The sequence below is a fragment of the Watersipora subatra genome, chromosome 6, assembly GCF_963576615.1.
Source record: "Watersipora subatra chromosome 6, tzWatSuba1.1, whole genome shotgun sequence".
In the NCBI taxonomy this organism is placed as follows: Eukaryota; Metazoa; Bryozoa; class Gymnolaemata; order Cheilostomatida; family Watersiporidae; genus Watersipora; species Watersipora subatra.
The window spans coordinates 36,652,078-36,796,256 of NC_088713.1; the positions used below are offsets into that span (position 1 = coordinate 36,652,078).

The 144,179-nt window shown below is 33.4% G+C and overlaps 3 protein-coding genes across 5 annotated transcripts; all 3 read right to left on the bottom strand.

Annotated features, from left to right (window-relative positions):
* Positions 1-36,517: 36,517 nt before the first annotated feature.
* On the bottom strand, positions 36,518-54,013 carry LOC137398578 (malignant fibrous histiocytoma-amplified sequence 1 homolog). Of its 3 annotated transcripts, XM_068084736.1 has the most exons (10): positions 53,877-54,013; positions 53,110-53,250; positions 43,166-44,851; positions 43,002-43,067; positions 41,273-41,472; positions 40,933-41,109; positions 40,229-40,448; positions 39,709-39,939; positions 38,302-38,414; positions 36,518-37,120 (listed from the first exon to the last, which is right to left on the bottom strand). In XM_068084736.1, exons 3-10 carry the CDS (start codon positions 44,829-44,831, stop codon positions 36,998-37,000), a joined length of 2,796 nt encoding a protein of 931 aa, XP_067940837.1. In that variant the 5' UTR covers positions 44,832-44,851; positions 53,110-53,250; positions 53,877-54,013; the 3' UTR covers positions 36,518-36,997. The 3 variants fall into 3 exon arrangements, with proteins under 3 accessions (XP_067940837.1, XP_067940835.1, XP_067940836.1); XM_068084734.1 differs by lacking the exons at positions 53,110-53,250; positions 53,877-54,013 and having other exon boundaries at positions 43,166-45,114; XM_068084735.1 differs by lacking the exons at positions 38,302-38,414; positions 53,110-53,250; positions 53,877-54,013 and having other exon boundaries at positions 37,087-37,120; positions 43,166-45,114.
* On the bottom strand, positions 45,353-65,828 carry LOC137398224 (uncharacterized). The gene is made up of 16 exons (XM_068084330.1): positions 65,824-65,828; positions 65,035-65,175; positions 63,808-63,948; positions 63,365-63,505; positions 62,188-62,328; positions 61,018-61,158; positions 59,851-59,991; positions 58,737-58,877; positions 57,824-57,964; positions 56,663-56,803; positions 55,552-55,692; positions 54,320-54,460; positions 53,877-54,017; positions 53,110-53,250; positions 50,556-50,675; positions 45,353-45,443 (listed from the first exon to the last, which is right to left on the bottom strand). Exons 1-16 carry the CDS (start codon positions 65,826-65,828, stop codon positions 45,353-45,355), a joined length of 2,049 nt encoding a protein of 682 aa, XP_067940431.1.
* A 2,557-nt stretch (positions 65,829-68,385) lies between these two features.
* LOC137398225 (uncharacterized) lies at positions 68,386-113,058 on the bottom strand. The gene is made up of 27 exons (XM_068084331.1): positions 112,972-113,058; positions 110,925-111,027; positions 108,255-108,456; positions 104,631-104,771; positions 102,807-102,947; positions 102,181-102,321; positions 99,967-100,107; positions 98,109-98,249; positions 96,740-96,880; positions 95,653-95,793; positions 93,284-93,424; positions 91,425-91,565; positions 89,283-89,423; positions 88,252-88,392; positions 87,116-87,256; positions 85,981-86,121; positions 83,742-83,882; positions 81,695-81,842; positions 80,584-80,816; positions 76,697-76,837; positions 75,973-76,113; positions 75,010-75,150; positions 73,875-74,015; positions 72,386-72,526; positions 70,028-70,168; positions 68,801-68,941; positions 68,386-68,497 (listed from the first exon to the last, which is right to left on the bottom strand). The coding sequence occupies exons 1-27, from the start codon at positions 113,056-113,058 to the stop codon at positions 68,386-68,388; spliced, it is 3,846 nt and encodes a 1,281-aa protein (XP_067940432.1).
* Between the last annotated feature and the right edge of the window lie 31,121 nt (positions 113,059-144,179).

A 144,179-nucleotide genomic window follows, 5' to 3' on the forward strand; every position in this document is an offset into this window, starting at 1 on the left:
TCCACGTGCCAATAAGTGTGGATAATAATAAGAATGGCATAAGTGCAGTTATTATGTAAGAGGACCGACCCATAGAGTATTTTAGTTGCACTCCGACAGATACTTTGAAGGCAAACTCGCGAATTGAGAAAGATTTTCTGGCTGTACATTACGGCCTCACTAGTTTGCACCTGTACATATATGGTCAATCAGTTACTGTGTAGACAGAGCAATTGACAAATAGTCAAGCTAGATTTTGCGAGAGCTAATCTGCTAATTTGCGAGAGCTTACCCTAGGCTACTGCGTAGGAGTTTAAGGATGCAGCTATATGACTTTAATTTGATTCACAAACCAGGACCATAACTATATATTGCTGATACGCTGTCAAGAGCTTACCTAACCATTTTATGTGTGTTACATCATGAATTCGACACAAATGATCAAGACTAAATACATGCGGCAGTAACTGGTAACCTGGCAAAGCTATTATTCAGAAAAAAAATTCAAACAGGCCACATAGGATGATCACAGCATGAATTTGGTAAAATCCTATATAGTAGGAGGATGGCCAAATAGCAAACGAGCATTCAAAGAAATACCCTGTGACTAATGGAATGCAAAGAACAGGCTTTCAACACATGAAGAGCTTTTTTAAGAAGTAGTCACATTGTAGTTCTAGTATCGATGAAAAATGAAATTCTAGGAGATATACATAATGGCCATCTAAGAATTTCAAAATGTCAGGAAATAGCAGAAAAAGCATTTTATTGGCCTGGGTATCAGGGACAGATTTCAGATTTTGTGAAAAGTTGTACCGCCTGCCAAGAGAACATAAGAGCAAATGACCAGAAAATACTTCAGCCCAACGGCATACCGCAATACCCAATGCAGACACTAAGCATTGACATATTCTATCTTGATAGGAGAGATTACCGACTGACTATTGATTGATATTCAAAATGGCTCAAATGTTTGAGCTAAGGCAGTGTACTGCCGAGGTTGTCATTGGCATACTGGAAAGGCAATTTTCGAACTTAGATCGACCAGAATTATATGTGAGTGACAATGCATCATATTTCAGCAGTTTTGATTTTAGGTCATACTTATAGTCGATAGATGTAAAACAGATAACAGTGAGCCCATAGACCAGTCAATCAAATGGGCTAGCTGAGCATATAATAGAAACCATACTATCATGCCTAGTGAAAGCAAAGCAGAGCGGGCAGACACTTAGGCCCTTAGAACAAAGCCTTAAGGGAATACTGTAGTCTGCCGGCACCCTGCATACTCTAACAAAGCAGACAGTTTAGAAATCATTTAAACTTTAGCACAGAGCAGTTGAAAATCCAAAACGTTGACCTCACAAAAATAGAAGAAACATACAGAAATTATCAAGGGTTACGCACAAACAAATCTAATTCACCAAAATAGTTCAAGTATATACCAGGTTCTTTGGTTTGGATAAAAACTGGTCATAGACAAGGGGGGCCAGGGGAGATGGTAAAACATGCCAAAACACCTCAGAGTTTTTATGTGCATATGAATGGAAAAACATAGAGGCGCAATCAATCAGGCATGAGAAAGTGGAAGTCAGCACAGACCATGCCAGAGAGATGACTCTGTGCCAGTGCAACCCATAGTCATTTGGCCCCAGCAAATGCTGTTGATCTTGGCTCTAACTCAGTTGGACCTGCTACCACTTCAATCGCACCCACTGTTTTGACACCTATCAGAAGTTTAGAGGGAGCAACAAAACCTGTCTAAAAACTGAACTATTTAAATCTAGGCAGTATTTAAAGGTGTCAGTTGCCTATGATACTAGGGGCAGCAGTCACGTGTCATGTAGTGTTAGAAATATTTAGATATTGAAGTATTGTGTATATAATATCAAGTCATATTCATTTTTTAGGTCGCTATACCATTAAGTACAAAACATACATGTAGTTTCTATGTTTACAAATAAGCTCTTGTTTTGCAGACTTAGTGTAGTTCTGACAGTTTTTGCTTATAGCAATGCCAGTTTTATTTCCTTGACATGACTTTGAGTTTCTCTGGAAAACAGATGAGATGTCATGAGGTGCCTTAGTGGCACCTAATGCTCTGTTGAGATGTCATGATGTGCCTTACTGACACCTAATGCTCTGTTGAGATGTCATGATGTGACTTAATTACTTTCAATGCCCTGTTGTATTTACTTGCTGCTTGCTAATTCTATGTCTTGTATATACCATTTGTTCACGCTTGCTGGATATATCCAGCAAGCGTGAACAAATGGTAACCTCAAGTAATGGAAACAAGGCAGTTTATTTTTAGCCGTCAAAGCGTTTAGTCTAATAAAGAGATTCCACATGTCAAAGACACAAGCTTATGACTTTATAACAGTGGTTGAGCTAAAATCTTTGTTTGGCTATATGCATTACACTTATAATTAATACTTTTATAAATAACAGTAAGTCATGAACCTAAAAATCATTAAACTTTATTTTTGAACTTTTCCTCGCGAGTATCACCCTTCAAACCAAAGCATAGTTTATCTTCATTACAATATAACTCAATTAAACTATCACAAATATGTTTCTAATAATAAAAATATGTTCAATAAATCTGTTCTTGACTTTTAAGGCTTTATAGACAGCTATATGAATCAATATGATCATATCGAAAGTGAATGATACCCTTAATTTGACTACGACTGACTGCCTCAAAAGTGCAGTTCTATTTGAGCATAACAATTCAAGTTGGTAGAATATTATTAGTTATTTATTACTTTATTAGTTAGGTATATAGTGATACATATGCGATAAATACGAGATCTCTTCTTTAGTCAATCATCAGCATGAAACTTTGGTATAAGTATTAATATATGTTATCGCTTATAAAACACTTTGGTTGAAAATATTCTCGTGGCTAGGGCTTTTGCTCAGTTACTAGATCCCACTAATCCCACTGTACCGAACTAATTGGCATTGTTAATTTACAGAGTTGGTTCATCAACATGTTTTATTGACAAACAACCGAACTGCAACAATGTTTCTAGTACCAACAAAGATGATTCAGAGTTTTCTGAGCATCAGGTGGTTAAATAATGAAGCACACGGCTAATGGCTTGTGCTGGCAGGCGTCAGCAGCATTAGGCTGCAGAAAAAAATAGAATAATTGAGGTGATTTTACTTTAAATTTCGGTTTCCTGATATACTAAAATGAAGGGGATAATTTTACTTCTTATGAATGCAGTTACTAATTAGATGAAATATGACTTTTTTCTATCACGAATCATGGTTTTATAACTTTTTTATCTTTTCACCTAATTGTAATATTTGCTTCAAATTTTCCTTAGCAGTTTTAACTAGTAAATTATTTTCATGATTAGTTAATGTTCACTTCTTAATTGTAAAAAGTTTGGAAAATGAATTGATTAATGCTCATTTTTAACTCAATGAAACAAAGCTTTGAATTGTTGGCTTGGCGTACTTATGCCTTTGGTTAAACACTTGTTTATTTTATAAGTTTAAATTCTCAATCGATCTAACTCCTAGATTAAAAGCTTTCAATATATGCGCATTAGAATGACATATCTATAAATGAAATATATTTTTTTCAGCTTGTTTTGTTGATTGCAAGATTTTTTAGTGCTTCCACCAGTAGTAAAGTTGTGGCCACATGGAAACTGCTATACACTGAAAAGAGAGACATGAATGTCTACTGCACAAGCCATGATACGTTTTGTTCGAGTTTATTGCGGTAGAGTAATTTTTTCTTTTAATGTATATGAGCTGAAACGATGTGAGTGGCTATTACTTGGATGGATGTCTTTAGTAAAACTTTTGTTAAAGATGAACTTTTAGGTTTTGTAAAATTATATAATAAAATAATAATGTTGAAGATAATGCAAAACATGATAGGCAAAACATATTGAATAGCTTGGCTCAATTAGAGTGGAATAAATATTGAGAGGTCAAATCTTTCATGCTCTACTAAGTGAAAATAAGTACAACCAGGTACAATAATGACTTTATTGACCTTTTGCCAGATTCAGTGGATTAATGGATTTCAAAGTGATGGATGTTGTTTTGCATTCACTCTATTGGTCAGCTCATAAATCTGTTTATTTTGTACTTGAATACACTAATCAAGAGTGACCACTAATTTATCTTCTACAAGTTGATACTAATAATGACTAGATTACGTTGAATATACATGAATTTGTTAGGTATGCAGACGGTTTCATCATAAATCTGCACATACTCTTTTCCCAGATGTTGCTTGTTTATTTCATTTACTAACTAGTTTCGGGTGTTGGTAGCAACTGAGAACTTTGCTCATACAAAGGCAGCGATGAAATAACTTAAGTAACATTTTTATGTTTCCAGAACATTCCAGGGATGTTTGAAAAGTCCTAGAAATGTTTCATCACAGCCTTCTCACAAGATTATTTGTAGACACAATTTCATGTTCTAGCAAAGTTGTGGGCAATACGTATTTTTGTTGTGGGAAATACGTATTTGAATGTATTTCCAACAACATTTCAGCAATGTTGTGGAAAATATTTTGCTAGAATGTTAGGCAAATGATCTCACATAACATTCCTGCAATGTTTGGAGAACATTGCGTAATATTCGACGAAAAATTATTCCATGAGCTTGTCTCAAAGTTATTAGCTAACATTCTAGGAAGGTTACGCTTAGAACATTGATGGAATGTTCTAGCAGTGTGGTGGAAAATACATTGCTTGAATGTATTTCCTACCATATTTCAGCTATGTTGTGGAGAAATACCTCGCTGGAATTTTCATAACGCTGGATTTACACACTGCTGACATCTTACCTCCAAATCTTACTTAAGCTATAATGAACCTTGAAAGTTTAAATGTAAATGCTCATATGGTCGCATAGTTTTTTTGTGCAACCAACTGTAATTGATTTTCTACCCATGTATCATATTTTTATATAATATTTTAGTATTAGGGTATCATATGATATAGTAACATGAAATATAGAGAGCCATAGCAAATTTTGGCCATCTAATCAGTTGTTAGGTCTTTATAATAAACAGTCATAACAGTCATAACAAACACACTATGATGCATACAACCTGGTCCTTTTTTGTGATGATCCTTACGAAGTGTGAAAATTAAAACTTGTAATGACCTTTATTTTTATACATAAACTATTAAAAATTAACATATATTTTCTACAGTATTTGGCTTGTTTTTTATCTGCGATGAAATATCTGTAAAAGTTTTAATTTGCTTCTTTTTAAGTAATTTCTCATTATCCAAGGGCATTAAATTCAAAAAAATGTTATTATCCATTATTGTAACATTCTACCTAGAGCGTTACAGGAGTAAGCTTTGCCAACATTATCATAACATTGTTATAGAACATTCTTATTGAATGTCCTAGCAATGTTCTAGGAACGTTACTCTAGAATTTTCGTGCATAAATGTCCATATAACATTGCCATGCAACATAGCTGGGGCATTATGTTGTAGCATCAATTTTACTTTCAAATGAATGTCCCAACAATATGTTACAGATTTCTAACAATAATATTCCAGTTACATTGCAAGCCAAGGTTATATGAGCGTTTAAACTTGCATATTAAAAAGCAAAATTCCGGGAACATTGCTGGGACATTTTTTGAATACAAAAGTGATGTCTTACATAATGTTTCAACTACATTGTCTGCCAATGTTTGTTGGATGTTTACACTCAGACATTCAAAAGTAACATTCCCGTAACAATGCTGGGAAAATCATTTGAAGGTAAGTAAAAAATATGTCAGACCATAATATTCCAGTTACAATGTAAGCCAATGTTATATGAATGTTCATCGTCAAACATTCCAGAGTAACATCCCTAGGACATTGCTGGGACATTTAATATCAATGATCTCTAACATCTATATGATAATGTTATCAAGGTTTATTCCTGTTACATTCTACTGAACGTTATTATAATTATTTTGCACAATATTCTGTGCAACATTCCGGCAAAATCGTTGAAACATAATGCTACAATGATCATCAGATAACATTTGTAGAACATTATAAAAATGTTTGCTTGGAATCTTCTTTTACGGTAACGTTACGGAACATCCCAGGAATTTTGTTGTTAGCTGGGAACCCAACTCGATAACCTAATTATCACTGACAAAAAAAATTGTATTTAGTTTTTAAATGTTTATATAGCATTTAAAGAAAAATAATATGACAAGTTTGTAATTTTCCTTATTGTATAAGTGTTGGAAACATTTATAATACATTTTGTATATGTTGCTAGATTTAACGATTTTTCTAGCAATCAAGAGCAAATACCAAATAAAATTTATGTCAATAGAGTCGAATAGGAATCGGCTTTTATTGAAGTAGCCAATGTGAATACAAACTATAGAGACAAGCTATTTCACTATATACATCATTTTGGGCAATTCTGGGAACATCTTTTTTTCTGAGCGTTTTAGTTTGATAATTTTTTATCGATTCTATTCATCAAATATCTTGACAATTAGTTCGCTTAAAACAACAAACAACATCTCAATTGATAGAGAAAAATCAACACTTTCTGTTGAAATCCACTAAAAATCTTGACACAATCCCACCTTTAGCATTTATAACATTAACCTACAACTTCAACACCTCAACTTTCAAATGTTGTATTAGAATGTGATTGTTCTTGTTGTTGAAATAGATTATCAAAATTTACCAACTCATGAGTATTTTTAGATTTTCACCACTCTTGCCTTGCACTATCAAAATTTGCACAAATAATGACCAGATAGTGCTCTATGAATGATGTTAAAATAATTGCTACCAAAAGAAGCCAAATGTTTGGATATAAATTTGCTTTGCTAGCACCACAAAGTATTATCATCACACTAGGTGTAATTTCTGACAAACCTAAAACAAATAGCCTGGAATTAGATGCTTCACTGTGAGATTTGCCTATGAGCTGTTTTAGTTTAACCTTTTGAATCCTAACAGCCATCATTCTCAAAAATTTCAAAATTCTCTACCTACTTGCTTACTTATAACAACCAATTTTATCGTAATGCTGTAGCGAGAAAATCTATACAAATCGTTCATTGTTAGGTTATAGATGATCGGGATGCGTATGACGATTTCTATGATACTAACTATAATTTTCCAGCTTAATTTGAGTCATAAAACGCTGATGAATGCTGTTGATTGATACGACGTTACTGTAAACATTTTCTGAGTTTTTGAAACCGTACGAAAATTTGTAGTTATAGACCAAATAATGGTGAAATACTGTTTCTCGCTGTGTGATGACATTTTTTTATTAGTGTTTTACCAAATATATTTGTATTATGATCACATTCAGATATATTTCATAAAAGTTGAAAAACTTTGGATTCTTGGACAATACTGGATCCTTGGACAATACTGACACACATTGACAAAAACATTCAGGGTTCAAAAAGTAAAATAGATGTTTATACATTTGTAAAAGTTTAAATAAGTTGTTAAATAGTTGCAGAAAAAATCATGGCGACCATTGTTCAAAATTCTGAGAACACTTTTGGGAAAAAATCGATCAAAATCCATAAAAATTATAAAAGGCAAATGTTTTCAACCTTGAGTTTAATTTAAATGTATGCTCTGCAAAAAAGCATATCCAGAGCTTGTGGTTGGTAAAGTGAGGACGATGATTTTAAGATTACAATGTAGACCAGAGTGTTAAAAATGTTGCATTCTGTTACTATGGGATGGTTTTATGAGTTGAGCAATGTTGTTTAAAAAGCTACCTTCTATTTTAAAAAATATTAAAATAAAATATTAAACCAATTGAAGCAATGATTGCAATAATAATGTGGTCACGCCGCTCTCGCCACATACAATGCATTATGCCATGAGGTCTACAATTTTAAAGTTTTATAGTAAAAGAGGGTGAGAAAACCCTCTTGAACCAAGTTGATCAATCTGTTATTGCTTGCTGCTGCTGTTTCAGTGTTAGATAATCTAACAATCGCTGATCACACTCTGCTGAAATCTGTAGGAGATCTCTGTAAAACATTTAACAATATAGAAGTAACAGCATGTTTTAAAGAATCTTTGGACACATTTTTTTCTGATGGGAGCGTTTACTGGGAAAATATATTGATGGTCAGTATTAACCTTAACATTACATGAAATATTGTTTACAACATGTTAGAAATACACATACACATTAATGCATTAATGATCTATGTTCTGAAGATGACAATTATTCTATCTGGCAGTTAGTTTATATGCCTTTGTCTTGAGATGACTTGATAACTCATAATGGGATGAACACAAATATTCTTATTGCATGTTTCATATATAATATTCAGGATATTTTTCTGGTCATTAGGTGCCCTCAACTCTACTTGGTGTTATTGTATTTACATGTAGATAATAATAATAAATCTTGATACTTTTACTTGCCCTTTAAAAAAGCATTACCATTTTATTTGACTCTGATTGGTAATACAGCTACTAGCAGACAGAAATAAATGTTGTTAAATGTTTAACCATTGTTGAAATCAAGCAATTTTCACTTAATGAATGAAGTATTTAATATAAATTGATTTATTCAAAATAAAAGATGATAGTATAGTATATTTATTATAGAAATGCCTTACTCTAATAAAACATACTCTGATAAATTATCTATTTAAAATCATTTTACCCAGAATATTGTAGCATAATATAATAAAACTTATCCCAATAAATATGGGTAATGAAATAAAACAATTTATTTAATAACATTATCTACTATATTACAAGATAGTACAAAATAAAAATAAAAATATTCTAAAAAACAGTCTGAAGATACGAAATGTGTGAGATGTCATATTTTGTTGAATTATGAGGTCATAATACAATATTTTATAACAATTTTTATCATACTTTGATATAATATTGTGTTGGATCCTGCGACCAACACGTAGAGGCGACCTGGGTCGGCTTACTCTACCGGTCTGCATTCACTCTCCACAGGGGCCGTGTAAGGGTTACCCGTTGACCAACACGCGGAGGCGACTAGGTCGACTTACACCACCGGTCTACTTCAACCACCTTACACCAGGAATCGCTCCCTGGGGGATATTATGCTCGTTCGACAGGGTCGACCTGAGGTCGACGGGGTCGACCGTGTTTCTACAACTCTACTCCCAAAGCACAGTCCGTAGACTGAGGCTTGGAGTAAGTAAGTGCTCAGTGTGATTCTGTTATTGCGCAAAGTAACAGAAGAGTGTGGGTCCAAATGCAAAGCATGTATTGAACGAACTTACTAGGCCGAAACACGGCCTTAAGTATAACCAGATATGCAAATGAGGTGGCTAGGGCCAACCTCCTCTAGGGGCGTGACTATATAAAATAACACAAGAGAACACAACTCTAATGACAATAACCAAAAAGGAGATGGTAATGCATGTTTCCATCACACACGCCGCCCCTATAGACGACTACCGGCTATATATAAAAATCACAAGAAAAGAAAAAAAAAAGATACAAGAATATAGGAACACACCAACTAGCTACAACAAAACAAACAAAGAAAAGGAAGTATAATAATATGAGAGACCCCAATTACTAAACATACCAAGAGAAATATTGATAAACCATGTCAACCGTGTCATCTAGGAGGTCGACACGCGATTCGCCAGGTCCTCCAGACGACGAGCCGCCCGTCGGAGGTTGGAGGCCTCCTCTCGCAAAGCGTCCACTGTGACCCGGGGTCGTACGTCCCCTAGCCGGCTCTGGATACTGCCTATCGTCGTCAATCTTCTAGGGGCTGGGACCGGTCGTTCCAGCTTGGGCGGACTGCACCACTTCTTCTTCGGGGGAGAGGGGAGAGGTGCCTGGAGCCCTCTTCGCGTAGGCGGCTTGGTTTTAACTGGCCCGTAGGGTGTGGGCTTTTCGAAGGCTGGAGGATTATTTAATTGTACCTTTGTGCTCCAGGCCGGGTAGCTATTTCGGTCGACCTCGTATATAGTAATTCCTTTTCCACCGTGAGCCTTCCGTACCTCGGCATCCTTAATCCGAGCCTGATGTTTTGCAATAGTATCTCGAGATGTGGAGTTTCTCCCACATTTGCAGAAGAAGCGTGTAAAATGTTGGGCGATGTGAATTCTGCGCCGCCGAGGGTTAGAGAGTAAGTGTTGGCATAATGGACAGCTAGTACCTTTCTCTCGACATAGTTTCGAGATCGTTTTAGCTGTCTCTGCCGCGATCCATTTGGTCGGTAGTGGGGAGTGTGGAACGTGATTATCCAAAGAATCCGTTTCTGAGTCACCTAGGGTTTCACCCGGCGCTGGGTGGAGCTCCAGTGGCATGATCTTTACTTCGGGCAATAGGGGTAGAGCTCCGATGATCGGTGCAGCCTTCTTTACGGTTTCTTTAGTGACTTCCATGTTGAGAAAAGATATAGGTGTGTGCGCCTCGAGTTGGTAACAAGTAATGAGCGCGTTCTGTCTGGGACCCAAAATGGCCGCCTTCTGACCTTGAACTCCGAGGGCTTCTCCCGATTGGACGGTGCTAGTGTCGTAATCGGTCAAGTACGCGGGAGGCCTCCTGATTCGTTGGGGCCGTGGCGCATCCCCAGCCCCGGTATCATTAGCCTGGGCTCCCGTATTTTCCGTGGCTCTTTCCTCCTCGGGTATCAACTCGCCGCCAGGGCCGGGGTAAATCATCGAGGTAGGATTGTGTTCCCCTGGGGGGACCAAGGAATCTCTCCTGGGAAATCGAAGTGCTTCTGACCTTCCTGGCGACTGAGGTATTCGCAACTCCGTCAGTTGGCTAGGCAGGGGCAACTCTGGAATAACGACTTCTGGGTTATCGTTTCCTCGTGCGATTTGCCTTCTGGGTCGACCCCTCATGTTGGGACGGCGAGCAGGCTCGACTTCAACCGGGGCTCGTCCTTGTTGCACCGGACTGGGGCGACAGAGTCGTAACCTTCCCTCCGCTTGGATAGATCGCTGTCCATACCTCTCTATTTCGTAAGTATGGTTTTCGTGACTCCTTAACACGCGATAGGGCCCCAAGTACTTGGCTGCTAGCTTCGGGTTTTCCCCCCTTCTCCGCCGCTTGCTTAGCAACCACACGAGGTCACCCTCATTGAATAACGGAGGCTCTCTCGCATCAGTTGACACAATTTCTTTTTGCCTATCTCGGAGGAGAGTGTGGGCTTGTATCAACCGGTCGTGGACGGTCTGCACATACTCATGTATGCTTGCGAATGATTCTAGTCTATTCCCATACAGCAACTGGTCAGGAAGACGTAGTTCCCGACCCAACATCAGATAGTTGGGTGTTTCTTTAGTGGCGGAGTGTGGTAACCCTCGCAGCGTCCGCATGATTTGTGGCAGTAACTGGTCCCAATCTTCCTGTCCTCTGCCCAGCAAGAGAGCTCGTAGGGAGTCACCCAACACACGATTGTTTCTCTCAACCACCCCATTCCCTTCGGGGTGGTACGGGGTGGTCCGAGATTTATCGACTCCCCACAAGTCGCATAGCTCCTGGAATAACGAGGACTCGAATTGGCTCCCCTGGTCGGTATGGATAATCTCGGGTAGCCCGAAGTAACTAAATATCCTCTCGTCTAGGATCTGGGCTACCGTTGGGGCTGTAGCGTCGGGAATGGCTAAAGCATCTGACCACTTAGTGAAGTGATCAGTGAGCACCAACACCCAACCATTTCCTCGAGGGGTCGGAGGCAGGGGTCCCACCAAGTCTATGGCTAGGCGTTGCCATGGCCTCCCGGCGTACAGCCGTTGTCTATTCCCGGAGGTCCGCCCCTTTCCTGTTTTGGCCCTCTGGCAAACTTCGCAAGAGAGGACTGCTCTCCGGATATCTCCGGCCATACCCGGCCAATACCAGTCCAATTGGACGCGTTTCAAGGTCTTCTCCACACCGCAGTGTGTTTGCTCGTGGGCTTTCCACAGGATCTCCTGTCTCAATGTTTTCGGGCATACCACCACCACCTTTTCTCGCCCATTCTGGGTGAGATGGAGGGTCAACACGCCCGACTCGTCGAGCCGGAGCTGGTGAAACATCCGGGCCAATCGCTGCAGCTCGGGGCTGCCTACTCGTAGCACGGCCTCTTCCACCCCTCTCCGGTTCCTGACGGCCTGGTAAATGACCCCTAGGTCGGTAGCGGCTCTCTGTTGTAGTGCCCGTACTTCATCCAGCGGAGTTTGTACCACCGTCAGTTGTTCTGGAACCTTTTGGACTACACTTTCACCAGTTCCATCCACAATTTTGGTTTCGCCAGTTACCTTGACGGCTTGTAACTGAGGATCCTGAGGCCTTCTGGGAGGGTGGTCCGACACTCTGGGTGTCCCTGCACCGCCTGGCAGCCGTACTGGGACTGGACTGGTTGGTGTGGGAGTCGGGAGGCCGTGCCCTAAAACAGGTCTGTTGCCCGGTAGTCGAGGCCATTCATCCTCATCCAGCTGACGGGGGTTGGGACTGGATGTTCCGGTGCCTCTTGGCGGCTGTACCGGAACTTGGTCCACTGGCACAGCAGTTTCCCAATTCGTTCCTGGGTTTACTAGAGAGTCGCATACTTGCGACCTCGTTGGCCCTTGATCCCGCCTCTCAATAGCAGCACACTGCCGGCAGTCGACGCACTGTCGTCGACTCAATCCATCGGCGTTCCCGTGTTTATCGCCTTTTCGATGGATAATTCGGTACTTGTGCTCGGCCAGGCTCTCCAGCCACCGGGCCACCTGGCAAGAGGGTTCCTTCCTCCGGTGCAACCAAACCAAGGAGGCATGATCGGTTCGGATGGTAAACTCTCTGCCATATAGGTAGGGCCGGAAATGCCGGACAGCCTGTACCACTGCCAGTAGCTCCCTTCTGGTTACGCAGTAATTGCGTTCGGCGGAGGAGAGGGTCTTGCTATAGTAGGCTATGGGTCGCTCCGTGCCCTGCTGGACCTGGGATAACACAGCCCCAGTCCCTACGTTACTAGCATCGGTATCTAGCACGTAGGGCAAGGAGGGGTCGGGATATGCCAGTACTGGGGCGTGTGTCAGCGACCATTTGAGCCTAAGGAAAGCTTCCTGTTCCTCTTCTCCCCATTTCCAGGGGACCCCTTCGCTGGTCAACAAGGTGAGAGGTTTGGCGATCGAGGCGTAGTCCGGCACGTATCTGTGATAGTACCCAGTGGTACCCAAGTATGACCTTAGCTGCGTCACGTCCTGGGGTGCTGCCCATCCACTTATGGCCTGAATCTTCTCAGGGTCGGTAGCCACCCCCGTGTTGCTGACTATGTGGCCCAGGTACTTGACCTGGGTCTGGAACAAGCTGCATTTGGAGGGCTTTAACTTCAGCCCGGCCTGCCTCAATCGCTCCAACACCTCGGCAAGCCTAGTGACATGACTAGAGAAGTCGGCTGACATGACGATGATGTCATCGAGGTACAGCAGCAGGGTTTTCCAGTGTAGCCCTTGGAGGACACGTTCCATCAGCCGCTGGAAGGTAGCTGGGGCGGAGGTCAGTCCAAAGGGGAGCACTTTCCACCTCCACAACCCACTGCGTGTGGCGAACGCCGACCGCTCCTGGGCTTCGGCGGAGAGGGGTACCTGCCAGTATCCGCTCATCATGTCCAAGGTACTGAAGAACCTACTACCGGACAAGGCGTCCAAGCTCTCATCAATCCGGGGGAGGGGGTAGGCGTCCTGGCGAGTGACACTATTAAGTTTCCTATAGTCTACACACAATCGCCACGCCCCGTCCTTCTTCCTCACCAAGACCACCGGAGAGCTCCAGGCCCCGTGAGCGGGCTCAATCATGCCTTGCTTTTCCAGGGCCGAAACCTGTCGTTCGATTTCAGCTTCCTTCTCGTGTCCTACACGGTACGGGTGTTGGCGGATGGGTTGTGCCTCTGGGAGGAGGGGGATCTCGTGTTGTACCAGGGTGGTACGCCCCATGTCTTCACTCCCTTGGCTGAATACATCCGCATAACGGGTCAAAAGGTCTTCCATCCTTCGGTGCTCGGTAGGGGATGAGCAATGTGGTGCCGCCTGTCGGAGCAGGTCCAGCATGTGGGGAGGTACGTTGGAGACAGGAGGGGGAGTTTCTTTGGAAACCTCGGCGTCTCCCTTCGCTGTCCAGGGGGCCCCTATTTCGTCCGGCCCGACCCCAGTGTATTGCCCCACGACCGTTCCTGCCGTCACGCTGACGGGATGGTCGGTGGGGTTCATACAACGGATGGCCACTCTCCCCTTCTCACCGGGTTGGTGTAGGCTGGCGGCCACCATATATCCATTCTTCGTTCCCTCAATTAACCCGACTGGCTGATAGGAGGAGGACGTGAGACGTCCGGCAACCAGGACCTCGGTTCGAGGGGGAAGCGTTGTGGCTCGCATTATCTGCACGCTGCTTGTCAGAGGTCGACCCTCTCGGTCAGTGCAAGTCAACTTCTGTCCATTTAACACCAACGTGGGTTGCTGAAAGTTCATCTCGCAGTGGTGGTCGACCAGGAAAGGCATGCCCAGGATGGCATCCTCCTTCAGGGCACACACCACGAGAGACACAGTAGCCTGGACACTCCTGACTCTGACCGGGAGAGTGATGAGTCCGTGGAACTGCAGCCGGGTACCATCTGCCATTTGTCCATAGTCCTCCCGGACCTCCAATTTGCTTTTGACATCTTTAGGTAACCGCTCAAAGACATGTCGTCCCAACAAATTAGAGGTACATCCGGTGTCCACGAGGAATTGGACGGGCTGGCCTCCGATGCGACCTGGTAAGAAATAGCTGCTATTATGCGGCTTCCATGACTCGTCTCCGTGGGTCCGTCTGGCTTTGCTAGTCCTCTGGGGGCCCTTCTTGGAAGGCCGAGACGGCTTTGGCCAGACGTAGGTTTCGTCCTTGGCTTCTGAGAGTGGGAGACCTGCACACTCAGGTAAGGGTTGATATTGGTTATGCAAGGGGACCGGTGGCGAGCAGGGGGGGAGCCTGTGTCGCCTAGTCCGTCGTGGCTGTTGCCACTGTCCTTGCAAGGGTATATTTGATCCACAGTCAGTACTTCCCCCTACTGCTGTGGATGGTAACCGTTTCCCGGCCTCGTGACTTGAGGCTGTTGTCTTTGGGAGGCTTGGGGGCACCGGCGTTGGGTGTGCCCTGCCTGGCCGCAACCCCAACAATTTGGTCCCCTTTTGTCCACGCCCCGTTGTCCCAACAGCTTTCCTTCCCTCAGTCCATCTGCTAACCCCTTTATAGCCATCAGGACGTCGTTCAAGGTGGCTGATGGGGGGTCCGAATGGACGGGGGCGACTGTAGCGGGGGTGACTTCTTCTTCCTCCACCGTCATTATTAGGGGTCGGGCACCAGGCCGAGGAAGAGTGGGCTGAATTTGCAGGAACTCGTTCCCCGCCTGCACTGCTTCCTCCAAGCTCTGTGCCTTCATTGCCAACAGGTGGCGTTGGAGGGGCGTATTTCCCAGTGTCAGAGAAAACGCATCCATGGCCATACTGGACTGGTAGGATTCTGGGAGGTCAGCGTATGCTATTTTCACCAGACGCTCCATCTCTGTGGCATGTTCTTGGAGGTTCGTCTTGGGTTCCCTTTTTAGGTGGAGTCTACTCCTAGCCTCTCTCGGGGAGAGCCCGTACTTCATGCGTAAAGCCGAGAAGATGGAGGCAGGTGAGTCCCCTCGACTGCAACCTCTGGCTCCCTCCTTCAGGGTCTCCCGCAGGTGGAGGAGCGTGGCCTTCTCACTCCACTCATTTGCTTCCGCAACCTCTTCGAACTGGGAGATGAATAACTCTACATCCTCACTCCCATCGAACTTCGGAGGCTTGAAGCTGGCTCCCCCTCTGGGTATCTGTAAGGCTCTAGTGATAGCCTCTGTCAGTTGACCAATCTGGTCGACCTGCTGTAACTCTGCCTCAGCCAGATCTCTGGTAGCATTCCGTCGGCTGTTTGGCTTGGTTACTAGGTTCGTCTTATAAGTCCTAATTACCGCAGTTCAATCCCACTGCTGCCACCAGTGTGTTGGATCCTGCGACCAACACGTAGAGGCGACCTGGGTCGGCTTACTCTACCGGTCTGCATTCACTCTCCACAGGGGCCGTGTAAGGGTTACCCGTTGACCAACACGCGGAGGCGACTAGGTCGACTTACACCACCGGTCTACTTCAACCACCTTACACCAGGAATCGCTCCCTGGGGGATATTATGCTCGTTCGACAGGGTCGACCTGAGGTCGACGGGGTCGACCGTGTTTCTACAACTCTACTCCCAAAGCACAGTCCGTAGACTGAGGCTTGGAGTAAGTAAGTGCTCAGTGTGATTCTGTTATTGCGCAAAGTAACAGAAGAGTGTGGGTCCAAATGCAAAGCTTGTATTGAACGAACTTACTAGGCCGAAACACGGCCTTAAGTATAACCAGATATGCAAATGAGGTGGCTAGGGCCAACCTCCTCTAGGGGCGTGACTATATAAAATAACACAAGAGAACACAACTCTAATGACAATAACCAAAAAGGAGATGGTAATGCATGTTTCCATCACAATATTGACAACTAAAACGGTGTAAAATATAGTAAAGCAAAAAACAATCAATAACCATGAGGTTTATCACATCAAAAACATGAAAAGATAAATTTATCTCACCTATATATATAAAAAACATGAATTAAAAAATGTATATTTGTTGCATATGTATTGTACATATACATATTATTTATATTCTGAATTATATATATGTAAAATAAATATAATAAATCTATTTGTGATCTATCGATATATCTAAATTATTTGTGTATCTATCGATATATCTTATATATTTATCATACATGTGTAATGTAGTTATATAGTATATATGTCTGTGCCTACACATGAGCATGTGGTGTGCGCGTGGCGTGTGTAGGTATAAAAACGAAGGTTTAAAACTTATGGTTGAGAAACTTGTATTACTAATAGTTTGGTGCTCTAAAACAGCTATCGTCTAATAAAAGTGTCGTTCACCTACAGTTGTTAATACTGCATAAGGTGGAGCTCAAAAAGGCATAAATATTTAAAAGAAAACTTATGCAACAATTAAAAGAAATGTCTTGAAGATCAGAATAAACACCAAAGAAAAAACGGTCAACTTTTAGGATGTAAAAATTAACCTAACCAACAATACACCAAAGATTTACAACAATTCTAACAACACCTCGTGATATATAGCCAGGAGACTCAACCATTCACTAGAAATCCTTAAGAATCTACAAATTTTTGTAAATAGAAGGCTTACAAACATTTCAGTTGACGAGGCATCTTTTGTGAGTGAAACCGGGATCTACCAAAATGTGCTAAGCAAAAGTGGATATGATCACCAGCTAACATATTCACCAGCAACAACAGGTAACCAAAAAACACCGACAAATGCAGATAGCTTGGTAAAATCCACCTTTTAGCAAAAATGTGACCAGCAACACCGGGAAAACATTTTTTCATATGCTTGAAAGTGAGTTTCAAAACACGCACTCACTTTGAAATTCCAAAGTGAGTTATAGTTGCATGAAAAATATCAAACAAACTATAAACTCACACAGTAAGGCCTTACCACAAGTTGACCCTGAAGTTACAAGAGAATACAACAGCTAAACTAAAGAAGATTACCCATTAGATAGAAAGTGCCTAAATAAGTCAACAGTGTACAAGGCAACAGTGGCAACAACAGAACCAATGGAACCAGCGGTACCAGCGGACGAAGCAAACCAGCACTATGTTGGACTTACTGATAATACTTTGAAAAGATGCTATGCAAACATAAGCCATCATTTAGTCAGGCAAAAAAGAGATCTAGCACCAAGTTGAGTGAATATGTATGGAGCTTGAAGGAGAAGAACATTGACTTTAATATAGGAAAGATAATTGTTAGAAAAGCAACATCATTTAACTGCTCAACTATGACATGTAACCTGCGCTTGTAAGAAAGGTTTTACATCATCTGAATGCCGGCGTTGGCTACTGGAGACAGGCGAAATGAACAATCATCTGCATATAGGCATGGAGACAAATTCTTGTTATGCAATCGCAAGGCGTAAGCTGTAGTGAGACCCGGACTCGATGTATTTTAACATTTTATTCTGATAGCTACTCCACTTCTATTAAATATAAAACTGCAGTTGATTGACATGCTTTATCTGATGATTGCTCTTCCAGAGCATGAAACTAGTAGGGATAAAAGTTTCTTAACCATAGATTTTAAACTTTTGTTTTTGTATAACCTGTTTCTGATTTTTCTCACACACACAGAACACAGCACACAAACACACACACACACCACACATCAAACGCCACGCACCACGCACCACGCACCACACACCACGCACTACACACACACACTATAAAAAACACACCACACCCACCATAAACAAAAGACCAAACACCACACACGCCCGTGCTCGCACTCACACACTTGCTCCTGCGCACACACCCGCACTTCTTCGCGAATACACACGCATGCTCACACTATATTTTGTCTATGAGTTGATGTAGTTTATAATTCCTTAGTTTGTGGTCTTTGGTAAACTGTTAAAACAATAAATTCTTTACAAAAAAGTCTAGTTTTGTATTTGGTACAACTTCAATTTTAATGATGCTTCACTTTAGAGATACATTTGTAGAATTTTCTCTTCTGTGGTGAATGATTTTGTGAAATGAGTTACACATTAATCTATTGTAGGCAATAGAGCTGCTCTCATGTATCGTCATCAATCAGTCGAGACACTTCAAGCTTGCTGAAATTCTGGTTCAGTATTTTGAGAAAATGTCAGTAAATGGGTACTCTGTAAATGAGAATATTGCTGCAACTGGTGGCTGGGTAAGTCAGATACTCTATTAACCAAGTTGCTGACATCTTCACAATCATATGTAAGAACAACCTTTTGATTCGAAGCAACTATTGTTGTTTTAGATGTTCATTGGGATAATCATGTTGTTGCAATTTCATGATTTTTCAAACAAATAAATGTAAATTTACAAAGCAATTACTATAAACTTGATTTTAGCAGTTTTAATTCTATAACCAAAGTGTGAGCCGTTGTTTAATATAGGAAGTCTGGTTTTCAAGGCAAACATCCTTTTTTTTTCTTCTACAAAATTATATTTTTTCTATGGTTTCTTCTATGTACTTGGTTTTGTACCTAACAAAATGGTTACGCTCTTTAGGTGATTTTTTTATGATTAGTCATAAAAGGTTTCTATTGTACAAATGATCCTATATGCTTAATGGTTTCTTTAATTGGTAGAACATTTTACATTCTCTGTTAGTGTCAGAAAAAAAGCGCAGCATCAGTTAGGTAGAAATTATCAACGTTTTCAGATACGGTGATACTAATCCTATACCTTGCCTAATAAACTGTTTTCAAAGTTTTTACTAATCACCAACCATATAATTATCATGCTATTTAAGCTAAAACATTAAATAAGTTTTTGGGGTGAAAAAAAGATCGAAGGAAGCTATAGGAATGCTAGAAAGTTGCCTCAACCAGTGTTGCTTTATGTATTGACAGTTTTTAAAATACTCCTATTGCAGACATTTGTTGTAAAATCTTAGTGTTTCTTTGTAATTTCATTTATAGAGTAAACTAATCAAACTGTTGAAATGCAAAGAAGTTGAATGGTCTAAAATAGTTTTATTGATGACATCATGGCTGCCAAGTCAAAAATCTAATAATGATGTAAGTAAAATCACTCGGTTTTTCCACCTTTGCCCATGTTAGAGTATAGTTGAGTATGTTTCTGTCTTAGTTACATGGTAAAACTCATTGTCACACTTAATTTGTTTTAATTTGTTGAGTAATAATGTTTCTGTAAATGAATTAATAACAGACCTTTCAATTTTGTATAACCTTAGGTAATTTGGTGCAATCTTAGGCAACAAGAAAACCAATATTATATTTGATGTGATTTCATAGCTATAGCTAAGTTGGCCCGCATCGTTCTTAAGTTATTAAAGTGAAACTGTTTAACAAACATTGAAGTAGCAGTTATTTTGAAATTCATTTTACAAAAAGTTTAAAACAAGTATGAATTCTAAAAAAGACTAGCGTTAGAAACAAAGAAGAATGTTAATAGTTTAATAAAAGCGGTAGTTTCATAAAAACAGGCTTTTAAACTATTTGCATTTGGAGAGATTATATTTGTTAACAGTATATGACAAAACATCCTGAGTAAAGCTAAAATATAAAATCAAGCTGACCAAAATAACTGGCAAAACTTAAAAGACCTAATAAATACAAATTAACTAGTTAACCTAATTAACTAGTCAACCTAATTAATTAGTTAACCTAATTAACTAGTTAACCTAATTAACTAGTTAACCTAATTAACTAGTCAACCTAATTAATTAGACAAAAACACGGTATCAATTGGACGCTTGTTTTGTTTTTCAAATGGTAAACAAGCCTATGTTAAATGCCCATATGGAACAATTTTTTTTCTAACACATTTGAAATTGCTTGAGACATTTTGATTGACTCAAAAGCCTATTATCGAAAATTAAATTATTTGCATTGCAATAACATGATGTTAGCAATTTAATAATGACCTGACTGGCAGGCTAAACCATCACCTAAAATATTAAATATTATTCTTAGCTAGATTTTTGCGCCGCTCAAAATGCTACAGCGTTTGTAAAAAGGAAAACGGAGTTTAACTTGGGTTTTACTGAGTTCTAGAATTCTAGAGTGGTTCATCATCTACGCTTGATTGCTTTATTAAGTGTCAAAACTTTAATATCCCTGTTGCTCATTATAGCTAAACGTAGCTTTAGCACTTTTTCAAACCAAAACTAAGTCATCTAATTTTAATGTTTACACTCTAAACATGTCATCCTAAATTACACAGCAAAGACACAAGCGGTAATAATATACTCCATTGGTTGACAATTGCCTGATGAATTAAACACTGTGTAATTTTTTGATTTTTGGTTAAAAAGCTTTAGAAATGTATAAAATATAGCTACTTAAAAACAATTTTTCATAATTCTACTTTTTAAAATGTTTTCAAAATAAACTATGTAACAAAAAAGTTTTACATAGTGTTTCAATTTTCAAAAAAGTAAGTACGTATCAAGCTGGAAATCCTCAATCTTTAGTGTAATGGCTTCAAGTACGCCAAAAGCTAAACTTGTACATGGATTGGGATGGATGTTCTAATAAATGTACGTAATAACTAAAGTGCAATAATATATCAAAAAACCAGATAAATCGATGGATAATTCAACAGTCGATTTGAATGAAGAAATGGTACTGATGCTGTTGCATTAATTTTAGTGGTTTCATATTTAATGTTTTCTATTTTGGTTGATTTGAATAAATTTGGTTTCTTTTATGGTCATTTCAATTGTTTGTAGATTTCTGAAATCCCTTCTTCTATGTCTCTAAAACATTCAAATAGAGGAAAAACAGAAAGACTTGAGTCACTCACATCACATGGCATCACAAAAGTGTGTATATGTAAAAGGGAAACACCAAAATCATTCTTAATGACTCATAAGTGTAAAGGATGCGGTAGAAGTCTTTGTATGCATTCCGATTGCAACTTTGTTTCTCAACTTCAAAGTAAAGTAACTCAGCATTATCATTTAAAACATTCTCGCTTGTCCAATGAAAAATTGGCCACAAGGCAAGAAGCTTCTCAACTGAGGATTAAAAAAATGTGTGAATGTGGTAACTTTCTTCCAATAAGGAGTCAAAAAGTGATTGAATGTTCTCAGTGTGGCAGCTATAGATGTATGTACAAAGCTTGCAATTTTTGCTCCAATTTAAGAGGAACTGTCACAAACCATCAAAAATGCAAGCACTCTTTAGAGTTATTTTCAAATCATAACAATTACCTGCATTGTGTCTGTAATTATGTGAAGCAACGAGGCTCAGGTCTATTATACATGAAGTGCCCTTACACAGAATGTGATTACATATGGTGCCTAATTGACAGGTGTGAACAGAACTTTTTGTCATTTTATGGTTGGAATGGGCACTACAGGACAAAACATGGTAGCACTAAAGTCGATAAACTAAAACAGTGTGGGAATTGTTTCAAAGAACCAAAAATGAGAAATAAAGATACAAGTGAAGGACAGTGCCCTTCTTGCAGATGGTTTTGGTGTCTTATAGGAAACTGCACCTATGAATATGAAACCTATTTTGGATTGAGAATTCACCAGGGTCGGCAACACAATAATTTTATAATTAATAACTAGCGCTTCCAAAATTTATCAATAGTGGTATTGTTACAAATGGTACTGTTTGCATTGTTTAATTTCACACAATATTTTATAGCAGTAATATTTTAATCAGCAAAAATATAAAAAGTTTTATAAAGAAAACCGATTTGTTTTGATAGTTCTAATTCTAAGCAACTATTCTAATATACATTGATTGTATTCAACTCTATTCAGAATGCACATTTTAAAAAGAGTCAAAACTGCAAATGAAAGTACATCTATGATCAACCAACCACTTCGGCAACCAGAAATGAATGCTCTCCATTTTATTACACTGTCTAATAGTGTGTTTTAAGAGTCTGTTTGAACAAATAAATAAGTTCTGCATAACCTAAAAGGATGTTGAAATATTTTGGTGTAACCTGCTAATCTGGATAAAAACGGGTAAAAAGTTGTGTTTGCTGGTAAAATAGGATTTTATTATAACAGCACAGTTTTATACTTCACTATTATATTAATAAAATCCTGTCAGCAATCGTTTTTTTATATGTAATTTCTTGAATTTTTAGTTGCAATTAATCTCTATGAAGCTTTGATACATTGATTTAATAGGCTTAGAAATTAGGGTACCATCACTATGCTAATAAATATTCAGGCCTCAGACGTTATAATTCTTTTTTGTTTATGATTTGTTATAAAATTGCAATATTTCAAGTAAGTATTTCACTAGTTCATCCGCTATCCATTCTTTTATTTTACTATTAGAGTTGGCTTTTGCACATTATCGGCAGCACTGAAAATTCCTGTAATTTGCATCTTTGTAAATAAAGTGTCCTACGCTCTTTGCAGCTTTCTTTGGCAAATTTAAACATTTTTGACTGAGGGATCATCAAGCAAATCCTGATGAGTATATTTTTGCAGCTTCTATTGTTTTCTACTAATATAATGTCAATGCAATTTATTTTTATTTTTGAGATATACCATCATATATTATCATTGTATACAACACTATAAAGGTTTATACATAAAGTTTTATGACCATATATGGCCGTGTTGAGTTTTGACATTTTTTTTGAAAATCGATTCCGGATTTAAAGATTTAAAAATATCCTTTGCAGAATATGATAAAGTGACAATCATGATTTTATAGTTAGTTGTTGCAATAAATGTTATCATTATTATATGGTGATTTAGTCTCCATAAAATATATATTTGTTGTTTAAACGACTCGATATGAAAACTAGAGTTATGCTTGACAATTAAAAAGATGACAGTATTTACTACACACGTTACTTTACTGCAATATATGAAAAAAACAATTTTCACAAAAGTTTAATTAACACAAAAAATCCTGCAACACATCTCAATAAATCTTAATAATAAATCTGTGTAGGCAAAATGAAGTCACTACTGTTTAATGTACAACACATCAAATAATTTTATAGTAATTATGTATTGTTTTTCTTCAATATCTTTTGCTACACAAGTCTAACATATAGGTGTTTTGTTATATTTTTAAAATTTGTATGATGTTCGGAAATGTTTCGAAACGTTACCAATGTTGAGCTCATAGCACCAACAACCTCAGTACAATTAATTTAAATACATGAGATTGTTTTATGAAAGTACAGGTAGTCAAGATAGACTGATAGCAAAATAGCTTTTATTTAGGCTTGCGTATTTTATGAATTTAAGTTTGTGAAGACGATCATATCTATAAAAGCTACCTACCCATTGCCTTAAGAGACTAAAGGGAAAGGTGAGTGCTTACTCATTAAGTCCGTGTATATAAGTATTTACTTTCGATGTCAATAAAAGAAGTATTGCGAAGAAATATTAAGCTTTAACTTGATGTATTTTTATCCCTGCAGACTTACCTAGTCCAGCGATATAATAGTTTAAACGACAATCTTAAAACACTTAGATTCAAACAGAAACATGATTATGACTTCTATAGTTGCACTTTGGCAAAGATACTGACAGAGTAAAGGCATAACGCTGCAACACAAAGGCAATAGAGGATATCAATAATATGTGAGACAGGCTGCCAAGCAACTAATAACATCATTTTCTCACGCACATTTTCCTTCTAACCATTTTAACTGTGAACAAGTTTTAACGATTTTAATCCTGGAGAATCCTGACAATCAGGTCAACTCAAACATCAAAAACCCTCACAAATGACAGAAAAATATTAATTTCTTTTAATAAAATCTACTAAATTTTTGTTTAAGCTCATGTGCTAAAGCACATATTCTCTCAAGTATTTTTTTTTAATCAGTGTACCGTTTGGTACTTTGTGTATATATATATTTTATTATTATTTTTCGTTAGTGCTATTGTTGCATTTTATCTTGTATTAAATTTTTTTTTAAATTATATTGTCGAAACTTAGTACTATTTTTTAATCATAATCAATTATATTTTATAGGTGGTGGTTTTCATTTCTCTTTCTACTAACGATTTTGGTAGGTGGGCTAAAACAGGCCCATTTTTAGACTGCTTTATAGGAAAAAATACAAAACTGTATAATGAAGAAGGAACAGAAGCTAAGCTACTGTATCTAATGTTACTAAAGAGATTAACATTAGATCACTGGCCGCCAAGTTACGGACATTTGACGATTGCCATTATAACTCTTTATAATAGTAACCCATGGGTAGCATTAATTTATTTGGTAACTGATAATTGATAATTTCAAGAAATTATCAATGCTTTCAGATATGGTGATACTAATCTTATATCTTGCCTAATAAACTATTTTCAAAGTTTTTACTAATCACCCACAATATAGTTATCATGCTTTTTAAGCTAAAACATTAATTAAGTCTTTAAAAAAAGGTCGAAGGAAGCTATAGGAATGCTAGAAGGTTGCCTCAACCAGTGTTGCTTCATGCACTGACAGTTTTTAAAATGCTCCAATTGCAGACATTTGTTTAAAATCTTGGTGTTTCTTTTTAATTTCATTTATAGAGCAAACTAATCAAACTGTTAAAATGCAAAGAAGTTGAATGGTCTAAAATATTTTTATTGATGACATCATGGCTGCCACGTTAAAAATCTTAGAATGATGTGAGTAAACTTACTCTGTTTTTCCACCTTTGCCAATGTTAGAATATAGTTGAGTATGTTTCTGTTGTAGTTACATGGCAAAACTCATTGTCACACTTATGTTTTTTTTAATTTGTTGAGTAACAATGTTTCTGTAAATGAATTAACAACAGACCTTTCAATTTTGTATAACCTTAGGCAATTTGGTGCAATCTTAGGCAACAAGAAAACAAATATTATGTTTGTTGTGATTTTATAGCTATAGCTAATTTGACCAGCATCGTTCTCAAATTGCTAAAATGAAACTGTTTAGCCAACATTGAAGTAGCAGTTACTTTGAAATGCATTTTACAAAAAGTTTAAAACAAGTATGAATTCTAAAAAAGACTAGCGTTAGAAACAAAGAAGAATGTTAATAGTTTAATAAACACGGTAGTTTTATAAAATCAGGCTTGTGATCTATCTGCATTTGGATAGATAATATTTGTTAACAGTTTGTGAAAAAAACATCCTTGTAAAACTAAAATATAAAATCAAGCTGACCAAAATAGCTAGCTAAACTTAAAAGACCTAATAATTAGAAATTAACTAGTTAACCTGATTAACTAGTTAACCTGATTAACTAGACAAAAACACGATATCAATTAAATGTTTGTTTCATTTTTCGAATGGCAAAAAAACCTATGTTAAATACCCATTTGGAACAATTTTTTCTAACACATTTGAACTTGTTTCGGACAGACTGATTGACCCAAAAGTATATTATCAAAAATTAAATTATTTGCAGTGCAATAACATGATGTTAGCGATTTAATTATGACTTGAATAACCGTCACCTAAAATATTAAATATTATTCTTAGCTAGATTTTTGCGCTGCTCAAAAAGCTACAAAGCTACAAAGCGTTTGTAAGAGATAAAAACGAAGTTTAAATTGAGTTTTTCTGAGTGTCATTCATACTAGCAAATTACAATGTATGCCAAAGCTTGAATTCATTAAGTTAGGAGAACGTTTGGCAGATGACATTTTTTGAAAGGGAATTAGAACAAATCATTTTATCGGTGATGCTTGTTTATAAGAAATACATATGCTAACCAGAACTAAATTTGTTTTTTTCAAAAGCAAAAGGGCATGTGGTCAACACCGATGCAAGTCAGTTTTTTGTGACGTCATTGGAATTGTTTTAGACAGACTGGTTGACAAGATATGACAAGGAAAATTATAGCTCAAACTCTCTTTTGTATAGTTTTCTCCAATACTACACCAAACAGACGATAAACCAACTTTTGGTGTTAACAACGTGTAGACGGTGAAGATGTAAATTTTGCCTTATGCCATATGTTCTGTTTGAAGAAATAAGATGCTCAAAAATACTTCACTCACTAAAAAACTGAATAGCCTTATGTTCATTTGAACAAATTGTTTTATTTGATTTGAGTTTCATAAATAATTTAAGGCAGTAAAACGAATGTATCAAAATTCACTTCTAAAGTTGTTCATCGTCTACAGGTGATTGCTATATTAAGTGTCAAAACTTTAATATATCTGTTGCTCATTATAGCTAAACGTAGCTTTAGCACTTTTCAAAGCAAAACTAAGTTATGTCACTGTAATGTTTACACTCTAAACATGTCGTCTACAAAGATTAAACAGCAAAGACACAAATGTGTATTAATATACTCCATTGGTTGAAAATTGCCAGTGAATTAAACAATGTGTGATTTTTTGAATTTTTGGTTAAGAAGCTTTAAAAATATATAAAACACAGCTACCTAAAAACAAGTTTTCATAGTTCTACTTTTCAAAGTGTTTGCAAAATAATATATCTAACAAGAAATTTTTACATAGTGTTTCAATTATCAAAAAAATAATTACGTAGCAAGCTTGAAAATCCTCAATTTTCAGTATAATGGCTTCAAGTAGGCCAAAAGCTAAACTTGTACATGAATTGGGGTGGATGTTCTAATAAATGTACGTAATAACTAAAGTGCAATAATATATCAAAAATAAGATAAATTGACGGATAATTCAACAGTCGATTTGAATGAAGAAATAGTACAGGAGCTGTAGCATTAAATTTAGTAGTTTCATATTTAATTTTTTCTATTTTGGTTGATTTGAATAAGTTTGCTTTCTTCTAAAGTCATTTTAATTGTTTGTAGATTTCTGAAATCCCTTCTTCTATGTCTCTAAAACATTCAAATAGAGGAAAAACAGAGAGACTTGAGTCACTCACATCTCAAGGCATCACAAAAGTTTGTATATGTAAAATGAAAACACCAAAATCATTCTTAATGACTCATAAGTGTAAAGGATGCGGTATAAGTCTCTGTATGCATTCTGATTGCAACTTTGTTTCTCAACTTCAAAGTAAAGTGACTGAGCATTATCATTTAAAACATTCTTGCTTGTCCAATGAAAAATTGGCCACAAGGCAAGAAGCTTCCCAACTGAAAATTAAAAAAAAGTGTGATTGCGGTAACTTTCTTCCAATAAGGAGTCAAAAAGTGATTGAATGTTCTCAGTGTGGCAGCTATAGATGTATGTACAAAGCTTGCAATTTTTGCTCCATTTTAAGAGGAACTGTCACAAACCATCAAAAATGCAAGCACTCTTTGGAGTTATTTTCAAATCATAACAATTACCTGCATTGTGTCTGTAACTATGTGAAGCAATGAGGCTCAGGTCTATTATACATGAAGTGCCCTTACACAGAATGTGATTATATATGGTGCCTAATAGACAGATGTGAACAGAACTTTTTGTCATTTTATGGTTGGAATGGGCACTACAGGACAAAACATGGTAGCACTAAAGTCGATAAACAAAAACAGTGCGGCAATTGTTTCAAAGAACCAAAAATGAGAAATAAAGATACAAGTGAAGGACAGTGCCCTTCTTGCAGATGGTTTTGGTGTCTTATAGGAAACTGCATCTATGAATATGAAACCTATTTTGGATTGAGAATTCACCAGGGTCGGCAACACAATAATTTTATAATTAAAAACTAATGCTTGCAAAAAGTATCAATAATGGTATTGTTGCAAGTGGTTCTGTTTGCATTGTTTAATTTCACACAATATTTTATAGCAGTAATATTTTAATCAGCAAAAATATAAAAAGTTTTATAAAGAAAACCGATTTGTTTTGATAGTTCAAAGCAACTATTCTAATATACATTGATTGCCTTTAAATCTACCTTAGAATGTACACTTTAAACAGATCCCAGAATGCAAATGAAAGTGGTTTATGACCAATCAACCACCTCTGCAGTAAGAAATGAATGCTTTCTTTTTTATTACATTGTCTAAGAGTGTTTTATGAGAGCCAATTTAACATAGAAAAAAGTTATGCATAACCTACAGGTATGATAAAATATTTTGGTATAACCTGCTAATCTTGATGAAATCAGGTTGGGTCGAGAGTTGTGTTTACTGGTAAAATAGGATTTTATTATAACAGTACAGCTATATAATTCACTAATATATTAATAAAATATTGTTGACAATTGTGTTTTTATATGTAATTTCTTTATTGATGAGTTTTCAATTTATTTTGAAAATCGAATCCGATTTAAAAGAGCTAAAAGTTTATTTTGCAGAATATGCTAAAGTGATGATGTTATAACTAGTTATTGTAATAAATGCTATGATTATTATAAAGTGATTTAGTCTTCATAAAATTTATATTTGTCATTTAAACGACTCGACATGAAAACTAGAGTTATGCTTGACAGTTAAAAAAAAGGTATTTACTACACACGTTACTTTACTGAAATATTTTAAAAAGAGATTTTTCACAAAAGTTTAGTTTACACGACACTCCTGCAATACATCTCAATAAATCCTAACAATACATCTGTGTAGGCAAAATGAAGTCACTGTTGTTTAATGCGCACCATATCAAACAATTGTATAGTAATTATGTCTTGTTTTTCTTTGATATCTTTTGCTACACAAGTCTAACAGATAAGTGTTTTGTTCTATTTTTAACATTTATATGATGTTGGGAAATGTTTCGAAACGTTACCAATGTTGAGCTCATAGCTCCAACAACTTTAGTATAATTAATTTAAATACATGAGAATGTTTTAAGAAAGTACCGATAGTCAAGATAGACTGATAGCAAAATAGCTTTTCTGCATGCCTGCATATTTTATGATATTAAGTTTGTAAAGACAATCATATCTATAAAGACTACCTACCTGTTGCCTTACGAGACTAAGGTGAAAGGTGAGTGCTTACTTACTAAGTCCGTGTATCTAAGTATTTACTTTTGATGTCAATAAAAGAAGTATCGTGAAGAAATATTAAGCTTTAACTTGATGTATTTTTATCCTTGCAGAACTACATAGTCCAGAGATATAATAGTTTAAACGACAATCTTAAACCACTTAGACTCAAACAGAAATGTGATTATGACTTCTATAGTTGCACTTTGGCAAAGCGACTGACAGAATAAATGCATAACGATGCAAAACAAAGGCAGTCATGCAACTAGTAACATCATTTTCACACGCACTTTCCTTCTAAGCATTTTAACTGTGAACAAGTTTTAACGATTTTAATCTTGGAGAATCCTGACAGTCAGATCAACTCAAACATCAAAAGCAATCACAAATGACCAAAAATACCAATTTTTCTAATAAAGTGTACTAAAATTTTGTTTAAGCTCATAATCTAAAGCAAAAATTGTTTTAAGTATATTTTTTTACTGAATCAGCTCAACAATTAGGATTAGGTCTACCAAGAGACTGTGATTAAGTACACAAGAGATAAAGTTACAAATTCAGCTATAGACCAAGTCCCTGCTCGAATTCCCGAGTACATATTCTACATTTTGTGAATGAGCCTGTGATCCATAACTTCAGCTCCACAATTGAAAACTTGCTGTCAATTTATTAACAATATTCTTTTACTTAGTTGGTAATTTTCACAATTATACCTATTTATATTCCAAAGAGATTACATAACTACATAAACGGTATTTCTATGCCTTGTGTACACAAAACTAGTTGGGTTAGTGGTAGTAACAACTAATCTTGATGTTTCCTTATTGAACTTTCAACTAATGTTGAAGGTGTTGTAAGAAAACATTTTGACATAACATAATTTGTTTTAATAACTTTTCATGTTCATAATGATTTGGTAAACAATTATTCTTTGGTTATTATTATAGTAGCTGGTGTCTGTTGTTAAATTGCAAGCTGATTGTCTGTAATATATCACATTAGTCTGACTTTCATATATTCCATAGCAGTTAGTTATTGGCAACATTTCACCATCTTAGTTATTAAACATTCATTTAGACTATTTCACAAACAAGAACTTGCAGCTGGGTATCTATTCATTTCAACTAAATTTAGTCTGACTCTAAAATAGATAAATTCTGTGGTATTACAGCCTAGTTGTGGTGTCACGAAGATGCGGTAAAAGAACTAAAGTTTCTATCTGATTTTTCAATCAACATGACAAATTGTATAAGGTGGAGATAATCACTGGCAGATCTTTGATGCCAGCAGGCTGTGCCATGACTACCATAGATCACATGGCAAGGCACACCTCATGCTCAAGGTATGTTAGAGAGACAACACTGACTCAACGATGGTTTAAACTTTGGACTGTCAGATTTTACTAGTTTTTGTTTGGAGTTTTTTGGTACATAAATATGACTAGAAATTCCCCCGTCATACAGCCTACGACCGAACTGATAATGGAAGAAGCAAGGGTACTGCTGGTTGAGAAATGTAATATTAGCAGTTAAAGGGCACTGCAGCGCAATATGATAACTGCAATGGTAGCGGCAATATACAATATATATATATATATATATACTATATACATATATATATATACTATATATATCACACTAGAGACGATCCTAGATGCAGACTGTGCGAAGATGCACCTGAGACCATCCAACACATCATCAGTGGATGCAAGCAGCTAGCAGGAAATGCATACACTGAGCGGCATAATCATGTCGCAGGTGTTGTGTATAGCAGTCTATGTGATGAGTATGGCCTTAATAAACCACAACACTGGTGGGAAGCTCCTGGTAAGGTCAATGAAAATGACCGCGCTAAGATCCTCTGGGACTTCTACATCCGAACTGACAAGCATGTCCTAGCAAACCAACCAGATATTGTGGTGGTAGACAAGGAGAACAAGAGGGCTACTATAATATGTAGATATAGCAGTACCCAATGACTACAATATAGCCAGCAAAGAAAAAGAAAAGGTAGAGAAATATCTCCCTCTTGGAGAAGAGATCGAAAAATGCTGGAATGTAAGAACAACTGTAATCCCAGTAGTCATTGGGGCACTGGACGCAGTAACACCGGGGCATAAAATGTGGCTTGCCCAAATACCAACAGCAATCAACTCAAGTGAGTTGCAGAAAAGTGCGCTATTGGGAACAGCTAAGATCTTGAGGCGAGTGTTCAAACTCCCAGGTCTCTGGTAGGAGACTTGAGTTAGAGCAGAAATTACCACCAATACGGGGTATCCGGAGGTGAGGAAACAATTTTTAATTATATATATAGCTAGGGGGTCTGTATATCATTGATCATAGCAAGCAATATCAAATCTTTGTGATATTTATCTAGATTTATGTATTTATATCTAAAGAATTATGCTGAGTTTAAAAATCTAAACAGGTTTTAGCTGGTTGTCATAGAAAAAGATGTATATCTATAAGAAAATGTAGGCCTATTACTTAGTTTTGCAGATATTAAAAAAGGCTTGGCAGTACAATAATATTGAGCACAGCCGTAGTACCATCAACATAATCTTTAGAAAATAATAACAGTAACATATTGCACACCATCGGTCACTATATATTTCACTTTTGTAAATTCGAATAATTATTCTTATAACTAAATCTTATAAAATCAAATAATTATTCTTACAATTACATATTGTAATAATTTTTTGAGTAATATTGTAAGAATCGTTAGAAAATATCATCGTCATTTCCTTTACTTCCACTGCTTTAGACATCAGTTGGAATACCAAAGTACTTGTTATAAGTGTCCAAAATTTTAGAGTCCCATATAATTAGCAAAAAAGAAACGATAACTTTTCAGTACTTTAACGTTAATTACAGAAATCTTCGGCAATTAGACATTGCTATAATAGACTGGTGAAATGTGCTCATTTTTTTAGTAAAATGCGCACGACTTAACAGTTCTACTATTTGTCGCACGGTCTTATTGGCGTTTCGTTGGCCGGTCTTAATTTTGATTAGAAAAACTTTTCAAGCTTTTATCACGATTTTTCACCAAACTAATCTGTCTGTTTATTTATAATCCGATCAGATGGGTTAGTTTTAGGATATTGCGAAAACTATTCAGAGGCTTAGTAACATATTTAAATATTTTTATGTGTTCGGTACCATTATTATACTTAACGACTCTACACAAAAATGATTAAATTTGTTGGTGAAATTTTGGTACAAGGGTTTGGTAATGGCTGGTAATGGATAATTTTTCAGGAGTTGTGTGCATATATGCATTTGTCATAAATCTCCCAACCAATCGCTGTGGTCGTGTTTGGTCGTGGGAATAAACTACCCAGTGAATTATTTTTAGCATCAGCTCAATGGTTATCAGCTCAAGTTATGTCTAGCTCCCCATTATATAACTCTAACACTCAGGCTATACTAGGTACATTGGAGAATTGAAGATAGACTGACAGACCCACAGACTGATAGACTGACAGAGTTGAAGGTTGACTGATAGACATATTTGCTGGTCTGATCTTATACAATCTGTAGAGAGCTTGGTAGGTTATGTGGTTAACCTTGTTTAAGATTATGTTCTAAGTTGATAACTAAGAGTTTTTTATGTATATGAAGTAGCTATCAGATACATTCAATAAATTATCTGTTTCCCCAAGGAATTCAATAGTAAGATAAACATGCGTAATATGTACTGCATTTCTTTTTCCCATGAAGGACGTCTCTCATTATTGTTTATCACATTGTTAAGTAATAACTTTATAATTCAACAATGTATTTGGGGATTATGTTTTTAAGGTACGATTGACATTGAGAAAGAGTTGGCTCAGTTAGCCTTGAAGCTACTTAAATGTCAAAGAGACAAACCCGTTTTGACGAAATCTTGAAAAATCCAGGTTACAATATTGAAGTGCCCTTTAATAGGCAGGAAAACCATAGCAAAAAAGTAGGATTCACTTTAACACTTTCTTTAACTTTTCACTATTTGTTGTCGTTAGTCTCTTTCCCTTTTCAACCATGTGACTGCTTTTGTAATTATCAGTCGGAGGAGCTGAGTTGATGAACTGTACAGGGAGAAGGGGTGTTTAGAAGTTGCAATGGATACATACATGGAATGGATACATACGGGATTCTTGAGAAATGAGGAAATTTCATGACTCTTTTTCAGGGATGGCTGCTGGGTAATCTTAGAGCTCTCTGACTATAAATAGTCATACTGGCTCATCAGAGGCTTTAATTGTTTGTATAGGCATACAAAAGGAGGTATAGTCATAAACCCGTTATCGAATCTATACCGTAAAACCTTGTGTTAGCGGGGTTGTGCTCTATTTTTTCAAGCCATTATTTAATTAAAAGTTCAAATTGAAGGGTGGCACGGCATCTTTTTGACTAGCTTGTCAGATTTTAGAGAACATTATTTAACCTTTTTTATGTGCAAATCGATGCTGATGTCACTTTTTATTTTAGCTTTTTTGGGAGGCTAAAATAGTGTCATCAGCGTCGGCGTTTTTGACAAAAGGTTTTTTACTTATGCCGAAATAATAGACCTCGTGAGGCAAGAGACAAGTTGGAGTACAGCTTGTCAGACTGGTACAACTAATACTTATTTTGATAGTGTAGCCTTCCAGGTATTGAAGAAAAGACCAAAAAACCACAGAGTTGGAAAATAAACTTTAAAACATTTTAATAATGACTGCCACCATGTTGTACTCAGTTCTTCAAGAGTATTCCTATCGGTAATCAAATTCCTTTTAAGTTGTTGTATGTGGTCATAAACCATGTTTTAGACAAACCTGAAGATAATAGATTGAATTTAAACCTTGTTGACTGCAAGTCGGATTGTACTTTTTCATGATAGTGACAATCAAAAACATGGCAACAACTAAAAAGTTAATTGCTGTTAATGTGATTTAGTTATTATTGAACCATTTTGGGAAAAAAGTTCTACTAATCGCATTTTATTATGGACTTTGAAGATTTCTATATAAAAATTGAATGTATTAAATTAGGTATCAAATAGGCAGTCTATTAGAGATGACATTTGAACCAAGTTTGTGCTCAAACAAAGGTTTTATGGTAGTCAATGATGATTACTGAAACAGCTTGTTGTGGTAGACCATAAATTTTAAATTATTAATTTTTATTGAAATAATTGCTTATAACTTGAGAACTAGCCTTTTTTTAGTTTTTAGACAGAGAAAATTTCTGTTTTCTTCAATTTTCTTTTTTAAATCTTTTGAAAGGTACCTGCTAAAACAGTAGCTCTAATGTCTGATTTTATGAGTTTCCTGTCCTAATTCTGACATAATAAATACTTAAAGATTGAATTGCTCAAATAGTTAGTAAATTTCATCTGAAATATTTTGTATTTTCTATCATTAGCGATTGATGTTTATGTTTGAAGTTATCTGACTGCCAAAATATTTTAAAAGGTAAGTCGACCATTTTTGTTTGCATTTAATATGCTCAGAAAAAAAATACACTCGAACTGATGACACTGTTTGTCATAATTGATGTCGGCTGCTACATTCAAGTTAAAATGTCATGCGTCTCTATTTGTGGCAGTTTTTTGCAGCTATAGATGACATAGTAACACTTTTACTTTATCTGAGTATTTTAACCAAGATCAAGTTTTATCAATTTTAATCCTAATACTCTCAAACACTCAAATCAATTACTGTTGATAGAAAAATACCTTTATGATAAAATTTACTAAAGGCTTGCGTAAGTTCATCTTTAAGGAGACTCATTCCAAACAAGTAAATTATGAAGTGATTCATTCATGTTGAGGTGACTCACATTGACAACAAACCATAATGATACAAACACTTCAGAGAGGGAAGCAGCATTACTCAAGGTTTAATTGAAGCAACGAGAGAGCCTGCTATCTGCCAAATCTTATGACATACAAAATCCATGCTTTGTAATCATTCAAATGAGAAATATAATAAGGTTTAATTGAAGCAACTAGGAAGCCTTATATTTACCATGTTATATAACACACAATGTCTAGGCTTTAAACTCATTCAAATAAGAACATTTAATGTGACAATGTTTAAAGTTGGGTAAAGTGCATGTATTTGATAAATGCAGAAAAATTGAGAGCAGAAATCATTTGACTTATTTGTATGTAAGAAGATTTATTTAATTCCTGAAATTCTGGTATAAACTTGACAGTAAACATCCTTAGATGACTTAATAGTCTTGCTATTAATTTGTTGGAAATAATAAAAATAGATGTTGCCATGAACAAAAAGTGAAAAAAGATTAATTTAATTGAAATTGAAAGTGTGCTGCTCCTCTCAGGTAAAGGTAATATAATTATGGCCCCTAAACCAAGTGAAAGTGCGGATAAAAATGAGAAAAGCTGATGACAAAACAAATAATACAACAGTTACTGCACAGCCTTTGATTTACTTGTTTTTAGAAACCTTTTTCTATAGTCAAGAGTCAGCAAATTTTAAAACAGGTTTGTTGTTCAACATGCGATGTTTTATGCTTTATAGCTGACAGCCTTATATATTGAGTTTAGATTGAACTGATCTACTGAAATACAGTATGTGCAGCCATTAACTCTACATTAATGAGCTGGTGCACTGAAAATATAATTATCTTCTCTCATCAGTAGTAATGGGATAACTCCTAGGAGACGTTGACAGTAACTGATGCTGGCAATACGTGCTCACACAAACAAAACTGCTGGAAGACAGTTATCTTCCCTTGTCATTAGTAATTAGGCAACTCCAAAGAATTGATAAAAAATCGTGAGATTCACAAGATGTATAATCATTGGCATTGGTGATGAAATGATTCATATTGCATTTTGTCCATAATGATATTACTAATAGATAAAATATATTTGACTATAAAATGCTCTATTTTTGTTCGCATGGTTTAGGGAGGAAATCAAAGTTGTTTGTTCAGAATCAGTGTATGGAATGAACCTCTCAAAATGATTTTGTTATAAATAACTTTCTAGGGGTTGTGGAAGTATAGATGAACTTTCACAAAAATTTGGAGAAGTGTGTTTCAAGAATTGTTATTTAAAATAGGAAATGGTATACATAGAAGCAGCAGCGATCATTGGATTTGTACAGAAAGCTTGTACAAGACTAAAATAGTGAACAAATTTTAAGGTAAAATCTACTGCATGGCATAGAACTGGTCCCAATTACTGTTGAGACACATGTAATACCAAAAGCCACACCCTGAGTATAATCATAACCTATGAACTGTTTGATTCAGATTGTATGAACTACTCAGAGCAATCTCGAATGTGATACCATCTGGTTCCTCAATAATAACTTAAAGGAATTCAGGTAAACCAGAAGAACACATTATATGTAATCTAATACAAATGTCTTTATATAATTATGTACCACAATGTAGGAATAAAATATATGAGAGTTTCTATGTTTGACAAGTCGTCCCTCAAAGCAGTGATATCAAAGGAGATAAAAAGAGGTGAATGACTTGTCACTACCTTAGAATTAGTTTTTCTATTGGTCAGTAAACACGACGGCTATCTATAAAGATGAAAACTGGTGAGGCAGCAAAGGATTAGCAGGTGATTATTCAGAGTCAGGTGGATTGTATCCAGGGAACAAGAAGAGATCCTTTTGAAGAGTGCAGCTCATATCTGGTTGTTGACCTTCTCCATGTTGTATGCTTCGCTTTCTCACTTTCTTCCTAATCTATTGTTACAGAAGACAGTGTCAGTTTACTCAGTTATACTAATTTTTAATAGTTCTATGAATATCTTTTTACAAAATATACAGCAGTTATTGACAGTTTTCAGTAATAGTATTTTGAACGCATCAGTTATAACCACTTTTCATATCATTAAAACAATCCAAAGTTAACCTTAAACCACCTCAAATGATGCAATTATTGTGTATTTCAGAAACTATTTGTCTCAACACGTAAGCTAATTCTCATTTATGTTTGAAGTTTCTTGAAGCATCTCAAGTAAATAAATACATGTTTACAGTTCTCCTTAAAATTGTATGATTATATGTTGTTTAAATAATATTAAACAATTATTTATTTATACATTTCTTTAAACTTTGAAATAATGGACCACAGTTAGAACTGTAGGAGCTGTAAAACTGTAGAAGCAAAAAAGGAAAACACTTTTTGTTTCAATTTGAAATAACTTTCAGAGGAATGTGGGCAAACATCTTTTTTTCCATTATTTCAGAAATCTCTGAAAAGTTCTAGCAGTCATCACAAGAAAGAAGGCTCTATTGTATTATTATAAAGTATGATAAAGTTCCAAACATATGTATACCGTAAACTATGGTACATAATGAATATTAACCTATTCCTACATATATCCCAACACTTTGAACTATCTTCTATATTGTATCTTTCAGTACTGTACTCCTGACAGAGTCCTGTTTTTCTCACTTCATTGAAAACAAGGAAATGAATTCAATAAAAAAGATTTCATACACTGAACTCATATATAACTAAACAAGTGTTTGAGCACTGGAGACTTAAAACATTCATTGACATGTCAGGTTATGGCTTCTGTTGATGCTCCACCAAACATGCCATTGTTACCCATCAACAACCCATGCCAAATTTTGTTACTGTGTATCTTTGTTAACTTCAATCAAGACAATTGCAACTATGTATTTCCTTAGCTGTGAAGAATACGTGATAAGAATAAAAACCTGAGCAAAGCACTTATTGCATCTCACCAAGGTTTTGTGTCTAGTTTGAATTGTGCTTGGCTTATAGTATTATTTTAGAAATGTTCTAATGTGACAGACATAGGCCTAATATTATTAACAAACAAATGTTAGATGACGAGATAGGCATCAAATCTACCTCGAACATCAAATTTCCATTATAAATAGTTTATTCTTACCTGTCTCTCAAACAGAGTCTTGAGGTCTCGATGGCAGGCATGTTTGGAAAGAGACTCAACAACAGCAGTAATAAACCAGGAACCATATCGATGATGTCTATATGCCATATGACCTGTCATATTTGAATAGAGTTTGAGTGTATAATAATAGTTGTGTAGGTAGACTGAGATCATTCTTAACTATTTGGGGGCCATTTTTTTGCACTACCGCAGAAACGTTTATGTGACCTGAGGGGAATTTTCATAGCTCTGTGAATTTGCAGGGGCCAAAACCCATCGAACTCACCAACTGGCAAAAGGACGTAATATTTTCTACAGAACATCTACCAACCTTACATATTTACTGTAAAAACATATTTAGATTGCTCACAAAGCAAATTCATTATAGCGGTAAAAGAAATAGACAACTGAAAAACAATACGTTTTTTGTTGTGATGTTTGGAAAAGTTTCTATATAATTATCGCATCTTTTAAAGCTTTGTAAGAGTGATATAAGTTTTATTATAGTATAAGGCTCTATAAAATATTAAAGAGAAAAACTATGTTGCTGGGTAGTTGCTGGCTGAACTCCCAAATTGAAAATATGACATCTTAAAAAAGTTAATGGTTTGAAACATTTTGTTTCTACTTGTGTCTATCTTGTTTCTACTAGCAACATTTACGTTTTTGTATCGTGACTTTGTCCATTGTGGTTACAATAGTATTTAGTTCAAATTCAAAACCATGGTTTGTTGGAGCACTCATCTTCATTCATTTGTGAAGGTTTTTGCAATTGACAATTATATTTTGTTCAATATAAACTTGTTTGTTAGTCAATCAACCTTCCGAGTTTTTTTACATTTTGTTGCGTTACAGGAGTCTGCAGTAACTTATTTTAGTGTTTTTAAACTGCTTGCATGCTATCATTCTATCTTAATAATTCTAACAGAAAAATAAAATGGCCAGCATTTACAAACTATAAGTTAGAGCTGAAACAACTGTTTTTTGCAGACTTTAGAAAGCACACGCCAAGTACAAAATAATTGTTTTTGTATTCAGCATCATCTGGTTTGCTGTAAGGTAACCCAAGTCAAATACCATAGGTCAAATTCTGTTGTTGAGGGGCTTTAATTGATATTTTGCTAGCTTTGGTTTGGAACAAGTAACAACAGAGCGTGAGCCAAAATAAAATGTGGTGTTTTAGTTGAAACTAATGCTGCAATGAGACACTTAGCTCAATGAATAATATGTCAGTCAACACTGTTGACTGACATAGATGTACTGAACATTAAATATGTACACTTTAAAATGCTCACTCAAAGTCAATACTTAGTTCATTCAAATATGCAATGAAGTAAAGTACTCACTTGCAAACATACTCTCCATCATTTTTTTTAATTAAAAAATGTAGTTAGAAGTCACACTAACCACGAAAACTGGCTTCCCATATTAGCAGGTCATCAGTGTCTAAGACTGCATGAGACCTCAGTGGGTGCATCCGAACTGAAGATGTGATTGACCTTGAAGGTGTTGGTAGAGTCGTGGCTGAGCAAAAAGGAACCTCATTTGTAGGCAAACCAGACACTGATGCCAGATAAGAACCTGAATGGGCTGATGAAGTGGCAGGTTGTGGGTCTGGAATCACTCTGTCTTGTAATCCTACAATACATAAAAAATTCATAATGGTAGAACTTGATAATATGGAACAGTGTAGAATTTATTATAGAAATTGATCCCTGAGTTTAATCACTGATGACAGGCTCATTATATTTAGTAATCAGTATTAAAAAAAGATAGAGTGGAAACAATTTGACATACAATATATAAAATTCCAAGTGTTTAGCATGAGCAGATGCTTGCTAATAGATGGTTGTTTCATGCTGACAGAGTAAAATAAAGTAATAACAGACTCGTTTTTACAAATAGGTATATAAACCAGATAACTCACCTCCGAGGCATGCCTGAATAATAACAAGTTTTGGTTTCCTGGCCATTACTGGAAAATTCTGAGCTGATAAGGCATTATTAATGTCTGTTCTCTGTACCATTGTTCCATCAGTTCCAGATATGCCTGTCTCAGAACCATGACTCATGATGACCAAAACAAACATCCCATAGTTTTCATCCGCCTGTCTCCCTGTCTCATTTCTGATAACTTCCAACATGTGCTGGAAGGCATGAAAGGGTTGAAAAGATTAGAAGATCAACAAAAATGCAACCAATGAAAAAATAAGGAAGAGGCAGTTAATGTTTTTTTTTATAAACTGATTATTGGCACTGATGCAAAACCAATACAACTCTTGGTCTAATTTTGAGACACCAATAAAGTATTGGAAGTTGCTGGCAACAATTTTTTAGCTTAACATGTGCTATTTTAACCTATTTTAACATTTTACATGATTTTTGTTTTTTGATAATATTAAACGCAGCATTAATAAAAGAATTATTCTAAATGTCAGACTTTTTAGCATTAAATTATGCTTTGATATCTGAGTATTATAAATGTTGATAATAAAAGTCAAAATATAAGATTACTTTTACAAAACAATTTTTTAAACATCGGTTTATGTTCACCAAGTTTGAATACATTTTATAATAATATATTTCCTTAGAATGATGGCTAAAATAGCATAAGCAGATTTTACTACAAACCTGACCAGAGAGATTTTCCTCACTAAAGCAAAAAAATCCGAGTTGATGAAACAGAAACAAGATTCTCTGACCATCCAAAGCAGAACCTTCCCTGGTATCTGAAGTTCCATCAGGATATGTGAAGGTAATGTTGTTAATAAGAAGGCAACGTCCTCTCATGGTGCTCATTCTGTAAACCTGTGTTAGCAAAAGGCGCCAAAAGAACCCATAACAAGAAATGTTAGTGACAAGTTCAGTTGACATGAACTTGGTTACAGCTCATTTTATCTACATGGAATGACCTTTTCATTACTTAGCAGATATTGAACTCGTAACTAGTTTACATGCTAAGCAGGCTCACCTCATCCGAGTGAAAGAGATCTTTGACAGAAGATTTGTCACAGATTTTAACTGTCAGTTCATCGGAAGCATGGTCTAATATCTCCAGCGTGTCAGAGAGCTCGCTGTCACTTGATTCATCATCTTGTTGTTGCGGTTGAACAGGAATTGTATGCCGTTCTGTAGCTAGCCGCGAAACAGAAGGTACAGGATGCGCTGTGGCTGTAAAATTATGTTTGTAATATGTTATTTTTTATATCATTTGAATTAAAAGATTATACCACTTACATCATTTGATTAAGTTGAATAAAATATTCGTTACAATAAGATTATTTCTACATAATTCTTTAATGTGCTAATTTTTTGATTAGCTAATACAAAGCTGTGTCATGCTTATACTGAAGCAGCATAACAAACTTTAGTAAATTTGTCAATATTTATGCGAACATTGAAAAGCAACTAACTCACAGTTGATTTTGATAAAGATTTTTCAAAGGTATTAGAAACAATAGTAAACTGTCACGCACATTGAAATATAAATAAAAAAATGTTTCTCATTTAGTGTACTTTTCTCTCAAGGATGGGACAGTCTCAAAAAACAGGCACCATGTGCACACCTAGATTTGGAATTGGACCCATAGCCCATTTTCCTAAAGTTTTAACAAATGACTCATAGCCCACCAACCATTATTTCACAATTAAACCTTTTTGCTTTACTTGTTTTATAGTCACCATAACATACTGGTTTGCACCCTTATCACTGCATTTACAGAAGAGGCTACACAAACGGGCTTGCCACTGCCAGTAAAAGGTGAGTAGAAATACACAAATAAGATTTTCTTTACGCCATGAGCAATTTGCCAAATCAGCAAATCAGCTTCGTAAACATAAATCTATGCCCTTTTTAATACGGGGGCGTTATTTGCTCTCGCACAAAGTTCCTTAGTTTTTCTGCTATCACCCTGTCAGAAACTGCCGTCATCGTTGGTAGTAGCGATGAAAATTTAATATCTCTATTTAAATTGATTTCCACAGGTAGCTATTATGGATTGCATAAATTATTATGATCAAGTTCTACATTCTAACAAGCCTTACTAACGGACCCCATGGACCCATACTACGTTTATGCATCTAGTTTACTGAAATATATCCATAACGCGTTAGCCTGATGACCTAGATAATATACCCTTAGGACGTGAAATTTGGTGTGAACATGGTGCCTGTTTTAAAGATACATAATGTTTTAGGATACTTTTCATAAACTGTTACTGTAAAACATTATAGTTATAGATGGTTTTATAGTCACTAGTTTTCAAACAACAACAGGAGATTTAAAACTTGCAAATCTACACGAAAATGACTAAAATTTAGGCTTAATTATTATATTCACTTATCATTATGTTCAAAATACCAGCAATCTTAACTCGTTAGCTATCAGCTAACGAGTTAGTCAGCTATCCTTAACCTTTAACAATTATCTACTGGCAATGTTATTATTGAAGGCTTGAATATTTAAGTGGCTAGTAAACTATTAACGTTATAAGGACATCTATCAAAAGTTCTGACAAGTCACTGAGAGTCAATGTCACATAGCCATTTAATGTGTTGTTAAATTGTCTCAAATATTGTTTAGCCTCAACTGAACTATTAATTTTGCTAGATCAAAGGGAACTAGTAGTTTATTAGACCTTTAAACCCTGCCAACTATTGTATAATAATTGCAAGAAAAATAGTTCCAAGAGCACACTTACCTGCTGGTGTCACATTGGCCAGATATTCCTTTATAATGCGTCTTTTTTCTTCATTGAGCTCATGACCTACATACAGTTCATTATAACATTAATAAGTCATACTCAACCTATTAGTACAGATTAAAGTATTATAGTGGACAAAATTTGTTAACTTCATAACTCACAAGGTCTCATGAGAGCTGATGGTACATTTTGCTCCTCATTCTTTTCACAAACTAACTTCAGCACTCCAGAATAGTGTTTCACTGTCAGCGTATCACCCTCTGGACAGAACCAATCTGGATTGACAAAATCCTCAGGCTTTGTCTCTCTCAACAATAGGCAATGACCACAGAAAACGCGAATATCTGGTTGACTTGCAGGCCAAACAGTTGAAAGAAGTTTCAAGATGCTTCTAGTTGCTTCTCCAAGTTGTTCCCAAAGACCTCCAAAATCAACTTCATCAGAGGCAACTTGCAAGGTAGCTTTTTGCCGACGGACATCATGAACTAAATGTAGTTTCAACCCATTATGGTTTACTATTGCTCCATTCGCCATGACTTTCTGAGTGTTTATGTCATTTGAGAGTTTATTTAGTACAGCTACTGTCATCAATTGAAACCCATATTTGGGAAGTGGAAGTCCTCTCATTTCGATAATGAGCCGTAACTGAATCCTTTTCTCTTTTTTCCATGTCTCTCCTATGCTTTCCTTTGCAAAGTATGGTATTGCATATCCGTTTATCTTCTTTTCAGCATTCAATATAATGGGACCTTGTACAATCCAAAATATTTTTAACAGCTCAATGGCAATTTTAGGTTGAAACTTTGATTCACTTTTGAGGAGATTGTTTAATAGTGCCTCATCAAGGATGCCATTTCGAGTGAAGTTTTTGACAAACTGTTGATACAAAGCATAACTGATAGGTCTCCCTTTAAAATCAAATTCATGAAAATTCTGAGCTCTTTCTTTCCAAAGACGGTCTGACTGGTGATGAAAGAGAATTGAAAACATTTCAGTCACTGCTGGGATGTCACGGAATATGTAACTTTTTAAAGACTCTACTGACTGAAACCACAGAACATCTCCTATGTTATGCAAATAGCGCAAAATATGCAATGACCTCTCTCCATGATATCTAGCATGAATTTCTGACAGTTCAACAACAGGTTTTTCCAAACTATTTTCAACAAAGTCGCACATTTCATACCATTTCTGCGGTAAAGAAACCTTGTGTTTCGTGCAGCGCTCATCCAGAGTTTTTCTAAGAGCTTCTATTTCATGTGTGTCTTTGCCAAACACAAATGTATTCTGCTCACTGAATATGTCAGAGCCCTTGTTTGACAAAAATTTGATTTCATGAAGAACCTGCTTCTTTGCTCTACTTGGTAGCTGCTCAACCTCCAACATTTCATCTCGGAGTTGCTTAGAATAAGTGAACAGACACTCTTTGTAACTCTGTAGCTCTGAATCTGAAACTTTATCAGAGTGAGTGAGAACTAAAAGTGGAGACTCTACTAACGAGGGACATGCAAGATAGATGTGAGACAACCACTGCCAGCAAAGTTCTTTGGCTGCTGCTTTTTCTCCCTCTTTTTCAGCCAAAGATTTAAATGTATTCAAATTAACCACGATCAATGGAATATTGCGTTCCTTTAGAATGTACCGATAGGTAATATGATATACTTCATGTCCTCCGTGGTCAATCATTTTGGCGTAGGAATTGTCTAGCTGTACTCCTTCTATTTGAAATACTTTTGTTGCTTCATCTAGCATGTTGGTCTCGGAGCGGTTTGTGAGTTCACGACTTTTTGACTGCAGAGATCTAGTCAGGCTTGTTTTCCCTGACATCGAGTGGCCAACTACCAAAACTGGAACAATTGTTAGTTCAACCTCTTGTTCTGATGCAAGGTCTTTAAAAAATGATGTAATTGCTGATAAATTTTGCTGACAAACACCATAAGGAGGAGAAACTAGATTAAAGCAGCGATCACAATTCAGATCGGTGAGATGTTCGAGACTTAAAATCTTTTCATCAATCTTGGTCAAGTTTTGGTTGCCAGAGATGTTTAGTGTTTGCAAGTTCTGCATTTTAAATACACAAGATGGAAGCTCTGCTAGCTTGTTTTCACTGCAGTTTAACTCCTCCAAATGGTCACAATTTCTCAGGCTGCAATTAAACACAAATGCCAAATAAAAATTACCATTCTTTGTGTTCAATCTGACTGTGGAAAATTGTAACTTGTTTGTTAAATAGAAAAACTTCCTTTCTATATGTACACGTATATGTATGTGTCTATATATATATATTTCTCAAAGTATGTCGTCGTATGTCGTGCGTCGTATATATGTCGGTTTTCTGGCTATAAATCTTAAAATCTTGGTTTACCGCAATCTGATGGATATGAACTCACGACGACTTTCTCATCAACGAGGGTTACATCCGAATGCTCTACCACTGAGCTATAACACCATAGCAATCTTTTAGGTTTCATATAAAATGTACAGTCTGCGCTTGCTAATTATTTTAGCCTTAGGTTTTTTACCAAAGATTTTGAAATTTTTTGCCTCGGAGCTTGAACATAAATTCGGTTCTCGACTATACTGGAGCATGCGCATTGCAATTAGCAAAGCTCCAGAAACTCTTGGAAACAGATAAGCATTTTACGCTTCGTAAATTCTTTACAAAAAGAGAGAAACCATGTGGGATGACGCCTTCTCAAACGAAGAAATTTGCTAGGGAGTTAACCTTTCAAATCGAGTTACCCTAAATTGTCTTGGAGAACGAGTCTCTTTTGAAGATGTAAAGTAAACAGGATATTGCTGTTTATATTTTTTTTTCTATGATTTTGGATGTAACTATCTGTTGTATATTTTTTAGTTTTGTATTTTAACCTTTAATGCTTGGATGTTTTAAAAGCCAAACGAACGAAATGCTTACTTTTGCTTTCTTTTTCCATCATCATAAATATAAAACATTTTAATAAAATTAAACATGATCTATATATACCCGTTTCTATTTATAGTATGCAGTACACAGTACATCTTATGGTGTAAAGTGTTGAAAACATACTTTACCGAAGTATATCCCCAAATTTACCCAAGTTTTCCCTCATCTTGGAATGGATTAAAATCTACATAATTTTATTTTAATGAGAAAAATTGTTTCGGATCTCGAAAAACTTGGTTAGCAACGCTAGAACAACCTAACACATAACATAACCTAACAGGTAACACATAACAACTTTTTGAAATGATATGTTCGATAACCGAGGTTCCACTGTACGTTACAAAAAGCTATACGTCACTGAAAGTTGTGAACTTTTAAATTTACAGTGGTTTGAAAGCACAGTTGTTTTTATTTTGTTAAATGTTATTCATTTTGTTAATTATCGTTTATTTTGATAGTGATATAGTATAGTAACAAGGGCTATTTCTTTTCCTCAACTGCCAAATGCTTCGTTCGTTAAATGCACGTTTCAAAAGATTTTCTATCAAGGCTCACTTTGTGTATTAGCTTACACATCTTTCCTTCAAAACCTAAACAATTAGTAATTCATAATTATTTACACAATTTGCAATCATTTGTATGATTAATGTAAGTTTATCTGTAAGATTTATTGTTAGTATCAGTTATTCTTCACTCTCTTATATTTATATACATTTACATACTTTGAGAAATATATATATAGATATAGAAGATATATGAATTTAAATTATCTTATTACATTTATACATTTATAAACTTTGTATAACTTTTGAAGTTTATAATATAAGTTTTTACAGTTTCTTACGTCATCATTTTTATTGCAACTTGCATTTTTTAAACATAATTTGAGTTTAATATCTGTTTGAAGTTTAACCATTATTTATTGTCCTAGCACTGTTACCTATTATTACTTAGTTTCCAACCTTTATTAGTAATATTAAATTTCATTCAACAATTTTTGGCAGACATTGTTCTAGTAAAATTTCATCCACAAAATACTACCATATTCTGTCATTTTTTTATTGATCTGTTAAATACATGTATTCTCAGAAGTTACACATTGTCTAATACCTTCAAAGAAAAGAACCTGCTCTGCACAAAATCATTCCCTCATGATATAAAGTTTGAAAGTTACAGTTTGACAAAGTTTGAAAACTTTTACAGTTGTTTTTATTTTCTCTCTTAATTTATTTCAACTACAAAAAAAACACTTCTCTAACGATATGTAGTTTGAAAGTTAGAATAGTAAATGTTCTTATCTGTTAAGGACAAATCAATATTCTGTCCAAAGACTTTATTACCCAGGCAACGCCGGGTGGTACAGCTAGTACATAATATGTACATGTATATGTGTCAATTGTTATCTTGACACAGCTAAAGTATTTTAATTCAATTGTATTAAATAACAAGTTCTTTTTACATCATCCTTGCCTTATTAATGCAATAAAACTACAGTCAACAGCGGTTAATGCCAAATCCATGCTGCAACAATTCTTCTAAAGAAATATTGCTTAGGATCGAAATCTTCCAATCAAAGTTTAGCTCAGTTGTTTCATGTTATTCACAACATGGCTTGATGATTAATCTTACAAACGACACTAATCAAGGAAACCTCTTTTTTTCAGCTACATATCAATATTTTAGAAATTGACTAGATGCTATATAAAGTTTGGTACTGCATTCACAGAAGTTTTAAAGTTTTGATATTGCAAAATTTATTATGGAAAAGAAACACTTATTTGTATTTATTATTTGTATATCATACAAACATTTGTTTGTATAACTAAGGTTACAAACAGATAACTTAACAATTCTTATAAATCCTTACAGATAAACCAAACTAATCGAATGAAAGTGCAACAACGGTGTTATTCATCGAAGCCCTTTGCTAAACTATTTAAAAAGCAAACACTGACTGATTGACATTGACTGACACATTGACTGGTCAGGTGGGTATTAATGTTTGATAAAAAATTGTTTTTTCTGGTAAATCAAATGTTAGTGAGACAGTGAGCAAACTATTAATTTAAATAAATTTGTCAAGAGAACTAAGACGATATGTTGAGATTTTATACTTCAATTAAATAGAAATGCTCAGCTTATAGTGCTATTATCCATAACTACATGTGATGTCATATGAACTGAGGTTACTATGTATTTCCTCTATAGTCTGATTGCTGTTGCTAATTAAAATTATTAGTAGTTATTTAAGATATGAGCATTTTATTGGGTGTATTGGGGAATAAATATAATACTTCATATGAATTTCTTTCTTTAAGTTTAATGCAAAACTTTGGCGGTTTTGAATTTAATACTTGATTTAGTAAAGATCTTGAAGTTAGATAGTTATATAATCAAGTTATTAAAAATATTACAATTGTTCTGATAAAATTTGACAAATGTAACAAAAGTATTAAATAGGTTTTTAACAGACACATTTGCCAATTTTGAACCATTATTTTTTGTGAATCAACCACTGTGTAATAATTTTGCTGGTTTAAAATACATTTTTGGTGACTAGCATGTTGCATTTTTCAACTCAATTAAGAATTATGAGTTTATTTGAAAGCTAAAAATAGTATACATGTGCAAGCGCATAACAAGCCCGTGTAGTCTTATAAGAAAATAACTTGCATCAGCTCTCTTCAAAAGCATTCGGTAATGCGCTGCATGATGCAAGCCAGCCTCAACTGCCAATGTGATCATCTCAACAAAAACATACCATTTAGTTAATTGAATGAATTTCTTAGCAACAACAAAAATTTAATTCAAAAAATTGGTGTAAGTAAAAAATAAGGCATTATTTAAGGACAGAAATGATTAAACCAGTCACAATGACATCCTATAATAACCTGTAGATGTAGTCAATCTTTCACCTTATACTAAGTCTACAACACAGTGTTTGCTATACAATTAACATTAGTTTATGAGATTTTAGCAAGGTTTTTTGGGCAAGCATAAGGGAGGATTGAAAAAGGAAAGTTGACAATTCAAAAACCTGCAAAACTTAAATCAACAGAAGATGTTGAAAAGCTAAAAACAACATTGTCATTTGTTTGACCAATTCAAAGTATTACAATACACCATGCATGAGCATTTTGAACAACCACAGTATTTCCATATTTAATTTCAATTGAACAGTTTACATTTTCAACTTTTCACTAAGTCTGATTTCATTACAAAGATTAAATTTTTTCTCACTTTTTAGTGTATAAAATAATGAGGTTGTGATCTTTTAGACAAAACGCAACTTTTTGTAATAATTTGCAAGTAGATTCAAAGCTGACAACTCAACTACTACACAATATTTTATGTACTCAGCAGTGTTTCAGACAAATAAGCAATCAGCTGGCAGAACTAATTTTACTTGAGTAAACTTTCGTTGAATGAAAACTACAGTTATTCAAAACAAACTGAAGATACTTGTTGAATTAAACAAATTAATAACAAGCCCATTATGTGTACCAACCAAATCATGTTACAATGATTTGTTGCTTTTGTATAGAATTATCATAGAATTAATCTTTATAGTGATTGTTGACAATTTAGTTTCAGTAACCACAGAAGTTTTGTAAATCAAGTGACTTTAGTTGCTAGTTATGGCTAAGCTTTTTCTTGATAATTTGGAGTGAAATATATTTCCATACATTTCCTACTGGCTAGATTTTGCTAATTCACAAGACAACACTGTTGATGACAGATAAGAACTTAAAGTTTGCAGCAAAAACTTGCTTGTAACAAGCTAGTAAAGATCATGATAAAATGAACAATCACTAAAAATGTCATCGCTATTACTATTTGGTCGAATATTTATGAACTAAAGGTTTTTTATGAGTTCATCTACCAAAGTAAAACTTTCTGCCACAGAAAATATCACTGGCTTTCTTATTTGCTAGCTGTTCTATTTGTTTTGTTAATACACACAAGCCCAAAAACTTCTTCATTGTTTTACAAGCAGAAACTGAAGTTTTATAATTCTCTGATATTTTTGACAGTTTTTTTCAAACATTTCACTTTAATAAAAATAACAGCAAAAACATTTTTTGAGAACCATCAGAAGTAAATGGCAATTAAATATTGTAACAATGCTCCTAAAATGTTGTTGAGCAAATTATTATTTGCCAAACTCAGCTTACATTTTTCATGATGCTTTCTTATGTGTTTGGTGGTGTTTTAGACAAATTAACAACAAGTTGGCACAACTGATGAGTTTTTAGTAAAGTCCTTTCAAATAGAAACAACAGTTTTGTGAAAAAAATTAAGGTTTTTTTTAATGAAACAAACTTATTGGTGAATTGGTTTTTGATTTTGTGTTTTGTTTCAAAATCATCACTCACCAGATAATTTTGTGTTTGTTTTTACTAACATAAGCTGTCTAGACACTTTCTACAGAGTGGATGCAGCTAATCCACAAAATTTACTTGAAAAGTGTCAACAAATAAGAACTTAGAATTATCAGCATAAACATGTTTGTAGCAAATCCTAAAAGTCAGTAAGCATTATAAAAGTACCAGCAATCATTACAAACCTTTCACTGTTGATATAAAGATAGATAGATGCATTATCAGTCTTCAGCTGTTACTCACCTTTCTGCTGAATATGGTTGATCAAGTTCCTCGAGCGGCTCCCCATAATTTGATGGGTTCAATAGTGAAAACTCTCTGTTGGAGAGGTCAAGATATTCTAGTTGAGTAAGCTTTGAGAGGCTACAATGCATAAATAAGGGCAAAAACTAAGACATATTAAAACTACAGAAAACAGTTGGGTATGGTGATTGTTGGACACAAAAATAGCAATGAAATGCATTTCACTTCAATTAGGTTTATTTATCAGTTACCAAAATAAAACTAAATCATTTTCTGTTAGAGCCTAAAGCGGTTTGTGGCAGTTGAAAATTGCAACAATTTTTCAAAAATAATGTTTATTAGGAACAAATAAATTCTTGCAAAATTCAGCTTAATTTTCTCATGAAACTTTTTTAGTCACAAAATACTTATCATAAACATAGCAAATGATGTAGAAATGTCTGCTATCCATAACCATATTTAATGCCATATAAACGTAGGTTACTATGTAGTTTTTTGTTGGTCAGATTCATTGTTGATATTTGAAAATACTATGGCACCTTTTAAATATAAACATTTCGTTGGATGTAATTGATGAGTAAACTTAATTTTTAATATAAACCTCTGCCAAGAGAAATAAGAAAAAACCATGTCCAGTAGTTTTAACATTTTATTAACTAAATTATCATTGGGTAGTTATATAGGTACATTAAATAATTGTAAATATTTTCTCATAATAGTTACACAACAACAACAACAGCAACAACTGTCATTAAATTGTTGTTAAAACGATGGTATTGTCATCTGTGAACTTTAATTTTTGTGTGAACAAATCATTGTGAAATAGGTTCGCTGCTCTTAAAAAGTTATTTTTGGCCACTACTATGTTTCAAGTACCATAAATCTGCTATTTGAGCACGACCTTCATTTGAATGCCACATTTATTAAAGCGCCTCTAAAGGTGATCAGTCGAAAAATACAACCCGAACCTTAATTAGATCAACAATTCAATTAATAGAACAACAATTCTAATTAAATGCCATTATAACAAGTTTTAGATGTTTCAATAAATAATAAACAGATTTATATAAAAATCTTATTTACAATAAACAAATTAATATTTATATATTAATTTATAAATATGAATAAAATATATATAAGTTGTACAAGTTTATTTATAATTGAATAAATGAATTTTAGCTAACAACAAGTTTTATTAATTTTGATTTAATTTAAAATTTTGTGGAAACTTAAGAGATAGTATAACATATGTAGGCTACAACTGAAATGCAATACTATAAAATTCAGTAAAAAAACCTATTGTATCAATTTTTTTCTTTTTTATACCTTGCTGCATAGTACAAACTAAAGCCAACTGCTCTATAAAACCATGTTTCCAATATATACAAGTTAGTTCTTTGACTAAATTTTCTGCCACCAGCAGGAGTTTAGTTTTAGATGAATAGTGTGAGAAAAAACTGTGGGGTTGAGTAAGGACAAACATAATGAAACTAACTGCACTGAGATCATAAATAATAAATAAGATAATAAACATAATTTTATTAATTTTTCAAATAATAAAAGGCCTGCAACACAGTGTTTAGAACAAAATTAGTATTATTTTATTAAGCCTGTATAGCAGAGGATTAAAGAGAAACAGACTAAATTGACAACTAGAGAACTTTGGTCTAACTTACTTTGTCAGAAATGATGAAAGTGCAGAAAAAAACTTTGAATGTCGGTAAAACATTTGGTAAAACTTGTGAAGTAAGAAGTAATAGGTAGGTGATGCTAACGATTAAGATCTTATACATGTTGGTATTTTACCGTTTATTGTTTATATTTTTGTTTTCTCACAAAATATGAATTTATCTAACTATTTTACATTTATTTCCAAAACTCAGGTGTAACTGTACAAAATCAAACCACTGTTATTCCTTAGCAAAGATGCAGAATTCTTTCTCGCAAAATGCCATTTTATTCAGGAATGGCAACTAAATGATTCCATCATCACTTAGGCACTTGCTAGTTTTTTGGAGAAAGTTGAAACTTTGCCTGCATACTGATGTTATATCAGTCAATGCTTGCCAAATAAAAGTTTCCGTTTTACAGAAAAGTTAAAGTTATTTTCCAAATGAAACAGGTTTGTTAACAATCTTTTTTTTGTTTCAGCAAACAGTCTCGAACAGTTTTTTTTCTTTTTTTACATCATAATCATCTATAGTGATTAGTGAAATTTGTTTACAGTAGCTGCTGTAGTTTACTACGCCACCTTATTTTAGTTGCTGGTAACAATTAAATTTTTATATAATGCTTATACTATCAAGACATATTGTTTTGTGACAAGTCTGAGTGAAATATATTTTCATAAAATTTTTCCAGGCTAAAATCTAGTAGTTCACAAAACAACCCTTACAAATATTCCATCAAATAAACCTTGAAAGATTAGCATCAGAAACATTTTTGTAACAAAGCAGTAAAAGTCAGTAAGCATAATAAAATGAACAATCATTAAATCTTTTATTGTTGGCCTGAGGATAACAGGGAGAATTTTCAGTTTGTAGACACTACTCACCTTTCAGGTAGAGATGTTAGCTTGCAATCCCGAAGACGCAGATTTCTCAAACTGCCAAGACCGGCAAACACATCTGGTAGACCGCCAGAAAAATAATTTTCAGAAAGGCAAAGATCTTCTAGTTGAGTCAGCTTTGAGAAGCTGTGAATCATATGCAATTGCAAAAACTTAGAAATATGAAACCTTCCAAAAAACATTTTAGCATGATGATTGTTGGAGCCAAAGAGTAGCAATAAGCTGTGATCCACTCTAACTATAGACATGTACATGTATATGTAAAGAGATATACATGTGTTTAAAGATAAATATGAAACATCATAAGTATCTCAATGTATACAATCAATGTTTCTATTTTTTTTCAAAAAAAAGCACCAGTCAATTCAGTTTTTTTTATAATTGTGATTGCCAATAGCGACCAGGCATCCGCAAATGTTTTGTTTCAGTAACCGCTGCTATTTTGCATACAAACTTTCTTTAGTTGCAAGCTATTGTTGACTTTTTATGAAGCACTTGTAATATCATGCTTAACTTATTGTGATCATTCTAAAAAATATATATTTTCATATACTTTTTACAAGTCTGGTAATTGACGAAACAACACTTACAAAAGATTCTATCAAATTAAGACCTATAAAAATTAGCAGTAGAAAAAAATTTATAACAAAGTGTTTAAGGAAAGTATGCATAATACATTGCACAATCATTAAAACCTTTTGCTGTTGTTACAGGACAACTGGTAGCATTGCCAGTTTATAGATACTACTCACCTTTCTGGTAGGGAGGCTAGCTTGCATTTGTAAAGTGTCAGCAGTTTTAAATTACCAAATCTGGCAAACACATCTGGTAGACCACCAGAAAGGTTATTTTCAGAAAGGTCAAGTTCTTCTAACTGAATCAGCTTTGAGAAGCTGTAAATTAGAAAAAAGGTCAAAATCTAAGAAATATTGAACACTCCAAAATAGAAATTTGTAGGGCGAGTGCTGGACCCAAAAAGTAGCTTTAAAAAGTGTTTCACATCAACAAGTATACACATGTATGCAAATACATGTTCAAAATGTCATGATATCTCAATACATAATATCAAGGTTTGTAAATTTTACAAAATGTGTTTTGGTAGCTAACATCAGTTGACTCTTTCCACAATAATTATAACGTTTACTGTAGATACAAGGGTAATTGGGAGCAATGTGAGTTTGTAGATACTACTCACCTTTCAGGTAGAGATATTAGCTTGCATTCCTGAATAGTCAGCTTTCTTAAATTAACAAGACCAGCAAACACATCTGGTAGACTAGCAGAAAAGTCGTTTTTTGAAAGGTCAAGCTCTTCTAGTTGAGTCAGTTTTGAGAAACTGTAATCCGCAATTAAAAACAAAAATTAAGAAATATGGAACACTTCAGGATATTTTTGGCATGGTTACTGTTGGAGCCAAAATGTACCAATGAATTGTGTTCTATTCCAACAATTTTATATACGTATGCAAAGATAAACGTAAAACGTTGTAAGTATTCCAAAGCATATTATCGACGTTTGTGAATTTTACGAAAGATTTATTGGTAGTTAGCACTAATTGACGCTTTTCACAGTAACAACAATATTAGCTGTAGACCTTTATTCTTTAAGTAACAAACATATTTTGCAAAAATAGAAAACTTTGTATAAAACATTAGATTGATAAATACGAAGACAAAATGCAAATGCACCTGAATCCAGTTACTGATAAGAATTAATCATATTAAAATAATATTCAAGAGGGAAAGTTGCAGAGCCTAGAAATTTTGAAAAATTGAAAATTATAGTATGAGTAAAGCAGTCAACTTTGCCGGATTTTGCAGGAACCTTCCGGAATTAAGATTAACCTCTTTCAAAAATAAAGTTTCCTGGTAACCCGGTATGAGAGTTCTGAAAATAGATGACTGATAGAAAAAAACCAATAAACAAGATATGTAGGCCTATATTGTATATATAAGAACTAAACTAAAAACAAAATCACCTACCTGGAATATTAACAGAGGCCTTGAATTATAACATACTATAAAGTTTTTAATTTATTTTTTCTTTATAGTTGTCGTTACCGACAGCGACTAGGCATCAGCAAAAACTTAGTTTTAATAACAGTTCTGATTTTGCACACAAATGGACTGTAGTTATAGTTATGTTTTTATCAGGTACTTGTAATATCAAGCTGAATTTTTTGTGATACGTTTGAGTGAAATATATATTTATAAAGGTTTTACAAGCTCAAGTTAGAAAATTCACGAAACAGCACTCAAAAAGATTCCATCAAATAAAACCTTGAAAAATTAGCAACAGGAGACTTGTAAAAACTTGTAAAAAAGCGGTACGGGTCAGTAAGCATGATATAATGAACACTCACTACAACATATTTACTTTTGATTCAAGGAAAACTAGGAGCATTATCAGTCTGTAGACGTTACTCACCTTTCAGGTAAGAAGTTTAACTTGCATCTATGAAGTGTCAGACTTTTTAAATTACTAAGACTGGAAAACACACCTGGTAAACCATCATAAAAGTCATTTTCAGAAAGGGCAAGCTCTTCTAGCAGAGTAAGCTTTGAGAAGCTGCAAATAACAAAAAAGTACAACTAAGAACACTTCAGAAAACCAGATTAGCATGGTCACTGTTGGAGCTGAAAAATTGCAAAAAATTGTGCTCTACTTTTGCGAGTATATACATGGGGACAAATTTAAAGCGCTCTAAGTACCTCAATGTAAATTGGCAGGGTTTGTAATTTTTAAAAACTGTTAATTGTTAGTTAGCACCAGTCGACTGCTTTTACAGAAATAATAATATTATTACCTTTAGACCTTTAAACTTTAGTGGTAAATGTCTTCTGCAAACTCACAAAGCTTAGTATAAAACATTGCATTAGTAAAGACAGAAACAAAATAAAAATATGCCTGAAACCAGTTACTGTTTAGGAAGTTCTATAAGCACTATTACATCCAAAAATGAGAATTGCGGTGCTCAAATTGTTTGGCAAATTGCAAAATGAACTATGAGGGCTGTAAAAGTAGATGACTGATAGCAAGAAAATCAATAAATCAAATAAATAAGTTTTACATAAAAGAACTAAACTAAAAACAACATCATCTACCCTGGATTAGAAATAGAGGTTTTAAATTATAGCATACTACAAAATATCTAATTTATTTGTTTTTTATAATTGTCAGCACCGACAGAGACCAAACATCAGAAAAAATTTTTATAAGTAACCGTTGTTATTTTGCACACCAATTGACTTTAGTTTTTAGTTAAAGTTAAGTTTCTATCAAGCACTTTTAATATCTTTTGCAATAATTCCAAGTAAAAAAAAATTCATACATTTTCTACAAGCTGAAGTTTGGTAATTCATAAAGCAGCACTTACAAAATATTCCTTCAAATAAACCCTTGAAAGATTAGCATTAAAAACATTTTTGTAACAGAGCAGTAAAGGCCAGTAAGCATAATAAATTGCACAATCATTAAAACCTTTTAATGCTGATACAAGAATAACTAGAAACAATGCCAGTTTGTAGATGCTACTGACCTTTCGGGTAGAGAGGTTAGCTTGCATTGCTGAGCCGACAGCTTTGCTAAATTGCCAAGGCCGACTAACACATCTGGTAGACCACCAGAAAAGTCATTTACACAAAGTTGAAGCTCTTCTAGCTGAGTCAGTTTTGAGAAGCTGTAATTCATAAAAAATGACAAAAACTAAGAAATATGGAACACTTCAGGAAACTGGAAACAGTTTGACATAGTAAGCGTTGTAGCTAAAAAGTAGCAACAAATTGTGCTCCACACCAAAAAGTATGTACATGTAAATAAAAATAAATTTAAATTGTTATTAGTATCTGAATTTATATTGTCTAAGTTTTTAATTGTTTTAAAAAGGTATACTGATATTTAGCACCAGTTGACTCTTTTCATAGTAATAATAATATTAACTATAGACCATCAGTCTTTCAGTAATAAATATCTTCTGCAAATTCAGAAAGCTGTATAAAATATTGCAGTAGTAAAAGCTAAGACAAAAATGCAACAACATCTTAATCTAGTTTTTGATTAGGGATCATTATCATTAAAATTATCGCAAAGATTGAAAGTTGCAGTTCATAAATTGTTTGTCAAACTTAAAAATATACAATGAAGGCTGTGAAAAATAAATGAAAAGTAGCAAAAATCAATAAATAAAAGATGTAAATTCAATACAAAAGAATTAAACTAAAAACAACATAATCTACCATAGCTTAGAAAAAGAATTCCTAAACTATAAAATACCATGAAGTTTTAATTTATTTGTATTTTATAATTGTTGTAGTTGAAAACAGCAACCAGGCATCAGCCAAAATGTTGTTTTAGTAGTCACTGTGATTTTGCACACAACTTGACTTTAGTTGCTAGCTATAGTTAAGGTTCTATTAAGCACTTTTAATACCAAGCTGAATCTTTTTGTGATAATTTTGAGTAAAAAACATTTCCATACACTTTCTACAATCTGAAGTTTGGTAATTCATAAAACAGCACTTACAAAAGATTCCATCAAATAAAACCTTGAAAGATTAGCAGCAGAAACGTGTTTGTAACAAATCATTACCAGTCAGTAAGCATAATAAATTGCACAATCATAATATAATAAACACTGACTACCTTTTACTGATGATATAATGATAGTCGGGAGCATTATCACTTTGTAAATGTTACTCACCTTTCTGGTAGAGAGGTTAGCTTGCATTCCTGAAGAGTCAGCTTTCTTAAATTGCCAAGACTGGCTAACACATCTGGTAGACCACCAGAAAAGTCATTTCTAGAAAGGTCAAGTTTTTCTAGCTGAATCAGTTTTGAGAAGCTGTAAAACGTAAATAAGAACGAAAACTAAGAAATATATATAACAATCCAGGGACTTATTGGCATGGTTAATGTTAAAGCCAAAAAGAAGCAATGAATTGTGTTTTATTCCAATAAGTATATATATGTACGTAAAGTTGAAAGTAAAACGCTATAAGTTTTATAAGCTATAAGGTATATTGTCAAGGTTCGTAAATTTTATGAAAGGTTTATTAGTAGTCAGCACTCGTTGAATCCTTTTACAGTAATAATAATATTAACTTTAGTCTTTATGTAAGGAACTTTTTCTGCAAATGTTGAAAACTTTGTATAAAACATTACAGTAGTAAAGAGGATGACAACATAGAAATATGCCGGAATCCAGTTACTGATAAGGAATTATTATGAAGACAATTATAGCAAAGTGAAAGTTGAAGTTCTCGTTTAAAAAATATATTATTAGGGCTGTAAAAATAAATAATTAATAGCAGAAAGTTAATAAGTAAAATATGCAAATAAGTAAAACATCGGCAAAAAGTTTGTTTTAGTAACTGCTGTGATTTTGCACACCAATTTACTTTTGTTGCTAGTTATAGTAGTTTTTATCAAGCACTTGGTAATTCACAAAACAGCACTTACAAAAGATTATTTCAAGTAAAACCTTGAAAGGTTAGCAGCAGAAAAATGTTTGTAATATAAAAGTAAAGATCGATAAGCAATCCACCATCATTAAAACCTTTTACTGTTGATGCACAAATAGTTGGAAGCATTATCATTCTATAAACATTACTCACCTTTCTGGTAGAAATGTTAGGTTGCATCCCTGAAGTTTCAGCTTTCTTAAATTATCAAGACCAGCAAACACATCAGGTAAACCATCAGAAAAGTCGTTTTGAGAAAGGTTAAGCTCTTCTAATTGAGTCAGCTTTGAGAAGCTGTAAACCAGATGAGAGGAAAAAAAACTATGAAATTTAGAGCACTCCAAGAAATATTTTGACATGATGACTGTTGAAGCCAGAAAGTAGCAATAAATTGTGTTCCCTTTAACAAGTGTGCACAATTACGAACAAAGCTTAAATGTTATACATGTATCTCAATTTATATTATCACCCTTTCTAATTTTTTTAAAAGCGTTTATTAGTAGTCAGCGGCAGTCAACTTTTTTTACAGTAATAATAATACTATTTATAGACCTTTGGTCTTTCAGTTATAAATATTTTTGCAAGAGCAGAAAACTTCGTATAAAACATCACAGTATTAAAGATGAAGGCAAAATGTAAATGTGAAACCAATTACTGATAAGGAATTATTATGCAAACAATAAAAGCAAAATATGAAGGTTGCAGTGTTTAAACTGTTTGACAATTTTTAAAGTATAGTGAATTTTGTGAAAAATACATGATCAGCAGCAGGAAAATCAATAAATAAAGTTTGTAAATTTAATACAAAAACTTAAACTAAAAACAACAAAATCTACATTGGATTAGTAACAGAGATCTTACATTGTAACATACCCTAAAGTTTCCAAAGTATTTGTTTTTATAACTGTGGTTGCCGACAATGACCAGGCTTTAGCAAAAACTTTGTTTCAGTAATTGCTTTAATTTCGCACACCAACTGACTTTAGTTGCTAGTTATGGTCAACTTTTTTATCAAGCACGATGATTCTTGTAAAGTTGAGCTGAACTGTTTTTTGGTAATTCTGAATAAAAGATATTTTCATATACTGTCTACAAGCTGCAGTTTGCTAATTCGCAAAACTGCAATAACAAAAGATTTTAACAAATAAAACCTTCAAAAATTAGTTGTAGAAACATATTTGCAACAAAGAGGCAAAAGTCAGTAAGCATAATAAATAATTAATATAATGATAGCTGAAAGCATAATCAGCCTGTAGACATTACTCACCTTTCTGGTAGGGAGGTTAGCTCGCATCCATGAAGTGTCAGATATCTTAAATTACTAAGACCGGCAAACACATCTTGTAGACCACCAGAAAAATCCTTTCCAGTAAGGTCAAGCTCTTCTAGTTGAGTCAGATTTGAGAAGCTGTAAATCATAAATAAGGACAAAAACTAAGAAATATTGAACTTTCAAGGAAGCAGTTTTGCATATCGATTGTTGAAGCAATAATTAGCAATAAACTGACTTCTAACTTAACTCTAGCTTTGACTTACAGCTTACTTCTTCCAAATATTGAATACAAAATACCAAGTGTATAAAAACTTTAAACAAACACTTTCACTCTAAACTTAAGGTCACACAGTTAGTTAAACTAGTAAGAAGTAATGGGTAGATGATGCTAACAATTAAGATCTTATACATGTTTGTATTTTACCATTTATTGTTTATATTTTTATATTTAGCACAAAATCAGAATTCATCTAGCTATTTTACATATCTTTCAAACACTTCGGTGTAACTGTATAAAATCAAGTGACTGTCATTCCTTAGTGAAAATGCAGAATTTCTTTATCACAATCTGCTGTTTCATTCAGGGATGACAACTCAACTATTACATCGTAGCTTAGGTACTCGGAAGTGTTTTGGAAAAAGTTAGCATGACAATGTAATATCAATAAACATTGGTCAAATAAAAACTTTAGTTTGATAGAAAAATTAAAGTTTTTTGTTGCATAAAACAAGTTTGTTAGAAATCCTTTTTTGTGTTCCGGCCAACCATGCCACCACCATTTTTTCATTTTTGCAGTGTAATTTTTAATAGTGGCTGATGAAATTTTTTCAGTAGCCGCTGTGGTTTTGTATGCCAAATAATTTTATTTGTTGGTAACATTTAACTTGTCTATATAGTACTTCTGCTATCAAGCCGGATTACTTTAGGATTATACTGATCGAAGTATAATTTTATACACTTTCTCTATGCAGGATTTTGGTAATTCCTCAAACCGCGCTTAAAGAAATTGTATTAAATAACACCATGAAAAGTTAGCAGCAAAAACATGTTTGTAACAAAGCATTAAAAGTCAGTATACGCAGTAGATTGCGCAGTAACAAAAACCTTTTACTGTTGATACAAGAACAGCGAAGCATTATCAGTCTGTAGAGATTACTCACCTTTCTGGTAGAGAGGTTAGCTTGCATCCATCAAGTGTCAGATATCTTAAACTACCAAGACCAGCAAACACATCTGGTAGACCACCAGAAAAGTCATTTTCAGAAAGGTCCAGCTTTTCTAGCTGAGTCAACTTTGATAAACTATAAATTATAAACTAAGATGAAAACTAAAAAATATAGAACGAAAATATAAAGATATATATTATACATATAATATAAAGATAAAAAAATATATAAGGAAAATTTTGACATAGTGACTGTTGGACCAAAAAAGTAGTAATAAATTGTGCTCTACTTCAACAAGTAAATAGCTGTTTTCAAAGACAAATTTAAAATGTCACAGGTATCTCAATATATAAAATCAAAATTTCTATTTTTTTCAAAAAGTTTATTGGCTCGAGTTGACTTTTTTTATAGGTGATAATACTATAAACTGTAGATCTTTACTTTTTCAGTAATAAATCTCTTCTGTAAATGTAGAAAACTTTGTATAAAACATCGCATTAGTAAAGCCTAAAACGAAATGCATGAATCCAGTTACTGATAAAATGAATCCCATTAAAATACTATTCAAAAGTACAGATGCAGAGCCTAGAGTTTTTGAAAAATTCAAAATTAGACCCGTTAGAGTTTTGGAAAATAGATGAGTGATAGAAAAAAAATCTATGAACAAAATATGTAAATTTTATATGAAAGAATTAAACTAAAAACAACATCATTTACCCTTGATTGGCAACAGAAGTCTCGAATTATAAAATACCATGGAGTTTCTAATTTATTTATCCTTTATAATTGCCATTACCAAAAAAGGAAAGGCATCAGCAAAAAGAATTTTTATAACTGCTGTGACTTTGCACACGATTTGACTTTAGTTACTAGTTATAATTAGCTTTCTATCAAGCGCTTGTAATATCAAGCTTAATTTTTTGTGATAGTTTTAGGGAAATATTTTTTCACACACTTTTCACAAGCTGAAGTTTGGTAATACATGAGAAAGCATTCAAAATAGATTCCGCCAAATAAGACTTTGAAATGTTAGCAGCAGAAAAATGTTTGTAAGAAAGCTCTAAAAGTGAGGAGTAAGCATAACACAATGAACACCCATTACTACTTTCTTATTGTTTATACAAGAACAGCTGGAAGCATTTTCAGTCTGCAGACGTCACTAACCTTTCAGGTAGAGAGGTTAGCTTGCATCCATCAAGTGTCAGATATCTTAAACTATCAAGACCCGCAAACACATCTTGTAGACCACCAGAAAAGTCCTTTCCAGAAAGGTCAAGGTTTTCTAGGTGAACCAGCTTTGAGAAACTGCAAATCATAAATATGGAAAAAAACTAAAACACATGGAAGACTCTAAGAAAGATTTTGGCATGGCGATCGATGGAGCAAAAAATAGCAATAAACTGTCCTCTACCCTAACATTGACTTTTTGGTTTACCGTTTCAAGGTATTTCAAGAGAAAATACATGAAAACTTTAAACAAACACTGTCTCTCTAAACTTAAAGTCACAAAGTTGGTAAAACTAGTCTACTAAGAAATAATGAATAGATAATGGTAATAAGTGAGATCTTATAACCATCTGTATTTTACAATTTATAGTTCAAGTTTTTGGTTTAACCCAAAGTCTAAATTCATCTAGCTATTTTACATTTCTTTTCAACACTCTAATAAAACTGTATAAAATCAAGTGACGGTTATTCCTCAGTAAAAATGCAGACTTTCTTCATCACAAACTGTCATTTCATTCAAGGATAATGACTCAACTATTACATCGTCACTTAGGTACTCGGAAGTGTTTTAGGAAAATTTATTACTTTGTTGGCAAGACAATGTAATATCAGTAAACATTTTCAAATAAGAACTATAGTTTGAAGGAAAAATTGAAGTTCTTTCCTGCATAAAACAAGTTTGTTAGAAATTCCTTTTTGTGTTCCAGCAAACCATGCCACTACCACATTTTTTATTTTTGCAGAGTAATCGCCTATACTAATTGCGAGGAATTTTTTTCAGTAGCCGCTGTGGTTCTGTGCGCCAAATTTTATTAGTTGCTAGTAGCATTTAAATTTTCTATATAGTACTTCTACTATCAAGCCGAATTATCTTGTGATTCTTCAGGTTGAAATATATTCTCATATGCTCTCTCGAGGCTGCAATCTGGTAAATCACAAACCAGCGCTTACAAAAGTTAAATTATTTAAGACCATAAACAGTTAGCAGCAAAAACATGTTTTGTAACAAAGCAGTGAACATCAGTAAGCATAATATAATTAGCGCTCACTACACCGCTTTTATGGTTGATATAACGATAGCTCGAAGCATTATCAGTCTGTAAATGTTACTCACCTTTTTGGTAGAGAAGTTAGCTTGCATCTATCAAGTGTCAGACATCTTAAATTACCAAGACCACCAAACACATCTGGTAGACTACCAGAAAAGTCATTTTCAGAAAGGTCAAGCTCTTCTAGTTGAGCCAGCTTTGAAAAGCTGTAAATTATAAAAAAGTTAAAATCTAAGAAATATGGAACACTCCAAGATACAAATTGGCATGGCGAGGGTGAGACCCAAAAAGTAGCTATAAAATGTGCTCCGCTTCAACAAGTATATACATGTATGCAAATACATGTTCAAAATTTCATGAATATCTCAATACATAATATCAAGGTTTGTAAGTTTTACAAAATGTTTTTTGGTAGCTAGCATCGGTTGCCTCTTTCCACAATAATTATAACGTCTACTGTAGATACAAGGGTAATTGGGAGCAATGTGAGTTTGTAGATACTACTCACCTTTCAGGTAGAGATATTAGCTTGCATTCCTGAAAAGTCAGATTTCTTAAATTAACAAGACCAGCGAACACATTTGGTAGACCAGCAGAAAAGTCGTTTTTTGAAAGGTCAAGTTCTTCTAGGTGAGTCAGTTTTGAGAAACTGTAATTCATAATTAAAAACAAAAGTTAAGAAATATGGAACACTCCAGAAAAAGTTTTGGCATGGTTATTGTTGGAGCCAAAATGTACCAATGAATTGTGTTCTATTCCAACAATTTTATATACGTATGCAAAGATAAACGTAAAACGTTGTAAGTATTCCAAAGCTTATTATCGGCGTTTGTGAATTTCATGAAAGGTTCATTGGTAGTTAGCGCTAATTGATGCTTTTCACAGTAACAGCAATATTAGCTGTAGACCTTTATTCTTTCAGTAACAAACATATTTTGCAAAAATAGAAAACTTTGTATATAACATTAGATTGGTAAATACGAAGACAAAATGCAAATGCACCTGAATCTAGTTACTGATAAGAATTAATCATATTAGAATAATATTCAAGAGGGAAAGTTGCAGAGCTTAAATTTTTTTGACAAATTTATAATTATAGTATGAGCAGAGCAGTCAACTTTGCCGGATTTTGCAGGACCCTCCCGGAATTGAGATTAACCTCCTGCAAAAATAAAATCTCCTGATAACCCGGTATGAGAGTTCTAAAAATAGATGACCGATAGAAAAAAATCTCTTAATAAAATATGTGAATTCAATATAAAAGAATTAAACTAAAAACAAAGTCATCTCCTCTTGATTAGTAACAAAGATTGCAAACTATAACATACCATGAAGTTTTTAGTTGATTTGTTTTTTATACATGTCGTGACTGACAACTACAAGGCATCAGCAAAAGGTTTGTTTTCGCAACGGCAGTGACTTTGTACATGAGTTGACTTTAATTATTAGATATAATGAACTTTTAATGAACATATCGATATAATGAACATCCAGCTGAATTTTTTTGTAATAATTCTGATTAAAATATTTTTTCATTCACATTTTAAAAGCTGAGTTTTGTTAACTTACAAAAAAAGCAATTACAAAAGCTTCAAGCAAATAGTATATCAAAAGATTTTTAATAGAAACATGTTTGTAAGAAAGCAGTGAAGCTGAATAAGCAGTAATATTGCAACTCTCTCACTCTTCATTCAAAAATATCTAGAAGTATTATTAATCTGTAGACAAGACTCACCTTTCAGGTAGAGAAGTTAGCTTGCATTCATTAAGTATCAGATAACTTAAATTACCAAGACCCGCAAATACATCTGGTAGACCACCGACAAAGTCATTTCTATAAAGGCGAAGCGTTTGTAGCTGAGTCAGATTTGAGAAGCTGTAAATCAGAAATAAATACAAAAACTAAAACATATGGAAGACTCTAAGAAAGATTTTGGCATGGCGATCGATGGAGCAAAAAGTAGCAATTAACTGTCCTCTACCCTAACATTGACTTTTTGGTTTACCTTTGCAAGGTATTTCAGGAGAAAATACATGAAAACTTTAAACAAACACTGTCTCTCTAAACTTAAAGTCACAAAGTCGGTAAAACTAGTCTATTAAAAAATAATGAATAGATAATGGTAATGATTAAGATCTTATATTTGTTTGCATTTTACAATTTATTGTTTAAGTTTTTGGTTGAACACAAAATCTAAATTCATCTAGCTATTTTACATTTCTTTTCAACACTCTAATAAAACTGTATAAAATCAAGTGACGGTTATTCCTCAGTAAAAATGCAGACATTCTTCATCACAAACTGTCATTATTTCATTCAAGGATAATGACTCAACTATTACATCGTCACTTAGTTACTCGGAAGTGTTTTAGGAAAAGTTATTACTTTGTTGGCAAGACAACGTAATATTAGTAAACATTTTCAAATAAAAACTATAGTTTGAAGGAAAAATTGAAGTTCTTTCCTGCATAAAACAAGTTCGTTAGAAATTCCTTTTTGTGTTCCAGCAAACCATGCCACTACCACATTTTTTATTTTTGCAGAGTAATCGCCTATACTAATTGCGAGGAATTTTTTTCAGTAGCCGCTGTGGTTCTGTGCGCCAAATTTTATTAGTTGCTAGTAGCATTTATATTTTCTATATAGTACGTCTACTATCAAGCCGAATTATCTTGTGATTCTTCAGGTTGAAATATGTGACCTCTCGCGTGAAAATCGACCAAAAGTCGGCATTCACTATTGCTAGTAATGGAGCTTCGAAGTTTGCATTAGGTTTATTGGGGAGCACATGGCTACTTTGTTTATTATTTTACCGTAGACCAATCAGGGTGTGAGGAATTTATTTCTGAAGTGAGAAAATGATTTCATTGGTTCCTTATGCCAAATTTTTTTCGATCCTATTCGTTGCAATGCGATCGTGACGTCATCAAAATGGCGACTCATGAAGATTCTAAAACTTCGAAAACTTTTTTAATCTGATGAATCTGAGAAACTTGGCACATTGCTCGATAAAATTGAGGCTGAATATGAAGAAACAATGTCTAGAGATCCAGGTTTTTATGTTACTGATGACCTGCAAGCTCGGATGCCTGAATTTAATGACGATGAAGAAGACGATGTTGAACCTACCGAAGGATTAACTGTTATTCACTCGTATAGTACTCCGGTTATTGACTCAGAATCACCTGCTGCCAGCTTACCAACTCATCTTATAGTGTCTAATGAACCTATTAGATTCAGTTGCAAGTGTGACTGCATCAAAAAATTTGATAGAACTCTGATTTTCACTCAGCTGACTTACAATAAAGGATGTTCCAAGACAGAGTTAGATTTGGTTAACATGGGCCGAATTTTTACTTGTGTGGATGATGGGAACACCACAAAACCTTTCAAGCATAAGGAGAAGATCAGAAATAGGTCAAGGTGCAACTTTAAATATCATGGTGAGTCTTATTGAATTTTTTTCTGGTCTACCCTGTTTATTTTTGGTAGTAATAGTATAGGTGTAGTAGCCTACTAGTTGCTGGCCCAGTGCATGCTTCCCTGAGTCACATAAATTTACATCATACAATACATGACTCAGTGATCAGTCGAACTCACTGGCCTGAGTTAGGTGTGTTTTCACTCATAATTGATTGCCAGTTGCTACATGACTTATTCAACGTGTCAATATTTGTGTGTTTATTTTTTGTCTGCTCACATTAACCCTATGGTATGAGCAATCAATCCCTTCGTCACACGATCACTAGGCCACTAAGTCTATTACTCGTAAAAGTGTCTCAGAGTCAGAATCCGTTGCCAATCACCTCATTAGCTCATTCTTTAGATTTTTTCTATATTAATTAGGAATTAAAGGAAATTTAATTTAAAGGAATTTAAGAATTTAGTTCTAAATTAAAGGAATTAAGAGCTTTTACAAGTTTTCATTCAGCCAAGCTTACCCCAGTACGATGACATGTTATTAACATAGATTGTTGTGTGTACTGTTTGCTAACCATGCTACCAGGGTCACTTTGATGCACAGCAGTGTTTTTGTTTGGTTTAGGAAAAGTAAAAGTTCAGACGTATCTAGACTCCCCTGCCATGATGTATGATGTAAGACTCGAAGGTATCAATGGACTGCCGAATGTGATAAAACCTGAAGGTTTAGACTATGACCACCAAGAATACTTGCATACTAATATTCGAGAATTTTGCCGTCTTGGCACTGAGGGTTTAGTTTGCCTGAAGCATCATGGTAAAAGACATAAAACGTGACCATAGCATGAATTTTAGCCTTTTTCTGAGTCAGATGAGAGTAGGAATTTAATCATGGTCTTGGGTCTGATACCCCGTGTGTTTTTTACACTCAATGTTTTGGCAAAATAAACCTCAGTATAGATTTCAGATGTGATGTTAAATCCTGAAGCCTATCAGTTAGTGGTGATATACCACTGTTGGTGTAAAGTACGGATGCGTAAAAATGTCCAAATTTTTTAAGATTTGAGAGCAGGGTTTACCAGTGTTTTTTTGTCCTGACCTTAAAATGGTGTATACCAGCTGTTTCAGCATGCTTATTTACCCTAGAGACCAAGTTTCACCTCAGTCAGCAAAATACAAATGGCCGTATCCAAGGAAAACCTAACGTAAACAACCTATTTCTGTGCGTCACGTCTTTATTCGCGATTTTCTCCGTTTCAGATTTTGAGAGTTTTGGCTGAGGTGCCTTCCAAAAAATTGCTATATCTTTGCAATATCTCATGAACTACTCAAGCTAACTCAAAAATTCAAAGTGCTTTAAATTCTCCACAAAATTCTGCATCTGACTGTATTACTAATTCAAAAACTGAAAATCCCTCATTTTGGTTGGTTTTCACATGAAAGGTCACAGATATTCTCATATGCTCTCTCGAGGCTGCAATCTGGTAAATCACAAACCAGCGCTTACAAAGATTAAATTATTTAAGACCATAAACAGTTAGCAGCAAAAACATGTTTTGTAACAAAGCAGTGAACATCAGTAAGCATAATATAATTAGCGCTCACTACATCTCTTTTATGGTTGATATAACGATAGCTCGAAGCATTATCAGTCTGTAAATGTTACTACTGTGTCAGACATCTTAAATTACCAAGACCACCAAACACATCTGGTAGACTACCAGAAAAGTCATTTTCAGAAAGGTCAAGCTCTTCTAGTTGAGCCAGCTTTGAAAAGCTGTAAATTATAAAAAAAGTTAAAATCTAAGAAATATGGAACACTCCAAGATACAAATTGGCATGGCGAGTGTGAGACCCAAAAGGTAGCTATAAAATGTGCTCCGCTTCAACAAGTATATACATGTATGCAAATACATGTTTAAAATTTCATGAATATCTCAATACATAATATCAAGGTTTGTAAGTTTTACAAAATGTTTTTTGGTAGCTAACATCGGTTGCCTCTTTCCACAATAATAATAACGTTTACTGTAGATACAAGGGTAATTGGGAGCAATGCAAGTTTGTAGATACTACTCACCTTTCAGGTAGAGATATTAGCTTGCATTCCTGAATAGTCAGCTTTCTTAAATTAACAAGACCAGCGAACACATTTGGTAGACCAGCAGAAAAGTCGTTTTTTGAAAGGTCAAGTTCTTCTAGGTGAGTCAGTTTTGAGAAACTGTAATTCATAATTAAAAACAAAAGTTAAGAAATATGGAACACTCCAGGAAAAGTTTTGGCATGGTTATTGTTGGAGCCAAAATGTACCAATGAATTGTGTTCTATTCCAACAATTTTATATACGTATGCAAAGATAAACGTAAAACGCTATAAGTATTCAAAAGCTTATTATCGACGTTTGTGAATTTCATGAAAGGTTCATTGGTAGTTAGCACCACTTGACGCTTTTCACAGTAACAGCAATATTAGCTGTAGACCTTTATTCTTTCAGTAACAAACATATTTTGCAAAAATAGAAAACTTTGTATAAAACATTAGATTGATAAATACGAAGACAAAATGCAAATGCACCTGAATCTAGTTACTGATAAGAATTAATCATATTAGAATAATATTCAAGAGGGAAAGTTGCAGAGCTTAAATTTTTTTGACAAATTTATAATTATAGTATGAGCAGAGCAGTCAACTTTGCCGGATTTTGCAGGACCCTCCTGGAATTGAGATTAACCTCCTGCAAAAATAAAATCTCCTGGTAACCCGGTATGAGGGTTCTGAAAATAGATGACTGATAGAAAAAAATCTCTTAATAAAATATGTGAATTCAATATAAAAGAATTAAACTAAAAACAAAGTCATCTTCTTTTGATTAGTAACAAAGATTGCAAATTATAACATACCATGAAGTTTTTAGTTGATTTGTGTTTTATACATGTCGTGACTGACAACTACAAGGCATCAGAAAAAGGTTTGTTTTCGCAACGGCAGTGACTTTGCACATGAGTTGACTTTAATTGTTAGATATAATGAACTTTTAATGAACATATCGATATAATGAACATCCAGCTGAATTTTTTTGTAATAATTCTGATTAAAATATTTTTTCATTCACATTTTAAAAGCTGAGTTTTGTTAATTTACAAAAAAAGCAATTACAAAAACTTCAAGCAAATAGTATATCAAAAGATTTTTAATAGAAACATGTTTGTAAGAAAGCAGTGAAGTTGAGTAAGCAGTAATATTGCAACTCTCTCACTCTTCATTCAAAAATAGCTAGAAGTATTATTAATCTGTAGACAAGACTCACCTTTCAGGTAGAGAAGTTAGCTTGCATTCATTAAGTATCAGATAACTTAAATTATCAAGACCTGCAAACACATCTGGTAGACCACCGGAAAAGTCATTTCTATAAAGGTGAAGCGTTTGTAGCTGAGTCAGATTTGAGAAGCTGTAAATCAGAAATAAATACAAAAACTAAGAAATATAATCCTGAAGATATTTTTGGATGGTTATTGTTAGAACCAAAAACCTGCAATTAATTGTGTTCTATTTCAACAAGTATATAGCTGTATGTAAAAATAACTTTAAAACTTCATGAGTATTTCAATGCAATATTATCACGGTTTGTAAATTTTATACATGTTTTTATTAGTAGTTAGCACCAGTTGACTCTTTTACCCTCAATAAGAATTTTAACTATACATAGGCCATTGTCTTTCAGTAATTAATGTCTGTTGCATATGGAAAAATCTTTGTATAAAATATCGCAGTGGTTAAGAAAAAGACAAAATGAAAACCTCCCTGAATCCAATTGTATCGCAGTGGTTAAGACAAAGACAAAATGAAAACCTCCCTGAATCCAATTTCTGCCGAAGAATTACTATAAATACAAATCTAGCAAAGAGTGAAAGTTGTATTGCCTAAATTTTCCGCCAAACTTAAAATATACCATTAAATATTTTTAAAGATAATAGATAGCAAAAGAATTACTAAATAAAAGATGTTAATTTTATAAAAAAGAATTAGAAAAACATTAGCCACAAACAACATCATCTACCCTGGGTTAGTAAAGATAAAGGAAATGTAGAATTAACAGAGCTCTTACATTATAACATACAAAAAGGTTTCTTATATAATTTTTTACATAATTGCTGTTGTCAACAGTGTCCAGGCTTCAGCAAGAGATTTTTTTTTAATAACCTCTCTGATTTTGCACACCAACTCACTTTAGTTGTTAGTTATAGTTAAGTTTCTATCAAGCACTTGTAATATTTAGATGAATCTTTTTTGTAATAATGCTGAGTGAGTAATACTTTAATACACGTTCTACACGCTTAAGTTTGGTAATTTACACAACAGCTCTTACAAAAGATTCCATCAAAGAAAACCTTGAAAGCTTAGCAGCAGAAATAGTTTTGTAACAAACCAGTAAAGGTCAGTAAGCATAATAAATTGCACAATCATTGAAACCTTTTACTGTTGATACAATAAAAACTGGATCATTATCCGACAGTAGTGGTTACTAAATTTTCTAGCAGAGAAGTTAGCTTGCATCCATAAAGTGCCAGGTCATTTAAATTATCAAGACTGGCAAGCACATCTGGTAGACCACCAGAAAAGTCGTTTTCTGAAAGGTCAAGTTCTTCTAGTTGAGTCAGCTTTGAGAAGCTATAAATTATAAATAAGGACACGAACTAAGAAATTTGAAACCTTCTAGGAAACAGTTTTGCATAATGACTGTTAGAGCCAACAAGAGGCAGTAATTTGGGCTCAACTCCATAAAGTATATACAAGTATGTAAAATCAAAATGGTTTAAAACGTTTCAAGTATCTCAAGATATATCATCAAAGTTTCCAATTTTTACAAATTTTTTTATTGGTAGTTAGTACCAGTTGATCCTTTTTACAGCAATAATAATATTAATTATAAACCTTTAGTCCTTCAGTAATTGATGAATTTTGCAAATGTAGAAAACTTGGTATAGATCATTGCAGAAGTAAAGACGAAGACAAAATGCAAATACGTCTAAATCCAGTTACTGATATGGAATTATTATGATTACAATTATAGCCAAGAGTGAATGCTGCACTGCTCAAATTGTTTGTTAAATTTAAAAATATACTTTAAGGACTGTGTAAGATAGATGTTTGATGGCAAGAAAATCAATAAATAATAGGTATAAATTCTATAGAAAAAGTTAAACTACAAACAACATCATCAACTGTGGATTAGTAGCATAAGTCTTAAATTGTAACGTTTTATGAGGTTTATAGTTAATAGGACTTCCTAATTGTAGTTGCCGTCAGCGACCAGGCATCAGCAAAAAGTTTGATTCAGTAGCTGCTGTGATTTTGCACACCAAATGACTTTAGTTTTTAGTTGCAGTTAAGTTTCTATCAAGCACTTGTAATATCATGCTGAATCTTTCGTAATAATTCTGAGTGAATAACATTTTCATACAATTTCAAGGAGCTGAAGTTTAGTAATTCACAAAACGGCGCTTAGAGGAAGATTCCATCAAAAAAACTGAAATATTAGCAGCAGAAGCATGTTTGTAACAAACCAGTGAAGGTCAGTAAGCATAATAAATTGCGCAGTTATTAAAACCGTTTACTGTTATTACAAGATAACTGGGAGCATTTTCAGTTTGTAAATACTACTGACCTTTCAGGTAGAGATGTTAGTTTGCTTTCCTGAAGCATCAGCATTCTTAACTTATCAAGACTGGCAAAAATATCTGGTAGACCGGCAGAAAAGTTGTTTTCTGAAAGGTTAAGCTCTTCTAGTTGAGTCATCTTTGAAAAGCTGCAAATCATAAATAAGGACAAAAACTAAAAAATGCAGAACCTTCCAAGGAAACAGTTTAGCACAGTTACTGTTAGAGCCAAAAGGTAGCATTAAATTGTGCTCAACTCTAAAAAGTATATCTATGTCAAAAAAATTTAAAATGTTTTAAGTAACTCAATGCATATTATCAAGGTTTGCAAATTTTACAAAAGTTTTTGATAGCACCTGTTGAGTTTTTCTCCAGTAATGATATTATTATCTATAGACCATTAATCTTTCAGTAATAAATGTCATTTGCAAATGCAGAAAGCTGTACAAAACATGGCATTTGTAAAGATGAAGACAAAATGCAAATACACCTTAATCCATTCGCTAATGAGGAATTATTATAAATACAATTATAGCCCAGAGTGAAAGTTTCAGTGCTCAAATTGTTTACAAAATTTGAAATATACCATAAAGGCTGTAAAAAAGTGATGCTTGATTGCAAGAAAGTCAATAAATAATAGGTATAACTTCTATAGAAAAAAGTTAAACTACAAACAACATCATCAACTGTGGATTAGCAGCATAAGTCTTAAATTGTAACGTTTTATGAAGTTTCTAATTAATATGACTTCCTAATTTTAGTTGCCGTCAGCGACCAGGCATCAGCAAAAAATTTAATTCAGTAGCTGCTGTGATTTTGCACACCAATTGACTTTTGTAGGGTCTATAAGGGTAGGGTATAAGGGTCTGTAGGGTCTATAAGGGTAGAGTATAAGGGTCTGTAGGGTAAAAGTTTTAAATTGTAACATGTAAAAAAAAACTGGAAAAAATAAATGAAAAATGGCTTTGAAAAAATGGATGATTAAAAGCAAAAAAACCAACGAACAAAATATGTCAAACCTATATAAAAAAGAATTAAACATCATTATATGCACTAGGTTAGTTACCAAATTCTTAAATTATAACATACCATTAAGTTTCTAGTTTATTTGTGCTTTATAATTGTAGTTACCTACAGCAACCAGGCATCAGCAAATATTTTCTTAGTAGTCTATGTGATTTTGTGCACCAATTGACTTTAGAAGGTAGTTATAGTTAAGTTTTTATCAAGTGCTTGTAATACCAAGCTGAATCTTTTGGTAATAAGTCTGAGTGAATAGTACTTTCATACAATTTTAACGGGCTGAAGTTTGATAATTCATAAAGCAGCACTTACAAATGATTCTATCAAATAACACTTGAAATATTAGCATCAGAAACACGTTTGTAAAAAGGCAGTAAAGGTCAGTGAACATAATAAATTGCGCAATCATGAAAAAAATTTCATTTTTGATACAAAGATAGCCAGAAGGATTATCAGTTGGTAGATGTTACTAACTTTTCTGGTAGAGAAGTTAGCTTGCATCCATGAAGTGCAAGATACTTTAATTTATGCAGACTGGCAAAATCATCAGGTATACCACCAGAAAAGTCGTTTCTAGAAAGATGAAGCTCTTCCAGTTGAGTCAGTTTTGATAAACTGTAAATCATAAATAAGGATCAAAAATAAGAAATATGCAACCTTCTAAGAAACAGTTTGGCATGTTGAAGTCAATGAGGAGTAACTTGGGCTTAACTTCAAAAAGTATGCAAGAATATGAAGGCAAAACAATTTGAAACATTCTAATTATCTCAAAATATGTCATCAAAGTTGGCAATTTTTAAAAAATGTTCATAGGTAGTTAGCCGCAGTCTACTCTTTTTATTGCAACAATAATATTAAGTATAGACCGTTAGTCTCTCAGCAATAAATTTCCTTTGCAAGTAGAAAAACTTTGCATAAAACATCGCAGTAGTAAAAACGAAGACAAAATGCAAATACACCTGAATCCTATTACCGGTAAGGAATTAATATGAATGCAATTGTAGCCAAGAGTGAAAGTTTCAGTTTATAAATGGTTTGACAAACTTAAAAATATGCCATGAAGGCTGTGAAGAATAGCTGATTAATAGCAAAAAAATCCATAAATAAAAGATGCAAATTCTAAATAAAAAAAATTGAACTATAAATACCATCATCTACCATGGATTAGTCGCAGAGTTCGTAAATCATAACACACCATAAAGTTTCTAATTTATTTGTACTTTATAATTATTGCTACTAACAGTGACCAGGCATCAGCAAAAATTTTGTTTTAGCAGTCACTGTGATTCTGCACACCAATTGACTTTAGTTGCTAGATATACATGTAGTTAAGTTTCTATCAAGCACATGTAATATCAAGTTAAATCCTTTTGTAATAATTCTGAGTGAATAATATTTTCATACAATTTCAACGAGCTTAATTTGGTAATTTGCAAAACAGCACTTACAAAAGAGTCCATCAAATAAAACCTTGAAAGCTTAGCAACAGAAACGTGTTTGTAACAAACCAGTAAAGGTCAGTAAGCATAATAAATTGCGCAGTTATTAAAACCTTTCACTGTTATTACAAGATAACTGGGAGCAATTCCAGTTTGTAGATGTTACTCACCTTTCAGGTAAAGATGTCAGTTTGCTTTCCTGAAGCATCAACATTCTTAGCTTGTCAAAACTGGCAAACACATCTGGTAGACCAAGAGAAAACTCGTTTTCTGAAAGGTTAAGCTCTTCTAGTTGAGTCATCTTTGAGAAGCTGCAAATCGTAAATAAGGACTAAAACTAAAAATGTGGAACCTTCCAAGGAAACAGTTTAGCACAGTGACTGTTTGAGCCAAAACATAGCACTAATTTTTGCTCAACTCTGAAAAGTATATCTATGTCAAGGCAATATTAAAACGTATTAAGTAACCCAACTTTACTTAAAACGTTACGGAATCCAGCTACTGATAAGGAATAATTATGAATACAATTATAGCCACGAGTGAAAATTTCGGTGATCAAATTTTTTACAAAATTTGAAAATATACCATAAAAATAGATGGTTGATAGTGAAAAAATCAACAAACAAAAGATAAAAATCATATATAAAAAATACAGGACTAAAAAACATCATCCCTCCCTGAATTAGTAACATAGGCCCTAAGTTATAACATACTATAAAGTTTCTTATAGTTTTTTTATAGTTCTTTTCTTAAAGTTTCTCTACCAACAGAGACCAGGCATCGGCAAAAATTTTGTTTAGTAACTGCTGTTGTTTTGGGCACCAGTTGACATTAGTTATTAGTTATAGTTAAGTTTCTATCACAAAATTGTAATATCAAGCTGAAATTTTTTGTGGTAATTTTATAGTGTGAAAAGTATTTTCCTACACTTCCTGCAAGCTTAATTTGGTAATTCACAAAACTTCACTTACAAAAGATTTCATGAAATTAAACCTTGAAAACTGAGCAGCCGAAACATATTTGTAATAAAACAGTAAAGGTTAGTAAGCATAATAAATCGTGCAATCATTAAAACCTTTTACTGATGATACAAAGATAGTCCAAGAGACTTTCAGTCTGTAGACGTTACTCACTTTTCTGGTAAAGAGGTTAGCTTGCATCTATAAAGTGCCAGTTCATTTAAACTACCAAGACTGGCAAACACAAATGGTAAACCACCAGAAAAGTCATTTTCTGAAAGGTCAAGCTCTTCTAGTCGAGTCAGCTTTGAAAAGCTGTAAATTATAAATAAAGAACGAAACTAAAAAATATGGAACACTCCAGGAAAAAGTCTCGTATGGTGACTGTTAGAGCCAAAAAGGAGCAGTAAATTGTGCTTGACCTAAAGAAGTGTATATAAGTATGTGAAGGCAAACTTAAACGTTATAAGTATCTTAATGTACATGTATATTATTGAAGTTTGTAACTTTTACAACAACAAAATATTGGTAGTTAGCACCAGTTGATTCTTTTTACAGTAATAACAATATTAACTATAGACCTTTTGTCTTTCAGTAATAAATTTCCTTTGCGAAAGTAGAAAACTTTTTATAAAACATCACAGTAGCAAAGACAAAGACATAATGTAAATAAGCCTGAGTTCAGTTTTTGATAAGGAATAAATATGAGTACAAATCTGGCAAAGAGCTAAAGTTGCATTGCTTAAATTGTTTGACAAATTAAAAAGTTGGCAGCAGAAATATGTTTGTAAAAAAGCAGTAAAGGCCAGTAAGCATAATAAGTTAAACATTCATTAAAACCTTTCACTGTTGACACAAGGATACTTGGTAGCATTATCAGTCTATAAACGTTACTCACCTTTCTGGTAGAGATGTTAGGTTGCATTCCTGAAGTGTCAGCTTTCTCAAATTACCAAGACCGGCAAACACATCTGGTAGACCACCGCAAAATTCATTTCTAAATAGGTCCAGTTCTTCTAGCTGAATCAGCTTTGAGAAGCTGTAAATCACAAATAAGGACAAATCTAAGAAATGTATAACACTCCAGGAAACAGTTTGGCACGGTCATCGTTGGAGATGGAAATTAGCAGTGAGCTGTGTAATAAAAAGTATGGATAGAAATTGATTTTTAATTAACAAATAACAATGTTTGTGATTCTAACTTTCAAACTACATTTTACGAGAGAAGTTTAGTTGAAATAAATTAGGAGAGAAAATAAAAACAACTGACAAAGTTTTCAAACTTTGTCAAACAACTGTAACTTTAAAGTTCACATATCACAGTAAAAAAAAATTTGTGCAGGAAAACTAAATTAAAAATAAATAAAACTATTGTAAAGGTTTTAAAACAACTGTAAGTTTAAAATTTCATAACTTGAGAGAAGTGTTTTATTGAAATAAATTAAGAAAAATAAAAATGTAAGGGCGTTTAAATGTAAAATCATTAGCCAGTAATAGCTAAACACAGTATATTTTGCTTCAACTATCATCACAAATTATTTGGTATACAATTATATGTTTTACAATTACAACTATGTTTTCAGTTCATTTCAGTGTTGGCACGTGAAAATATCGTAAACTATAGACGTACATAGAGTGATATAGAAACTCATAGTCATTATTTAATGCAATTACCTTTTGGTAAAAATCATCGTCATTAAAAGTAGTACAAAATACTTTGTTAGCTTTAGTAACTGTAAGTACCTACAATAACTTCAGTGCATTTTGTGGTAATGGTCCGCAAGATAATATAATATTACAATGTACTACGTGGAGAGTTCTTACCTTCAAGACAGACGTGCAATATAAAGGCTGAATCTAACTTAAATGGTTTTAGTTTATTAAACACATACTTTAAGGAAGTTTTAGTATGCATTTTAGTAAACTTCAAAGTTTTAACAGAAATTTTATCATTTATCTGTTTGCGAATAGGTTTTATTATAACGGATACCGGATATACCGGATAACAATTACGGATAACTCACAATGGTAAGTTCAGCGACATATATATCTTAATAATGCACATTATATGATCTCTACTCAAATCGTCAAATTTTAGGTTCAAAGTAAATTATTCCCTTGGGGTGGAACAAATGGCTTTAATGAAAAAAAGGCGAAGAAGCATCGTGTTGCATAAACTAAGCTCCCAAAACGCTTTTTAACAGGGCATCGTAATGAGTGGTGGGAGCAGTGCTAAAATAATATATATATATATATATATATATATATATATATATATATACTGCATATGGGAAAGTCTAAGCATTACAGCGGTTATGGGTCAGTGGTAAAGCATCCGGATAAGAAACTTTTGGCGGCATTCGTTGTGAGTCTATGTCCTTCAGAGTGCAAAGATTTATTTTCAAGATTTTAATAGCTATAGCCAAAATGACAGATTCACAGACTTTGAGAAATTTACATATATATTTTTTAAGGTATGTCATCTGTGAATCTGTCCATCATTCCAGCTATAGCTATTAAAGTCTTGGTATTAAAATTCCACATACTGATGAATTTGAACTCACAACAAATGCATCAACATGTTTCTTATCCAGACACTCTACCACTGAGCTAGAACAGCATACAAATCAAAGTTGTTTTCATATACCGCATAGCCCATGCGCATGCTAGTTATTTTAGCGTTGCGCCTTTGTGTTACGATTCCGTCGTTAAAAAATATTTTGGGACCTAAATTTATGCAACACGGTGTCTCTTTGTTTTTTTTCCTGATAGGGCCAATTTGTTTTGCCCCACTATATTGACAATAATTTAACTCCAAATTTTGCGATTTTTGTACTGGTAATAAATGTTATTACAAGTTATACGTCGCTGAATTTGCCGTAGCAAGTTATTCGTATTCATTATATGGTATATTTGGTATCCGATATAATAAAAACGTTTTGCAATAATAAAATTTCTGTTAAAAGTTTCAAGTTCACTAAAATACATAGTAAAACTTCCTTCATGTATGCGTTTAGTAAACTAAGGTCATTTATGTTGGGTCCAGCGTTGATGTTACACGTCTGTCTCAAAGGTAAAATCTTTCCATGTAGTACAATGTAATGTTATATTATCTTGTGCCCGCAGATCATAACCACTAAATGACTTAAAGTCATTGTAGGTAACCATAGTTACTAAGGATAACATAGTATTTTACTTCTTTTTATGATGATGGTTTTTACCTGGAGGAATGATAATGACTATGGGTTTCTATACCACTCTATGTACACCTATAGCTTACGATATTAGCCTACATGCCACTTTTTGTGTGCCAACAGTGAAATGAACTGAAATAATATATATGTAATTGATATATTGAAACCGTATATAGTATATATATATATATATATATATATATATATATATATATATATATATATACACGTATATAAGCATATATATATATATATTTCTATATATTGAGCACTTTTTCAATCAATGCGATAATCTTTCTTTAAAAAAAAATTGTTACCTCACCCCGGATACTCCATATGGTTGGTAATTTCTGCTCTAACTCAGGTCTCCTACCAGAGACCTGGGAGTTTGAGCACTCGCCTCAAGATCTTAGCTGTTCCCAATCGCGCACTTTTCTGCAACTCACCTGAGTTGATTGTTGTTGGTATTTGGGCAAGCCACATTTTATGCGCCGGTGCTATTGCGCCCAGTGCCCCAATGACTACTGGGATTACAGTTGTTCTTACATTCCAGCATTTTTCAATCTCTTCTCCAAGAGGGAGATATTTCTCTACTTTTTCTTTGCTGGCTATATTGTAGTCATTGAGTACTGCTATATCTATTATGGTAGCCCTCTTGTTCTCCTTGTCTACCACCACTATATCTGGTTGGTTTGCTAGGACATGCTTGTCAGTTCGGATGTAGAAGTCCCAAAGGATCTTAGCGCGGTCATTTTCATTGACCTTACCAGGAGCTTCCCACCAGTGTTGGGTTTATTAAGGCCATACTCATCACATAGACTTCTATACACAACACCTGCGACATGATTATGCCGCTCAGTGTATGCGTTTCCTGCTAGCTGCTTGCATCCACTGATGATGTGTTGGATGGTCTCAGGTGCATCTTCGCACAGTCTGCATCTAGGATTGTCTCTAGTGTGATAGATTTTCATTTGGTGTTGCCTTGTTGGAAGCACTTGCTCCTGGGCTGCCATGATTAGCGACTCTGTATTGGCCGTTAGGTATCCTTTGTTCAGCCACATATATGTCTGGTGAAGATCGCCAACCTTAGATATTTGTTGGTGGTAAGCACCATGAAGAGGTTTCGTGTGAGAGTCAATTTCCTCATCATCAGGGCGTAGGTCCGTTGTAAGAGCACCCGATTGAAATTTAGCTAGCAACTTATTTGAAGTGGCCATGGAGGTTGCATATGCTTTGATGCTTTGCTCCTCTTCTTTCACTGTCTGCTGTACACTTTTCAGTCCCCTACCGCCATCTTTCCTATCGAGATACAATCCAGTAGTATCAGATTTTGGGTGGAGTGCTCCATGCATGATCAGCAGTTTATGAGTTGCTATATCTGTTTCTTTGATGGTTTCCTCAGTCCACTTTATTATGCCTGCTGGATATCTTATTACTGGCAGTGCGTTGGTATTTATTGCCATGACTTGGTTTTTGGCATTGAGCTGGCTCCGTAAGACCGGCCGAAGGCGTTTCTTGTTTTCGGTAATTTCTTTTATGTACCTCGGCTTCGTGGTTGATGTTGCTTTGCATAATCCACAAGTACTTGTACCCTTCTTCTATATCTTTGATGGTACCATTTGGCATTTTTAGGCCATCTGTGAGCATAAAGTGGCCTTCCTTAAGAATTAGCCTTCCACATTTCTCAATACCGAAGGTCATTCCGATGTCCTTTCTGTATACCTGAGTGAGGTGTATTAGCGAGTCAATGTCTCTTTCTTTATTAGCGTGCAGCTTGATGTCATCCATGTAGAACAGGTGGTTTATCTTAGTGCCACTCTTAAACTGGTACCCATATTGAGTCTCCTCCAGCATATTGCTTAGAGGGTTTAGGCATATGCAGAAGAGCAGCGGTGATAAGGAGTCACCTTGATAGATGCCTCGCTTAATTTTTCCACTCGCCAGCTTTTTGCCATTAGCCTCCAGTTCCGTCTTCGATTTGGTCATTGACATCTTGATGAATGCCACAAGAGCAGGGTGAAAATTGTACATACTGAGGCACTCAAGTATCCAACTATGGGAATTGAGTCATAAGCCTTTTTGTAGTCAATCCAAGCCATGGCAAGATTGGTTTGCCTTCTCCTGCTGTCTTGACAGACTGTCCGATCCACCAGTAACTGATGTTTGGCTCCTCGAGTGTTGCGCCCAATTCCTTTCTGAGCCCTGGTCATATAGTTACTCATGTGTTCTTCCAGTTTTTCTGCAACTATTCCTGAGAGCAGTTTCCAGGTGGTGGGCAAGCACGTTATTGGTCAATAGTTTTTGGCAATCGGCCCCTGCTTTGGATCTTTTATCAGAAGTACAGTTCGTTCTTTGGTCAGCCATTCTGGATGGTCACCTTTTTCTATTAGGCATTCCATCTGCTTAGTCATTCTAGTGTGAAGTGATGTCAATTTCTTTAACCAGAAGGCTTGAATCATGTCATGGCCAGGTGCTGCCCAGTTCTTCATACGCTGCACTCTGCACTTGATGCCCTCTTCGCTGATGGTGAGTCCTTGCTAAGCCACAGTGTGTTGATGGCTGTCTTTAAGCCTCTTCAGCCAATTTGCAGTGGTGTTATGAGTAGTTTCTTTCTCCCAGATGTCCTTCCAGAACTTTGAAGTGCTAGGTCGGAGAGGCTCAGACATTGGCCTCTGCAGTTCACCTTTGAACTGGGAATACACTCTAGATGGATTATTGATGAACAGCTTGTTCATTCTCTTGTTATCCCGCTCTTTGGTGTACCGCTTTAGTCGTGCTGAGAGTGCTACTAGCTGCTGTTTGGCAGATTCTAGAGCTTCTATTGTGGCTTCCCTTTTTGGACACTCTAAACTATGGTTAGAAATCTCACTGAGCCTACTAACTTTCTTGCGCAAGTACTTGATCTTATTTTGTAGCTTCAGCTGCCAGGATGGACTGGCTTGAAGCCTTGCTGGCAGTGGCTTAATACCCATCTCCTCCATCCCATATATATATATATATATATATATATATATATATATATATATATATATATATATATATATATATATATATATATATATATATATATATATATATATATATATATATATATACATTGCATATATATATACATTACATATATATATATATATATACATTACCTCATTTGTAATGGGATTTTTGTCCCTTGCCTAAGCTCTGAGCTGCACTGATGAGGCTTCAATAGCCGAAACAGTACTGTCTGTAGCATGAGTATTATGCTCCCTCACTTCGGTTTGGTTGAGCGCTCTGTGAGAGGTGCGGCACTACTAGCCTTTGTGCAAAGCTCATCACTTTTGTGATTTGAGCACTCTGGTGCCAGCACATTGACTTTCTTAAAGTCTGTGAAGCAACTTAGTTGTTTTGTGGCAGGAAGTCAACTCTCATTGGTAATGGGATTTGTGTCCCTTGCCTAAGCTCTGAGCTGCACTGATGAGGCTTCAATAGCCGAAACAGTACTGTCTGTAGCATGAGTATATATATATATATATATATAATATATATATATATATATATATATAATATATATATATATATATATATATATATATATATATATATATATATATATATATATATGAAAGTGTTCAATAGTAAAACTAGAGCTGACTAAAATCAAATTTGAGTAAAAGTTACCAAAATGGTTAAAACACTTTACTACTAAATAGTTTCGTGCATAGTAGGTGTACTCTTCAGGTAAAATGACCAAAGGTTGGTAAAATGTATAAACGCAAGCTAAACAATTATAGGTTTAAAATAAATAGGATTAAAAGACACTATAAATGAATGTTGTGTAACAACATAATTCATCTAATGTGACCCAGTCTGCGCTTTTGTGCATGTCTACATGTCGGTATCATTTCGTATATTTGTAAGTATTTCAATGCAAATTATCAAAGTTTGTGAATTTCGCAAAAGGTTCATTGGCAGTTAGCACCATTTGTATCTTTTCACACTTCACAGTAATAATAATGTGGACTATAGGGTTTTAGTCTCTCAGTAATAAATCTCTTCTGCAAATGTAGAATACATTTTGTATAAAACATCGAAGTAGTAAAGATGAAGACAAAATAAAAATACACCTGAATCCAGTTACTGATAACGAATTATTATGAACACAATTACAGACAAAGGTAAAAGTTGCTGTACTCAATTTGTTTGACTCATTTAAAAATAAACTATAAGGGCTGTGAAAAGTGGATGCTTGATAACAAGAAAATTCATAAATAAAATATGTAACTTTTATATAAAAGAGTTAAACTACAAACGACATCATCAACTTTAAATTAGTAATAGCCTATATCTTAATTTATATCATACCATAAAGTTTCTAATTTATTTGTAATTTGTAAGTGTAGTTACCGACAGCGACCAGGCATTAGCAAATAATTGTTTTAGTAATCTATGTAATTTTGCACACCAATTGACTTTAGCTGCTAGTTATAGTTAAGTTTCTATCAACCACTTGTAAATTCAAACTGAATGTTTGGTGATAATTTTAAGTTACATATATACTCATACACTTTTTACAAGCTGAAGGTGAGGAATTCTTGAAACTGCATTTACAAATGATTTGATCAAGCAAAATCTCAAAATGTTATCATCAGAAATACATTAGTAACAAAGCATTAAAGGTCAAAAAGTATAAAAAATTGCACAATCATTAAAACCTTGTGATGTTGAGACAAAGATAGCCGGAAGAACTATGAGTCTGTAGACATTACTCACCTTTCTGGTAGAGAGGTTAGCTTGCATCCATAAAGTGTCAAATATGTTAAATCACTAAAACTGGCGAAAACTTCTGGTAGACCAGCTGAAAAGTCGTTTTCTGAAAGGTCAAGCTGTTCCAGTTTAGTCAGATTTGAGAAACTGTAAATCATAAATAAAGACAAAAACTACGAAATATGGCACATTATAGAAAAAAGTTTAGCATGTTTATTGTTGGAGCCAAAAAGTAGGAATGATTTGTGTTTTATTCCAACAAATGTATACATGTACATGTATGTAAAGATAAATATAAAACTTCATGAGTATCTCAATGCATATTGTCAAGGTTTGTAAATTTCACAAAAGAGTTATTGGTAGTTAGCACCAGTTGACTTTTTTCACAGTATTAATAATATTGATTATAGAGTTTTAGTCTTTCTGTACTGAATTTCTTTCGCAAATGTAGAAAACTTTGTGTAAAACATTGCAGTTGTAAAGACGGAGACAAAATGCAAATATGCCCGAATCTAGATATTAATAAGGCATTATTATGAATTCAATTATAGCAAAAAATAAAAGTTTCAGTTCTTAACCCTTTCATTGCCATCCATGTTCAAATTTAGCTATCGGCCTACTGCCAGCAATTTTACCGAAAATTGCCAATTTTGCTTCATGTATTGTTATCTTCATGCTTGTTATGTATATAATTTTTTTCAACTTCAAACTCCTACAACATTTTTGTCGTATATTTCATTTTATCAATATATTAACCAACAGTGCTATTCAAAAACTTCAAGGTTTCAATACTTTGTGCATTGTTAAAGATATGTGACGCTACTATCACTACGAAGCAAAAAAGTTCTTATACAATGTTTCTTACTGTTACAAAACGACTACTTTCATTACCGACAAAGTCATTGCTGCTACTTTGATTATCTGTACAATTACTAAAATCTAAATCTGAATCAAATATAATGTCATCAACGTAAGTAATTCTCCATTTTCTAACTCGTAAAGTATTGCAAAAACCATAATAACACTAAAAAGCTCGAACATCATCAAAAAAAAATGTTCGTTTTCAAATTGAAAAATCTCAAACAAAAATATTAAATTGTTTTATGAGTTTTGGGAAATTCTATAGAAGTCTTCAGACAACACTTTCAATAGCAAAAAAGTCCTAACAATTATTGATTATGTTGTCAACAAATAATAAATTTAAATTATTAGGCAATTGCTGAGAATTTTGCTAAAATGCGCATTCGGTGGTCGACTATAGATTTTGCATAAATGCGCATATGGCAGTAAAAGGGTTAAAGTGTTTAACAAATTTAAGAATATACCATAAAGGCGGTAAAAATAGGTGATTAATAGCAAGAAAATCAATACATAAAAGCTGTAAAGTCTGAATAAAAAATTGAACTAAAAATAGCATCATCTACCATAGATTAGTAACAGAGTTCAAATGCGGAAAGCTGTATAAAACGTGACAGTAGTAAAAACGAAAACAACATGGAAATACGTCTGAATCCAGTTACTGATAAAGAATTATTATGATTACAATTATAACCAAAAGAGAATGGTGCAGTGCTCAAAATATTTGACAAATCTAAAAATATACCATAAGGACTGTGGAAAACGGATGCTTGATTGCAAGAAAATCAATAAATAATAGTTATAAATTCAATAGAAAGAATTTAAACTACAAACAACATCATCAACTGTATAGTAGCATAAGTCTTAAATTATCACGCATTATAAAGTTTCTAATTAATATGACTTTGTAATTGTAGTTGTCGTCAGCGACCAAGCATCAGCAAAAAATTTAATTCAGTAGCTGCTGTGATTTTGCACACCAATTGACTATAGTTGCTAGTTATAGTTAAGTTTTTATCAAGCACATGAAATACATGTGTATCATGCTGAATCTTTTGTAATAATTCTGAGTGAATAATATTTTCATACAATTTCAACGAGCTGAAGTTTGGTAATTTACAAAACAGCGCTTACAGAAGATTCTATCAAATAGAACTTTTAAAGATTAGCAGTAGAAACATGTTTGTAACAGAGCAGTAAATGTCAGTAAGCATAATAAATTGCACAATCATTAAAACTTTTTACTGTTATTACAAGATGACTGGGTTCATTGCCAGTTTGTAGATACTACTCACCTTTCAGGTGATAAACTGCACAATCATGAAAAAAAATTCATTTTTGATACAAAGATAGCCAGAAAAATTATCAGTTTGTAGATGTTACCAACTTTTCTGGTAGAGAAGTTAGCTTGCATCCATGAAGTGCAAGATACTTTAATTTACGCAGATCGGCAAAATCATCAGGTAGACCACCAGAAAAGTCATTTCTAGAAAGGTGAAGCTCTTCCAGTTTAGTCAGCTTTGAGAAACTGTAAATTATAAATAAGGACAAAAACTAAGAAATATGCAACCTTCTAAGAAACAGTTTGGCATGGTGACTGTTGGAGCCAACGAGAAGAAGAAACTTGTGCTAACCTCCAAAAGGTATATGCAAGAATATGAAGGCAAAATAATTTAAAATGTTGTATCTCAAAATATATCATCAAGTTTTGTAAATTTTAAAAAATGTTTATTGGTACTTAGAACTAATCGACTCTTTTCATTGCAACAATAATATTAACTATAGACCGTTAGTCTTTCAGTAATAAAAGTCCTTTGCAAATAGCAAAAACTTTGCATGAAACATCGCAGTAGTAAAGACGAAGATAAAATGCAAATACACCTGAATCCAGTTACTGATAAGGAATTAATATGAATGCATTTATAGCCAAGAGTGCAAGTTCCAGTTTATAAATGGTTTGACAAACTTAAAAATATACCATGAAGGCTGTGAAGAATAGCTGATTAATAGCAAGATATTCCATAAATAAAATATGCAAAATCTAAATAAAAAAAGATGAGCTAAAAATAAAATTATCTACCATGGTTTAGTCGCAGAGTTCGTAAATCATAACATAACATGAAGTTTCTAATTTAATGTACTTCATAATTGTTGCTACTAACAGCAACTATGCATCAGCAAAAATTTTGTTTTATCAGTCGCTGTGATTTTGCACACCAATTGACTTTAGTTGCTAGATATAGTTAATTTTCTATCAAGCACTTTTAATATCAAGCTGAATCTTTTGTAATAATTCTGAGTGAATAACATTTTCATACAATTTCAAGGAGCTGAAGTTTAGTAATTCATAAAACAGCGCTTAGAGGAAGATTCCATCAAAAAAACTGAAATATTAGCAACAGAAACACGTTTGTAACAAAGCAGTAAATGTCAGTAAGCATAATTAATTGCGCAGTCATTAAAACCTTTTACTGTTATAACAAGATAACTGCGAGCATTTTCAGTTTGTAGATACAACTCACCTTTCTGGTAGAGATGTTAGTTTGCTTTCCTGAAGCATCAGCTTTCTTAAATTATCAAAACCACCAAACACATCTGGTAGACCAACAGAAAACTCGTTTGCTGAAAGATTAAGCTCTTCTAATTGGGTCATCTTTAAAAAGCTGTCAATCATAAATAAGAACAAAAACTAAAAAGTGTGAAACCTTCCAAGGAAACAGCTTAGCACAGTAACTGCTAGAGCCAAAAGGTAGCACTAAATTGTGCTCAACTCTCAAAAGTATATCTACATGTATGACAAGGCAATATTAAAATGTTTTAAGTAACCCAACGTACTTGGTTTGCAAATTTTACAAAAAAGTTTCTTGGTACCTGCTAAGTTTCTCTATAGTGATGATATTACACTGTATTATCTATAAATCCTTAGTTTTTCAGTAATAAATGTTCTTTGCGAATGCAGAAAGCTGTATAAAACATGGCAGTAATAAAGGCTAAAACAAAATGCAATTATGCCTGAATCCATTCGCTGATGAGGAATTATTATGAATACAATTATAGCTAAATGTGAAAGTTTCAGTGCTCAAACTGTCCACCAAACTTGAAAATATACTACAAGGGCTGTAAGAAATAAATGATTAATAGCAAGAAAATAAACAAACAAAAGATGAAAATTCTATATAAAAAAACTGAACTAAAAAAACATCATCTCCCCCTGGATTAGTAACATAAGCCTTAAGTTATAACATACTATAAAGTTTCTAACTTATTTGTACTTAACAATTGTAGTTACCAGCAGCGACCAGGCATTGGCAAAAAATTTGTTCAGTAGCTGATGTTGTTTTGCGCACCAGTTGACTTTAGTTATTAGTTATAGTTAAGTTTCTATCATGAACTTGTAACACCAAGCTAAATCTTTTTGTGATAATTTTGTACTGTGAAAAATATTTTCTTAGATTTTATGCAAGTTTAATTTGGTAATTCACAAAGCTGCACTTACAAAAAACTTCATGAAATAAAACCTTGAAAGCTGAGCAGCAGAAGCGCATTTGTAACAAAGCAGTAAAGGTCAGTAAGCATAATAAATCGTGCAATCATCAAAACCTATTACTGATGATACAAAGATAGTCCGAGACACTTTCAGTCTGTAGACGTTACTCACTTTTCTGGTAAAGAGGTTAGCTTGCATCCATAAAGTGCCAGATCATTTAAATTACCAAGACTGGCAAACACATCTGGTAGACCACCAGAAAAGTCATTTTCTGAAAGGTCAAGCTCTTCTAGTCGAGTCAGCTTTGAAAAACTGCAAATTATAACTAAAGAACGAAACTAAAAAATATGGAACACTCCAGGAAAAAGTCTGGTATGGTGACTGTTAGAGCCAAAAAGGAGCAGTAAATTGTGCTCGACCTAAACAATTGTACATAAGTATGTGAAGGCAAACTTAAACGTTAAAAATATCTCAATGTATATTATTAAAGTTTGTAACTTTTACAGCAACAAAATATTGGTAGTTAGCACCAGTTGATTTTTTTACAGTAATAACACTATTAACTATAGATTTTTTGTCTTCCAGTAATAAATTTCCTATGAATGCGTAGAAAACTTTGTATAAAACATCACAGTAGCAAAGACAAAGATGAAATGTAAATTCGCCTGAATTAAGTTACCTATACGGAATAACTATGAGTACAAATCTAGCAGAGTGAAAGTTGCATTGCTTAAATAGTCTGACAAGTTTAAAAATATACCGTGAGGTTTGGGAAAAATAGATGGCTGATACCATAAAGTTTATAATTTATTTGTACTTTATTGTTGTAGTTAATGCCAGTGACCAAGCATCAACAAAGAATTGTTTTAGCAATTTCTGTGACTTTGCACACTAATTGATTTTAGTTGCTAGTTATAGTTAAGTCTCTATCAAGCACATTTAATAGCAAACTGAATTTTTTGTGATAATCCTGAGTTACAAACATCTTCTTACACTTTCTACAAGCTAAAATTTGGTAATACACAAAATAGCACTTGCAAAAGATTCCATCAAAGAAAACCTTGAAAGCTGAGCAACAGAAACACGTTTGTAACAAAGTAGTAAAGGTCAGTAAGCACAATAAATGCACAATCATTGAAACCTTTTACTGTTGATACAAGAATAATAACTGGGAGCATCGCCAGTTTGTAGGTAATACTAACATGTCAGGTAGAGATGTTAGTTTGCATTCCTGAAGCGTCAGCTTTCTTAAATTATCAAGACTGGCAAACACATCTGGTAGACCATCAGATAAGCTGTTTTTTGAAAGGTCAAACTCTTCTAATTGAATCAGTTTTGAGAAGCTGTAATTCATAAAGAGGGACACAAACTTATAAATATGGAACACTCCAGAAGATAGTTTGGCATGGTTATCGTTGGAGCCAAAAACTAGCAATGAACTATAATCTACCCCAACAAGTATATACATTTATGTAAAAATAAATGTAACATGTTATAAGTATTTCAATGTATAATATCAAGGTTTTTAAGTTTCACATAAGGTCTATTGGTAGTTAGCACTAGTTGACTCTTTTCTCAGCAATAATAATATTAACTATAAATCTTCAGTCTTTAGTCAGTAATAAATTCCTTTTGCAATGGTAAAAGCCTTTGTATAAAACATCGCAGTAGTAAAGACGAAGACAAAATGCCAGTACGCCTGAGTCCAGTTACTGAAAGGAAATTATTATAAATACAATTATAGCCAATAGTGAAAGTTGCAGTGCTCAAAATGTTTGGTTCATTTAAAAATAGACCATAAGGGCTGCGAAAAATAGACGTTTGATAGCAAGAAATTCAATAAACAAAAGATGTAATTTCTATACGAAAAAGGTAAAACTACAAACAACATCATCAACCTTAGACTAGTAACATATAGCTTAATTTATAACATACCATGAAGTCTTTAAGTTTTTTGTACTTTATCATTGTAGTTACCGACAGCGACCAGGCATCAGCAAAAGATTTGTTTTAGTAACCGCTGGGATTTTGCACGTCAACTAAATTTAGTTACTAGTTATAGTTAAGTTTCTAACAAGCACTTGTAATATCAAGCTGAAATTTTTGTAATAATTATAAGCTACATATATACTCATACACTTTCGACAAGCTGAAGATGGGTAATTCTTGAAACTACACTTACAAACAATTCGATCAAGCAAAACCTCAAAATATTAGCAGCCGAAACATATTTGTAACAAAGCAGTAAAGGTTGCTAAGCCTATTAATTTGCACAATTATTGTTGAGACAAAGATCTGTAGACGTTGATCACCTTTTTGGTAGAGAGGTTAGCTTGCATCTGTAAAGTGTCAGATATGTTAAATTACTAAAACTGGCGATAACTTCTGGTAAACCAGCTGAAAAGTCATTTTCTGAAAGGTCAAGCTGCTCCAATTTAGTCAGATTTGAGAAACTGTAAATCATAAATAAAAACAAAAACTACAAAATATGGAACACTCTAAGAAAATGTTTAGCATGGTTATTGTTAGAGCTATAGAATAGCAATGAATTGTTTTTATTTCAACAAGTGCGTATATGTATGTAAAGATTCTATTCAAAAGGTTTATTGGTAGTTAGCACCAATCGACGCTTTTCACAGAAATAATAATATTAACTGTATGCCTATAATCTTCAGTAATAAATATTTTGCAAGTGTAAAAAAACTTTGTATCAAACATCACAGTAATAAAAACGAAGGCAAAATGCAAATGCACCTCAATTCAGTTACTGATAAGGAATAACTATGAGTCCAAATCCAGCAAAGAGTGAAAGTTGCATTGCTCAAGTTGTCGGACAAAATTAAAAATATATTGTGAGGGTTGTGAAAAGTAGATGACTGATAGCAAAAAATCAATGAATAAAATATGCAAATTTTATATAAATGAATTAAACTAAAAACAACATCATCTACCTTGGGTTGGTAACAGAGTTCTTGAATTATAACATAACAGAAAATTTTTAATTTATTTTTACTCCATAATTTACGTTACTGACAGTGACCAAGCATTAGCAAAATAATTGTTCTAGTAGCCGCTGTAATTTTGCACTGCAATTGATATTAGTTGCTAGTTGTAGTTAAGCTTCTATCAAGCAATTGTAATATCAAGCTGCAATTTTTGGTGATAATCTTAAGAGAAACATAGTCATACACATTCTACAAGCTAAAGTTTGGTAATTCACAAAAAATCACTTGCAAAAAACTCCATCGGAGAAAACCTTGAAAGCTTTATAGCAGAAACATGTTTGTAACAGAGCAGTAAAGGCCAGTAAGCATAATAAATTGCACAATCATTAAAACCTTTACCTTCCAGGTAGAGATGTTAGTTTGCATTGCTGAGCCGACAGTTTTTCTAAATTGCCAAGGCTGACAAACACATCTGGTAGACCAGCAGAAAAGTCGTTATTTGAAAGCTCAAGCTCTTTTAGTTGAGTCAGTTTTGAGAAGCTGTAAACCATGAATAGGTAAAAAAAACTAAGAAATAATTTTTTACAGTAATAATAGTATCAACAATATAGTTGGTCTATAATTTTGCATATGATAATGCATATTGCAGAAATATGATAATGCATATTGCAGAAATATGATAATGCATATTGCAGAAATATGATAATGCATATTGCAGAAATATGATAACGCATATTGCAGAAATATGATAACGCATATTGCAGAAATATGATAACGCATATTGCAGAAATATGATAATGCATATTGCAGAAATATGATAATCCATATTGCAGAAATATGATAATGCATATTGCAGAAATATGATAATGCATATTGCAGAAATATGATAATGCATATTGCAGAAATATGATAATGCTTATTGCTGAAATATGATAATGCATATTGCAGAAATATGATAATGCATATTGCAGAAATATGATAATGCATATTGCAGAAATATGATAATGCATATTGCAGAAATATGATAATGCATATTGCAGAAATATGATAATGCATATTGCAGAAATATGATAATGCATATTGCAGAAATATGATAATGCATATTGCAGAAATATGATAATGCATATTGCAAAAATATGATAACGCATATTGCAGAAATATGATAACGCATATTGCAGAAATATGATAATGCATATTGCAGAAATATGATAATCCATATTGCAGAAATATGATAATGCATATTGCAGAAATATGATAATGCATATTGCAGAAATATGATAATGCATATTGCAGAAATATGATAACGCATATTGCAGAAATATGATAACGCATATTGCAGAAATATGATAATGCGTATTGCAGAAATATGATAATCCATATTGCAGAAATATGATAATGCATATTGCAGAAATATGATAATGCATATTATCATAGGTTGTAGTTTTTACAAAAAGCTTTATTTATAGTTAAAGCCAGTCGACTCTTTTCAAAGTAATAATAATGTTAACTATACACCTTTAGTCTTTCAGTAATAAATGCATTCTGCAAATGTAAAAAAAATTGTATCAAAGCATTGCAGTAGTAAAGAGGAAGACAAAAACAAACTCGCTTGAATTCAGTAACTGATAAAGAATAACTATGAGTAGAAATCTAGCAAAGAGTGAAAGTTGCATTCCTTAAATTGTCTGACAAATTTAAAAATATACTCTGAGGGTTGTGAAAAATAGATGACTGATAGCAAGAAAATCAATGAATAAAAGATGCAAATTTTATATAAAAGAGTCAAACTACAAAAGCAACTCCATCTACTCTGCATTAGAAACACAGATCTTAAACTATAACATACCAAAAAATTTTTAATTTGTTTGGATTTTATGCTTGATGTTACTGACAGCGACTAGGCATCAGCAAAAAAAATGTTTTATTACCAGATGTGATTTTGCACACCAATTGATATTAGTTGCTAGTTATAGCTAACTTTCTATCAAGCCCTTTGTAATATCAAGCTGAACTTTTTGTCATAATTTTAAGCGAAATAACCTTTCCATACACATGTTACAAGCTCAATTTTGAAAATTTACAAAACAGCACTTACAAAAGATTCCATCATATAAAAACCTTGAAAGCTTAGCAGCAGAAACATGTTTGTAACAAAGCAGTAAAGGTCAATAAGCATAATTACTTGCATAATTATTATAGCATTTTACTGTTGAGTCAAAGATACCCGGAAGAACTATGAGTCTGTAGACACTACTCACTTTTCTGGTAAAGAGGTTAGCTTGCATCCATAAAGTGCCAGGTATTTTAAACAACCAAGACTGGCAAGCACATCTGGCAGACCATCAGGAAAGTCGTTTTCTGAAACCTCAAGCTCTTCTAGTTGAGTCAACTTTGAAAAGCTGTAAATCATAAATAAGTACAAAAACTAAGAAATATGGAACTTTCAAGGAAACAGTTTTGCATGATGTCTGTTGGAGCCAACGAGAAGCAGTAGTTTATGCTCAACTCTAAAAAGTATATGTAAGTATGTGAAAGCAAAATAATTTAAAACGTTTTAAGTATTTCCAGATATATCATCAAAGTTTGCAATTTTCTAAAAAATTATTTTGGTAGTTAGCACCAGTCGATTTTTTTCATTGTAATCATAATATACTATAAACTTTTATTCTTTCAGTAATAAATGTATTTTGCAAATGTAGAAACTTTTTGAAAGATCAAGCTCTTTTAGTTGAATCAGTTTTGAGAAGCTGTAATTCATAAAGGACACAAACTAAAAAATATAGAACACTCTAGAAGATATTTTGGCATGGTTATTGTTAGAGCCAAAAACTAGCAATGAACTATAATCTACCCCAACAAGTATTTACATTTATGTAAAGATAAATGTAAAATTTTATAATTATTTCAATGTATATTATCAAGGTTTTTAAAGGTTGACTGGCAACAAAATTCACATTACTGTTATTTGGTATCAAAAGATTCACCATGTCTTACTCTGTTGTTTTGTAGGTGCCAAATCTGTGGAAAAGTGATTACAAGCTCTTAACAGCTCAAAAACGGAAAGCCGCCGTAGATTGGAATCTCTTTATTTTGATGACGTAGCCATGAAATTTGGTTATTGTCTTGTCACGTGATGTTCTCACGTGAATTGAAAGGCTAATAAAAAGCTCAATATAAAACTTATCGTAGCACTAGTTTATGACAAACACTTCGGGTTTTACCAAAGACCACATATCAAATATAGATGCTCGCTACTTTACAGTTTTGTTTTGGCCTGGTCTAATTGGCAAGTCGCAATCTGATCATGTGACCCAATACTTCGCAAATAATTTTTGCAGCACTTTTCGATTATCACAGGTGACCAACAGGCTCGTCATGATTATCAGACAATGGTATGTACTCCTTCGAGGTAAGGCTAAAAAATTAAATGAATTTTGTTACGGCAAGTTATAAGATATTACTGCTAAAAGTGACAGCATTTACAATGACAATATAACAAGCGCGTACGAACAATAGACATGGTTTTATTGAATGCGTGAAGTATATTTGTAAAAATATTTCGACGAATAAGGTTGCATGAAAGTGTAAACAGAAACCATCTCCCACAACTATGTCACATTTGAGCCGTTTTGGAAAGAGAATACAAACTACGGCAGTCTCGTGTGGCTGCGATTAACTGTTCGTTTTTTAGCTTTTAGGAGCTTGTAATCACATTCCCACATATTTGGCACCTACAACATAACAGAGTAAGACATGGTGAATTTTTTGATATCAAATAACTGTAATGTGAATATTGTTGCAAGTCAACCATTAAGTTTCACACATGGTCTATTGGTAGTTAGCACCAGTTGACATTTTTTAAAGCAATAATATTAACTATAGACTTTTAATCTTTACTCAGAAATGAATGTCTTTTGCAATGGTAAAAACTTTGTATAAAACATGGCAGTATTAAAGACGAAGACAAATTGTCAATACATGTGAGTGCAGTCACTGATAAGGAATTATTATGAATACAATTATAGCCAAAAGTGAAAGTTGCAGAAGTTGTTCAAAATGTTTGGCTCATTTAAAAATTGACCATAGGGCTGTGGAAAATGGACATTTGATAGAAATAAAGTCAATATACAAAATATGTAACTTCTATATAAAAGAATAAATCTACAAACAATATCATCAACTTTAGATCGGTAACATATATCTTAGTTTATAACATACCATTAAGTCTCTAATTTATTTATACTTTATAATAGTAGTTGACAACAGTGACCAGGCATCAGCCAAAAACTTGTTTTAGTAATCTATGTGATTTTACACATCAATTGACTTTAGCTGCTAGTTATAGTTAAGTTTCTATCAAGCACTTGTAATATCAAGCTGAATTTTTTGTGATAATTCCAAGTTACATATATACTCATACACTTTCTACAAGCCAAAAATAGGTAATTCTTGAAACTAAACTTACAAATGATTCGATCAAACAAAATCTTGAAAGATTAGCAGCAGAAACATATTTGTAACAAAGCGGTAAAGGTTAGTAATCATAATAAATTGCACAATCATTAAAACCTTTTACTGATGATACAAAGATAGCCGGAAAAACTATGAGTTTGTAGACGTTACTCACTTTTCTGGTAAAGAAGTTAACTTGCATCCATAAAGTGCCAAATATGTTAAATTACTAAAACTGGCGAAAACCTCTGGTAGACCAGCTGAGAAGTCATTTTCTGAAAGGACAAGTTCTTCTAGTTTATTTAGCTTTGAGAAACTGTAAATCATAAATAAAAACAAAAACTACAAAACATGAAACACTCCAAGAAAATGTTTAGCATGGTTATTGTTAGAGCTATAGAGTAGCAATGAATTATGTTTTATTTCAACAAGTGCATATATGTATGTAAAGATTCTATTCAAAAGGTTTATTGGTAGTTAGCACCAATCGACGCTTTTTACAGTAATAATAATATTAACTGTATGCTTATAATCTTCAGTAATAAATGTCTTTTGCAAGTGTAAAAGAATTTTGCATAAAACATCACGGTAGTTTTAACGAAGGCAAAATGCAAATGCACCTCAATTCAGTTACTGATAAGGAATAACTATGAGTCCAAATCCAGCAAAGAGTGAAAGTTGCATTGCTCAAGTTGTCGGACAAAATTAAAAATATACCGTGAGGGTTGTGAAAAGTAGATGAATGATAGCAAAAAATCAATGAATAAAATAAGCAAATTTTATATAAATGAGTTAAACTAAAAACAACATCATCTACCTTGGGTTGGTAACAGAGTTCTTGAATTATAACATAACAGAAAATTTTTAATTCATTTTACTCTATAATTTACGTTACTGACAGCAACCAAGCATTAGCAAAATAATTGTTCTAGTAGCCGCTGTGGTTTTGTACTGTGATTGATATTAGTTGCTAGTTGTAGTTAAGCTTCTATCAAGCAATTGTAATATCAAACTGCAATTTTTGGTGATAATCTTACATCAACATAGTCATACACATTCTACAAGCTAAAGTTTGGTAATTCACAAAAAATCACTTACAAAAAACTCCATCGGAGAAAACCTTGAAAGCTTTATAGCAGAAACATGTTTGTAACAGAGCAGTAAGGCCAGTAAGCATAATAAACTGCACAATCATTAAAACCTTTTAATGCTGATACAAGAATAATAACTGGGAGCATCGCCAGTTTGTAGATGCTATTTACCTTCCAGGTAGAGATGTTAGCTTGCATTGCTGAGCCGACAGTTTTTCTAAATTGCCAAGGCCGACAAACACATCTGGTAGACCAGCAGAAAAGTCGTTATTTGAAAGCTCAAGCTCTTTTAGTTGAGTCAGTTTTGAGAAGCTGTAAACCATGAATAAGTAAAAAAAACTAAGAAATAATTTTTTACAGTAATAATAGTATCAACAATATAATTGGTCTATAATTTTGCATATGATAATGCGTATTGCAGAAATATGATAATGCATATTGCAGAAATATGATAATGCATATTGCAGAAATATGATAATGCATATTGCAGAAATATGATAATGCATATTGCAGAAATATGATAATGCATATTGCAGAAATATGATAATGCATATTGCAGAAATATGATAAAATATGATAATGCATATTGCAGAAATATGATAATGCATATTGCAGAAATATAATAATGCATATTGCAGAAATATGATAATGCATATTGCAGAAATATGATAAAATATGATAATGCATATTGCAGAAATATGATAATGCATATTATCATAGGTTGTAGTTTTTACAAAAAGCTTTATTTATAGTTAAAGCCAGTCGACTCTTTTCAAAGTAATAATAATGTTAACTATACGCCTTTAGTCTTTCAGTAATAAATGCATTCTGCAAATGTAAAAAAATTGTATCAAAGCATCGCAGTAGTAAAGAGGAAGACAAAACCAAACTCGCTTGAATTCAGTAACTGATAAAGAATAACTATGAGTAAAAATTTAGCAAAGAGTGAAAGTTGCATTCCTTAAATTGTTTGACAAATTTAAAAATATACTGTGAGGGTTGTGAAAAATAGATGACTGATAGCAAGAAAATCAATGAATAAAATATGCAAATTTTATATAAAATAGTCAAACTAAAAGCAACCCCATCTACTCTGCATTAGAAACACAGATCTTAAATTATAACATACAAAAAGAAATTTAATTTATTTGTGTTTTACGCTTGTTGTTATTGACAGCGACTAGGCATCAGCAAAAAATTGTTTTATTACCAGATGTGATTTTGCACACCAATTGATATTAGTTGCTAGTTATAGCTAACTTTCTATCAAGCCCTTTGTAATATCAAGCTGAACTTTTTGTCATAATTTCAAGTGAAATAACCTTTCCATACACATGTTACAAGCTCAATTTTGGTAATTTACAAAACAGCACTTACAAAACATTCCATCATATAAAAACCTGGAAAGCTTAGCAGCAGAAGCATGTTTGTAACAAAGCAGTAAAGGTCAATAAGCATAATTAATTGCATAATTATTATAGCATTTTACTGTTGAGTCAAAGATATCTGGAAGAACTATGAGTCTGTAGACGTTACTCACCTTTCCGGTAGAGAGGTTAGCTTGCATCCATAAAGTGTCAGATATTTTAGATTAATAAATCTGGCAAACAATTCTGGTAAACCAGCAGCAACTTCGTTTTCGGAAATGTCAAGTTCTTCTATTTTAGTCAGATTTGAGAAGCTGTAAATCAAATAAGGACTAAAAACTACAAAATATGGAACACTCTAGGGAAAAGTTTAACATGGTGATTGTTGGAGCCCAAAAGTAGCAATGAATTATGTTCTATTCCAACAAGTATATACATGTATGTTTGTAAGTAATTCAATGCAAATTACCAGAGTTCGTAAATTTCACAAAAGGTTTATTGGTAATTAGCACCAGTTGGCTCTTTACACAGTAATAATAATGTTTACTATAGGGTTTTAGTCTTTCAGTTATAAGTGTCTTCTGCAATTGTAGAATACATTTTTATCAAACATCGAAGTAGTAAAGATGAAGACAAAATGCAAATACAAATGAGTCCAGTTACTGAAAAGGAATTATTATGTTTATTATTTATATATTATATTTATTATTATGAAATAAATTATAGCAAAAAATGGACATTCCAGCTTTCAATCTTTTCATTGCCATCCATGTTCAAATTTAACTATCGGCCTAATGCCAGCCATTTTATCGAAAATTGCCGATTTTGCTTCATGATATGTATATAAACTTTTTCAACTTTGAACTTTATCTACAACACTTTTGTCATATATTATTTTGCCAACTTTTTAACAAGCAGTGCTATTTAAAAAGATCAATTTTTCCATAATTTGTGCATTGCTAAAGATATGTGACGCTGTTATTGCTACAAAGCTAAAGCGATCCTCCACAATGTTCCTTACTCTTACAAAACTATTACTTTGACCACGATCAGAGTCAGTGCTGCTACTTTAATTATCTGTGTAATCATTCAAAACTGAATTAGCTATAATTTTACCAACATAAGTAATTCTCTATTTTCTAACTCAGGAAGTACTTACGAATAGTACTTAATACTTACCATAATAATACTAAATAGCTCGAATGTCCAAAAGAAAACGTGTTCATTTTTAAGGTAAAGTTCTCAAACAAAAATTTAATATTTTTTCGTGAATTTTGGCTAATTTTATAGAAAATTTTTTGAATGACACTGTCAATACTATAAAAGTCCTAAAGATCGTTGATTATGTTATCAGCAAATAATAAAATTAAGTTACTAGGAAATTACTAAAAAATGCGCATACGGCAATCGACCATAGAACTCACATAAATGCACATACGGCAGTGAAAGGGTTAAAGTTTTTGACAAATATACAAATATACCATAAAGGCTGTAAAAAATAGATGATTAATAGCAAGAAAATTACTAAATAAAAGATGTAAATTTTATATAAAAAAATTAAACTACAAAGAGCATAATATACCTTCTACCAGTAACATATGACTTAAATTATAACATACCATGAAGTTTCTAATTTATTTGTACTTTATAATGGTAGTTATTGTCAGCGGTCAAACGTCAGTAAAAAAAAATTGTAATCTCTATAATTCTGCAGTTTACACACCAATTGACTTTAGTTGCTAGTTATAGTTAAGTTTCTATCCAGCACTTTTGAATACCAAGCTGAATTTTGTGTGATAATCCTGAGTTACATATATTTTCCTACACTTTGTACAAGCTGATGTTTGGTCATACACAAAATAGCACTTGTGAAAGATTCCATCAAATAAAACCTTGAAAGAATAACAGCAGAAAAACGTTTGTAACAAACCAGTGAAGGACAGTAAGCACAATAAATGCACAATCATTGAAACTTTTTACTGTTGATACAATAATAACTAGGAGCATCGCCAGTTTGTAGGTAATACTAACATGTCAGGTAGAGATGTTAGTTTGCATTCCTGAAGCGTCAGCTTTCTTAAATTATCAAGACTGGCAAACACATCTGGTAGACCATCAGATAAGTCGTTTTTTGAAAGGTCAAGTTCTTCTAGTTGAGTCAGCTGTGAGAAGCTGTAATTCATAAATAAAGACAAAAACTAAGAAATATTGAACACCTCAGGAAATTTTTAACACTCCAAGAAAAGTTTTGGCATGGTTATTGTTGGAACCAACAAGTAGCAATGAATTGTGTTTCATTCCAACAAATATATACATGTATATAAAGACTAGAAATTCCACTGTCATACAGCCTACGGCCAAAGTGGTATTGGAAAAAAGAAAGGGTAGTGATAGTTGAGACATGCAATATTAACAGTCAAGTGGCACTGCAGTTTAATAGGATAACTCCAATGGTAGTTGTAATGTACTGGGTGTTATTATGTACAACAAACAGCCATAATGAAAGGTAAATATTATATGTTTATATCTCTCCCCTGCAATAGGAGAAATGCAATATTAGAAGTAAAATACACGGATATTATTAGAATCACCGATATTATTAATATAGTACTACAGTAATAATAAAAAACCAATACACAATTTTGTTTACATTTCAAAACGTCATAGCTAAAAATATCAAGAAGTTGTGATATTTATATAGATTTTTAGAAAATCTATTTAAAAAATTTATTTAGAAAAAATAATTACAGTAACATATTGCCCAACATCAGTCACCATATACCGCAATCTTGTAAATTCGAATGCTTATTCTTATAATTAAGTCTTATAAAATCGAATAATTATTTTTATAATTGAATCTTATAAAATTGAATAATTATTCTTATAACTAAATATTTTAATAATCTCTTAAGAATTGTTAAAAAAATATCATCGTCATTTTTTTACTTTCACTGCTTTGGACATCAGTTGGAATACCCAAGTACTCATAAATGTCCAAAATGTCAGTTACTTTGAAATCGGCAAAAAAGAAACGGTTGCTTTTTCAGTACTTCTAAAATAATTACAGGAACTTTCGGCAATTCGATAATGCTATAGACTGGTGAAATGCGCACGGTGTTTTTTGTGAGAACCGCATAATTTAATGGTTCTATTCTCTGTCGCTTGGCATTTCATATTCCGGTCTTAATTTTGATAAAAATTAAGGCTTGTCAAGTTTTAATAATGATTTCAGACCGAATTAATCTGTTTATTTATGTATAATCCGATCAGATGGGTAAGGTTTAGGAAATTTTCTACAAATGATAAAGACTTTGGTAACGTATTAAATAGGTTAATATGTGTTTTTATTGTTACTATACTTAAACGAATTCATTGAAAAAGGGTTAAATTCGTTGATGAGATTTCGGTACAAGGGTTTGTGACGTCCGTTGATTAATAATTTTCGTGAGTTGTGTGCACATATGCATTTATCATAAATATCCCAAACAACCGCTTAGCTCGCATTTGGTCGTGATAGTTATTTGGTTATTGATCGTCATTGGTTATTGATAGTTAGCACCAGTTGAATTTTTCACAGTAATAATAATATTGATTATAGAGTTTTAGTCTTTCTGTGCTAAATGTCTTCCGCAAATGTAGAAAACTTTGTATAAAACATTGCAGTAGTAAAGACGAAGACAAAATGCAAATACGCTTGAATCCAGTTACTGATAATGCATAACTATGAATACAATTATAGCCAAAGGTGAAAGTTGTAATATATTGTTTAGCTTATTTAAAAATAAAACTAAAAAGTAAAACTACAAACAACATAAACTCTAGATTAGTAACATGTATCTTAGTTTATAACATACCATAAAGTTACTGATTTATTTGTACATTATAACTGTTGTTACAGCGACCAAGCATCAGCCAAAAACTTGTCTTAGTTAATCCGTAATTTTGCACACCAATTGACTTTAGAAGGTAGTTATAGTTAGGTTTCTATCAAGTACTTGCATCATCAAGCTGATTTTTTTGTGATAATTCTAAGTTACATATATACTCATACACTTTTTAAAAGCTAAAGATGGGGAATTCTTAAAACTGCATTTACAAACGATTTCATCAATCCAAACCTCAAAAGATTAGCAGCAGAAACATATCTTTAACAAAGCAGCACAGGTCGGTAAGCATAATAAATTGCACAATTATTGTTGAGACAAAGATAGCCGGAAGAACTATGAGTCTGTAGACGTTACTCACCTTTCTGGTAGAAAGGTTAGCTTGCATCCATAAAGTGTCAAATATGTTAAGTGACTAAAACTGGCGATAACTTCTGGTAGACCAGCTGAAAAGTCGTTTTCTGAAAGGTCAAGCTGTTTCAGTTTAGTCAGATTTGTGAAACTGTAAATCATAAATAAAGACAAAAACTACAAAATATGGAACACTCTAAGAAAATGTTTAGCATGGTTATTGTTAGAGCCATAGAGTAGCAATGAATTATGTTTTATTTCAACAAGTGCATATATGTATGTAAAGATTCTATTCAAAAGGTTTATTGGTAGTTAGCACCAATCAACGCTTTTCACAGTAATAATAATATTAACTGTATGCCTATAATCTTCAGTAATAAATATTTTGCAAGTGTAAAAGAACTTTGTATCAAACATCACAGTAATAAAAATGAAAGCAAAATACAAATGCACCTCAATTCAGCTACTGATAAGGAATAACTATGAGTCCAAATCCAGCAAAGAGTGAAAGTTGCATTCCTTAGATTGTTTGACAAATTTAAAAATATACCGTGAGGTTTATGAAAAGTAGATGACTGGGGATGAGTAAAAGTAGATGATATTGGGAAGAACTATGAGTCTATAGACATTACTCACTTTTCCGGTAGAGAGGTTAGCTTGCATCCATAAAGTGCCAGATATTTTAGATTAATAAATCTGGCAAACACTTCCGGTAGACCAGCAGCAACTTCGTTTTCTGAAAGGTCAAGCTCTTCTATTTTAGTCAGATTTGAGAAACTGTAAATCATAAGTAAAAACAAAAACTACGAAATAAGGAACACTTTAGGGAAATTTTTAGCATGGTTATTGTTGGAGCCAAAAAATAGCAATGGATTACGTTTTATTTCAGCAAGTATCTCAATGCAAATTATCAAAGTTTGTAAATTTCACAAAATGTGTATTGGTAATTAGTACCAGTGGACTCTTTTCACACTAATAATAATATTGGCTATATAAAATATAGGGTTTTTGGTAAATAGGGTTTTAGTCTTTCTGCAATGTAAATGTGAATGTCTTCTGCAAATGTATAAACCATTGCAGTAGTAGAGAAGAAGCCGAAATGCAAATATGCCCGAATCCAGATATTAATAAAGAACTATTATCAATTCAATTATAGCAAAAAATAAAAGTTGCAGTTTTTAATACTTTCATCGCCATCCATGTTCAAATTTAGCTATAGGCCTAATGCCAGCCATTTTACCAAAAATTGCTGACTTTGTTTTATGAAATGTATATAATTTTTTCAACTTCAAACTCTATCTGCAAGCTTTTTTTCATATATTTTGTTTCGCCAACATGTTAACAAATAGTGCTATTCAAAACATTCCATTTTTTTATACTTTGTGCATTGCTAAAGTTATGTGAAGCAACGATTGCTATGAAGTTAAAACGATCTTCTACAATGTTCCTCACTCTCACAAAACTATAACTTTCCCCACCGTCAAATTTAGTGCTTTACTATAATTATCCATGTAATTACTTATATCTGAAGCTGATTCAGCTATAATGTCATCAACATAATTAACTCTCTGTTTTCTAACTCGGGAGGTACTTACGAATGCCATAAAAACACTAAATAGCTCAAACGTAAAAAAAAGTGTTCGTTTTTAAGTCGGAAATTCCCAAGCAGAAATTTAAACTTTTTTGTGAATTACGGCTACGTTTACAAAAAAAGGTTCCAGACAACACTGCCAATACTGTAAGAGTTCTAAAGATTGTTGGTTATGTTGAAACACAAATAATAAAATTATGTTACTAGGCAAATGCTTGGAAATTCACGAAAAATGGGTATGCGACAGTCGACCATAATTACGCATGAATGCGCGTAGGGCAGTAAAAGGGTTGAAGTGTTTGACAAATATAAAGATATACTATAAGGGCTGTAAAAAATAGATGATTGATAGCAAGAAAATCAACTAACAAAAGATGCAAAGTCTATATAAAAGAATTAAACTGAAAGCGTCATTATACACACTAGGTTAGTTACTGAAATCTTAAATTATAACATACCATGAAATTTCTAATTTATTTGTACTTTATAATTGTAGTTACCCTCAGCGACCAGGCATCATCAAAAAGAATCTTTGTAGTAATTTCTGTAATTTTTACACACCAATTGACTTTAGTTGCTAGTTATAGTTAAGTTTCTATCAAGCACATTTAATATCAAACTCAATTTTTTGTGATAATCCTGAGTTACAAACATTTTCTTACACTTTCTACAAGCTAAAATTTGGTAATACACAAAATAGCACTTGCAAAAGATTCCATCAAATAAACCCTTGAAAGATTAGCAACAGAAACACGTTTGTAAGTAAGCAGTAAAGGTCAGTAAGCATAATAAATTGCACAATCATGAAAACCTTTTACTGTTGATACAAAAATAACTGTGAGCATTATCAGCTTGTAGACGTTATTCACCTTTTAGGTAGAGATGTTAGTTTGCATTTCTGAAGCGTCAGCTTTCTTAAGTTATCAAGACTGGCAAACACATCTGGTAGACCATCAGATAAGTCGTTTTCTGAAAGGTCAAGTTCTTCGAGTTGAGTCAGCTTTGAGAAACTGTAATTCATAATTAAAAACAAAAATTAAGAATTATGGAACACTCCAGGAAAGGTTTTGGCATGGTTACTGTTGGAGCCAAAAAGTACCAATGACTTGTGTTCTATTTCAACAAATATGTATATGTATGTCTATGTATATGTATGTATATGTATGTCAAGGTAAATGTAAGACGTCATTATAGTATCTCAATGCATATTATTAAGGTTTGTCAATTTCACAGAAGGTTTCTAGGTAGCTAGCTTCAATTGACTGTTTTCACAGCGATAATATTATTAACTATAGACCTTTAGTCTTTCAGTAGTAAATGGTTTTTGCAAGGGTAAAAACCTTCGTATAAAACATCACAGTAGTAAAGATAAAGACAAAATTCAAATTCGCCTCAATCCAGTTACTGACAAGGAATTACATGTACTATGAGTACAATTCTAGCAAAGAATGACAGTTGTGTTACTTAAATTTAAAAATATACTGTTAGCTTTGTGAAAATTAGATGACCAAAGAGCAAAAAGTGAGTAAATATAAGATTTAAATTTTACATAAAAGAATTAATCTTAAAACAACGCCATCTATTCTGAATTAACAATGGAAGTCTTAAGTTATAACATACGATGAGATTTATAATTTATTTGTAGTTTATAATTGTAGTTACTGACAACGACCAAGCTACAGCAAAATATTTGTTTTAGTAACCGATTTTGCACACTAATAGCCTTTAGTTGCTAGTTATAGTTTTGTTTCTATCAAGCACTTGTAATATCAAGCTGAATTTTCTTTATAGTTTATAGTTAAACATATCTTTATAAATTTTTTACAAAGTGAAGTTTGGTAATTCACAAAACAGCTGTAGCAGATTATTCCATCAAGTAAAACCTCGAAATATTGCAGCCGAACATTTACATCTCTATAAAGGTGTTGAAAGATAAAAACTTGAAAGTTATCAACACAAAAATATTTGTCACAACCCAGTAAAGGGCGGCAAGCACACTATAATGTACAGTCATCAAAAACCTTTCTCTGATGATAAAATGATAACTGGAAGCATTATCAGTTTTTAGATAAAAAGCAAAAAAGACAAACTGATTTCTCCAAAAATCAGTTTGACATGCTGGTTGTTAGCGACAAAAAGTAGCGATAAATTGCGCTCCACTCTGACAAGTATACACATGTATACTATATGTAAAAATAACTTTAAAGAATGTATTTGAATACATATTTTTCAAGGTTTTCAATTTTTACAAAAAGGTTTATTAGCCTTTCTTTAAAGTTTACAAGTCTTTCCTTCATGGAAATCATCAAGCTCATACTTTACATTAATAATAATATAAATTATAGGCCTTTAGTTTATCAGTAAATCCTTTCATAATAACGATAATATAAACTACCCTAGGACACTTATGTATTCGCGTCATCTAACTTTCGCATTTTCGCGGAGTCACCCTCTCGCAAAAATTTCATGAGCGAAACTTAACTATCATAACGAACGAGCGAAAACGCGGAATTAAATAGCTTTGTTCATTGATAGTCCAAGAAACAAATGGTAGCAAGCAATCAAATTGCATTATTGATCTTGGCCACTCAATTCTACCTGTGGTTCACAATTACAAACTAGTCCCCAATTGAAATTTTTTTTCTTACCGGTGAACCGAACCTGAGGAATCTAATTATGTTTGTTCCACTGCATTTATTTTCACATCACTATATTTTCGCACTCAACAGAGCTGCAAAATTAGGTTGCAGCAAAATTTTACTCTGTATACTACTCACGAAACTAAATACTAGCGAAATATAGGTGTCCTAGGGTATACACTTATGAGTAATAGCCGTCATCCGCGTGTATATATAACTTTGAATGAAATGTCGCAGTCGTAAGGACAAAGACAAAATGAAAATATGCTTGACTCCAGTTACCAATCAAAAAATATTATGAATACAGTTATAGCCAAGAGTAAACATTGCAGTAATCTAAAAATGTTTGACAAGTTTAAAAATATGCCATGAAGCTTTAAAAAAATTGGTGATTGATAGCAAAAAAAAATTGTACATCTAAAATAGGATTTGCTCGAACAAAAAAGACGAGATCAAATGTTTATGTTCTAAGATCTTACCAAACTTACCCCTTTGATCCTTTAGAAAATAGAAAATCATACTTAAGTTTTTAATTTAATGACTGTGCAATAACAGTAGTACGTTTGGTCTGTATCGAGGGCTTTTTCCTTTTCCTTATCACTTTCACTCCGTCTATGGTTCATGATTACAATAATATTACAGCAAGGTAATGGAAGCACAAACTTTCAGTGTCAATTTATATTGGTTTATTTTTACGCAGAGAAGTATTTGCAGTAAAACGAATATAATAAAAATTAGTTTTTACGTCAAAAACTAAGAAAAGCAAAAATAATGTTCGCTATACGTTTTAAAAGCAGTGTCTGTTTGACCATCTATGTAACCATCGCCAGGGGTTAAGGTTTGAATCAAAGATGCCTTTCATTAAGACTGCACCTCGTGACATTCGGCACCAATCATTGTCATTAGATATTTACAAATAATCTCTACCTAATGATAATATTCAGCAACTTATTCTCTCATATTTATTGACACCTAGCCAAACCATGTTCTAATGATTATGACAAGATGACAAGTTTTAACCAACATGAGTGAGCTTTCCTTATTTTATTAGACAATCTGAAAGAGCTGACACTAACCTTGATTTTTGCATTATCAATTCAACTTATTGTGATTCCAAACTCATGAACATTTGAACCAAACACGGTTTTTTATAGTTAACGCCAAACAGTTAGTAAAACTGATTTAGTGAGAAATAATGTGGTGCTTATGACACTGACAGTTATGACATTACATGTAATAAACAAAGGGATTTTGAAAAAAGAACAACTGACCCTCATTGCTGTATTTTTTGCTCGCATGAACAAATATTTTTAATGATCGCTATTTAGCCTTAAACTGAGATCCTAATAAAGAAGAAAATTATCAGAAAGCATGAGTTTATTGAAACATTTTGACTGATTGTTTATGCACTGTTTAAAAACTTAAAACCATATGTTGGAAAAAATGGTATGATCACACAAGCATATTTTAAAATTTCACACTGTATGTCAAAATACTCACAACAGATATAAAATTAAATAGAAGTTTAACCTGATTTTTGCTTTGTGATGTTTTTTGTTCTTAAAAAATCAAATACATCTAACAATATTTGGATGATAATAATATACTAGTTAATCAATTTCATATGATGAGTGAATGCATGAAAACAGTGATTATGATGGAATCCATCCTTTGTATCCAAGAACTGATACACAGAATCATTCAGCTCATTGATCTTATTAACTTTTAGAACAATCCTTTCTATAAATCTTTCTGTGATGATTTACTATTTCTTGTCATTTTTGCAAAATTTTCAAACCCACATCAGTTGTCTGAAATATCTATACGCTACTCTGAAAACTGAGAGTCACTTACTCTCTCAGTTGTGATTGGTCATACAGGTCTCGAATAACCAAAACTTTCAGATTTGGAGCGATGTCTTGGAGAGGTGGAATATATTTATGGCATTCCAATTCAACTATGAAGTCACTGCCAATCTTTTCAAGAAGTTCTTTAATGGTAAGCCACCTATCACACCACTCGGGCTTTTCAGAAACTTTGTATCTGATATGATAACCTGTAAAGAATGAGACGTAGAGGAATAAATAATACACTTATACTATACTAATCTCTATAATCTCATTGACATATAAGTTTTCTATAATGCAGTTTAAAATTTAAATAAATATGTCTTTTTGCATCTGAAGTAATTTGCAAAATAAAGCTTTTCAAGGCTTTTAAAATATTAAAGTTCACTCAAAAAAAGAGAACCATACTGACATAAAAGTTTGATGTGATAAAAATTATAGCTCTGTATTTCTAAGCAATGCAAGTTAGCATATTTATTTTTAAATTATAAATTTTAAATTGTAGCTTCCTTGGCTAAAGGACTAAAAAAGATGAAATTATGTTCAGCATAGCAAAGTTGACAGTACTGGTATGCTTCTACCATCTGTTTTAACTTGTCAAGAGGTTTACATAAGATCTTGGGGTAGACAAGCATTTTACCTTTTAAGGTTAGTTTCAAGTAATAAAGATAAATATTATCTATCATACAAGATGTTGGTAATTATAAATTAATTGTTAAATGTAATTTTTACTATAATAAGAGTAGTGTCTGTCTTCCTGGAGGTCAAAAGCGACGCTTGAGCATTAGGAAAAAAATGTTCCTCTGCATGAAAGTCAACCCCTAGGCATTAGATTCAAAGGCAACTTTACTACCAATACAACATCTAGCCGGCTCACTCTTTGAAAAGATAATTCTCTATATACCAAATACTCTCGACAATCTTTTAAAGTCTCTGAGACTGACAGGTGTACTAATAAAAATTGTTTTATCATATGGCTAGCAAGTCTTCCTATAACCTTATTTAATTTCAGATCAATAGAGGAAACATGGCAGAAACATCACATACTGTCAAACCTGTATTTGGATATCATCTTTATTTGAACACAAACCATATTTGAGCGCTACTATGGAAAATGAGTTAAAAAAAATAAAGCGGCACCCTTTAAGTGAACGCCCTTTCTACTTGAACGCCACTTCTATTTGTCCGCCACTATTTGACATTGTTCATTTTTATGAACGCATAATAGCAAGCAATCAGTAGGAAAGTGTCCACAAAACCAAACTACTAATGGCTCAAGTACACCAATAACAATGAAGTTATTCATTGTTTCTGTTCGTATCAACATTTGTTTCTCGACTGCAATACTTTACCGGTTTTTTTTGTCAAAACTCTGAATAGAACACCATAAAATAGGTAGTACCTGTAGCAGTCTAATAGTAGTTTCTGTTTCAACTTGGTCTAGATACTTCAATGTATGAAAAAAATCTTTTTGCAAATTGGGGATGGAATCTGAGCTACTGTGCATTTTCTGACTAAAAATTTGAGACTATTTGGGTTACCCACAGTTTCTCTTTGTTCATGCAAAAATTTTATACATTTATTTTAAAATACATTGCATGAAAGTCTTGCTCTGCTAGAAATTATTTCGGAGCTAATATTGACTAGCTCAGCTGCGCAGAAGAAAAGTTGAGATCAAAAAACACTGAAAGGTAGAAGAGTAATGGTTTCAAACAAAAACAATAATGTGTACATAAAGGAAGATCAATAAAAACACAACTGGCTGAGCAAGGGGCACAAATCTTTTGTTTGAAAAATGCTATTTTTAGTTTGAAAATGTTAGCTTTTTTTCTGAATGCATTATAAACTTGGTTGGTTTATGTCACTTGTTCTTAATGTAGATTTGTAGCATTTAATTGATTATTATTCTATAGCTTAAAATTTGCAGACTTATAACATATTAATGGATAGCAAGAATGCAGTAATGTGAACTCGAATGGATGAATCAACACTTGTAACTAATTTTCTAGCACATATAAAAAGTCAGTTATAGCTGCAAACTGTAGCAAACTTATCAATGAGTATAATAGGTTTTTATGTAACCTTTTTTGAAAATAGTTTGAAGATGAAAATATGCCTTCAAGTTTAGAATAAAATAAAAAACTTGAAACCTCCAACAAATTGCAACGCAGGCTAAAAGATCGTCACAGACTAATTGCAAGCAATAGATAATAACTGGTAGCGAACAACAAGGTGGGGGTAACTTAGCAAGTTTCTACCACTCAAAGGCTTGAAGTTACTCCTTCTGCAGAAAAGGCCATAATATTGATGCACTGGTTTCACCCATAAAAGGGTTAAATTTGTCTTCTCATTATTCTGACAATGTGTTTGAAAAATACAACGCCACCCCTTATTTGAATGTCACCTGTAATAATGCACCACTCTAAAAAAGGGTTAAAAATAAAGCACTGTGGTGTTCAAATAAAGGTATATAGTAGTTGCAAGAGCAACATCGACCTAATGTGACCTTGAGAAAACTATCTCTGCAAGTTGTTGTTGTTCTCTCAACTCAGGCTCACAACTTGTCAATCTTTTGAACTTTGTTACCCTTATATAGCATGAGTTTTAGAAATATATAAAAATAAGAATTATGAAAAACATTCAAAATGCCTTATGATCTATCTGTAAATTTACTAACGTCTGTTTGGATTGGCATCCTCTGCTCTACCTTCTTGTTGATTGTGAAACTGAATTCCGTCAATGCTGTCAGCCATTTTAGTCACTCCATCATCGACGACTTTCTAAGTAAAGAAAATATATAAAAAAGTCTAACAGCAATTATTAAACTAATCTAAGCTCATTATTAAACTGTTGTACTGTAATATAAATTCATAAATATAAAAATATATATATATATAAACATATACATATTTAAACAGTTTTGATAGATGCCTCGCCTTATTTTTACACTCGCCAGCTATATACATTATTTATATATATTTATATATATATATCTAGCTGGCGAGTGTAAAAATAAGGCGAGGCATCTATCAAAACTGTTTAAATATGTATATGTTTATATATATATTTTTTTATATTTATGAATTTTATTTATTTATAATTATATTATATTTATATATTTATATTATATTTAATATTATAACTATATTTATATATAATTTGTAATATAAATTTATATATATATATAGATATATATATAGATATATATATATAGATATATATATATATATATATATTTATCTATAGATATATATATGCATATAAATTGTTTCCTCACCCTGGATACCCCGTTTGGGTGGTAAATTCTGCTCTAACTCGGGTCTCCTACAAGAGACCTGGGAGTTTGAGCACTCGCCTCAAGATCTTAGCTGTTCCCAATAGCGCACTTTGCTGCAACTCACCTGAGTTGATTGTTGTTGGTATTTGGGCAAGCCACATTTCATGCGCCGGTGTTATTGCGCCCAGTGCCCCAATGACTACTGGGATTACAATTGTTCTTACATTCCAGCATTTTTCAATTTCTTCTCCAAGAGGGAGATATTTCTCTACCTTTTCTTTTTCTTTGCTGGCTATATTGTAGTCATTGGGTACTGCTATATCTATTATAGTAGCCCTCTTGTTCTCCTTGTCTACCACCACTATATCTTTTTGGTTTGCTAGGACATGCTTGTCAGTTTGGATGTAGAAGTCTCAGAGGATCTTAGCGCGGTCATTTTCATTGACCTTACCAGGAGTTTCCCACCAGTGTTGTGGTTTATTAAGGCCATACTCATCACATAGACTTCTATACACAATACCTGCGACATGATTATGCCGCTCAGTGTATGCGTTCCCTGCTAGCTGCCTGCATCCACTGATGATGTGTTGGATGGTCTCAGGTGTATCTTTGCACAGTCTGCATCTAGGATCGTCTCTAGTGTGATAGATTTTTGTTTGGAGTTGCCTTGTTGGGAGCACTTGCTCCTGGGCTGCCATGATTAGCGACTCTGTATTGGCCGTTAGGTTTCCTTTGTTCAGCCACATATATGTCTGGTGAAGATCGCCAACCTTAGATATTTGTTGGTGGTAAGCACCAACAAATATCTATGGTATATTTATATATGTATATATATATATATATATATATACATATATAAATATATATATATATTCATATATATATATATATATATATATATATATTTATATATATTTATATATGTATACAAATAAAAGACTGTTTTCTTGTATATTTATATTTACATACATGTATATATAATATATAAGTATATATATTATATATATTATGTATGCGTATATTATATGATATATACAACAAAACTCATGAACTACACATATATATGTTCATTACATGAACTTATGTATATATTGATGCATATATCTATATATATATATATGTGTTTATGTAATATATAGATACATATATATTGTTATATGTATCTATATAACAATATATTATAATACTAATATTATATAACAAAACCTGCGTATTCTTACTCAGAATAGGAATACGCAAGTTTTTACAATCCATTATTGGCAAAAATATTCAGTATGTTCATATATTTCAAGAACAGTGGGGGTGGTGTTAAAATATGTATAACTGAAATAATGCGTTGTTGAATTTTATGTATCTATGCCATAGTTTCAAGAAAGGCATGGTATATTTTACCCAAGCTAACAAATGTTTTCAATGCCTCAACTTGTGGGAATGATATTTTACATACATGTGCACCACAAGCTATGCAGTGTTTTGCATTGTCTAGACTTAGCACAGCTTGATCCACGCCAATACAAGAGTTGCATATGGCCATGTGGCTTTAGTAGGCTTGGTATAAAGCATTTATGATTAGTGAGTATTGAATTACTGCTAATTAGACTATAGTGTCTGTATTTAAATGAAACAAGAAACAATCAATGGAAAACACCTTTACAGTCAAACGTTGAGCTGAGTTTTGCTTAGCAAAAACTTTATCTTTTATTGTAATATTTCTGTAATATGCCAGACTGAACCTTTCAATGTTGTAAATCAATAGATTTAGCAGATATAAGTAGCTGGCATAAATTTTAAACTCAGTACAGCTACTGAATGTCTGAATCTTTACAAATTGTACATCAAAGGGCTTGTAGTGATTTTCTATTGAGTAGTAGTACTAGTGACAGTTATTATTTTATTTTTGAAAATAGTAATGATGTGAACTATAGTAATAGTGATAATCTTTCTGACTTGGAACATGCTTAAGTTGTTACTTTCAGTAGTAGAATAAAAAGTCGAAAAAGTAACTCATTCTCCAATGCAATTGTAGCCATTTTTACAGACATCAGAAGATATAAATCTTATGTCGTTTACTTCTGTATCGAAATATGCTTAGCTAGATATGCTATTGTCAAATATTACATTTTACTAAATATTTCGTTGTCTGACAAAAAATTAATTGGGAAGCAAAAGAGTTAAATTCTGAAGCAGCAATGATAAACATTTATGCTAAAAGGTTTACGCAAGTTGCAGAAAACCTCACCTAGGAACGAACTCTTTTGCTATGTTAGCGTTGATGAATATCCAGGCTAGTGACATCATGTAGACCACAGGCTATGCTTGTTTGATCATTCCAGGAAGAACTACAATTGCAAATACTGTGCTACTGAGATGGCTATGCAAAAAATGTTTGTCAAATTCTGCTGGTGCATGATTTCATTTGGCTTATATTGAGTGAGCATGCCACGTGATGAAGTAAAAGAGGATTTTCACTGTTTTTTTTTTGTTGACCACCTTGCGCCACTTTGAGTTTAGTAGCCAAACAATAAAGTGAAATATTGACATGTTTATGGTAAATGAAAGCAAGTAAAGGAGTATTAATAAAAGGTCTGCAGCAATAACAAGACTCGCTGTAATGAGCAATCTTTTTAGCACTGTCGCTGTTTGTATAAGCAGGGAGCGATATCAGCCTGCAGATGATACTGACCTCTCACTGTTCATATAAGCAAGGAGTGATATCAGCCTGCAGATGCTACTGACCTCTCAGGTAGAAATGTTAGCTTACTCAACTTGAGCTTCAGTTTTTTCAAATTACTAAAACTAGAGAACATATCTGATGAATCACCAGAAAAGGCATTCTAAAACTAGAGAGCATATCTGATGAATCACCAGAAAAGGCATTCTAAAACTAGAGAGCATATCTGATGAATCACCAGAAAAGGCATTCTAAAACTAGAGAGCATATCTGATGAATCACCAGAAAAGGCATTCTAACAGAAGTTAAGCTCATTTAATTGAGTGAGAATTATAAAGCTGCAATTCATAGAATTAAACTTTAAAAAAACGTTATTTATTTTGTGGTTGTAAAAGAGGTCTTAAGTTTTATCATAACATTGGTTTCAAAATTAACTTGTTTGTTTTTTGTATTTGTTGATGTCAACAGCAAACACACCTTGAAACGGTGTTTTAATTTGTTGAATAAATTACCCTAGTTTAAATGGATAATCATAGCAGGCTAATCATTGTAAAACTGTACTTGAATTGTTATGAAGGAAAGCAATTTTCTGAATGAGCGTGTCACCACTTTGTATAAAAGATGGATATTTCTGATTAATTCAATTATTCGGTCAACAAGTAATAAGCTACTATAACTAGTGCTCTAAAACTTTGCTTGAACTAAATTGAAACAATTAAATTTTGCTCGATCTTTTGGAAGAATATATTGCTTCACTTTCAGCATACGTGGCCAAAAATATTAGTATTGTGGCCAAATGGTAAAATTTGATAGATAGTGTTTACATGTGTTCCAGGTTTAATCCAGGAACATTATAAAGAATAATATAATAATCTAACTCATGGGGGAAAGGCATCTTAAAATAGGCCAATGTGTGTATATTTTACAGTAGTCACCTTTAAAAATCTTTAGTAGCTCACTACACAGTACAAGCCATACTTGACTGCCACATGGATTCATGTCAATAAGTTAGTTTTTTTATTAAACTTTCTATCAACAAGAGTTGATGAGTCTCAGCAAAATAGTTCACTAGTCAAAAGGTTATAAGAACAGCTTTATCTTATTAATATGATGTTTTAAAATTTAATAGAGGCTCTCAACATGTCAGATTTTTTATGTTACTTTTGTATTTTTTTAACGAGTTTCTCAAAAAAGGAGCTACTACATGAATATTAACTGGCAACTAATAATGCATTAAAATTTAAGTATGAATTTTGACAGTATTCATTTTCCATATTGCTGACTTAATGAGCCATCAATAAAAACAGTTAAAGCACATAAATTACATAATTTTTTTATTGTATATTTCAATACATCAGAGTCTTGGCTTTCGAATGAGCTATTGTTTGCTATGGTGAGACAGACCTTGGTTGGTGTTTATAGGATTTCTCCAGAGCTCTTCCGCAAAAAAGTTTACAAGCAGTCTCAAAAATTGTGACGTCACAATTCTCATATTCGTTGTTGTGGCAGGTGAAGGTAGGACAACTCCAGAAAACAAATGAAGATGACAAAGGAATCAGTGTCATTAGTTCTCCATGTACATATTATTTCTATGATAAGTACCTCATATTCCAAGAACCATACTATATTTTCCTGATTATATTATGCACTAGCTCTTTATTTTTAATGTGATGTTGCGGGTGACGGGTGACGACTGAGACTAATTAATTTCAAGCATTCTCGCGAAAGTGTGATTGACATTTAGTCCTAGGGCCACGCAACCGCAGGTCATAATTTAACCGATGTGATTTCATTACCTTTATCAACGGACAGTACACTTATTGAAGCATAATTACTTAACCCAGAACATGTGTTTGTATTGGTCGGCGTTAGGCTGTTAGCACGATCGCGGGTCATTGTTGATTATCTAGAATCTTAGTTTATTATTAGCGCTCTCCAGGTTTAACAGCACCGATTGTCACAGAAAAACGCAGCCTCAATGGCAGCGAAAGGGATCGACAACCTAATTAAGATTTATGACGTCACATTTTGAGTACCTGAACCAAGTGTTTTTTTTTGCAGGACGTACTTTTGACACCTTGTTTTTCATAGTTATATTATTCTTTGTGTATTGAATATAGGCTCATTTGAAAGCCAAGACTCTGATGTATTGAACTATATATTAAAAAAATTATGTAATTTATGTGCTTTAATATCTTGTCCATAAGCTGGAATTATTTTAGCAGGAGTAAAAAATTGCTTGTTACAATACATGATAATAATGTCCTTTTTAATAAAGGCAGATGATGGAGCTGACCTATAGCCGTATTGATTCACTTTGTGTAAAATGATGAGTCATCTCTGCCATTTACAAACATCACTGAGTGAATTACCACAGGATTTTATCACATTGATTAGTATTACTCTGAGTGGCTTATTATATGATATGCTTTACAGTTGACCAGTGTAATATGAGGGAATTACCACAGGATATTCCTCACCGTTGACTGGTGTTACACTGAGTCACTTATTACCAGATATTCCTCACAGTTGACTAGTATTATACTGAGTGAACTACTACAGGATATTCCTCATAGTTGACTAGTATTATACTGAGTGAACTACTACAGGATATTCCTCACCGTTGACTGGTGTTACACTGAGTCACTTATTACAATATATTCCTCACAGTTGACTAGTATTATACTGAGTGAACTACTACAGGATATTCCTCATAGTTGACTAGTATTATACGAAATGATAAAATTATACTGTATGAGATTCATTTTTTAATTAATTAATAAATACTTCGCATAATTTTCAGTGTTTCACTGGGCATAAAAATACTACAATCTTAATCACTTTGAGCGCCAACAATAAAAAGTTTTTTAGCATAAATAAACAAAAGTTGGAATAAAACATTGATTAACTCCGTGAAAACCATTTTGTATATCAAAAAATATATGTTTTCTATTTTGCATACTTAACAACAGTCAAATGCAAATTTTCTTGGTACACACAATAGGATTTTAACCAATTTGATAGGGCTTATGGTTATGCAGGGTGCAACAGACAACTAATAGCAATACAACCAAACCTTTTATATACATACACGAAAGGGGCTAAATCTTACTGGTCCACACTATGTATGGTACCATATGACTACAGTGTATTTATATTACTAACCATATGAACAACTCTATGAGGGATTCTATTATTCTTTGTGTTCAACTGAAACATTGCAATGTTTTACTCTCTATATTTAAGCTATTATTTCAAAAAACACTGTTTTATTTCAACTCAGATTATCAAATGATCTCAATGTTTCAAGTTTCGTGAATGATATTTTTGCCTAAATGTATGCCTCAAACCATGCAGTGTTTTTGTGGCAGTGTTTGAGTGGCTTGATACACTGATACACTAGTCAATACAGCATTTGCATATGGCTACAAGCCGCCGTGGTCTGGCTTCAGTAGGTTTTGTATAAAACATTTATAACTAGTGAGTAGCTAAGTGTTAGCCTTTATAACTAGTGAGTAGCTAGTGATTAGCCTATTGTATTTGTACTTCAACAAAAGAAAACAATCTATGGAAAACATTTTTACATTCAAACATTAGGCTGAGTTTTATTTTGCAAAAGCTTTATTTTTTATTACAATTTTGGTTTTGTAATGTTCCAAAAGCATTACAGCTACTAAACCATTACAAATTGTAAATCAATGAGCTGGTAGTGATGGTTTATCAAGTAGTAGTACTAGTGACAGTTATTATTTTATTTTCGACAATAATAATTCCGAAAGCTATACTAGTAGTGACAACTTTCCTAATTCAGAACACGCTGAAGTTGTTACCATCAGTAGTATGGTAAAGGCGCAAACACACTAGGCAATTTTATTGTGTGCATCATGAGAATAACGGAGATATCGCTAGGGCGTGCCTAAACACACTTGAGCAATTCACCAGCAAGCGATAATGTGGGTAAACAGCCAATTAAATTTTGTGTCACCAGTTTCTTTAGAGTCTAAGTTTAGGTAAATATGGCGCCTTTTAAGCAACAAAGTGAACAACAGCTGCTTTTGTTAGAGTTATCTCTCTTTCACAAATTGCACACTACATGAAAACAAGAAAAGACAACTTTTATATTTTTATTGATAACATTTATTAATTTTATATATAATTTACTTCGCAGTAGTTTTTAATTTTTACTGCAATAAACATTTACTATTCTCAAGGTGGTCAACTTGCACAACTCCCAAATGTATGTTTGGGAGTTGTGCTTTCAACTGGATATCTTTGTAATTTTTGTGGGTTGTGTCATACAGGACTGGGTGCACTCTTTTTAAATCTATGAACAATTCAGTGTTCATTTTGATAATTTTTGAATCATAACAAAATAGCAAAACGTTGTTGCTGTAGGTTAGTAAACAATGAAATAGAAAAATGGGCAGCCAGAGTTTGCTTTCTGGAGAAAAGTAAATAATTAAAATGCACCTCACAATTGATGAAGTTCTGAATGAGCAAGTCGCTCGTTACCGCTCAGCATCAGTTTGCTGGGCGAGTTCTAGTGCGGATTGGCGCCACACAGCATGATATTGCACTACACATCGCTTAGTGTGTTTGTGCCTTGAGGGCTCAAAAAAGTAACCAAACTCATTCTGCAACATCTTTTTAGCCTTGTTTTTACAACAGCTGATATAAAACTTTATGCTGATTAATCAAGTGTCAAAATTATTTTATATAACTTGTTTTTAAAGATTGTGACAAGTTAAATGCATCTTTATTAAATATTACATTTTACTAAATATTCAGTTGCAACGGCAACAATATTATTTGGGAAGCAAAAAAATTAAATTCTGAAACAGCGATGATAAACAATTTTTCAGAAGGGTTTAGACATGAGTTACAAGAAACCTCACCTGAAGATGAGCTCTCTAGCTATGCTAATGTTGATGAGTAATCATGTTACTGATGTAAGGTAGATCGACATGTTTGACTGAACTTGTTTTGATCACTCCCGGAAGAACTACAAATAAAAATGTTGTGCTTCTGAAATGGCTATGCAAAAAATGTTTCTAAAACTTTGCTGCAGCACTCTGTCATCTGGCTTGTACTTAAGTTTGCATGCCATCTGAGGATATAACAGTGCGATTGCAACTTCTCTTCGATTGACCACCTGGCGCCACTTTCAGCTCAGTAACCAAACAAACTAGTGAATTATTGACACTATTATTGTGGTTAAAAGCAACTTAAGGAGTAATAAAAACAGGTCTGCGGCATTAACATGATGCTCTGTAATAAGATAAACAATCGTGAACAAGGTGAGCAACTTTCACTGTTGATATAAGGGCAGGGTGCATTATCAGTGGGCAGACGTTACTCAGCTTTCTGGTAGAGATGTTAGCGTACAATATGAGTGTCAGTTTTCTTAAACTACCAAAAGTGAAGAACACATCTGGTAGATTCCCAGCAAGGTCATGTATATAAAAGGTTATATATATATATATATTTATAAACATACATATATTTATATATGTATATATATAAATATGTATCTATTTATATACAAATATATGATAAATATATATAAATACATTTATCATATATTTATCACCAATGATAAATACATATATATATCATTTGCCATATCTCTATGGTTTAGTAATGTTTCCTAATATCCATTGTTTTAACAGAGACTTTAAACCCTAGATGCCAAACCCTTTATTTGATTTGATTCTTTAGCTTTTTCTTTTTTAATGATTTTTTATGGCATAACTTGAAAAAAACTCTATTTAAATTGTAATTATTGCCAAGAAATTATTGAAAAAATAACCAGTTTCTTGGTACTCACATATGAGCGCAGGTCACAACATATATTACTTTATAAGAGGTTTCACAGCTTACTTATAGTAGTAGTAACACAAAAGAGTCCTAGAATGAATGAAGCAATATTTACTAATCTTGCCTATAAGTACTTCTTGAGCTGAGTGGAATGTCTACAGTTAAAACAATATTCCTACAAGTATAAAACAATTCAATGTAGTTTTGCATATCTGCACCACCTACAATCAAACAACTTCAATAAGTTTTAAAAAAAAATACAGCATGAAGACTCTAGAATTACATTTTATAGCCTAATAATATATTAATTACTTCTTTGATTTATCCACACTGAGTGAGTTTTTTACGCCGTGGAGCAGTATAGTGGAGCAACAGATTTGAGTTGGTTGTCAATGGCAGCGAAAAAAGCAGCACCAGTATTTACCAAGTATATTTGCTGTTCTTATTCTAGTATGGGTACCTATAAAATTTATTTACAATGCTGCTGCTGCTAGATTCCACTCATTTGAAAAACTAAGCAAAGATTTACCAGCTTAATTTAGTTTTAATAAGATAATGTCTATGCTATCGCCTGTGAATCATTCAGCAAAATTAGTGAAAATGCATAGCGATGACTCCAGAAAAAAATATAAAGACATAAACAATATTCAATGAATCTTACATGTCTCGTTACTACAGACTCTCATAGACACCTTTCAGAGCAACAACTATTGTCATCCCTCCATCATTGTTAGGAGTATTTTAATAGCATCTGAATGCCTGCAATGTACTTAACTTTCATCAATAGTAATGCAAAACAGTACTAACATAAATAAATACTTACTTGTGTTACCAATGAGGACTGGGTGAGCTTAAAGATAGGTTTAAAGTTCAAATTATATTCCTGCAAGAACAAAACAATTCAATGCAGTTGTATATGACACCAACACTCAAATAGTTTGATCAAGTTTCAAACAGCAACACACCGTAAAGACTGTACAATGACATTCTTCATACTATAATGACTGATCAATTACCTCTTCAAAATCAATAAGTTTTTTACTCAGGTGAGCAGGCATAACCACATGCTGTGAAATCAAATTTGTGCCTGCTTCACGACATTATGGTTTATTTTATATAAAACAGTGTTCTAACTCACACCACTGGCCGGAATTCTTACCACAACCATTGACAGTTACTGAATTATTCTATTGGATGCAACATAATGAGGCAATGTTCTCTTAGTGTTCAATCAACTAATGTCTAAAAGATTTATGGTTCTTATTCCTACTAGCAACATAATTTAGCTTTTTTATTTTATACATAATAATGTAAATTATTAATTTTTGAATTAATCAATCAGTCATATTTCTACGAAAGAAAAACTAGCTCGGTAGTAAAAGCTGGTAAAGCAGCTTAAAGCTTGGTTGACCAGCTTTAAGCTGCTTTGAGTTGACAGGCACTCAATTTAATACTCTTTACATAAAGAAATTTGAATGCCACCAAGTGAATGTAGTTCCACTCCAAAACAGTCATTAAATATCAACTTACACGAAATTTGTTTAGATTTTATCAGAAAGTATCAGCATCTCTCTATCAGTTGCTATAATTTCTGACGTTGAAGGTGCTCTGACTGTCAGGATGTTTCAAGATTGAAATTGACAAAACTTGATCACAGTTAAAACACTTAAAAAAACACATGCAAAATGACTTTACTAGTTATTACCCTTACAGTAGTTGATACCCGCTGTTGCGTTTATGTTGTAGCGTTACACGGCTCTATTCTGTCTGTCTCTTTGCAACTGATGACATCATACTCGTTCTCCCGCTTGATCTGAGTGAGAGACCTTAACCTTGAAACATTCTGACAATTAGACAACCTCAAACATCAGAAACAATTGCAAATGATAGAAAAGTGCTGATACTTTCTGATAAAATCTACTTAAATTTTGTGTAAGTTCCTCCTTAGCAAATAAATTGGCCAGCAATTTATCGGTTTACTATACCAAATGCTGAGGAGGATATAAACAAGCTTTGATCACCAAATTCCTTAGAAACCATGATGATGATGCTATGGGCTTGAACATTTAGTTTAAACCATAACTTTCACGAACAACTTTTATCGTATTTACTAGGTAAATCCGCCACGCTGATTCCGATTTTGTACTCAAAATAAAGATTGGTCCACTAACCTTCAAAGTCATTTAGGCTTTTTTAAAGCGTTTCAATATCCGTTTCAAAAACAACACAATCGGCATTACAAACTCCGCCCATAAATATGTGACGAAACCTAGCTTTTTAGGAATGGAAGTTAGGAATGTTTAGTCTGATTTAGAATAATAGAGATGGGTGTCTTAAAACCCATTATTATCTAAATCCAGCCTGTAAAATAATTTCAGTTTTTTTATGAAAGGTATATAAACTATTTAAAATTGCTCGTAGCTTGTTACATGACGTTTAAATGGGCTGAACGCCAAGAAAAATGAGCTCAAAAAGCGCGATTTTATCACAAGCTAGCGTTGTTATCGCGCTTTTTTAAATATGCAATACTAAATAGCTTATCTACCTTTCAGAACAGACTGATATGATTTTTAAGGCTGAGTTTAGATATTAATGGATTTTAAAACACCCATCTCTATTATTCTAAATCAGTCTAAACATTCCTACGTAACTTCTGTTCCCAAAAAGCTAGGTTACGTCACGTATTTATGGGCGGAGCTTGTTATGCCGACCGTGTTGTTTTCGAGATCGATATTAAAACGCTGTAAAAAGTCTTCATTACTCTGCAAGTTAGTGGACTAATCTTTATTTTGAGTGCAAAATCGGAATCAGCGTGTTTGATTTACCTAGTAAATACGATAAAAGCTGTTCGTGACAGTTATGGTTTAAATAACCAAAATAATGTTTCCTTTGTATGCTATTCACATTAAAGAACTTCTTGATTTCAACAAAAGTAAATGGGATGCAATCTGTAAATACTTGATAATACCCAACAAGCTGCTAATACCAAATGAACGTGAGTAAGAAAACTTATTATTATGTGAAAGGTTTCATATGCTGCTTCATTCTATAGTATCACTAGACATTAACATAATTTAAACAATACTATAATGAAGCAATACTTACCAATGTTTCCTAAGAAAACTGTGTGAGCTGAGCTGTGCAATATCTCTGCAAATACGAAACCATTAAATGCTGTAGCACTTGCCAGCACTATCGATAATCAAACAATTTCAATGAAGCTTTAACAAGCTCAGTGAAAGAGACTGCACACTGTATAGAATATTAATCGCTTCATTAACTCTATTAAAAACCTCACAATGAGCAAGCTTGTTAACTCAGTTGAACGACAAATACGCATACGCGCTGGTTGTCAATAGCAATGCAAATAAACAGTGCCACCATTTTGAATGAAGCTGTTGGGTGTTCTTATTCAAGCTGATTACAAATTGATATTTGAGCTCAGTCCCAGAATGTCGTATGTCAACTTATGACGGTATATAAATAGACTACATTTTACTTGCTTTTTTACCATAGCAAACGAATTTGGTCTAAAATCACACGCTTGAAATATGGTCCTTTTTGTGAAAAAAGACTTCAGAGGAAAGTTTAAAAATGTGATTAATATTCAATGAACCCTACATGACTCGTAACCACATACTCTGATATACACCTTCAAAATCACAAGTGTGAGGGGTATGCTAACGGAATCTGAATGCCTCCGATTTAGTGTACCTCCATTGTGTACTCATCGCAGTGAGGTAGTTTGTTAGTATCTTTAGAATACTCAGGTGCAAACTGAAAGGACTGTTGTTAACTAACATTTGACCAACAATTTAGCACGCAAGTAAATCAAATTTACTAAATGCTAAAGACAGTATATAAATGCACTTTCCTCACTTGGTCTCAATTTAAGTTTAAATAACCCAAAAATGCTGACATTGCAAGTTATTTGTACCTAGGAAGTTTTTGATCTTAGCAAAGGTAAAAGAGAAGCAATTCTTCTTTACCCACTGAGCTGATAATTACTGATTAGTATAAGTGAGAGCACTGATTATTTTCTGAGAGGTTTCACAATTTGCTTTCATCAATAGTAACAAACAACAGTAATAACATGAATCAATACTTACTGATGTTTCTTTATGAGGACTAAGTAAGCGGAGAGGTATGTCTACAGTTCAAATGATATTCCTACAAGTATAAAACAATTCAATGCAGGTGTCTATGACTGCACCAACAATCAAATACTTTCTACGAGTTTCAAAAAGAACCAATGCATAAAGACTGTACAAAGACATTTTATAGACCATTGATTGATTAATTACCTATTTAAAATACCCATAATGAATGCTTTTTTTACACAGCTGGGCAGTGCAGTACTGTACAACAACAGATATGAGCTGATTGTCAATCTCGAAAAAATAAGCGTCACCTTCATTTAAAAGTTGGCTGCTTTTCTTATTTAAGTAAGAGTACCTAGAGAGGTTTGGTCATTTACAATACTGCAGCTAGATGGTACTAATTTGACAAACTAAGTGAAGACTTCTCAGCTTATTTTGGTTTAAATACGACAGTTAGTCCTCACAATCACGATCGAAATTTGGTAACCAATTTTGTATTTAGATTAGAAATTATGATCACTGCAATAGTGCATTTTCTCTAACAGGTGTTTATTAGGCCTGTCAATAATGATTTTTGTTGTTTGTAATAATCGGATCTGGCGGTTATGATAAAAAATCTCAGATTGACTAGGCCTGACCTCTTGTCTCAACAAGATATTCTTTGCCCATGTTAGGGCTAACATATGTAAAGTCTGGTTCCCATATACGTCACAAAGCACCGGCGACAGCACCGCAGGCTATTGGCGATGAAATGGGAACCTACGCGCCGGGTACCGCCGGTAGTTGCCGGCGGCAACGCAACAGTTTAGCGATGTTCAAATTTTGCAAAAGACTGCAAACAAAACCTTCCCAAAATGCACTGTACAAGTGAAAGTCACCATTATAAAAACGGCATGGCGAGTGCACATTTTATTTGATTAGGCGATTATGTTTAGCGATGCAGCTTTTATGTGAACATATGCTGCCGAGCCTAACGTCGCAAGCGTTTTGCTGCACAAATTACGTAAGTCTCGCAATGGATATGGAAATCAGGCTTTAAGATGCTTACTTGTACTTAAACAAGCTATTCAGGCATGCAATGAGTTCAGTAGTACACTGTGGTGTTACTGTTATAAATCACTTTTACAAATATTTGAAGTCTGTGTTAAGCCTTCAGCTGCTAAATATATATAAAACATATTGTACAATTGGGTTTAAGTTATAAAAACCAGCTGCGATACGAAAAGTTTCTCAATTTTATTAATCATCGGAATAGCAAATAAGTGTCTTGATATATACCTTGTTTATCCACAGTTGAAATGTAACTGCTTTCCAATTGCTGCCAATATGACTGAAGATGTACTTCAGACAAAAGCTATAGCAATATTTAAATTGCTCTTTATAAATTGTGACCTGCCTGTCAATTTATCAGCTGATACAAGTTCAAAGAATTTGACTAAAAAATTCTAGGTTCTGCGCTATATTCAAATAAATTACCTTCTACCTGCATCTGTACTATAACAAACTAATTTGATCTAAAATCACGTGCTTCACGTGAAATATGGTTCAATTGTAAGAAAAGGAAAGTTTTTTTTTGTTTTTGTAGCTTTGTAAGGCAGCTTATTGCACCAACATGCAGATAAAAGCATAAAATTTTTGAACACCATACATCTTTATTTAACATCAAATAGGAATGACTTTTAAATTTAAAATATGTGTGCTGATAGGCTTAAATCTAAAAATCCACCATTGCGACAAAACAAGCTCGACAATACTAAAGATTGTAAAAAGGATTATAGAATACATACTTATTTAGCATTTGACACAAATTCTACCCATAAAGTCAGATGGAAAATAAGGTTCTAATCAATTTGAATGCTAGTTAAAATAAATTTGCGTAACCATGAAAGAAATCACGAAGATCACTCATCTGACTGTAACATCAAGATTATTTTTGTTAATATTTAATGAATGCCTAACAAATTTTTGGTACTAAATGGGGTATAGAAATTTTTAAAATCTTAAATACTTTGAGAGCCATAAAATGTTTTTGTGTAGTTTAAAAGAGTGACAAAGATTAGAATAAAACACAGTGAAAATCCTAGTTTACCCTAGGACACTTATATTTCGCTAGTATTTAGTTTCGTGAGTAGCTCACAGAGTAAAATTTCGAAGCAACTTAATTTCGCAGCTCTGATGAGTGCGAAAATATAGTGATGTGAAAATAAATGCAATGGAACAAACATAATTATATTCCTCAGGTTCGGTTCACCGATAAAAAAAATTCAATTTGCGACTAGTTTGTAATTGTGAACCGCAGGTAGAATGATGTGGGCAAGGTCGATAATGCAATTTGATCGCTTGCTGCCATTTGTTTCTTGGACTATCAACAGGCCAGTTTTCACTGGGGCAGCTGGCCGGCTGAGCCGCCCTAACTTTTTGGGAATTTTTTACGGTAAGTACAGTCCAACTCGAAAAACTCGCCCGCAAATAAAATGTAACATTTCATCTCAAACACAAGGTCAACTCCAACGGATTTGTTTGGTCAGTTCCAACGCAATGATAAATTCCTTCAGATAACTCGACCTCAACATCCTCCATTCGAAAAGTTATTTGCCCAACGGCCATGGACGCGGTTTTTATCGCTGTAGAATGTCACTTCATTCCAAGCCATAGAGACAAACATCAACCTCTAGTAGTTCTTAGGCATCATTATTATCATCAACAGAGGCAAAATATTTTTTGTTAACGACTTTTATAAAGGTTTGCAAAAGATTCAGTTTTATCAATCATCCGCTTGGCCCGTGTCCCATCGAAAGCGTAAAAGCCTCCGAATGAACTTAAAATAAAATCCGCAAAATTTATCTTTGTTAAAACGCTCAAAAGGAAAAGATGTTTTTTTTCTGAGCGTATTAACTGCAGTCATGTTTGCTTATTTTAATTTAAAAACGTCTCGTCAGTCACATCACTTAAAACAAAACAAATCTAAAAAAAATACAAGTTATTGAAGAGGTGTCAGTGGTGAATCCAAACTTTTCCAGAGCCATGCCGCTTGTGTAGTACTGCGAGTGTCAGTGCATGTGTCTTATTTTCTTTCAACACACGGTGCTCACTGCATTGATTGACGTCCCCAGCAAACGATAACGCTAACTAATGCATGTGCATTGACATCAAATTCCTATCATTATAAATCATTCCTAATGGGAAAATAATCCTAAATAATTGCAAAATAATAACGTAATAAATTTTGACAGTCAAATTATTTTGTCGGTTTATATATATTTTAACGATGCTATAGTGGTCGTTAAAAATGTTAAAATAAATGTCGTTATAAAATTCAATTATACAGTATCAATGAACAAAGCTATTTAGTTTCGCTTTTTCGCTCGTTTGTTATGATAGTTTAGTTTCGCACATGAAACTTTCGCGAGAGGATGACACCGCGAAAACGCGAAAGTTAGATGCCGCGAATACATAAGTGTCCTAGGGTATATCAACAAAGACATATAGAAGAAGCTCCAATATCGTATACTTCCTTTAACGTAAAATACACGTAGTGTAAAGAATTTATGTAAGTTTTTGCTCCTTGCAATGTAAAAAATTCTATACAACGTAAAGCGTCAATTTGGTACACATTCTCAAATTCAGTTTAAAATTGATTAGACTGTAATTAGCCTTAAAATATCGCTTTCTCTCACCTCACTATTGAAGGAGAAAAAAAGGACCAACCTATAACGTTATCTCGGTCTATATATACAAATTTCATGACATTCTAGTTTGTCGTTATAGATGTGTCATAAAACAGAGAGAATACCATACAATGTAAGTAGCTGCGCGATTGTTCAGAAGTACTTAAACACTTAGAGGCGATTGATTGGTGCGCACTTTACAACGTCGGTAAACCAATCCAAACGTCACAAGTGGGAGTATTGTTGAAAACTGTTCTTTATCTTAGCCTTGACCTCTGGAGACAGATAGACAGCAGATAAGGAGACACCAATTTTATTATAGTAAAATATGCTTTTGTCTTACTTTATTGCGGACATATAAAACATTTTGTATTAGTTTTTTTTGCAGAATAGACCTTGCTGTCTAGGGTAATTAAGCTTTGACATCCATTGTAAATGGATGTCATAGATGTGCACTTCCTTGACTTATTGTAAAATTGTCGCAATCATCGACTATAAAATGAGTGAACATGATAAGAAAAAGGAGAAAAGTTGTTGATACAAACCAATAATACTGCAGTTATGGTATAGCCAACAAATAACAAAGTTATGTCTAGTTATCCTTTTTTGTTTGGCCAAAGGAGTGAGTTTGGAAAAAATCCTAGAACTAAATTTTTGCAATTTACGTATATTTTACTGCTCGTATAACATAAAATCCCTATAACACAAACCTTCTTGGAACGGATTAGTTATTGTTGTTAGAATGCCTACTGTATTCTCTGTTTTGCATGCTTAACAACCGTTAAATGTCAACCTCTCTCTCAGACCTCACACAAAATTTGATTTTAATCAATTTGATAAAGTTTATGGTTGTGCAGTATGTAAAGGATTGAACATAGCAATACAACCACCCTCTTTATATACATACACATACGAGACTAAATCTTACCAGCCCACACTATATATGATTCCATTTAAATAGAGTACATTTATATTACTAACCAAATAGACAACTCTATGAGGGAGTTTATTACTTTTTGTAGACCACTTACAAACTGGCATTTGGAAGCCTTGCGTGGTGCGTGTAATTGTGGTAATTGATTATTGCCTACAGCCATAAAAACTATTATGTCACAGTATAATTAGAAAAGTTTTCATAAGAAATACACGTACGCAAAATTTTATATGAAAACAGAGCTTTGTATTTTTGAGTTTCTGTGGGTTATACAACCCGCAGAAAGGTTAATGCAACCCTAAATTGTACTAAGAGTCCAGTTTTGGACCTTGTTAGACTTTCAACTCTACTTTTACCAAAACACTAACTTTCGGTAAAATATACAAATTACTGATGAAATGTAATAATTTTTAGTTAATAGCAAAAAGAAATAATAGGAGTGATGAAACTAAGTCGTTATATAATAAAATGCAGTCCTCAGGCTATGGCAAGGAAAACTAAAGGTAATCTTAGTAGCAATGAGCAGATGAACGCTATGCTCTGGATTACGGGGGTCTTGCATGTATTTTTTATTTATAATCAACTTATTCATTTTGTACAGCCTGTATCTTCCAACATTACTCCTAATGTTGAGTATTATTTACTTGAAATATGGCTAACCTATACTCAGGGGTCAACATTCTTAGGAGATGATAGCATGTAGACATCACCTATTTGGGCTATAGTGAGCCAAGATGACTGCCGGTCATCAACTAGAAACCTAATGAGTCCAGAGCTAACAAAAAATGTTGTTTTAACCATACAACATGACTTGACAACTGAAAATGCTTTTCACAAATGCAAAGTTTTCTATATCTATCGATCCACCATAAATCTTATAGAGGCTAGTTGAAATTGACCAGAAGCAATCTATTCCCAAAAACAGCGAAGCGCCTTTGTGACAAATTTATCTTTAACAGACATTGCACTTACTTTAGCCAATAGTGACAAGTAATTTGCTAGATTAGGAGTCTAACTTCTTTAGTTCATCTTCCAGAGCTGATATGTCTTCTACTCCTGACTATGTAGGGGAAATTCAAATATTTGTGTGTAACAAATTTAAAGGTCGACTTGCAACAAAATTCGCATTACAGTTATTTGGTATTAAAAGATTCACCATGTCTTACTCTGTTGTGTTGTAGGCGCCAAATATGTGGAAATGTGATTACAAGCTCTTGTTAAAAGCTCAAAAACGAAAAACCGCCGTAGATTGGAATCTGTTTATTTCTCTGATGTAGTCATGACAGTTGGTTATTGTTTTGTTACATGATGTTCTCACGTGAATTGAAAGGACAATAAAAAGCTCAATTTAAAGCTTATTGTAGTACTAGTTTATGACAAACACTTCGGGTTTTACCAAAGAACCCGTATCAAATATAGATGCTCGCTATTTTACAGTTTTGTAATCACATTGTAATCACATTCCCACACATTTTGCCCCTACAACTCAACAGAGTAAGACATAGTGAATCTTTTGATATCAAATAACTGTAATGTGAATTTTGTTGCAAGTCAACCTTTAAGTGAAAACATTGGTCAAATAGCAAAGAATTCCCTAATAACAAAACAACCACCATAAAATAAAATATCAGAAACTTTGAAATGACCAGAAAAAATTGTTGTACATAGTCCTCTAGCATAACTTTCACACCAACAATAAAATGAGTTAAGAAAATATGCTAATTTCTAAAGAACTTGGATTTGTTAAGTTGCAACAAGCCAAAATTACTTTTCTGCTTAGCAACCTGAACTTATCAAGTGTACAGCAAAGAAACTCTCTCCAAAACAACTGAAGCAAAACATGCCAATGTTATTACTAAAACTACTGACTAATATCATTGCTATGTGAGCTAATGTTTGACACTGAGTTGCTCAGTGCAGTCGTGTAATGGTACCAGTACATGGTTCAATACATTGGAATATCTTTGAAGCATCAAACGTGCCTAATTGGCTCATTCCATTATTACCAAACATTTTATTAACTTTAATGAAACCAATCAACTTGCCAACCAAAATTGTTCTAGTGACTAAACAAACTATTAGGTGTGTGATTGAAGAAAACCTTCGATGCATAATTTTAGTAAATAATGCATGTACATCACTACCACAGACACTATTACTGCAACATACTCCGCAGCAAAGCTAATGCTTACCGTAGCTACCGAAAATGAAGCAAATCAATTGCTATTCATATCGTGTTGCTAGACTACAACTACGCATAGAAAGCTGGTTAGACCTTTACTGGTTATGCTTTCATGCCTCAGCGGTTTACCACAATACTTTCAATCAATGAGAAAGCACTTGTAACAAAATGTCACTATGATGTAGAACAAAAGATAGTCAAGGCACTTAAGTTCTAAGTATCTAGGGAAAAATTCATACTGACAAAGGTTGAAGCTTTTGAATCCAAATGCAGACAATGCCCATGTCCATCCACCAGAGACAAATGTGATAACTTATACTGGAAGCTATCGGCAACAAGGGTATATTTTAGCTAAAGTAATGAAGCCAAATGCTTATAGTTTTTTTAAATCAAGTAAAGTATAGACAGCTCACTATTGAGGTTGTGTTTGGCTAAGTACAACAAAAAAATTTTCTTAGTGTCGTTGAATTTTAAAAACTTCACAACTTGACATATGTACCCAACAATGCCAATTTTGAAAAATTAGTTGTATTGGCAAATCAAATGTTCTCAATGTAAAATAGCAAAAGGTTTTTGGTATGTCATCATTTGCAAGTAAGATAGGCTACAGAAAACTTGAATGTGAAAGTCAAACATAATAGAATGACTTGTGTGAGTTAATGCCAAATCTAGTGTAAGTTACAGTAATTGATAATTAGGCTATGTACATAATTTCTTACTTTGTCGCTGAGCCAATGCATTTCTGAGCCTACACTTTTTTTTAAGTTGGTCCAGAATAACATAATAAGAGAAACCTAAACATCACTGAATAAATTTTGTTTTGGAACAAAAATCTAGGCTTTACACACAGTTCTCTTTATAACACACATTGTGATGTTTTATGTATTCACTTGATACATATATTTTAGTTTTTGAAGTTCTAGGGCAATTAAATGAAATAAACTAGATTCCGCCAGCATATCAAAAATTTGATATATGTAGCTAATATAAAAATTGAATAACTTTGTATGCCAGTGGTTGGACTGCAGTATTGAAATACTTTTCATGTCCAAATGTACAATATTAGCTACATTGAGTTAGGAGAGCAATTATTATTTTGTGAGAGGTTTCACAGCTTTCTTTCTCAATATTACCAAAAACATTAATAACATGAATCAATACTTACTGTTGTTACCTAATGAGGACTGAGTGAGCCGAGAGGTTTGTTTACAGTTCAAAAAATATTCCTACAAGTACGAAACAATTCAATGAAGTTATGCTTGCCTCTACTATTCAGTCAAATAACTTCAACAAGTTTCAACAAGAACCACAACATAAAGACTGTACAATTTGGAAAGGTTTTGATGAAGATTCTTCCTCATAGGAACTAGTAGTGGAATACCCGACCTTGCCAAGGTAATAAAAAGGTTTTTGGCACAGAAAACTTATGTAACTAATATAATATTTACCATTTTAACTTTCAAACTCCATATCATGATAGAAGTGATTTATGCAGTTGAGATAATTTTGGAGAAAAAATAAAACAGCTCTAAAGGTTTTTTATGCAAATTAAAACCAAATTTGTGCTTGACATACCACAACCTCTGACATCCAATAAACTAACCTCTTCAGTACAATATAATGAGGCAATGTTGTTTTGAGTGTTCAACCAGGCACTGTCTGAAAAATTAATAGATTTTTTTGCTACTGTCAATTTATTTAGCTTTTTCGTTTTATATCAGTTGATGCGTTAAGTTAATGAATTCTACATTAAAAGGTTCATCATATCATAGACAAAATCACCTAAATCGACCAATTTCAAACATGCACATTTTCAATTGAGTGCTTTCTAAACAGAAGGCATACAAATGCCTCCAATGTACCTCAATTGAGGACTCTCTACACAGAAGGAATATCAATACCTTTGGTGTACCTAAATTTTGCACTCTTTACACAAAAATAATATGAATATCTCAAGTACACCCCAGTTGGGTTTCCTCTTTGCAGAAGGAATAGGATTATCTCAAGTGTACTTAAATTTGGTACTCTCTACTCAGAAGAAACCTGAACACTACCAATTGAATTAGGTTCCAAGCTGAGATGATTGTCATAAAAAACAAAATGTCGGATTAAAAGGTTCATTGAATTTATAAAGCAAATTTACTAAATTCTAAGGATGAACTTAAATTCTAAGATGTTTACAAACATGCTTTGATCAATAAATTCATTAAAAAAATTTCAAGTTATGGGTTTGAACTTTTAGTTTAAATAGCCCAAATCATGTTTCATTTGTATGCTATTCACGACAAGGAATTTCTTGACTTTAGCAAATGCAAATGAGAAGCAATCTGTAAATACCTGATAATACTCAACAAGCTGCTAATACCAGGTGAGCGTAAGTAAGAACACTTATTATTTTGTAAAAGGTTTTTCGTGTAACTTCTATCTATAGTATCACTAAATATTATCAAAATTTAAATTGTACTATGATAAAGCAATATTTACTAATGTTCCCTATGAGAGGTGTACCAGTTGAGCCTTGTTATATCTCTACAAAAGTGAAAGCGATCAATGCAATGGGATTTGCCGGCACTATCGATAATCAAAGTTTCAACAAAGCTTTAACAAGCGCAATTGCAAAGAGACTGTACAATAACATTCTATAAAATATTGATTACTTCATTAACTATTAGAGACATGGACCTTAATATTGTTGTGGAATGTGATCCACTGAGAGCTGAGCCTAGGACTGAGCTAAGCTGAGCCAGGCTGTGCTCAGTCCCGCAGAATAATGAGGTGATAACAGGAGGATAACAGAGCCAAGCCGAGCCGAGTAGAGCCAAGCCAAGCTAAAGCCGAGTCAACAGGGTTAAGCCTAGCCAAGCAGAATGAGAGAGAGGCCTACCTGCTATATAAGCCTGAACAATTGTGTTAGAGAACAGAGCTGTTCAGGGTCTGTTCATTGCATGTGCTTGACTATTCTGTGCTTTTGTGAACAAAGCAGAAATGCATGTATAAACTTATGTATCAAGTCTTATACTGGTGGAGTAAGTAAGGGCGGCACAAAACCTTTACAATATGCTGGTTGTCAATAGCAATGCACATAAGCGGTGCCACCATTTTGAAAGAAGCAGGTTAGGTGTTCTTATTTAAGTTGGTTAGCTGGGATAGCTTTATCCTTCATGATGTTGTAATTAGGTTACACTGCATTTCATAAGCTAACCAAAGATTTCACAGATCAATTTTGGTTTTAATCCCCCGACCAAACGAGCGGAGCGAATGTTTGAGAGTTTTTATGATAAATGCATGTGCACACAACTTACGAAAATTATTCATCAACAACGTCACAAACCCTTGTATCGAAATCTCATCAACAAATTTAACCATTTTTTGTAGAGTCGTTAAAGTATAATAACAATACAAAACACATATAAGCCTATTTGAATATGTTACCAAGTCGTTAAAAATGGTCGACATATTGCTAAACCTTACCCATCTGTTTGGATTATACTCAAATAGACAAATTAATTTGGCCAAAAAACTTTATTAAAACTGGCCAAGCCTCACTTTTATCAAAATTAAGACCGGCAAACGAAACACCTAGCGACAGAGAATAGAACTATAAAGTCGTTTACATTTCACCAGTCTATAGCATTGTCGAATTGCCGAAGGTTCCTGTAATTAACGTAGAAGTACAGAAATCGTTTCTTTTTTGCCGATTTCAAAGTAACTGACATTTTGAAAACTTTTGAGTACTTTGGTATTCTAACTGATGTCCAAAGCAGTAAAAGTAAAGGAAATGATGATGATATTTTTTTTAACGATTCTTATGAGATTATTACAATATTTAATTATAAGTTTGGATGACTATTGAAGTGTTATAGTCACACTAACAACGATGATATGTTACTGTTATTATTTTTTCTAAATAGTTTTGTTAAATAGATTTTCTAAAAATCTATATAAATATTACAACTTTTTGATATTGTTAGCTATGACGTTTTGAAATGTAAACAAAATTGTGCATTGGTTTTATATTAATACTATATTAATAATATTGATTATTCTAATAATATCAGTGGATTTTACTTCTAATATTGCATTTCTCCTATTGCAGGGGGAAAGATATAAACATATAATCTTTTCCTTTCATTATTGCTGTTTGTTGTATATAATAACACCCACACCCAGTACATTACAGCTACCATTGCAGTTATCCTATTGCACTGCAAAGCCATTTGACTGCTAATATTGCATTTCTCAAACATCAGTACCCTTTCTTTCTTCCAATATCACTTTGGTTGTGGGCTGTAAGACAGGGGAATTTCTAGTAATAGATTTTGTACCAATAATAGTCTTGCTTTTAATCCTAACTTGGTAACCATAATTACAGGTGTACCCAACACTAAGACTACTACGGCAGTGCTACTTCTATATAAAAAATGTTGCGTTGTACACTTAACTACATTCAAATTCCAAGTTCCCTGTTAGTCTGCACAAAACATGATTATAATCAATTTGATGTGGTTTATGGCTGTGCAGTGCGTAACAGATAAAGAATAGCAATACCACCAAACTCTTTATATACATACACGAATGAGGCTAAATCTTACCAGCCCACACCATATATGATACCAAATAAAAGTTGTCAGTAAAAACCAATAGTATTGCAGTTACGGTACCAAAAAATTAAAAAATTAAGTTTAGCTTTCACTTTTTGTATGATCAAGGGGGTGAGTTTGGAAAATTTTTGAAACTGAACTTTGCAATTTACATGTATTTTACTCTTCGTATAACATAAAATCCCTATAACATAAACGTTTTTAGATTCTAACACAAACCTCCTTGGAACAGGTTAGTTTTTGTTGTTAGAATGCCTACTGTATTCTCTGTTTTGCATACTTAACAACGGTTAAATGTTAGTATATTTGTTAGAGTTTGCACAAAATATTATCGTAATCAAATTGATAAGGCTTATGAATGTACAGTGTGTAACAGATAAAAAATAACAATATCACCAAATTCTTTATAAACCTACACAAATGAGGCTAAATCTTACTAGTCCATACTCTATATGGTACCATATGAATACAGTACAGTTATATTACTAATCATATGGACAACTCTATGTGAAATTTTATTAACTTTTATAGACACCTTACAACCAGGCATTTTGGAGCCTTGTGTAGTGCATGTAATTGTGGTAATTGATTATTGCCTAAAGCCATAAAATTTTTGTCACAATATAATTAGAAAAAGTTGATATGAAATACACAAAATAATAAACAAGAACAACACTTCACATCTATGAGTTTCATGAGAGTCTGTGAGTGTCATCCGATTTATCATAAGTCATTCAACTCTAATAGTTAAACAGTTGCTTTCAATATACATTAATATAAAATATACTTACCGTAATCATTGAAGACAAGTGCTTTGCTAAATTAAAAATACACCTTATTTAATTCGCTTTCCAAAATTGATATGCCTTTTACTCCTGACAACATGAAAAAAATGTGAGTAGTTGTTTGTAACAAATTTAAAAGGTACTATTAGTTAATTAGCAAATGATATCCTGCTAACAAGGAACCACAGTGAAGTGAAAACTTGAAAATGACCAGAAAAGTGAAGAATCTTTTTAATAGCTCTAAACCATGACGTTCATACCATCAACGGAAAGAGTCGATTAAAATATGATAATTTCTAAGGAATTAGTTATTTCTCATTTTACGACAAGCCAATGCTACTTTCCTGCTTAACCAACTTAACTTGTCAAATACAGCATATAAACTCTCATCAAAAGAACTGAAGTAAGAAATACCTAAATAAAAATTCCCATTATATTTTCAATTTTGTTTTTACCAAAGCATATACTTCCAGTAAAATAAAGAAAATATAAATGAAATATACCAAGTTTTGGTAGCAACAACTTTGAATAATTGGAATAGTAGAAATTCTCAACTTTTGAGAGCACGAATGCATAGGCCTTCATTATAAGTTTTCACATTTGGCCCGAGTATCTTCCCACTTTCCAACCACTTTATTAAAGGTCACTAAATCCTATCAGTCTCTCAATCACTTTAATATACAATTTAATGTACTTACCTTAGTATTGGAGGAAAAGTACTTTGCTAGATTAGGAGCATACTTTCTTCTTTAGTATGCCTTCTTGAGTTGATAGGTCCTGTGTTCCTGCTAATTTATAGTTCATATTAAAAATACGTGTACTTTATTTAAGAGACAAATGCTCAAATAAACAATAAAGGACTGTCCTACTCGCAAGCAAACCGTTTCAAAGTTAATAGTTTAGAATGGTCTGAATTTGAACAGCGCTTGTTAATAATCTTACAGTAAAACTTAGTGTAAACAATAAAGTGAGTTGATAAAAATATGCCAATCCACCAGGATTGAGTTATTTCTCACGTTGTAACAGGCAAATAATACTTGGATACTTTGTAATGATCAAACATTAAGTGTGGAAACCAAGCTATGCACAGGACAACTGAAGCAAGTTATCTATGCCCATGTTATTAGCGGAACTACCAACTAAAGTCATCATTACAAAACTGATGTATGCGGCAATATGTTCAGCGCATCCTTTAAATGGCACCAACAAAAAGTTTTTAATTTCGGTGCTTATTTGGAATGCTTTTGAAGCATTGCTCATGTCTCATTGGTTGTTTGGAATGCTTTTGAAGCATTGCTCATGTCTCATTGGTTGTTTGGAATGCTTTTGAAGCATTGCTCATGTCTCATTGGTTTATTATGTCATTAAAAGCATTTTTTTAAACTTTGTTGAAACATATCAGTCTTCAAGCCCAAGTTGCTTCAGTGGCTAAACATGAAATTTTGATGAAAATTGACGACAATGCAAGACTTTATTAGACAATACATGTACCTCACTACCGCAGATCCCATTACCATGAAATAACCTGCATAAAAGCTAACACTTATCACGGGTACTGACAATGGAGCAAAACATAGTATATTCATTTTATGCTGCTATAATACAACTAACACTTACTGTGGGTACAGACAGCGAAGCAAAGCATAGCAGATTCATCTTGTGTTGCTGTACTACAACTAAACATGAGAGGCAGTTTTAACCCTTATTTTATAGACTTTCATGCCTCAGTGGCTTGACCATGGTACTATGAAATGAATGTGAAAGAGGTTGTGACAATAACGGAAAACAAAATATAGCTGAGGCACTTCAATTAAACATATTCATGAAAAGATGTGCATTGACAAATGCTGAAGCCTTTGCACCCAAAATAGCAAAGCAAATAAGGCCGTGCTTGTGTTAATCTACCAGAAAATGATTTAGTAGCTTGCATAAAAAGTCAACCTCGAAATAATAGAGTAAAATGACAAATCACTTGCCAAAATAATGCAAGAAAAAACGCTGTCTAAGCACTTCAGTTCAAAATTTTAATGAGATAATGTGCACAGAAAAAGTTAAAGCTTTGGAACCCAAATACAGACAATGCCCATGCCAATCAATCAAACACAAATTCTGTGACTTGTACAGGAAGTCAACCACAAGAAATGTATATTTTAGCCGAAACATTGAAACAGAGTGTTTATAGTTTTTTTTTAAATTAAGAGGCGTATAGTCTGCTCACCATCAAGGTTATGCTTGACTAAGTACAGGGAAAACCGCTTTATTATTGCTTTATCGACTTCATGCCACTTTATCGACTCTCCAAAAACCTGACAGCCTAAATGTTTGCACCAGACAGTAATGAGCATCAATGGGGTGCTGAAAATCTCAAGCCTCTTCATATTATTATACCAATTGTTTTTGGCTATCCAATAAATGAGAGGGATTATCATAAAAAAGCAGTGATGTTTGCTCAGTTAGATAGTTACAAGACAGTGTTTAAACCAGAACAAGCTACTTTTAATTATATTCACACTAATCAACCCATGACATTCTGGAACCATCTTCCGGCCCTATTAAACTAAAAGAATAACTACAGGTTGTAACAGGGTTTGGTATAGCGCCTTACAGCGCATCGCGTTCCGTGTTCTCAAATCGAGTTGTCAACTCGAGTTGCTGTTCAAAGAACTCGACCTGGGTTTTTGATGAACTCGAGTTGTGTCACGCAAAACTAACCCGGGTTTGAAAAAAAATCAAAGTAAGAAATTGGGGTGTCTCATTTACAGAACTGCATTTGCGCATATTATATAAAATTTAATAATCCCACGAGCAAACGAGCGAAGTGAAGTGTGGGAGTTTTTATCCCACGACTAAACAGAGCAAAGCGATTGGTTGGGAGATTTATGATAAATGCACATGTGCACACAACTCTCGAAAATTATTCATCAACAATGAGACGAACCCTTGAATCAAAATTTCATCAACAAATTTAACCATCGTTTTGTAGAGTCATTAAAGTATAATAACAATACAAAACACATACAAACCCATTTAAATATGTTACCAAGTCTTTGTAAACCGTCGTTATTATCTTAAAACTTACCCATCTGATTGGATTATACACAAATAGACAGATTTATTTAGACGAAAATCGTTATTAAAACTTGTCAAGCCTCACTTTTATAAAAGTAAAGACCAAAAATTGAAATGCCGAGCGAAAAAGAATAGAACGATTAAGTCGTGTGCAGTTCACAAAAAAATAACGTGCAATTTTCACCAGTCTATAGCATTGTCGGAGGTTTCGGTGATTAACGTAGGAGTACTGAAATCGTTTCATTTTTGCCGATTTCAAATTAACTGACATTTCAGACACATTTGAGTACTATGGTATTCTAACTGATGTCCAACGCGGTGTAAGTAAAGGATATGATGATGATATTTTTTTCTAACGATTTTTATGAGATTACGATATTTAATTATAAGTTTGGATATTCTTCTTGATACTTCTTGATATTGTTAGCTATGACGTTTTGAAATGTAAACAAAATTGCGCATTGGTTGTTTATTATTACTGTAGTACTAGCACTAAGTTTGGATATTCTTTTTGATACTTCTTGATATTGTTAGCTATGACGTTTTTAAATGTAAAAAAAATTGTTCATTGGTTTTCTATTATTACTGTATTACTATATTAATAATATTGGTTATTCTAATAATATCAGTGCATTTTACTTCTAATATTGCATTTCTCCTATTGCAGGGAGGAAGATATAAACATATAATCTTTTTCTTTCATTATTGCTGTTTGTCATGACCAAACACTTTTTTAAATAAATTTTCTAAAAATCTATATAAAAAATATCACTTTGTGATATTGTTAGCTATGACGTTTTGAAATGTAAACAAAATTGTGCATTGGTTTTGTATTATTACTATATTAATAATCTTGGTTATTCTAATCAAATCTAATAATCTTGGTTATATCAGTGAATTCGACTTCTAATATTGGCTAATATTGCATTTCTCCTATTGCAGGGGGAGAGATATAAACATATAATCTTTTCTTTCATTATTGCTGTTTGTTGTATATAATAACACCCACACCCAGCACATTACAGCTACCATTGCAGTTATCCTATTTGACTGCTAATATTGCATTTCTCAACCATCAGTACCCTTTCTTTTTTCCAATATCACTTTGGTCGTGGGCTGTATGACAGTGGAATTTTTAGTTGATTAATAATAATAATTTAAATACATATATATATTTAAATTATATATATTGGCGATATTTGCACATATTGATTTATATAAATATAACAAGACAAAAACAATTGTAGAATGTAAAAAGCAAACTAAAAAACAATCTATGCGGGGGCCGGGCCACTTCTTTTTCAAATGAAAAAAAGAGTTATCTTTCTAGAACCTGACAAGAAACCGAATGAACACCGAAAATGAACAAAAACAGAAATTATGTCAACAACATTTAATGATGCACCAAAAAGTCCATATATAAATTATAGCTAGGGAAAATGATATGATGAGTGGTTTAGTAGAGTTGCTTAATCTCAAGCCGAGTTGTTGAACTTCAGTTGCTGTTGAAAAAACTTGCCTTGGGTTTTTGATGAGCTCGAGTTGTATAACTCGAGTTGTACAACTTGAGTTGCAAACTCGAGACATTCTAATTCGCCATTAGCTCTAGTTTTGCAGTACATACATACATAGTTTAATTTCTATTAGCTAACGGGTGCCTATTGATGTACCATTGTTAAAATAACCAGATCTATGGTTATGCTACCGTAATACCAAAATATTGCACCTTGCTTTTACAAACTCGAGTTTGTAAATACAACTCGAGTTGTACAACTCGAGTTACACAACTCGAGTGGAGAACAAGGAACGCGGGGCACTGTAAGGCGCCATAGCTTGTAGCAAACCTGTAAAGATTGAACCAATTACCACCAGGAGGATAGCACAAAAGTAATTGGTTAAGAATGATGAGTGCAGTTATGTTCATTTTCTTATAACTTGGTGCCTGAGTAAAAGGAACACCAGCAGGCATTTTTGTAAAGATTGTCAAAAGACTTGTTTGTACATTTTTATAGAAGTATCCCGCTCATAAAAACCTTATGTATTTCATTAGCATCTATTAATCTACAGACAATTTACGGTTTTCTGATGTATTGGATCTGATTAAAAACTAAAACAAACTTTTTCCTATAAATAATTTTAACAAATGGCCCCTTCCGGAATATTAAACTACTTAGAATAGACCGATAAATATATTTTCAGCAAGTCCAACCATAAACTGAACTTGTTTTCGAAATCCTTACACACCTATCGAAAAATACTATAGCGCTTGCACAATGATTGCCATTGTTGTCATTTGCAAGCCACAATTAAAGTACAGTAAGAGAACCTACTTTTGATGCCAATAGTTCAATTTGTTAGTTATTTGGCAATAACATCAACTGCTACCCATTTTCTCAACCTATCAAAATAATTATTTGTAAAATAATTCCCTCACGAGAGCTGTAATTGCCTGTTATATATAGACTGTATATACTAGCACAACTTTTTGGTATAAACGGTGCAAGTTACTAAAGAAATTGTTTCATACTTGAATAATTTTTATACCAACTAAATTTTGGTTGATTGTCAAATGCAAAAAATACTTATTATATAATATATATATATTATATATATATTATATAATATATATATATATATATTATATATATTATATAAGTGAGCAGAAGCAAAGTTTACTAATATTTAGCAATTTTGAGTAGTTTAAACTTTCAGTTAAAAATGCCAGTTATTAAAAAACACCATTCACTGTTAAATATATGGCATACAAACTTGGCACCATTTTTTAATATATTATTTAATGCAGGAAAAGAGTTGATATCAGAACAAACACTCAGACGAACATTTTTTTTACTCTCAGTGGTTTTTCTGCTTGCAGGTCCTTTAACAACAAGTATCTCATAACTCTTAATTTTTTTATACAATTCTAACTAAAGCTACAAAATTGGCCGATAATTTTTCTCCCCTATTTCACCTTGCTACAAGATGTTTTTTTAATTATAATTATAGTTTTTTAGGAGTTTTAATATGCGTTACTGTTAGTGAGAAAAACAAAATATAATTAAATATATTATACTTGAATATATTATTTTAATTATATAAACTATATAAAGAATTATTTAAATTAAAAATTAAAGTTTTAAAACTTAATAAATTAAGAATTGTAAAATTTAATCACGTTTTTATGTAATTCTATATAATTTTGTGTAAGATGGCACCCCTGACTGAATTGCTCAAGAAGCAAATAATTTTTTTAATGTGTCAAAGTGGCTCCTCCCACTAGGCAAAAAATGTTCTCTATGTTAATCAACTGTCAAATTTGATCCTGCGAATTTGTATATGATCTGTTAGATACCCTTCTTGCAATTCTGACACAAGTTGTCTTCTCCTGAATATATGTATACTTAGCTCTCAGTTCAGTAGTTGTCTTGCCTCACTTGGACACCAATGTTTGTTTCTCTGTTGTATGAGTGTTAGTCACTTTTCTATTACCAGTACATAGCCTCTCTCAAGTGTCAATTTCGAATTTCGATTGCAATCTCAAATATCATAGTCATTGCCGTATCAACAATAGACTGGCCCTTTCTCATGCAGGCTTCCATATAATGTATATTTAGCAAGAATAAGCCTCGCTTGGGCACAAATTGAATAAAGAACAATCGTTCAAATAGTTCGTATTACATCAAGTATTTCTTGTCAAAATGATAGCGATCAAATTTGTTTTCAAAAACTTGTTAGTGTAGTTGTAGGACTCGGCCGAATTGACTTATCTCTTCTGAGTAAAAAGGGTTTTATAATTTCCCCCATTTGGCCTCTCTGGCCTGCTCTTTCTCTAATAAATACTAGCAACAGGGCAATAATATTTCACCCACTTGGTCTCTCTGGCCTTTTCTCTTCCCTTAATTTTTTTCAGAGGCTCTTTTTATACAAGCCGTTTGAGAATAATAACTTTTAATTCGCTTCTTGTCAGCATTTTGAAAGCTGTTTGCAAATGCTGACTAGGCATACTGCAACACATCACCTGTGATTGAGCGCATTAGCTCATCTTTTGTTGAAGCCCAGGGGGTTTGACAAAATTAGTCTTTTTGTTAGAGCAGAATTCTTAAATCTCGAATTTTAAATCTCTATCTTTTTGGTTTTTACCATTAAAAATCTAGACAAATTTTGAGGTATGTATTTTGCTATAATGTTGTTGTTTTTCCAAATGTCGTACTTTAAAAAACTCTATAGCTGTAAAAAGTTATTCCAGCCTATTTTTCAGAGGCTTTGCTTACTGCTAGAAACCATCTCCTTGGGAGATTCCATGAGTAAATGGTATCCCATGGAGACAGTTGAAAGGACTGTTTTTCATGAGTTTGATAGCTTTTGAGGACCGCTTTGACATTTCCAGTGTACAATAAAATGAAATTAGCATAAAACACAAAATTTAAAAGTAATGTAAAGTAAGAAATATGAAATTTAACAATTAAAATGTAAGCTCAAGTCATGCAGTTCTTTTTTTATGTGCTTTTTACTCACTTTTCATTGTAGCTCAGGGATATATGCATAGAGGCTATTTTCTACTCTGTACTGGCTCTTTATAGGATTGGATAGTTCCGTTCTCATGTCTTTCCTGCCAATGTTCATGCAATATTTTGATGTGTTGTGTTGAATCTAAATCATTATATTAATAAACGTACGTATTAGGGTGAGATACCATGATTTGTGGTTTTGTTCCATCCAGTTAGCATCTGACATCCTTTGGGTGGGTCTGTGTGTTGGGTCTAAAATGAATAGGTAACTAAATCTCCTTTTTGCATGAACTGTTGTAATTATAGGGCATAGTAGTTTA

Excerpts from the sequence above, each read along its gene's own strand:
- LOC137398578 (XM_068084734.1), bottom strand. The coding sequence starts at position 45,071 with ATGCAGAACTTGCAAACACTAAACATCTCTGGCAACCAAAACTTGACC. Across the intron at positions 40,449-40,932 it reads AGGAAAATCTCTCTGGTCAG|CACATGTTGGAAGTTATCAG; the intron begins GTTTGTAGTAAA and ends CATGCCTTCCAG. Across the intron at positions 37,121-38,301 it reads AGACTCTGTTTGAGAGACAG|ATTAGGAAGAAAGTGAGAAA; the intron begins GTAAGAATAAAC and ends CTGTAACAATAG.
- LOC137398224 (XM_068084330.1), bottom strand. Across the intron at positions 54,461-55,551 it reads TTAAACTTCTTACCTGAAAG|TTTCTCAAAACTGACTCAAC; the intron begins GTGAGTAACGTC and ends TGCGGATTACAG. Across the intron at positions 50,676-53,109 it reads CTAACATCTCTACCTGAAAG|CCTCTCAAAGCTTACTCAAC; the intron begins GTGAGTAGTGTC and ends TATGCATTGTAG.
- LOC137398225 (XM_068084331.1), bottom strand. The coding sequence starts at position 113,058 with ATGGCCATATGCAACTCTTGTATTGGCGTGGATCAAGCTGTGCTAAGT. Across the intron at positions 87,257-88,251 it reads CTAACCTCTTTACCAGAAAA|CTTTTTAAAGATGACCCAAT; the intron begins GTGAGTAACGTC and ends TATGATTGACAG. Across the intron at positions 68,498-68,800 it reads CTAATATCTCTACCTGAAAG|CTTTTCAAAGCTGGCTCAAC; the intron begins GTGAGTAGTATC and ends TATAATTTACAG.